The sequence below is a fragment of the Bemisia tabaci genome, chromosome 9 (assembly GCF_918797505.1).
Source record: "Bemisia tabaci chromosome 9, PGI_BMITA_v3".
In the NCBI taxonomy this organism is placed as follows: Eukaryota; Metazoa; Arthropoda; class Insecta; order Hemiptera; family Aleyrodidae; genus Bemisia; species Bemisia tabaci.
This window is the reverse complement of record NC_092801.1, coordinates 324,809-450,573: the sequence shown is the minus strand read 5'-3', so window position 1 is coordinate 450,573 and position 125,765 is coordinate 324,809. Positions and strand designations below refer to the sequence as shown.

Sequence of the window (125,765 nt, the reverse complement as noted above, 5' to 3'; positions counted from 1 at the left end):
TTGTGTTGGCCACATAAAATGTATTTACAAAATAAAAAAATAAACAAAGCATGTATAAAATATACATGTTGATATTTACAGGATCAATTATTCGCGAAATGTGCCTCACAATTTTTACGCATCAACTTCTGCAGCACCCACAGCCTCGTCCGGTCTTTGGGGATACACTTTCAAATGAGGTTCTTATTAGACGACATAAATACATACTTCGACATTTTTTAAGTAGACAGTCAAACCAAAGACATTTTAATACCGCAGACATATTATTTACTATCAACATTATTTAATGGGCATTTTCATGTAGACATTTTAACTGTAGACCAAAAGAGGTAGCCCTTTTTTTTGTAGCCCTTTTTCTTGTAGACCTACTGTCCGTAAACCGGAAAATCGCCGTATGAGCATTCTGATGTTGCCAAATATCTTCTGCTTAAAATATTCATTCTTGAGTAAAGTTATACATATTTTTCCTTGAAATTTTCAAATATTTTAGATTAAATTGTGAAAAAAAAAATTGGAGGAAAAATACCCAGAATTTTCCTGTTAAATTCCCTTTTTATTGATGGAAATATGGCAACTTCTGTAGGCTCATACAGCGTTTTTCCTTAGCATGGCAGTATTTAATAGTAGTGTCAGTTGTTATAATAGTAAATACATCATCCGCAGTGATCGCCACATAATTTTCACCAGGTTTTACTTGGTTGGAATTATGAAATGTTTTTGACAGTGCAAAGGTGCCAAGATTATTAAGGACTTTTTATGGATTAAATTTTGCAAAAATAACCTGGTTTTCCTCTCGGGGACAAGGTGTCGCCCATATTATTTCTCTTGGCAGCAAATTTTGACTTGTGAAAGTTTGAGTTGAAAAATAACACATTTTTAATGATATATTTATCTTTGTTGAACGTAAATAATCATTCTCAGAACATAGAGGAAGAATCACAACGAGACAGTTCAGCGCACTATTTTCTTTTCCTGCTTCAGATGCAAAAAAATTAGAAAGCTCCTGAGAGTGGAAATTTTTGGTAACTCTTCGTATTTTGAAAAAGTTGTATCTTTTTTATCCATTAACTCAGTTCAATCTGCTATCAATAAAAGTATTTTCCATCAAACCAAAGAATCTTTGCCAAAGAGGTGTGTGAAAAAACGGCCAAAAATGCCTCAAGGCATTTTCGAATTTTGATCACTTGGGGTGATACAGTAGCTTTCGAGACACCCAAAACCGGTCGCCGTTTTGCTTAGAAGCGCCGGGTTGCAACGTCGCCATTTTTTAAAGTGGAAACCTTTAAAAATTCATATCTCCGCCGCATCCCAACCGATTTCAATGAACTTTTTTTAAAAATGTTCCTCTTAAATAGAGCTTTCTAGTGATGTATAGTTTTCTGGGGTTTACTTGGCTTTAAGTGGTACTTACGCGGTTTTAGCAGTTTTTGATAGACACAAAAATTTAATTTTTATTTTACCACGATCGTGGAATCGACGGAATCTAAACAAAAACCAATCTAAATGAAAGTTCAGATTCTCACCTTTCTAACGAGCACAAGATCATCCCGGGGAAACGTTTAGTTCCCGAGATATGACCGCTCAAAGTTGGTCACATGCGCTTTTGCGCAATGTGAATGCGTCTTATCACTGAGGTTTCCACTTCACTTAAGTGAATAGATCTTCCAATCTAGTTTGAATGTTAAAAAAATCGGGGGGAATACAGACCCACTTCTGAAAGAAAAAGAAAAAAAATAGCAACACTATTTTTTGTATGAAAAATCTCTGCAAAGAACCATATAAACGACCTAAGTGCCTCCCTAAGGTAGATAAAATCCAGAAACCTTAATGCCATTAGATAGCTCTATTTAAGAGGAACACTTTAAAAAAAAGTTCATTGAAATCGGCTGAAATGCAGCGGAGTTATGCATCTTTAAGAGTTTTCACTTCAAAAAATGGCAACGTCGCACATAGGCAGCCGAAGGTGAAAATACGGCTCGTGTTGTACACCTTACTGCTCTGTGTAATTATTTCAACGTAAATTGTACATAGGGGACCCCTAGTTCGCGAATGACTCAGTGATAAGACGCATTCACATTGCGCAAAAGCGCATGTGACCAACTTTGAGCGGTCATATCTCGGAAACTAAACGTTTCCTCGAGATGATCTTGTGCTCGTTAGAAAGGTGAGAATCTGAACTTTCATTTAGACTGGTTTTTGTTTACATTCCGTCGATTCCACGATCGTGGTAAAATAAAAATTAAATTTTTGTGTCTATCAAAAACTGCTAAAACCGCGTAAGTACCACTTAAAGCCAAGTAAACCCCAGAAAACTATACATCACTAGAAAGCTCTATTTAAGAGGAACATTTTAAAAAAAAGTTCATTGAAATCGGTTGGGATGCGGCGGAGATATGAATTTTTAAAGGTTTCCACTTTAAAAAATGGCAACGTCGCAACCCGGCGCTTCTAAGCAAAACGGCGACCGGTTTTGGGCGTCTCGGAAGCTACTGTATCACCCCAAGTGATCAAAATTCGAAAATGCCTTGAGGCATTTTTGGCCGTTTTTTCACACACCTCTTTCATCTTGATTCTTCTAGTAATTTTGCATGTCAAAGGAGAGCAAATTTTATGAAAAAAGAAAAATAAGAAAAAGTAATGAATTCTGAAACAATACAGGGCTGAATAGTTCAATATTAGCTAATGCTTCAAGTCAGTGGTTTGTGGAAATTTGAGGGGGATTCGAACATATTCCCTTGAGTTTTAAGATATTGTTGCTTAGTTGCTTCTGCCACACATTTTTTTTTAATTTGGCAGAAAGGTGTGCGGATCTTTTCGATGGCATAAAATAATACAAGAATGGGGGACTAGGTACAGTATGAGTTAGAGCACTACATAACATGTCTCCTCCTATACATTTTTCAAGGGAAAAAAATCGTACATCAGAAAGTCTGGAAATTAACTCCTAAACAAACTGAAGATGTTTACAATCAATGTTGTTTTAATGGCAACAGTATGAATGACGTCAAGTATGATCTAACTTCCGTTTGATCTGTGATGAAAAAAGTTTGTTGATACCTCGTTCAGGAGATGGTTTTCGAGTTTCTCATTGTGTGAATCGATTCAACGCAAGATTTTAAAGAGGAAACATGTCACGTTTACTTCTAGTTCAGACCTTGTCTACGGAAAAATATTCTATCAATCAACTTCTCTCAAACTTATTTAGAGTGCATTAATCTGCAGGAAATAAATCAATTCAAAGAAGTAACTAAAAAGCAAGGTTGGTTACTTTATTTAACTGTACAATCAGACTAGAATCTTTCGACATGGAGACTGTGAACATTTAAAACATAGAATCATGGGTTTGAAAATATTGACTCAGAGGGAAACTGTCTTAAGCCTTAAAAGAATTCTACATTTTATTATTGGGAAAGCTCTAGATTAAGATGTATGTTAAGGTCTCAAGTCCTGCCATTTCAGCCCAAAGCCACATTCTGAAAGTTGAAAGGTAGATATCCTGTGCTTGAAACAAAGAAGATCTACATTCAATAGATTTCTCCCTCCGACATATCTTTCATAAGGACTGAATTTAACTGATGTGCACCAAGTCACATTGACTTCAAACCAAGATAGAAGGGCTTAAAAACACAGCTTTCTCCTTTTTCTGGTTGAAAAAACCTGATCCATTTAAATTTTACCACTAATTATTTCTGACTAACTACTTCTTTTTCTTTAGTCAAGACAAACATTTGTTTTGTACATTCAAAGATTAAATTTGCATCGGTTTGCCAAAAAGTACTCTGGAAAAAAAATTCAAAATCTGAAAGAGTTTTGTCATTCTTTGCTAGGTACAGACCAGTATTTAGAAATCCAAATTGGCTACAAAATTTACGACGGATGTTTAAGTAGCACCAAAGTAGTGACCGAACACATCAGAAAAAATTACCCCGTTCTGTCAAGAATCACCACAGCCTTTTTTACAGCGTCCCTCTCTAAGAGAATTAAAATACATCTGTTGGGGCTCCGATTGACTTTCATATCAAACTCGGTCAACTTTCATTCTTCTTGTCTCCTCTTTCGAAACTACCAGGGTTAATGTCATACTGATCGCCATAAGTAGGGAAAGAAAGCGGATCTTTCTCAGGAGTTGGTGCTGAGAGTTTGAATTTCTCTGCGATCTCAGCAGCACCTTTTTTCTTCTGTTCCATAATTCTTACGTTCTCTGCAATTTCTTCAGGGGTCGGTGGAAATTTTCGGCGGTTCCTCAGCCATGACTCCCACTCGGCAGGCATTGGAGCTTCAAAGTCCTCTTTCTTCGCGGTGACAAAGTAACGTTGAGGTCTTTGACGATTTGTGGATGTTTTTGGAATTTCATAATACTTGTTACCAAACGAATCTGTCCCTACGTGGTCTCCAGTAAATCTCCTTGGCATCAAGGAATCAATGAAGTTTTTCCATACATTGAACCATATTCTCCTTTCACCCATGGATCTGGAAATAAAACAGACAAAGCATGAATATGGAACTTCAGCCTGGTCGCTGAAATAGGTACTGCGGAGGAAAGCATATCGACAGTGTAAGTCGGCAATCACATAACTCGGTTTTTGACGTCGCAGACTTCCTGTCATACTTTATTTTTAAAACGGAAAACTACTCAACGGCAAATGTGGCATTTGGGTGTCGCACAATGTCCGAGTGCGTTGTAATTAGGAGCAACTTCATATACATGTATTTTACTCTGAGAGGTTTGATGAGGAAGTTTATTATTGTCGTTTCAGGTTTGAATTTCCCTGAGGGAAAAATGAAACCAGAAAAGCGTTTGATGAAGACTATTCATGGTGGGTTTCAGCTAAACCAATTGAATGGTGGATGCAATAAATAGATAATAAGGTATCCTAACCTGAATGGATGATTATTAAAACTTAACACACACTGGAGCACGACTTCGGAATTTGATTTCAAACTCTGGAAATTTCACAAAATCTGATTATTCGCGAATTACACGGCTTGCATATTTGCATTCATGCAACATGCAATGTTGGGTAACTTGAAGGTTATGTTTATGCAAAACGTGGAACCTGATTGGTTAAAGATAATGCCTTTGGATTGGTTTGTTACATTACTCGACATTTTTGCCGCGAAAATTTGAATAAGCGCAAAGTTTGTGGGAACTCCGCAGCTTCAGCTTTTGAAGTTTTCAGTGATGACTGTGTGAAATTTGCTTCTGATCTACAAAAATTAAGAGATCTTTGATTAGAAATACAACTTATAGGTGGGTAATATAACTTTTCTGTTGAGGATCTAATAAACTTATTAGGAAACTTACCAATATTGACCGTCAAACAACAGAGACCAAACAGAGACGCGTAAAACTCATTTGCGGTGTTGCAAAATCTCCTTCTAACACAGGAAAAGTTTTGCATCCTTTCCTTTTTTTGAAAAGTATCGTCCTCTTAAGGTTTTGCTTCAATTCTCCGAAAAAGTAACGAAAGTGAAACGACGAAAGTAACGGGCAAGTGAATAGCGAACTAGGTACCTATTCATTCAAAAACCAAACGGCGTACCTACAGTTGGATCGCATTTAGCACAAAGGAACCAGCGTGGTTACAGTGTCTTCAAAATCGTGCAAATTCTTTTTTTCTTTTGAAAATACTAAATATATGTACAGTATTAAAATTAACACAATTATTTCCCCTTAAAATTAACCATTTTTTGATGAGATGCAAAAACTATTTGCTATATTGGGATATGTTTTAGATAATAATGAAGAGGCAACACTTTAACCCTCTATTGCACACATACACATATAATGTAATTTAACGTATTTTCTTATTTTAAAAATTCTGTACGAGAGCAACAATGTTTCTGAATGCATCTACGTAAGCCCAAGATTGAATTCTATTGGATAAAAATGACGGAACCTACTCCAATGTTGCTAAATTAGGTTAAAAACGTGTTTTTTCGGCAACCTCGCGGGCTGCGTAGGTCGGCTCTGGCAACGCATTTTCGGCACAGGATTTGGGTCGGTAAAAAGTGGTTGTAGGACAATGAAAAAAATATGTGCATATGCAGCACACTTCATACTTTTTTTAGGTGACAACCAGGGCCGGATTAAGGGGGTGGCCACATGGGCCGCGGCCCACGGCGGCAAATTTTGCATTGTTTTTTAAATGTAGGTATAAAAATAAAATTGCAAACGGGAAAATGCGACAAAATCTTGCATTTCCTGTGAGTATCGTAATTTCTAATTTTGTCGTTTTGCGGTGATACAAAAGACAACACCTTTAATTTGTCGAGTTATGAGAGAAACCAAACACGCAATTTGGCCAGAACGCTCATTCATGAATATTCTTGGCCGTTTTGGTCAGGCATTGGAATCTGAATTCTGTCAGTGACATTTTTGTATCAGAAGGTTGGCTGCCCTTTCATTAGTCTAGTTGAGAGAGAAACCAAACACGCAATTTGGCCTGGAGCGGCGCGGCGCAGAGAGCAATGATGACGAGGACTCAATATGAAAAACAGAGGCAGAGGCCCTCGGCGCGGCGGTCGGCATGTAACACATATTAGCGCCTACAAGACTGCGTGAATACTTCACGTATTGCGTCAAACACAGTGCGGTCAGCAGTGGTCGCCGTGTAACGCATAGCGCCCACAAGACTGCATGAATACTTCACGCATTGCGTCAACACAGTGCGTTCAGTAGCGGTCGGCGTGAAAGGCATAGCGCCTACAAGACTGCATGAATACTTCCCGCATTGCGTCAAACACAGTGCGTTTAGCAGCGGTCGGCGTGAAAGGCATAGCGCCTACAAGAGTGTAGGAATACTTCACGCATTGCGCCAAACAAAGTGCGATTAGCACGGCGCGGCGGTGGAAGTTAAAATTATTGAACCACATTCATGATTGTTCTTTCATAATTTTTTCGTTCATTTCTTATTAATGGAAGGCATTGTCCACACAGAGACAGGTTTATGGAACTTAACTTTCGCGCCAAGTTCCGTGAATTTTTGCTAGCAGTGTTGACAGGGTTTCCGCAAAAAATGTATCCAACACGAGTAAACGCGTCGTATGCATCTCTATCCCTCCGGCACGTTCACTTGACGGTTTTTATTGATGTTTCAAAACGAATGAGATGGGGGCGGCAAAATACAGGCCGCCCATGGGCGGCAAGTAGGTAAATCCGGCCCTGGTGACAACCGGAAATATTAGATGCAAAATGGGTTCTTAACAAATTGATTTAAAACCGAATAACATATAAATGCGTGATCTCATGCAACTAACTCTGGCGGCGAAAATGACAAGTTACGCATATGTCATTCCATGGAACCGATTGTGGCCAATAAAAATGAACATACGGCTAATATTCACCTATAATTTGACTTATGCTGGCAAAAACAGTGTTCTTCTAATATCTAATCTCTGGTAAGACTAATGTTTTCTATTTTTTCAATAAAATGTACTTATGCATGTTTTCCATGTAACGTCTATTTTTAGGGTTTGTACCAAAGTTGCCTTGAATCACATATATGTAATTTCTCTTTTTATTTTTTTTATCTAAGTTGCATGTACCTACATATATGTAACTACCACTTTGGGGGGCCATTTGGGGGGAAAAGAGCCCCCTCCCGCCCAAAAAAAAATGGGGACTCTATTTTTTTTCAAAGATCTTTCAGAAAAAAAATGTTTATTTCAAAATCCGTGATCCAAAATTAATTCATGCAATAGAGGGTTAACAACACTGTAATTGCGCTGGTTCCTTTTTGCTAAATGCGATCCAAACGGGCCCGGACTTAGAGCGTGTGCAGGGCGTGCAGCGCGCACGGGCGCCAGCCTTTGGGGGGCACCACGAAATAAGAAGAGAGGGAAAAAAGGGGGGAAAGGAAAAGGAAAAACAAGGAAGAAAGGACAAGGGGAAAAAAGGGAAAAGAAACAAGGTTGGGCAGTGAAAGCAAGGAAGAAGGGGGGAAATGGAAGGAAAAAGGAGGCAAGAAAAGTGAAAAGAGTGTCCGCGAGAAAGAGGGGGGGGGTGGCATAAAAACCATAGACAAAATATAAAGAGAATTGCCGTCTAAAGGTAAATTTTCAGGACAAAAACTCCACCTGGTCCATAGACGGTCAGGCGCCCCTTGACCCTAAATTTGCGGCTGTACAGAAATACAAGAGTAGGCATGTAGTAAGGGGGTGCCATAAATCCATCGAACAGGAGCCGACATAGCATTTTCGGCCACGTCCGCCATCTTGGATTTGAGAATTTTCAAAAATCGACTAAAAATTCGAGTTTCCCGTCGAAAAGTACCCCTGATCCCGCGGTTCACAAAGCTCTAACGAACAGAAACGGAGGCCAGAACCGGGGCTCATTTTAGGCCACATCCAATATTTTGGAGTTGAGAATGTTAAAAAATTGACTAAAAATTCGAGTTTTCCATTGAAAAATACCGTGTGATACCGCGTTTCACAAGACTCGAACGAACAGAAACCGAGATAGCATTTTAGCCCACGTCCGCCATGCTGAATTTGAGAATTTTAAAAAATAGACTAAAAATTCGAGTTTCCCGTCGAAAACTTCCACCTGACACCGAATTTCAGAAAAATCCATCGAACAGGGGCCGAGATAGCATTTTAAGCCATTTCGGATTTTCGAATTTTGAATTTTTTGAATTTTGACAGATTTTGATTTGAAACGCGTGATCCCCGAAATCGAAGCTCAGATTCGGATTCCTCGTAGAAAATCGATGCGATTTCATGTATCATACCCTGGCACCGAATTTCAAAAAAATCTATCGATCAGGAGCCGAGATGGCATTTTAAGCCACGTCAGTCATTTCAGATTTTCGAATTTGGAAAATTTGACTTAAAACGCGTGATGCCCAAAATCGAAGCTCAGATTCGGATTCCTCGTAAAAAATCGATGCAATTTCATGTATCATACTCGAGCATAGCGTGAAGGAAAGAGACGTAACGTAGGCATACTGATTCGAGCATATGAATGCAACGTGGCAACATGGGTAGTGCTCAGTAGGTCAGCGGAGGAGGAAGAATAAGAATTTATCGTGAGGAATTCCTCGCGACGAAACCGAACGCTTAGCGCGCTAATGCGCCTCCCGTTCGTTCACTCGGGCGACAGGCGGCGGCGTAGTTCAAAGGGGAAGTACGACAGAATCTATACGCGTCGTTAAACCCTTTTCCTTCACGCTATTCTAACATATGATACATGAAATCTCATCAATTTTTCACGAGGAATCCGAATCTAAGCTTAGATTTTGGATATCACGCGTTTTATTCTATTTTAAATCGTAAGAGAATTTACAGAATTGTCCTTGAAAATTGATCACACATTAGTGTTTTTTTTACGTCATTAAACCTCTTTCCTTCACGTTATTCCAACATATGATGCATAAAAACTCATCAATTTTTCACGAAGAATCCGAATCTGAGCTTAGATTTTGGATATTACGCATTTTAATCTATTTAAAATCGTAGGAGAAATTACAGAATTGTCCTTGAAAATTGATCACACATTAGTGATTTTTTACCCCGGTTTTCTTCTACGTTCACGTAATGAAATTAAATCAACAGTTGACTTATCGACTAGTCTATAGCCTAACCCCCCAGAATCGGTCTAAAGGGCGAACGATTTTATCAGATAATATGTTCGGTCCTAGTTTCCGGGCAATTGCGGTTTGATGGAAGCTGCGATGAGGAGAAACGGAAGATATGCGAAACTCGGGCGGATATTAAGCGAGAAACCAGGTAGGGGAAAGGCTTTCTTCCCGATAAGTTAGTGCTCGGGCCAACTTACATGGTCACTGGAGAATTGTATAGCAGGTTGTGGGAAACTATTTTTTTGCAGCAACAACCAATTGGATCGCATTTTGCAAAAAGGAACTAAGAGCATTTCAATGTTGCTGGGATTGTGCAACTTAGGTAGGTACATTCTTTGCAAAAAGTAAACTTTGCGACGGTAATTTTCGTCTTGAATTCATAGTTTATTGGGAGTAGAGGTGAAACTAGTTTAGATGATCGTTTAGGTATGTTTGCAAGGTTAGCGACATTGGAATGCTCTTGATCCAAATATACCTACCTACGTTGGAAATAAAATGAAGGGGCCCAAGTAGCAGTGATCGCAATAATTGCGATTCCAATGGATAATTTTCTCGACTTTATCGACTTCGTTTTAAGTAAGTATTTCGATGCCACAAAATGTTGAGTAGGTGCAAAACCCGACTATTTCTGCAAAATATAGTTGTGCAGGTGTACGTTCACCCCACCAATCTCAACTCTCAATTTTTTTCCAAAATCAAAAGTAATGTCAGGCAATGTAAATCAATAAACGATAGCAGATTTGACCATTTTACAACGCTCTCGTTTTCATTCTAAAATCAGCCTCATTTTACCACAAATATTGTACTTTAAAAAAAAAAAAACAGGTTGAAACGCAAAGTTCAAAATTTAACTATCCAAACCAGTAAAAGGCGTAACCCGGGCGGGAGTCTTTTCTTTCGTAAATTATGAATTTTCAAATTTCGAATTCGTGGCTTCAATTTTTTTTTGCCTTTTCTTATCTTAGATCGACTTGCTCGAGCGAGCGACTTATTTAAATTAATTCTGCGGTTTTTGGATATTTTTTAAAAAAATCGGGTCTATGCGATGTAAGTATAGGTTTCCCTGGTGACTTTTATGAAATTCAACTTCAAAATACCGAAGAATACATATACCTACAAATACAGCCAAGATGGACAAATCAAAACATTGATTCCATTGATTGGTACCTACTACACATTAAAAGGTTACGCTTTAATCGGAAGTAAGTCTCTCCCTGGTGAAAATTGGCAATAAGGCGTTTTCAAATACCATAGGAATTCTTATAGCCGGCTAAAGAAGGCTACAGAAAAGCATAAATCTGGCTGTAGAATGCGGAGAAAATCATACGGCCGGGCTATTAAGCGATAAAAAATTATGCAGCCGGGTTATAGTTCCTATCGCCGGGCTTTACACTTTATCGCCTGGCTGTTGCTTTTTCGCCATCATAAAAGGCCATAAGACATTGTGTAGAAATTCGTGTGCTTTGGAAATCATTAAGTTCGATACGGAACCACCTTAATATTTACAAAACACACATTATATTTTCCTCTAATACATGTTTTTTTTTAATCAATTAAAATGAGAATAATCCATACAGGATGTGCAAACATTTCAAAATCATGAGTTGAATAACGCTGACTCATAGAGTACAATAGAGTCGCAAAGTACTGGAGCGCCGATGAAGCCAATCCATTAACAGGCGTTTCCGAGCCACGTGTGCTCCGAAAATAGTGAACCATTTGCGAACCCAACGGCATTTTGTAACACGGCGGCTTATGGAGAAATCAAGAATTGCTTGTGTTTTTTAGGTATTTTATAATTCAATCAGCATTAATTTTTGCAAATTTTGCTATTTAAAGGTAGTCAAAGCCATAATGAATCCATTGATGTATATTACTCCTGGATAATATTCATATTGGGATTTAATTTCTGACTTATACCAAGTGTGAACCAACCGGCATTTCTTATCACGGCGGCTTACGGGAAAAGCAACGACTGCCCGTGTTTTTTCGACATTTTTTAATTTCATCGATATTAATTTGTGCAAATTTTGCTATAATTAGATAGTCAAAGTCATAATGAATCCATTGATGTATATTACTCCTGGATAAAATTCATATAGGAATTTAATTTCTGACTTATACCAAGTGTGAACCAACCGGCATTTTTTTACACGGTGGCTTATGGAGAAATCAACGACTGCTTGTGTTTTTTCGACTTTTTTTAATTCCATCGGTATTAATTTGTGCAAATTTTGCTTGAAATAGATATTCAAAGCCATAATGAATCCATTAATGTATGTTACTCCGAGATAATATTCATATATGGACTCAATTTCAGACTTATTACCGGCCTACTTATTTTAGCTGGTTCAGTGTGTGTCTAGCCGACGAACGGAGCCGAGTCGGGACCAAGATCCATCCATATAGGTCAGTCATTGCGCAGATTTCCCCGCTCGGGGTAAGCCCCTTTCCATTGGCTCGTGACGTCAGCATTACTGCCGCGAAAACCAGAAAAGTCGGAAACAATGCTTTTCTTATGGGAGAGAGCAAATTTTTCTTAATGAATCATTTAAATTTCTTACTTTTAAATCCTTTGAAACTTTCTGTGTGTCGAAAAGAACGTTTAGACATTAGCATTCAGGGTTTCGATTTTGCCGAATTTGTGTTCTTTCATTTTTACAGTTTACTCTGCATCAGCCATTTTTACACGCGAATCTATACCACTAGATGGCTTGTTACATCGCTGACTTCAAAAATCATTTAAAAATATAAAAACGCAAATTCAGCTGAATTGAAACCCTTGACGCTAATTTCTAAACGTTCCTTTCGACACTCAGAAAGCTTCAAAGAATTTAAAAGTAAGAAATTTAAATGATTCATTAAGAAAAATTTGTTCTCTCCCATAAGAAAAGCATTGTTTCCGACATTTCTGGTTTTCGCGGCAGTAATGCTGACGTCATGCGCAGAAGATTCTCATTTGGGTTTCGGGAATGACTGACCTATATGGATGGATCTTGGTCGGGACTGTCGGGAGTGGGGAGCGCTGAGCGCGAGTCTCTGCGTATGCGTCATCGCTAGTCGCCGCACATTAGTCTCCGGAGAACTGGACAAAACAGCCTCGAAAAGTGACTTCAACGGCGATCCAGTACTTTGCGACTCTATTGTACTCTATGCGCTGACTCCACCAGATTAAATATTAGAGCCTAACACAAAGCGGAGCGGCGACGCACTGGCGCCTACAAACCTAACAGGGATACTTCACGCATTGCGCAACGCGTGAAGTATCCCTATTAGGTTTGTAGGCGCCAATGCGTGTTTCGCGCTGGCTGCCCGTCTGCCACGGCGCTTGAAGAAACTATTTCACACCAGAGGTATTGCACAGTATCATACGAAACTGAAGGCGCTCTAATATATTAGTAATGGCAGGCATCCATCAAAATTACGGAGCTTTCCTCGCAAAATAAATCAAGATACTACGGCCCAAAAAGAGAGCAGTATTGCAAAAACTCACTAAGTCCTAGCATCCGTAATTAGTAACGTTTAGCATACACTTTATTGCCTGGCTGTTGCTTAATCGCCATCGGCTATAAAAGGCTATCAGAAATTGTGTAGCCGGATATAGAAGCTATTGGAAATCTTACAGTTGGCTGTAGGTCTATGGTATGTTTTAACACAGATTCTACTGCCAATTTTTACCAGGGCCCCTCATTTTACTCACTTAAAATAATTTTTATTTTTTCAATTGAATAATTTTTGTATTTTAAAATTAACTTTTATTTTCCTGCTCCACGAAATTTACATGAACTCCTCGCCGAAATATGGTATCGACAGATGTGAGATACTTTCATGCAGTATGGAAAGATGAATCGCCTTCATTTTACTTGCGTATGCAAGAAAACAACACATGAGCCCTTATTGTTGCATCCAATCGTTAGGGACTGTACCAGACTGTACCTATTCCAGTCATTCTTCAAACAGCGTCTTTCCCAAGGGAGAATTCATGTAGTTTACATTGGGATTAAGGGAGGTTTAAGGGCATTTTTGTTGTTGCGTCATGAAAAGGAAAATGTTTATTAATTAAAAATGAATTAACTTTTTTTGATTAAAATCATACAGTTTGACAGAAAATATATCCATGTTTTTCTGCCACTATGTGCATTATGACGTGAGCTCTGTCATGCATGTATTCTTACGGGTGTATGGGCTCTTGTCTCAATGCACATAGTTCGCCGTTTGGCAGAAATACGGCCACGCGTCAATAATAAGGCAAGATGTATTTATCTTCCTTTAAAATTTTAATATTATTATGCCGGGATGGAAGACTGAAAAGCATTAGATATAGAGGCCCATTTTGGATTTAGCGCTCTTACTCTCTCCCCACGATTTGACGTCACACTCAATATCACTGGACTTGAAATCAGATCCGTCGCTGTACATGAAGCTCCCGGACACTTTCTTCTCTCCGAAATTGAGCCCAACGAGAACGATGTCACTCTTGATGCCTTCAGCTTTGCTTCCTTTGGTCATCTCGAAGAAGGTCTTGAAATCCCTCCCGGCGACGGTGCGATTCAGGGCCTCCCTGGAACTCCCGTGCACCGCGGCTTGGATGATGATCCCCGTGTGTTCGTTAGCCACCTCGTCCGTCCGCAGGACGACCAGTTTGGACAGCGTCGGCGTTTGCTCTCCCGAGACGATTATCTCCACTTTGGGTCCTACCAAGTACTGGTTTAGGACCGTCGCCACGAGAGGGGTCAGCAGATCGTCCGTCGTCAACGGTCGTCGCCGGGCGAACAGGTCCGCGATGCTCCCGATCAACTTCGCTTGGGACTCTTGGGTTCCTGTCAGTCCCAGGATTGCGTCCAGGCATTCCTCGTGGTGGTCCTCCCGGATTCCGAAGAGGTCGGCCACGGCCGCCGTGAAATGCGAGATCAAGATGTTTTTCACCTGGAAAAATCGAGATTCTTCAAGGCAAGGCGGTATTGCGTGGGGGTGTGGGGGCGTGGGGGGTGGGGGGTGGGGGTGTGGGGTTGAGGGGATGTGGGGGTGTGCGCCCCCTCCCCCGTTTGATCGAAAAAAGGAGGAAGAAAAAGGGAAGTAATAAGAAGAAGGGTGGACTCTTATGTTTATGGTTATGTTATGGTTCACGATGAAATTGATTCTACCTGCATATCAGATGCTTTTAAATTGCGACAATTTCCTGACGGAGGCCCCCCGCCGGACCCGCCTCCCCTTTCATCCCCCGCCGGTCAATTTCGTATGGATCCGCTTATGTTTCAAGGACCGTTCACGTACAAACGTACACTGAAAAAAAGTTCAGTCATATGAACTGAATGTTCCATATACCATCCCAACTATTAGGTTTGTCATATCGAACTCTTAGTTGATGTAACCGGACGTTCGGTTCATTTAACCAAACTTCTATCATCAGCTCACTTCTTCACCTCATTAGTTTGGTTGTAGAAACCGATACAGGTTACATCAACTGAAAGTTCGATTTGACAGACTGAATTTATCGAACACCAAACGTTCTGTACTTAAGTATATGGCCGAACTTTTTTCAGTTATTCAGTAGGTAAGGAGGGGGGGGGGTAAACAAGCGAGTCTTACAAGGGTATAGTCGGGTCTAGACCGGTCTCTTTTTTACATCTAGTAATCTTTCCTAATAAAAATAATTTTTCCAGTTATTTCTTAGGCTCTCTATACTATCTAAAAAATTTGGGTTCCTGGCTATATAGGTACACTGAAAAACATTGCGGTCGTATATGAACCAAAGTTCGGTCTTCCATATAATCCAATCTGATTCGGTTCGTCGAACCGAACTTTCAAGTCGTGAAACCAAACTTCATCGGTAAAGAGAACTGACGAACTAAGTTCTGTCATGTGAGTCGAATGTTCGGTCACGCGAACCGAAATTTCAGTTTGACAAAGCGAATGAATTGGGATGATATGGAACACCGAACGTTCGATTCATATGACCGAAAACCTTTTTCAGTGTAGTATTAGGCAACTCAAATAGGAGGTAAGGCGAAATCTCACGGGTTTAAAATATGCCATAAAAAAATTTACTTGTCTCGGATTGGAATTTGTTATCCACCATAAGAAAAAGTAAGAGAAATAATTTTTAAAAAAAATAAACCTCCAACCTCTACGTTCGGCAACGCCAATATGATATCCTGTTTGTGTTTGCTGACAAGTGTGAAGTATCCCAGCTCGAATAAATACTGAACGACCAAATGAACATTGACGGGCTCAACAACGACGTCTCCCTTCGACTTTTTCGCCCGATCCAACGCACTCTTCAAGCTCGCGAATTTATCATAGGTCATCGCTTCCTCGTACACAATCCGCACCTCGTATCCAAGTATCGCAGACCTCAAAAATCGCATCACCTCCGTGATCTTAAAAATACTCGCGAAAGGCACGTCGCTGTCCGCACTCCAGTAGACCTTATCCAGGCCAGTCTCGAAGTACCTCACAACCGACGCGGTATTAAACACCTCAAAAGTGTTCCCGAACCTCGTATCCTCGACCTTGTAGCCGCCGTAAGTCTTCCTGGCTTCCGGCAGACTGCTGTTCTGATTCGGGAACTGTTGCTGAAGAGTGCGTATCTCCTCTTCGCGGGACCCGAACGCCACTGCAACTTCCGGGTGGAAATGGAACGTCAAGTTTTTGAGGTTGTCGACGTCGCGGTACACGTGCGAGGGTGGCAACCGGGCCACCGCGAAGGTTTTCCACACGTGACGATTCCCTTTGACTAGAGCACGGACCAGATCGTTCAGGTACTCCACCATTGGACCCTGCTCCGCGTCCATGCCTAGTTCCAGCATTCGCCGCAAAGGGTGCGTCCAGGTCGTCTATCAGGAGGAGCAAACCGGTTGCGTTGAAGTACGCGTTCAGGTGGAACGTCAGAAGGTACGCGTTGATCTGCTCCACGGCCGCGTTCTCAACGCGGGCCTGACCTTCGAGTTGGTCGATGAAGAATTTGCGGCTTTCGTCGTTCGGGTTGTCGCTGCGGAGGTACGGCATGTCCCCGATCGCATCGACGAACATTCGGCGGACGGAAGCGATGAACGTCTCCCATGTTCGGGTTTCGAGCGAGGTGAAATTCAGGAGGAGAAACCGGTCTCGAGGCGAAGTGCTTGTCGAAGAACGGGTTTTGGTTGACTGCCAGGCGAGTTTTCGTGGTGAAATAGGTGTCGGTGAAGAGTTTGTAGTTGGATGAATTGTGTTTCGGGATTCGGGTTCCGTTCTGGTGGACTGGAGGATGGTAGAAACGGCGCAGCATGTCTAGGCTGGTGGATTTGCCGAAATGTTTCGGCGCGGTCATGAGCGTTGAGTTTTCCTGGGCGTCGAACCACTTTATGAGGTGGGTCTTGTCGACGAAGCGACCGGTTCGCGCCAGTGCAGCAAAGTCCACGCACGGGCTCTCCTACACAACACAGAGAACGTATGAACCGTTAGAGCCAGGGGTAGTATAAATAGGTATTAATAATAAGCGTAGATAATCTTCTAGAGACGAGGTCCACAGATCAGTTTTCACAATTAAGAAAAAAGTGTTTCAGGGTCGGATTAAGGGGGTGGCCACATGGGCCGCGGCCCATGGTGGCAAATCTAGGGGGCGGCAAATTTTGCAATTTTTTCAAATGTAGCTATGAAGAAAAATCGGATTCAGCAAAAAAAATTACGAACGAGAAAAGGTGACAAAATGTCTCATTTCCTGAGAGTATATCTCTAATTTTGTCGTCCTTCTGTGATACAATAGACAGCACCTTTAATTAGTCGAGTTAAGACTAACAGAGAAACCGAACACGGAATGTGGCCCGGAACGGCGCGGCGCAGAGAGCAATGATGACGAGAACGATGGAAAAGGAGAAACCTTCGGTGCGGCGCGGCGCGTCGGTATGTAACATATATTAGCGCCTACAAGACTGCATGAATACTTCACGCATTGCACCAAAGACAGTGCGGTCGCTGCGGTCAGCAGCGGGCAGCGTGAAGTGCATAGCGCCTACAAGACTGCATGAATACTTCACGCATTGCGTCAATCACAGTGCGTGCAGCAGCGGTCGGCCCGAAACGCATAGCGCATGTAAGACTGTAGGAATACTCCACGCATTGCGCCAAACACAGTGCGGTCAGCGCGGCGCGGCGGCGGAAGTTAAAATTATTAAACCACATTTATGTTTGTTCTTTCATAATTTTTTGGTTCATTTCTTATAAATGGAGGGCCTTGTCCATACAGAGATAGGTTTACGGAACTTAACTTCCGCGCCAAGTTCCGTGAACTTTTACTAGTAGTGTTGACAGGGCTTTCGCAAAAAATGTGACCAACACGAGTAAACGCGTCTTATACGCCTCTCCCCCTCCGGCACGTTCACTTGGTGGTTATTATTGATGTTTCAAAACGAATGAGAAGGGGGCGGCAAAATACAGGCGGCCCATGGGCGGCAAGTAAGTAAATCCGACCCTGAAGTGTTTGAGATTATCCCCTAAAATTGTGGTACTACTCCAATTTGTTGGATGATATGGAGATTTCCGATTAATTGTAGCAGTACCGCAAAATTTGGGTTAATGACCAAATTTATTGGGGTACTACCACAATTAATTGGAAATGTTTTTATCATCCAACAGCCCCATGCTCTTTTTTCCGTTTAGCCACATAGTATATTATCTCAGTAATTTGAATTATTCAAATAATTTTAACACTTAAACTTTTTCACCAAGAGATTGCACTTTCTCGTCATCAGTTGACCAATAAATGCCGATCTTAAACGCTCAATAAAATAAGTTCCATGTAAACCGGAGTCCGGAGAGAGCAAACAGTTATTTTTTCAAACACTTAATATCTCGCTCCAAAAACTTTGTTGAAAGGATAGACCCTGCGTTAACGTAAAGACAGGCATAGTTCACATTAATTTCACCTTTAATTCCGCCGGCAAGCAACAAAAATACCGGATAGCCGCGAATGGCGAGCCTACAAACAGGGTCGGACTGGCTCGCATCTGAGGGCGTAGACCCTTGGCTGGATGAAGGGTATTGCATTGTGATATACTTTTCGATAGGGCATTCCCTATGTGGAGGAGGATTCAGAGAATTTTGGCAAAGCAGTACAAATTTACGCTATTTTCAGGTTCAAAGTTGCTTCATCGTATAGAATAAAAATAGCAAAATTGAAAGTATTAAAGTAACCAATAGACGTCTAAAATTAAAGAAAAAATAAAATATTAAAGCTACCAGACGTATCCAAGCACCATAATTTCCAAAAGAACCGAATCAGTGCTGCGGTTTACACGAGCTTAAGACGTGGGTTTGCAAATCCATCATAAAAAGAATCAGACATGAACCTAAATAAAGAATTAATAACACAGCCGAAGACAGGAGAGACGTATTCGAGCCTCTTTTTATCTTATCCACGGGGAATCTGGGCGACACCTCTTTCATAACATGTAGCGGAGCATTGAGAGTTCACTCTTCGCGTCATCGCGCCTTCAATTTTTCAGATGCAGGACGGACGTCCACCAAGTACGAATAGTTGTATCTGGCGCCGCATGGCGGCCCCGAATCCGGTTGCCCCGAAAAAACACCGGAGTGCTTTCCGACCATGAGCCCTGGAAAGAACGGCCGTAAACGGGGACTAAGGCTCAACTTGGATTGGTCCATACGCTGTTTTGTCCTTTCTCTCTCTCGCACTCATTGCTCCGATGCGGCACGTCAAAGGAGCACACTCGGCTTTGATCCGCCGCCGTTTTATCGTCCATCTCTCTCCCACTCATTGATCAGATGCGGCAACCCGCGGCTCGTCAAAGGGACACACACACACTCGCAAAAATACAGGCTGGGCCTCGTAATTTGGTCCGCGGTGTCGACCGTTACTGTCAATCGGTGCTCTTATGACGATTATAAACAATATTGCTTTTATCCCCCTAGTAAAAATTGGCGATAAGAGTTGCGTTTCAAAATACCATAGGAATTCTTATAGCCGGCTAAAGAAGGCTGTAGAAAATCATATAGCTGGCTGTCGAATGCGAAGAAAATCATACGAAGCTATAAAAAATTATACAGCCGGGCTATAGCTCCTATTGCCGGGCTTTACACTTTATCGCCTGGCTGTTGCTTTTTTGCCATCGATTATAAAAGGCCATAAGAAATTGTGTAGAACCTCGTGTGCTTTGGAAATCATTAAGTTTGATACGGAACCACCTTAATATTTACAAAACACACATTATATTTTAGTTTAATGCATATTTTTTTTCATCAATTAAATTGAGAATAATCCATACAGGATATGCAAACATTTCAAAATCATGAGTTGAATAACGATGACTCCGCCAGATTAAATATTAGAGCCTAACATGAAGCGGAACGGCGGCGCACTGGCGCCTTCAAACCTAACAGGGATACTTCACGCATTACGCAACGCGTGAAGTATCCCTATTAGGATTGTAGGCGCCAATGCGTGTTTCGCGCTGGCTGTCCGTCTGCCGCGCCGCAGCGTGCCACGGCGCTTGAAGCAACTATTTCACACCAGAGGTATTGCACAGTATCATACGAAACTGAAGGCGCTCTAATATATTAAGAATGGCAGGCATCCATCGAAAGTACGGAGCTTTCCTCGCAAAATAAATCAAGATACGACGGCCCAAAAAGAGAGCAGTAGTCCAAAAACTCACTAAGTCCTAGCATCCGTAATTAGTAGCGTTTAGCATACACTTTTATCGCCTGGCTTTTGCTTAGTCGCCATCGGCTATAAAAGGCTATAAGAAATTGTGTAGTCGGCTATGAAAGCTGTAGGAAATCTTACAGCCGGCTGTAGGTCTATGGTATTTTGGAACACAGATTCTACTGCCAATTTTTACCAGGGCCGTTCTGGCAGATATTCTCAGGTTATTATAATTATTAGGTAATTGAATAATTATAAAAATTTCAAATACGAAGTAGAACGACTATTAAATTTCACCTGTAAAAGTATCTTCGACGAACACACACTTATCTCGATCCACAAACTTTGCTGAACCAATAGACAATGTCTGAACTTGGAATGAATGCTTGACTTACCGCATGAGGTCGTGGGTGCGGCGATAAGTCAAAACTGAATTCATCCTCTTTTTGCCCTGGAAATGCGAAAGTCTGTGTGCAAAAAAAAGGAAAAACGTAGAAATCGGTACTTTCTTCGGCTTTGTCATCTTTCAGTGGGGAGTGAGCTGCAAGGAAAGTATCCTTTGAACAGATAATGTGATGAATCGTCCTCATAGGTATTCTTATCGATATTCGATAAAAAGGGTAGAAAATATTGAAATTAAAGTATCTTTAATACTCTGTAGTTTTGTTCATAAATAAATAATAAAAAAAAAAAGAGAGAAAAAAAAAAAAAAGTATCTGATTACCCAGACTTTTGAGAGTCTCCACTGCTGCCATGCCACGGGAGAGCGCCGTATGAACACGCGCACGTTGCAAAATTTCCCTTTTGAATCATACATTTTTGAGAAAAATAATGTATATTTCTTCTTGACATTTTCGGTTACTTCAGACCATATTAGGAAGGACATTTTTTTAATAATCGAACGGAAAATATTCGCAAGTTATTTTGAAAATTAATGTATTATCCGAGGAATTTTCGTAAAGCTCGCGTATGCGGCGCTTTTTCTTGACATGGCAGAGTGGGGCATGGTTCATTTCTAGGATAGTCGTGTTTTCGGCGCAAAGAACACCCAATACTCTTAGAAATTAACCCCTCTAGCAACTCTCAGATTGAAGACGAAAAAACAGGAATCTTGAGAAAATCGCCCCCCCCCCCAAAAAAAAAAAAAAAATTATAAAGTTTGCTGGCGCTGTTGCCAGTCCCAGTGCCTAACTATTTAATAAAAACGCTCGCAACAAGATTCATAATGAAAACGTAGCTTCAAATTTTGAGCCATCATCATACCTTTAGGTATAATGCTTTTGCAGAGAGTGTTAGAAAGTACTTAGCTTCGAAAACTGAAAATACATATTTTTTTACCTCAAACCGGTTAAATTCGTTGTACTGAACAATCTAAGCTTCCCCTGCTTGAGGCACATTTTTTCCTGCTGCGTGTTACAAATACTTAGAAATATGGTTATCTCTCTGTATGGACCCAAATTTTGTGGGCTGGGTTCGATCGACCTCGTGTTAGATCACTATGAACATTCAAATTCGTCTAAAAATCAATAAATATTATTTTTAAATTCTGGTGGCTCACAAGTTGAGCTTAATTGTTTTACCTGTGTAGTAAGCTACATCAACCAGCTCGAATCTCAACGATGCAAATGACTAATCCAACATCAATTAGGTAAGTATGGTGCCTACGCATACTTGCAGCTGTCTACAAGAAAAGTTCGCTATCAAAAAAATTCGAACTTCCGACTTAGGGCCGTCATCGCTTTACGAGCTGGAAACATAAAATAACTTGAACTGTTCTATTTGCGCTTACCTTAGGAATGAGATACATACAAAAGAAGAATCCCAACATTTTAAATGGAGTCGTGAATACCATACAACCAGAGTTGTTACTCATATTGAAGTCGAGTAACGAACTGGCAATATGGGTCAGAGCAGAGCACAGAGATCATTACTATCAGAACGCCAGTGATGGTATGAACACGATATATGTACATACCTATAAAAAATGAAAACCGAGATAAAAATTATCTTCGTAGGATTATGAATGAAAAATAGAAACCTCGTCATTGTGATGATTTGATATCACCCAAATGAACAGGACGCTCCATTTCAAAAATTTAAAATCTGAACTAGTTAAGTAGTACCTAACTTTTTTCTAACTATGATTATTGAAATCATTTTCAGAGGGAGGTCAGGTCTACTATCCTTATAATTTATATTTTGACATCTCCTCCCCCCCCCTCTCCCAAAAATCTGAAGCAAAAATATCGTTTTAAAGCACAGAGGGACACGACGCGTTTTCAGTCCCGAAAAATTCAAAGTGACAAGTTTTTTCTTGAGCACTCTGTGATGAATAATGATGATGAGGCTCAATGAAAATCATCAGATTGATTTCATACAGCGAGAGAATGTAATTTTTTAATCAGAGTCAGAGTAACAGAATAATCGATACAGGGGAGAAAATTCTCCTACAGTTATTTTTAAATACTTTCTTGACATCGATGACCAAAGTGCGAAAGCATGTATGTCCATCCCGGCGTTTCAAAATTTCCCCTAATAATGTATTTTTTGGAAGATGGAAAGCACTTAATCGATAGAAATTTTCACTGAATATTTTACTAATTGAGAGAAAAAAAATGAATGCAGTTTTCCAGACGTTACGTTGACCAGTTTTCAAAAGAAAAAATAAAGTATGACAGGACTTCTGCAACGTCGCAAGCGGAGATCCGTGGTTACCCACTTCGAACATCGATATGGTACAATGTATTTCGATGAAAACTAACTTGCCATGTGCGCGCAACAAGTATTGACGCGCTGGACACCTAACAACGCCTTACCTACAGCATGCAACTATTTCTGTTAATAAGCAGGATAAATTGCATTTGCAAAAATCGAAGGCGCGCTGCTCCTCTGCTTTGCGTTAACTGAGAGGTGATGCGCCACCTACTGCATTGAGGACGGCATGTGCTTAAGTAGGTATACAGTTTTTCATGCTTTTTTGTGTTCGGTCATTACTTATACTTCTACTCAAAGTATTTTTTCACTATACTATTCCACCCCGTTGTTTTTACCAAGAATGCACTGGAAAATTGACGAAAAAAGTCACGAAGTCCTCTCGTTTTCTACAGTTACCAACGATTCTTTCTATTCCATTGCATCTCATTTGCACATTTGATCAACACTTAATGAAACCAATGATCCTCCATGTTTCTAAAATTGTATTCGCTATGCTCGCTAAGTCGATACCAATAATTAAATAAACTAATTCATTCGCGTATACCTAAATCTTTCAGAGACAGTTAAATAAAAATTAAAGTAATAAAAAGGACCGACTCAAGTTTAAAAATTAATCATTTACCAAAGAGGACTTCTTTCAGTTGCGATTTTGCTAGTTTGAGTGATGCAGCTGCCAGAGTTGCAAAATTTTATGAAACTTTGTGAAATGCAATTTCACAATGAAATTTTGAAAAAATTCATGGAATCTTTTTAAAACTTCTGCAGAGGATTCAGCGAGAGTTTAATTAATTGCATGGATAATGAAAAAATTCCATTCCGTAAAATTTCATGTTCCATTCGTGCGATCTCCTAGAGAAAATTGAAACAAATCAGGAGAATCAGTACCTCCCTTTCCCTCGTGCGCCTGCATGCATGAAGACCAATAAATACGGGCACAGCTGTAGCGTGAAAATGGTCAAATGGGGCACGTCACAGGCTGAAAGTTGAAGCAGTTAAACTTGTCACAAGACAAACGAGCCATTCGTAACTCACGTCGCGTCCAGCGACCCCGCGTAGAATTCAGTGAGTGCGCTCTCGCAAAGCTTCGTTTTCGAAGCGATCCCGCTTGAACTTTCGATGCTTCGTTGTCGATGAGATTGGTAAGCTTCAAAAGCTCATCGTCAATCAAAATGGCCTCAGCCGTCTCAACTCCCAGTTGCCAAAAGCTCAGCTGTCTAATGGTCAACCCTCATTGGTCGATGGAATGCGCAGCCGCGAAACGCAGTGACGGCAACATTTTAAAGCAGTCAGCAGATTCTATAATTCGTGAATCATTCCGAATCTGGTTTACTATTGTAATCATAATACACAAAAAATTGACTAATCTATTATTAGAAGGTATTTCTGAAGCAGATCGTAAGGTTTTTTCTTCTTTTGAAACTATGAGAGCTGAAATGATTACTAGGTCAACGTGTGTAATATGTTTGTAGAGTTGGCGTTCTGAATGTTGCTGTTCGATCATGGCGGAGCTGTCAGGACTCTATGGTCAGTGATAACTCGATCGGGCTACCAATTCGTCCATTCGTCCATCCATAACATCTACTCAGCTATGAGGAAGTGTATCACAACCCCACATCCACTTATTACTGTAGAATTTGTTTACCCTAATGAGTTTCATGGAAAGCCAAGTGTTCCCCAAGTGCGAGTGTGTCCGGCCGAAGAATTTCCCAGAGGAATAACTCGCGTTTGTATCCGTACCACACCCCGTCGGAATTTATTTTATTAGTGAAATAAACATCTTTCATGGGACAGGGTCGATATTGGCCCGGAGTTCGGGATAGGCAAACTGGAACTAATGGAACTGGAGAATATAGTCGCCAACACAGTTTATCTCAAGGCCCGAGAAGGTTAGTGAAGTTTGTTGACAATTTAGCCTCTTTCAGCTCAGATTTTGAGTTTTATGCAAGCTGGATCCTCTTAATTGTGGGAACCTTGAGCCCTCTTCCTGTGTTGAACACACATTTCATTGTTTTGCCCTTGAGTGGGAATCTTTATTTTCTCTGCTCTCTACTATTTTTCCTGTGCCTTTGCGTCGGAACACCCTAATAACTGCGCAATGATAGATTTCCTCCTATTACCCTGCTGCCGATGTGCTTTCATATGTTAGTGATACGTATACAGCGCATATTTCGCTCAGGGCTAGTTGCACCAGGCAATCAAAACTTGTTTCGCTCTTTAATAATTTAAATTAGGCAATGCATGCCTTTTAACCCAGAAAAGAGTTACTTTTATTTAAGTAGGTCTTATCGCACATTGGCATAGAGTTACCCAGACAACTGTCTGCTGTATACTTCAAGTCAACACTAATTATCAGCAAAGTGCTCAGTTTAAAACGAAATATTAAATATTTACTTTATATATAGGTTGCTTGCAAACTTTCTAATGTCAGACCACCGTAATTTGAACACTTAAGTACAGACGTCTATAATTTGCCATTTTCATAATCAATAAATTCTTCATGCACCTATTAGTGTGAGGTTAATACATAACCTATATTAAATTCAACACTGACAGGGGCTTACTAATTGTCGATGATGTCACCATTCTTTCCATTTTTGCAAATTTATTGGAACTTCTCACGTGAATTCAATTTTCCCCGATAGGTATCTAAAATTGATTTGTTTTTATTGATGAGCCATTCATAATGGAGAATACACCCTTTTGACAAGCATCCTGAGGCCATTACGTCTTCCTCTCAAAATAACGTACTTAAAAGATCATCACTGTGGCAGTGTATTTATGGGCGCTTTGATATTGTCGAATCAGTTCATTCATCACAATTTTGCTACACTTTTCTATTTACGAGGAAGGCATTTTGAAAGATAAATACTTACTCACCTTTCTTTGGTGCTCAAGCAATTCCTACGTAGCAATCCTGGCCATCAAAGAAATTGTGAGAGAGTGTGTTAGTAATTACTGCAGAGAACAAAGGGAAGCTGCCGGGCTTCGTTTGGCAGGTTGCATCCGTTTTTACCCTTACCTGCCCTTATTCCATGTATTGACAAACATTTAATCATTTTTTCCTTAATTTAAAATATGATTCTGCTGAAATATTTGTTTCTTTCGATGAAACTTGCCACATTATTCAACTGAAAACTCCACTCCCGGAATAAATTCACTTTATCAAGTAAAAAAAATCAACTTTTTGATGTCCTCCATGTACGATCCCGTATGTTCTCTGCAGTTACGACCAGTTAACCTCAAACCAATGACCAGGAATGCTAAGTAGGAATTGGCTCTAGCTATTGCGCCATTTTCAAGTTCTAAGGAAAACCTCAAAGTTGCGGCATCATTGGAGGGGTTGACTTCCAACCTTCATAAGTCAATGCGCTCCTGAATTTTGATTAGAACATGTTGTTAATACAATATTTTAGGACATGCACCGTTTTTTAAATATTGACCTAAGTAGTGGTATGTTGATCTTTTACCGTATAAATGTACGCATTACTTCGTATTATTCTTGTTCTACTGAATACTGCCACAACTGTGTGTAAAATTGCCGGAAGAGCTTATTAGCCCTGCTTTCCTCAAAACTATTACATCTAAAGTTCGAATTTTAGGAGTCGTGAAAAACATCATAAGTACTTAGGTATGGAAGTATAACAAAAATTTGCCAACGCCCAAGTCCTCGGTATTTTTGTGAAGGGTCTTCTAACCTTAATTTGCCACTTAGTGAGCAGTTTTGTAGAGAAATTCAAAGACTGTTTAACATACCTAGTTCATGTTTTGCAGTGAATCTTTAATAGATTTCATAATCTTCATTCAGGCTAAAAGCAAGCTTTGTGAAATGTTGACAAGTCAGGTGCGTTTGAAAAATTTTCTGCACCAGGTACCAGGTAGAGAAAATATCATCAGTCATCGATCAGAAATGACTGCGACTTTTTTGTTATGTGATGGAGAAAGTTAAAAATATGCATCCTGTGTGTGCATCTTAGTTTAGGATGTGGCAAATTCCTTTTGGAATATTAATTTTTCAGAGGAAACCAATGAATATTGATGTTTAGATTTTTAACCTAATTATTCTCTATCCTGCATAGGTAACTGTATTATAAATATTCCGTGGAAATTCCTGATGATGACTCTCATTCGATTTTCTTTAAAATAAAATGAGACAGCATTAATGCATACCAGGTACTTATGAGTATTTTATTGTGGTTTTGACTTCTTCGGGAGGGTGCTCAGTTTATTTTCCGGAGGAAATACACCATTTTTTGAGGGTCAACATGTTCAAAAAACCTTTAATACTATACAGTGATACCAATAAGTAACTCAATTCTGAGTTTTATTGGCACTATGAGGTCCCGTTTGCCATGCACGGGCTTTTTGGATCCTTTTATTTTGTAGGAGTGATACTTTTATCATTACAATGGAATTCACCAGAATTTTATAAGTAAGAACCAGAGAAAAAGACAGCGAGAAAAAAATTAAATTTGGGTACCTATCCGATAAAACAGGATTTCGCCAGGGAGAGTTAGCTGCGCTGGTCCCAATTTTCAGGGTGATCACTATCCGTAAAAACCGGAAAATATTAGGGAATTCGATGTTATCAGGAAAATCGGCAATGGATCAGTAAATTCTGAGTGCTTCAAGCATTTTTCAAACATTTTATTCAATTCATTATAATTGTTAATATTTTAAATCAAACGAGCGTCAATTTACTTGCGCGAAAAATCAGGAAATTGCGTCAAAAATATCAGGAAAAATCAGGACAGGTATTATCAGGAAAATCCAAAATTAAATTTTAGTAGACACCCTGTTGAATTTTTGTTTCGTCGGATATCGTCGACCCCCCCCCCCCCCCCCCCCTTCTCTTTCTTTCTTTCTCTCGTTCCTTGATGACCCAATCAAACCGCCCTGCTTGTACTTCTTGTCCAAATTCCCCCTTAACAGTAGATCACGTTCTTATAAGTTGCCCACTTTATAAAGAAATCCGCAAACGTTTTTTTCCCTGCCCCTTACCCTCTCTTAAAAATTTACTTCTGAATACTCATCTTGTAAAACTTTTTGAATTTATGCGCTCCACTAAACTCAAAATTTAACCTTCCCCTTCAACCCGTTTGTATTTTCACTGATGTAACCTTGATTTCCACGTAAACACACAGAGGTGTAAATGGCCTTAGATGCTAAAGCACCGCTTTAAAATAAACTTATCTTACTACTACTACCTCCTTTGCTTTTAAAACTCCAGACTTTTGAATAAAATACCTCGTTCCAATGATTCATTCTCGAGAGTTTTGGCTTAATATGGACCCTTTTTCTGTGGACGATCAGATCATACTGTTTTTTTTTTTTTTTTTTTTTTTTTATTTGCACATAATATTATACTGCACAATTTAACACTTTTAGACAAAATTTTGAGATGATACTGTGTTCATTTATTTTTTGCCATCCAGTCCGCTGAGTGTCGCGTAAGGCCGAACGCCAAACGGCGCGGCGCAAAACAGTCGATTCCCAGTCAGGCCACGCATAGCATTGACCTTTTTTAGGGCCTAGACGCCCAGCATAAAAAGCCCAGAGATTAGCGTCGACGCTGACCTTTCGCGAGGACGTTCAAAAGTCCCGAACTTCCACAGCTCCCGCTTGGAGGAAGAACGCCGTATGAGCGGACCCAGCGAATTGGCAACATTGTTTTTCTCCATTTAAACCTATGGAAATGTATCGATTCTTGGAGAGGTCAGGTGCTCCTACAAGAATCGATTATTTAACAGTTTAACGTTGGTTTAAATGGAGGGAAGCCCGTGTTGCCAAATTGCTGGATTCGCCTCTGCATTCAAATGCTGTCAAATTCCCCGTGACAAAATAATCATTTTTCTGGAAAGTAATGGAGAAAGCTCCTTTAAATATTCAGAAACTTCAGGTTGAATTTCAGACGAAATTATCAGAAAAAGCGGAAGAAAAATATTTGATAGGTTACTTGGAAGTTCGAGTTTTATCAAAATACACATGGCAACGTTCACAGATGCATACGATGTTTTTCCTAAGTACGGCAGTGTAGTTAACAGTACTGCCGTGTTAAGGATAAATGCCGTAAGAGCATTCGAGAGTTGCCAAATTTCCCTGAATAAACATGTATTTTTTAATAAATTTTATGCATATTGTCCCTTGAAGTGTTCCGATGGTTTAAGTACATCAAATTGCGGATACATTTTCTGAAAAATTGAAGAAAAAATTTTCACTCATTTTTTTGTAAATTCCTATTTTATCGAAGGAAATTTGGCAAGACCTGAAGGTTCACACGACGTTTTTCCTTCGGTAGAGTACCGAATGTCCAAATTTTCGAAATCAAGTGTCTTCCAAACTGTGACCAATCATTGGGGCAGCTAAGGAATTTTTCGCAAGTTTGCAGTAGAGTTTGGCCTGAGTAAACTTTTGTGGAAAAACATTTTAGGTCCTTGAAAAGTTCAAAAAAATCATTTCTGAGGGGAGAAAAACCTAATAAATATCCGACCAATCCCTGGGTCGATGGTCGAGTTGATATGCAGAGTTGCAACTGTGAGGATACCCCGGGAAACGCCAGGGAAGATAACGATAGTGTCCGGGACAAATTTTCAAGGCACCTTTATTATTCGCTATCCGGAGTGGCTGTGACGCTTCGAACAACATATTTTGCCCGAAAACTATCTCAAATCATGTCTTTTTACCATATGGCATATCTCCCACTGTCCTGAAATTTTAACAAAATGTGTCAGGGAAATTAGTGAAATATCTGGGGAATGGAGAATTTTCACGCAATTTTTTATTGCTTCATCTGAAAGAGCCTAAAGAGCTGATTTCACAGTATTTTTTATAATTTTTTTCTGATATGAGAAATAGTATAAAAATGATTTAAAAGTGAGAAAATGCACCGCCTAGTGACGTCATCTGGCGGTATTTCCCATTTAAACACATGTATTTTAGCAGGTTAGATCATTCTGTCATATCTTTTCCACTAATTGTTCAATTCACGAACCAAAGGTATCCTCGCTTTCAGTTCACTCAGTAGTTTCCACATAAACACGAAATCCATCAAATCGTAGACACCTGCAAATTCTCTATCCATTTTCTAAAACTTGTGGCAACCCTGGAGCAAGGCGATGCCTGAAGATGAGTTTAACCAATAATTAGCTCCGTATAAAAACGCTAAGAGGGTGCTTGACGCTGTTTTGGGCGTAGCGGCCAGGTGGGGCACCCCTTAATCCGATGTATCACCATTAAATTAGGCCACCCTCAAAAACACGGCCAAACGATGAATATGACTACAGTCGATTTGGTCGGGGTGAAACCATCGAATTTCGAATGTCGTAATCACTAAATCAGTCACCGGCGCACAGTGGATCGAGTCAATTAGAGACGTTGGACATCAGGGTGTCTACATGTACGGGATTTCCGGAAAGTCCGGAAATGGATCGTTTTCGATAGTGGTTCGATGTATCGTTTGGTTCAAAACAATAGAACATATCCTCAAAAAAAACTTTCAGGATTTCAGTCGGAAAAGCTGAAAATGAGAAAATTCCTAACTCTTTCCCCTTGCGATGCCATTTAGTACTCATAAGAATCAAAACTCCATCAGAAAAACCCCGTTTCCTCAGATTACTCGTTCGACTTTTGAGGCCATGTTTACATGTTGAACCAATCAATATTGATACAATCTCACCTCTTTGATGTATCGAAAACGATGTCTAGTACTGATTTTTCAAGGGCGGTCGAAAATTAATGATAAAATCGAACATTTTGCAAGAAAGTCCGGAATTTTTTCATTTTTGTCGCAATTTGAGCGGGAAATTCAAATTTTTCGAATTTCGTCAGCTGAAAGCATTAAAAAAGTATTGGGTTTTTCTGTTGAGGAGGTAGGTACTGAAATTCTTGGGAATGTACTGTAAAGTACTGATTTTTGGCCAGCCCGTTTTAGTAGACACACTGGACATAAAATTGTTGACTAAAACTGTAAATTTTGATGTTTATTTCGTCACATTTTGAATTTCAAGGGGCGCCCTCTAGGAGAAAATTTTTCGAGGACATTAATGAAAGCACTTGTAGAAGCTCAAATTTTTGTGTATGTCGCAGGCAAATAGTGAAATCAGGCATTTTGTCAAATGCCTAGGCAGATAGCTAAATTTCGATTGTCTACGAAATTTTGTGAATTAATGGCGAAGAGCTCACGAGTTTTCAATATTTGTGGAAAAATATATCATCAAACCTAGAAACTCTTTTTGTCTCTTCCTCTTAAGTTGCTTCTCATATTTTTAAATGTTGAAATTCTAAAAATACTGCACAGAAAAAAATGGATGGTGCTGACGACAGAACCTTTTGTTCATACGGCTCCCACAGTTTCTTTGTTACACTTACAGAACTTTTGGTCGTGGGAACAGAGTACTCTGTTCCCACGACAGAAGTTCTGTTCTCACAACAGAAAAGTTCTGTAAGTGTAACAAAGAAACTGTGGGAGCCGTATGAACAAAAGGTTCTGTCGTCAGCACCATCCTTTTTTTCTGTGTGTAGTCTCTGACATGCTGAAAAGTTCAAGACAAGTGTCTACTCAGAGGGAAATCGTAAATACTATTTGTGATGCAAATTTTACTGAGATTTTTTTCTAACCGGGCCCAATTTATTATTTTGTCTAATAGGAAATAATCGAATTCAATTGGCTAAATATTGCTATTGCCCAGGCATTTGATAAAATGCTGATTTTCTAAATGCCTGCGCTGTACACGGAGTTATGAGCGTTTGAAGTTGGGAAATTTTGTGCGACCTCTCCGATTGACTGGATCCAGTGTGCGGCGGGGCGTCGGAACGCGGGTGGCAGTCACAGACTGGCGCCTGACTCCGGACTCGGGGTCGTAATTCGTGGCTCCTCTGACGCAACCGCGTATCTACATCTCCACGTGAGCCCCGGAAAGTGCCGTGCATTACGGGCGAGAGGGCTCACGTGAAAATGGAGGAACGGCGTTCGGTGGGAAGGCCGAGGAATTAAGAGCCCGAAAAGCCCGCGAAATCGGAGCGGACGTGGCAACTTTCGGCGTCATAACTCATCATTAAGGCTCCCGTGCACCGAACACTCTCAAAGTGGAGGATCAAAGCAACTCGCGGTGATGAATTGATGGCTGGAGATTATCTTGTAAGTTCACCGGCCCGCAGGACTTTGAGGAGCGGACCCGCCGCACAGTGGGTCCTGTCAATCGGAGACCGCGCACATGAAATTTTCGACTAAAACTCCGAATTTCCATGTTTATTTCCTCACATTTCCAAGTCAGGGTGTCTACAAGTCCGGAAATAGTACTGAGTTTTCAAGGGCGGTCCGGAACTCCTGAAAAAGTGCGGAAATTCCGCTTGTACGCCCGGAAATTGTTTCATTTTTCGGTCATTTTTGTCGAAAATTCGAGCGAAAAGTTTAAATTTTTGAAATTTTTCAAATTTTGTCGAAGGAAAGTTCCGGTAAAGTACTGAATTTCTCTGTTTGGGAGGTACTGAATCTCTTGGGAATGTACTGAAAAAGTACCGTAAAAGTAATGATTTTTGGCCAGCCTGTTTTTGTAGACACCATGATAGTTTTAGGGGTGCTTTTGGATGCAAATTTCACGAGAAAACCAGTGAAACCATTTTCGGAAGCTCAAAGTCTTAAATAGACGGAGTTAAGAGCTTTTGAAGTTTTCAAATTTTGTGCGAGCTCTCCTATTGACTGGGTCCACTGTGCGGCGAGCTGCCGGGTACTGCCGATTAGCCCCCGGGCTTCATCTTCACGCTAATTCGGCGAGTGTTCCGTCGACTCTGCCAGCTTTGTCGAGTGACTTAACGACGAGAAATTATACTTCCAACGCTCCCATCCTCAGGAAAAACCCCCTATGAACCATCAGGCCTCGCTCAATTTCCTTTGGTAAAATATGAATTTTTGAGGAAACTTTTCCATATTTTCCCTCAATTACTGAGAGAGTTTCATTCAAAATTTGATCTAAATTATGTGGCGATTTCAATGAAATACTCACACGACTTTCCTTGGAAATAAATATTTTATCGGGGGAAATTTGGCAACGTTTGAAGGTTCATACGGCGTTTTTCCTAAGCGCGGCAGAACGGGCCACCGTGCTCGGCCGGGACTGTCTGGAGGAACCGTTTTCGTAGGCGGTACGAAGCGGTTACGATCGAAATTTGGACGGATTTTACCTACTAGAATAATTAGCTGAACTAAACACCCATACAGGGATGCTTTTTCTAAAAATCAGTCTTTTTGATTCCTTTCCCTGGTCAAATAGCTGATTTTCGGATTATCCGCGGTTCTTGCTTATCCGCGGCCGCTGCGGTCCCGATCACCGCGGATAATCAAGACTAACGTGCACTGGAAAAAAAAAAAAAAAAAAAAAAAAAAATTGGATTTAAAGTCCAGACTCTTAAAAATATCGACAAGAAAAAGTACTATTGATTCAATCAGAATCTAGCTTAAATCAAGAACCCAGCCTCTTAATTTAAGCGGATTTCGTTTTGATTCAAGCAAAAATTCGATTGAATCAAGAGTCCTTTTTCTTGTCGATGTTTTCAAGAGTCTGGACTTTAGACCCAATGCGTTTTTTTTTTTCCAGTGTGTTTTTTTTTGTTAAGAAAATGAGGTATAAAACTAAACTAGGCAACTAATGATGCAAATTGGGTGAATTTGAAACCATTTCAATTCTCATTCTCAGCGTGTGAACTTGGCATTAAAAGAAAGCAAGGATTTGTTAAATGCCTTCCATTAGAATTGTTCTTTTTAATGAAGTTAAATTTCGTCTTTGATCGCACGAGACGAACGCGTGTAATGGAACTGAATAATGGTCGGTACTTTTAGAGCATGTTCCGTTTCGTAGATGCGAAAGTTTTTCAGCTCATCGGACCGAACTTTCGATTCTGTCAATCGAATACGTCGGTTCGTGTGATAGAGCGGTTGCAAGATCCAACAGTGGCTTTGGAATTCGGTGATTCTCTAATAAATTTTAGCGAGATACGCGCTCTCAAACTTAAAACATATACTTGGCTATTTCCGTTAAATATCCTATTCTTGACCACATTAATTTAAAGCCTTTTTGTCATCTAAAATTTGATTGAATTAAAAACGGAACAAGCTAGGCATTCTCATTTCTTACGTGGAAGTGCCCTGTCATGCACGTATTCTGAGGGATCTCAGGGTTCGTACTAGCATTGCAGATTCATCGTCAGTCTTCCGAGTCCAAAGGGACTAAAAAACTCTAGCAGTTTATGTATAACCCAGGTTTTCGTCTCTCTGGACCGTGTGACGACAAAATCGATAAAATTACTGGGTACCGGGTATTGTTCAAGTTACCAGGGTTTCCAGATGAGTGTTCATCCCGGCTGGAACATTTGGCACAGTTCTCTGAGCCGAGAAACGGCCATTAAGCTTCGTCGCTTCGTATGGACCGAGGTTTTCCTCTCGGCAGACCGAGCAGGCTCATCGTTGAATTCGATAGACAAAGCTAGACAAACTAGAAATTCGTCGTTTGCGCTTAAACGTTTGAAGTGTGTAATCGAAGGGAAAATCGGTGAAATTTTCAGTTCGAAATGCTCAAGATCCTCTTAGTTGATATGCAATTTGCGAGAAAAAATTCGGCAACATCGAAATGAAGTTAGGTTCTTTCGTGATGTAAACGACGAAATGCCCTGATATTTTTCAGTGTTTCTGGTTTATAATGACGGTAGACACAAGACATCCTCAGAGTTAAGAAAGACAACGTGGCTCACGTATGTCACAAACGGGAATAAAGATTACACAAATTGAACCTTTTTCGTAATCTTCCATCAACTCATTCCTGAATTTCTGTCTCCGTTCCTTCTCTCATGCCGTTTGTTCCTTGCCGTGCCACTGATTCCCCGGTCCATTCCAGTTCAGAATCTTTGAAATTGGTGAAAATGTAATGTTTATTCCCGTTTGTGACACTATGTGGAGGCCTAAAATACGGGAACCAATCCGAAATGGATTCGTATTGTCTCTGTACTTTCGATTAGAGTCCCTTTATACAGAGAGTCAAGACAATGTGAATCCATTTCTGATTGGTTCCCGTATTTTAGGCCTTCACAGTGTCACAAACGGGAATGAAGATTACAGTTTCACCAATTGCAAAGATTATAATCTGGAATGGACCGGGGAATTACGGGTTCGGCAAGGAACAAACGGAATGAGAGAAGGAACGGAGAAAGGAATTTGAGAATGGGCCGATCAAAGATTACAAAAAACGTTCAATTTATGTAATCTTTATTCCCGTTTGTGACTCCATGAGGGGGTGTTGTCTTGACTCTCAGTATGAAGGGACTCTACTCTCGATATAAAGGGACTCTAAGACACCCTGAGCAATTTCCAAATGCGTCCGCATCGATGCTGTGGCGCCAATTTCAAAACATGGCCGAGGTCTCGGAGTCACGCGTTTTCGAGCTCGAGGGCGCGCGCAGCTCTTCCCTGAAGCTCCCGACGTAAATATTTTACGGCGACGCGACGCGCGACGCCTGCTCGGAAGACGCTTCGCCGAGCGTCGCGGCGGCCCCGGGTGCAATTATGCAAAGCAGCTTGCGTCATCTCGCTCGGCGGCGTCACCGTTTACGAATTACGACTCACGTGAACCCCGCTTGGGGACCCTGCCCCGCCCCCTCCCCCCGCCCTGCTAGCGATAAGCCGACGTTCCGGCCGCGAGGGGGGTCCAGGGGGGGAAAGGTCAGTCGTCAACCCGCAACGGTCGCATCCTCCTAAGACTTCGGGGCGTATCGGTGTCTTCCAGGGACCAAATACCCTAAATGAAAACAGAGGGGAGGGGGGGGGGGGGTAATCCGTGAGATTGTTGCAGAAAATGGAGACAAATAGAAATCAGGAAAACAGAGTACGTTCACAGCGGGCCGATTATTGTAATTTATAGACAAAGCTATAGACAAAGAAGACAAAAAGGATTTGCAGAATCTATTGGTGGAAGCGGGTGGTTGTAATGGACAAAGGAGATAGGTCATAGACAAACAAACGGCAACCGACAAGAGACCCGACAGTAAGTTAGTCCATCATTTCCCCTTTTAGTCTGCAAAGACCACCTGTTTCGACCAATAGGATCACTTCATACTCCCCATGTCTTCTTTGTCTATCGCTTTGTCTATCAATTTCAATAATCAGCCCGCAGGGAAAGTACGGACATATCGAAATGAGGAGCTCTTAGGACCCAAAAGGGCGACCAACCTAAACACAAAAAATGCCATAGATTTTAATATCAAACCAACACAATTTGCCTGGAGATGTTTCTTTATCCGATGAATCTTAGCTTTTCCGTCCCTCCCGGGTCTTGGACGACATGCACTAGATGAGTTTTCGTTTAAGGTGGTTCTTCAGCACTTTGGAGACCTACTCGACTGTCCGTCGATCAATGGGCATGTTGCAAACTTCAGATGAAGCAAAAAAAAAAAAAAAAAAAAGGAACTGTTTCTCGCAGAGACTTGCAAAGGCCTCCGCCTACAGGGGTGGAAATTATTCTCGACCGCGTGACCAGGAGCACCTTGTGGAAGTGCCCGAAACTTTGGAGGCTCAGGGGTGTTTTTCTCCCTCCATTCGAAGGTTTCCAAATTTTCAACTCCAGTAGAATGATATAACTTTGGGACACATCCAAAACTGTAACAACATTTTTATCAGTGCGTTGAGCAAATCGCGGAAACGCAGGGCGTTGGAGAAAATTGCGGAGGCCTGGTAGAATTCGCACCCCTGGCCACCCACCCCTTGAGCGTGACGTGATTCGGGGTCGCGGATGAGCCCTGGAATAGGGATGCGATGGAGGATGCTGCGAGGCCGCGCGGGCGATGGACGGTGTGGGCAGTTTGATTCCCTCGTGATGATTGATAAGAGACGTGTTGAGTAGTCGGTTGGGAGGAGCGCTTTGCCCAAGTTTACCAAACAAACGCTTGACACATGGCTAATCGATCATCATTAGAAGTCAGCTGAGATTCCCGATACCAAATCCCCGAAAGTAGCTTTTGAGTGCCGCCAGCCGGGGACTATTGCCACGTTGATTTTCATACCGAGACAAAATGCGGGCTGCATTTTGCAATTTGGAGCTATAAATTCTGACTCATCAAAAAAAACACTTATGAATAGGGAAACTAATGGCACATACGTTGTTTTTAAACCGGATCAAAATTTATAGTTCTTAATCAGATACATTTACACAGGTATGGACAGAACTAAATAACTGGCCTCTGATTGGCTCTCCAGAGCCCCTTAACTTCCGCCATTTTGTATGTTTTGATTATTTTGATTTATTATGTTCGGTTTATCGTTTGTCAAAATTTTGTGGATTTTTGCACAATTTTGATAATGCGATATTAATTTTAACGTTTAATCGCACAAACGTTTGAATGCTAATTTGATTGTAATTTAATTAAAAAGCGGGCCCATAACCTACGTCACGTAGTCATGTGACACGTACTGAGCCTCATGGGAAATTTTCAACTTGTCCATACCTGTGTAAATCTACCTTGGTTCTTAATTGGAAAATGTAGTCCAAATGATGCGCCCACTCCTCGCGCTAGAGAAACCACAAAGAGAGAGCACGGATCTGTCAAAATGAGGATCTCTTGAGGTCGAAAAAGGCAGCCAACCTGCTCACGCGGAACACTGGAAATTACCGCTCCCAATCTTCACATTCCAATATCAAACCAAGGTGGCCAACGAATGCCTAATCCTAAATGAGCCTTCTTCCAAAAAAATGAGTGAATTTATGCAGAGTAAGTCAAATGAGTGCTCTACAAACGAGGGGTTGTAACAATCGTAATAATAAGTCACTTTGGATACTTTGAATTCATAAGTTGGCTGCCTTTTTGGACCCTAAAAGCTCCATGACTAATGCCGCAATCACACGCTGAATGTGGTTTGAATGTGGAAGTCATCGGCCCGATGCCTGAATTTTGCGCGTGACGCGCAAAATTCAGCAACGATTCTCAGCAACCATCGGACTAATGTTGAATTTGTCTGAACTATTCGAGTGGATTTGATACGCATCTGGATGAAAATAACTCAAATTTGCTAAATTTCACCCGTTGGGCGATGACTGTTGACTTCCGCATTCAGCTGCTAAATTCAGCGTGTGATTGCGGCATTAGCATCAAAATTACGGACATGTCCATAATTTCCCTACATAGGTACTTTACAGTAAACTGCATGAAGTTTTAAAATGCTCGACGCACTCAGAATATCCTGATCCACGACCGATTTCCCCGATACATGATACATTCCCCATTTTTCCAGATGACATCAAATTGTAGTCTTCCGCACGAAGGAACGTAACTTCATTCCAAGGTTGCCAACTTGACTCAAACAATTAATTTATTTTACTAAGTTATATCTGACAAATTTTTAACGACAATTTTTCTAATTTTTGCACCCCTTTTGATAATAATTTGCATCCCTGTGAGCGGAGGCCTTTGCCAGTCTCTGCAAGAAACAGCTCTCCTTTTTGCTTTATCTGAAGTTTACACATGCCCGTTGATGATATCCAAAAGTGCGTGTTGAATCACTGATTAAATAATCCTCGAATCCTACCCTCACTGCTTCAGTCTCGTTAGAATTAATATGTTGGGGAATTGCGAACTAGTGTGCGTGTTAGAATTGCTGGAGGATTTGTAGAATTTGGCGTTGATAACGTTGGGTGTTGACGATGGAACTTTCCTGAGTGAGGAGTCAGCGTGGATGTGACTTTTGACTCTGGACCGTTATAAGTCCTCGTCCAAGTAAATCGCCAACAACTCAACTGGCCTACTCGGACGATTTCAAAACCACACGAAAATGAGCAACGAGGCTAGAAGTGGGTTCTTGACAATGACAAACGCTCAACTCAAACGCAAAGCGAATCTAATCCCAAACCCGTTCTGTGGACAGAGTTATACACGGTCAACGCTCCTCAAAATTCGGAACGCGCCTATGAAAAAATTACCGTTTATCCTCGGTCAAATTAGGTCTAATTTTAATTTTAAGTGTAGGATTACCCCAAACACTGAAGAAGAAAGTATTTTGTATCTAGAGCACTGGAAAAAAAGTAGCTTGAATCTAGAGTCCAGACGCTTGAAAACAATGACAAGAAAAAGTACTCACTCTTGATTCAATCGAATTTTTGCTGGAAACAAAAAGAAATCCGCTTAAATTAAGAGACTTGGTAACTACTCCATTCGAGCAAAATCCGATTGAATCAAGATGATTTTTTCTTGTCGATGTTTTCAAGAGTCAGGACTCTAGTCAAGTTACTTTTTTTCCAGTGAGTTCAGACTCTTGAAACATTAGGCAAGAAAAAATACTCTTGATTCAATCGGATTTTTGCTTGAATCGGGAGCCAAGCCTCTTGATTTAAGTGGATTTCCTTTTGATTCAAGCAAAAATCTGATTGGATCAAGAGTATTTTCTCTCGTCAATTTTTTTAAGGAGTCTACATATCCTGGATCCAAGAGAAATTTTTTCCAGAGTGGATTTCAGACTTTTCTAATGTGCCCAATGTGATTTTTGTGCGATTTCACTGGTCAAGTTTATATTTATTTGGATGTGTCTGTTGCGTGCAACAGACCCACTGGGCTTGGAAGGACAAGGCGCATAAGTGCAGTTTTTGAAAAAATCGAGATACCTACCAATGATTTCAAGTAAAGCTTTGGTGCTTCTGTGAAAAATTTGCTCCTAAATCCCAATCTTTAAGCATCAAAAAGTTGGTCTAAAATTTCTTTCCGCCATAAGGATCCACGTAATTTCAAAACTTGAATCACGCACTTCTCGAAATTGCAAAAACTGCACTTATGCGTCTTGTCCTCCAAGCCCCTCAATTAATTCATACATAGACTTTGTACATGAGGTCATGTTATTTTATTTTTTTTTTTTTTTGTTTTGAACCACTGAGTTGGATATCTTATCGAATGAAGTAGTTATCAAATCAGTCTATGATACCAACTAAATTAATGGATTTATATGGCTTTTTTGTGACGTGCCAATAGTAGCGTCCTGTTTTGGGCTTTTAACGGCTGCGTGTATGATCCATTTCAAAGACATTCAGTTTGGGGCCGTTCAAGTATCACGTAAGGCACTTAGGGGGGGGGGGGGGTTGTCTTACGTAAGCTCTCCGCTGTAAAAAAAAAACACCCCTCAAAGTCCCCGGAGGTCCCCAATTTTGGTTTTGTATAACTGTTAAACACCCTGACAATTAAATTTCAATTATTTGCTTCCTTTTTTTGCCGATTTTCATCAAAATACCTTTACAAAATCCTATATCGAATTTATTCCAGCTATTTTACCAGGCTTTCTCCGTTTTTTTTTCTGAAAAAATGAGGGGGGGGGGGTCCCGGCCAATCTTACGTAATTTAAAAAGCGTAGTCAGAGATTTCTTACGGGTGCCTTACAGTGGGGGGGGGGGGGGGGGTCAAACGGTTGGCAAAAATGCCTTTCGTAATACTTGAAGGGCCCGTTGGCGTGAAGACGGAAGTACAGACGGTTCTGGAGACGTCTGGAAAGGAGTGTGATCGGTGGCGTTGATCCCGGTGGCTTTTATTACAGACCGGAACGACGACGCCATCCCATCGGCGGGCACACAAGCGTCCCGGCTCCCGGAGCACGTACTCGCACGCACACAAGCCCACCAAGCGAACGTACATGCCCCACCGCCGGGCCGCGCCGGGGTCCCCGGAGAGTCTCCGAAAGTTCGCCAAATGAAGGGATTCAAAGTGGAAGGCCTTTAAAAAGGCGGAGGCGCCCGTAAAAGGAGGAAACCAAAGAAATAGGTCGATACTCACTCTCACGGCGGAATTATTGCCCTCCTCCACCGTTGCCTCATCCCGGGAATCACACATTTTCTTACTCTCCGCTTCCGTTTTTAGTTCGCAGGCTGTCTACCGCTCCCCGAAAGTCTCCAACGTCCCCGATTATCCCCGATTTTGGAAGCGTGTCCCCGATATCCCCGAAAGTTCCCAATTTTCGTGTTCAGGTCCCCAATAAATGATAGAAATCGTTCTGAACACCGGCATTTTCAAATTTTCCGCCAGCCGCGGCGGCGCGGTATAACCAGGGACAAAATAGCTGAAGTGTTGCTTGGTTTTTCGTATGTTTTCATCGGTTCAACATGACTTGTAAAATTAGTCGTACCTATATATTAAATTCGCCTTTTAACGCTCCAACTAGCTTCCTTTCTTTTATAATTTCGGGGGAAAAAGTCCCCGATTTTCTAGAAAAAACACCCCTAAAAGTCCCCAATTTTGGGTTTTATAAACTGGTAGACACCCTGGTTCTGGTATACATCAACTGGAGGGTACACCCTCTGACCGCTACGCGGTCCCCCAGCGGGCTGATTATTGAACTTGATAGACAAAGCAAGAGACAAAGAAGACAAAAAGGATATGGAGGGATCCTATTGATGGAAGCGGGTGGTTGCAATGGACAAAAGAGGTAGGTAATAGACTAACTTACGACAACCCACGAGAGACCCGATAGTTAGTCCATCATTTACCCTCTTAGTCTATGAAGAACTACCCATTTCAACCAATAGGATCGCCCTATACTTCTTTTGTCCTCTTTGTCTATAAATTTTAATAATCGGCCCGCAGATGGCACTCGGCGCTTTCGTGAGTTAATTCAAATAGAGCGGAACCTGCTCTAAATTTTACCAAGAAACACCTCAAAGGAGCTTTAAAAGAACGTCCTGGGTGATCACGGTAAATGGAAAGGACCCGCATTTTCGTGCTCAAAACCGTTAAAATGTCCTGGAGTTTATCCATTTCCCGGTGGAAACTTTACAGATTAAGCACTGAAGTGGTACAAAGATATTTTCGCAGATGGCGTAAGGTATATTTTCAATGACCCTCGAGGAGGCAGAAAAAGCCCTCACTGGAAAAAAGTCTCTTGGATCTGGAGTCCAAACTTTGAAAAATTTGACAAGAAAACATACTATTGATTGAATCTGATTTTTGCCTGAATCGAGAGCCAAGCCTCATAATTTCAGCCGATTTCTTTCTCGATTCTGGGAAAAGTGTGATTGAAACGAGAGTACTTTTTCTTGTCAATTTTTATAAGAATGTGGACCCTGGATCCAAGATACGTTTTTTCCAGTGCTAAATGATGAAACATGCACACTTTGTGTTATTTCAAAATGTTTTTTTCCTCCCAAAATTGATGTTTTCCTAGAAGTAGCGCATCCAAAATTTTCGTTCTATTAAGTATCCGAAGTAGTCAGTCGTAGGAACCGCGTCCTTCACGGCGAGGCTCAACATTCTCATACTCCTATCGTGTGAAGCGCCCGTTGAAAAGTCCTCGAGCACATCCATGTTCTGATGGAAACTATACAGATTGAACATTTAAGTGCTAAAAAAAAGATAATTTTTCAGATGACTTTAGGGATTTCCATTTACTGTCGTGGAGGCAGAAAATGCGGCCCTTAAAGATGGGGGAGGGTCTTCTTTGATATACGAGGATATTTTTAGGAAATTTTTAAATACAAAGAAACTTGTCAATCTGAACTCGGAAAACAGGTGAATTTGAGAGAATTAAAGAAATATATCTTTGCGGGAAAAGCTGGCGAAAATTCGTGAAATCAAGGGGAAACAACTGAATACCCAGGGAATTTTGTCACTTGACAGCACTGGCAGCCGAAACTTTCAAGTTTCGCCAGTTTGTCTTTCGCCTGAATGATTTAAACTCTGGATTCCGTCCCTTCGCACACCGTGCGACCGATGTGGGGATAACATAAGAGGAGGCAAAGAAAAATCTCAATTCGAAAATGTTATGAACTAATCGTAAGTAGGCAAATATTTGAGATCATTTCGCGAAACCGACTGACGTTTTTCCCATCTCGAATCCTGATCTCGAATTTTTCTCCCTTTGTGTTTCGTTTCGAGTCTCCGGCCTCCTGGAACGAATCCCTAGGGAAATTAGTTTTTTCAATGCGAAAACCCAAGAACTTTAAGATCAGTTTCCTTTAGTACCTATAAGGATTAAAATCTCTCAATTTTTTGCGCATTTGCAAGTTGACAACACTGCTTTTCCTCCATTAGGACGTATTTCTATCAAACGGAACTATGTGCATTAAGGCATGAGCCCTGAGACCCATAAGAATATATGCATAACAGGGCTCACGTCATAATGTCACATAGTTCCGTTAGATAGAAATACGTCCAATTGTAGGAGAGGCAGCCTGGAGTACCTTGATACAGGGAAAGCATTGCTATGTCTGCTCATCTGTGATTGGTTCTTCACCTTCATATTTTCTTTGCGGGGCTCTATAGGATCAACGAACGCAAACATAATGAAGAGGAATCTGTTTATCGGGATTGAAATGAATGGTTCTCATAGGAAAAGTATACTTTTTGACAAATATATCCAACAATGTTGTTGAAGAACTTATTTCAGAAGTGGAAAAGTAATAAATCCTCATCATTTTACACAAGCCTGTCGCCATCTTGTTAGTTTACCTTTGTGCGATATTAGGAGCGAAGGGGCTACCGTGAATGCCTCAATAACAAATAGGCACACTTTTTCGTGGTAAAAGGCTTGAGATGGTAAAACTCGCCCTTTACAGGTACTCTCATAGAAAATATATTTTCGAGTATTTTTAGTGTCCCGTTTTTTCTATCCTTCCTATTGTGTCGCCGCTTGGAATTGAACTTCTCGAGCACGTGTTTTGGACCTTTTGCGCTCCAGAAAAAACGGTGTCGTGTGCGGCAGAAAAAAGGTGCCGCGGCGACAAAATATGGATCGCGCGATTCCAAAAAACGTCGCGGCGACAACTGCCGCTGGCGACACGGCGACACGAATCGCGTGCATATCATGTGGCTCTTCGTCTATGGGAACCGCCCGCCCGCCGTTTCAACCGATAGGATCACCTCATCCTTCTTATCTTCTTTGTCTGTAGCTGCGTCTTATCAATCTCAACAATAAGCTGGCAGTGTGGATATTTCATTTGGGTTTCAATGGGTGAAAACAGGGTTGGCACAGTCAGGGAAAACCGGGAAATACCAGTGGATTTTAAAAAGTCAGGGAAACCTGGGAAATGCCAGGGAAAATGACGAAAATGTCAGGGAAAATTTGTTAAATCAGCTTCATTTGCTTTCTAGAATGGGTTTGAGATTTTGAACAAGAAATTTTGCCTGAAAATTATTTTCAATTATGCCTTCTGAACCATCCGACGCATCTTCAATCGTCAGGGAATTTCACTAAAATGTGTCAGGGAAATCAGGGAAATAGGAGGGAATTTCTTTTTCTTAATTCTGTGGCAATTCCGTGGAAAAAGTATTTTTGAGTAGCATGTGGAAACTGTGTCCCTTACGGGGATGGGAGTAAGTGAAAAATCCCTGTTCCTCCAGGTGCCAACCCACGCCGGGGACAGGGAAGGCGTGGATGGGGGAGGGCGAAGGGGTGGAGGTCCCAGGGGTTCGAACCCAGGACTCGGAGGGCGCAAGGCGCAGGGAGAATGACAATTAGCCGCCGGCGCGCGCGGTGGCGGTGGTGGCGTCCCGTTCGGCGCGATGATGCTGCTTTGATGTGTCCCGCTCTCTTTGCTCGAGTTTGCGTCAAATGAGATAGCTCCGCACGGATGGACGTGGACGTCAAGCTGCCGCATTCGTCACGGACCGAGTCGCCGACCGTCGAGCGTCGCTTATCGCATCGGGTCCAGCGTCGCTTTTTGGCGCCCGGCCCCGATCATCCTGTCCTTCTCTCCCGACATCGATTATTCCCATCCATAGACAAAGTTACAGGAATAGACGTACGGAAAATGGATCGATTTTAATGGTTCAAACGGGTGGTTACCATACACAAATGCCGACTCACACCCAGAAAATGCGAGCTGAATATGGAGTTCACCGATGCAGCGTTGAGTGGTGCCCTCACAAATTTGGCCGCAACACGCAATTTTCAGCGATCGATGAGATCGGGTCCAATTGAACGGGGTCAAACAGAAAGGAACCAAGCCACATCGGGATCGAACCGAGAAAAAGAGGTTTAAAGTTCGGACTCCTGCATAAGACTCAATGTAAAAGATAAACTTCAAGTTCAATTTCTGCAAAATTTGCTTCAACAAAAACTTTGAATTTTTGGCAATAGATAATAGAGCAGTGGTTGAGTTCAAAACCACTCGAAACTCAATTTTTTCCAAAATGTGGGTTGGTTCCTTTCTGCTTAACTCAGTCCAATTAGCCATCATTTCGAAAAAGTTGTAAATTTTTACAAATTCGTAACATGCTTTTGTATAAAGTAAACTTTAGTTAAAAATGGGTTTCGAGGGTCAACATTCAATACCGACCGAGCGACACCGATGACCAATTTTCACGACTCCATTTTCAGCGTGCGAACTCGACTTAAGGCAGCATTCGACGGTGAAACTACCAAACCACGTATCTCGGTTTGCGACGTCGCAGACTTCCTGTCATACTTTATTTTTTAAATGAAAAACTACTTAACATCCAGTCTTGAAAATTTCTGTGATTTTTCCTCTTCGTGCGGAGAAAATTCTGTGAAAATTTCAAGGAATGATATTGATTCGGTCTACTTCAAAAAAATAAAATGTGAGCGTAGATTTTTAAACACCGCAAACGAGATACGTGGTTTGGTAGTTTCACCGTCGAATGGTGGATCAACCATCAGATCTGTTGTGAGTCGCCGTTAGATAGTCTATTACTTATCACTCCCTTTGTTCATTCCAGCCACCCGTTTCTACAAAAAAAAAAAAAAAGAGAAAAGAAAAAAAGAAGTCTAGTGGATCCAGAGTACAGACTCAGAAGAAAGACAAGAAAATATAAGGGACTTGGAGGGAAAGGCGCATAGGTGCAATTTTTACTACTTCAAAGAAATACTCGAAAATTTCTCGAGGTTGGCAAAAATTCTCTTGTTTATGATGCCATGTCTTTGAACCCCCGCTAATGACAATGTAAACCGTGGGCTTCCTAAGAGACGAATATAAATATGACCCTTTATGTGGTTAAATACTTTTAAATTTTGTTGTAGAAAAAATGGACGCACTTCAGTAGGCTTAGAAAGATTTGTGACGTCATTCGAGTCCGCTACAATGCTGAATGATTATCAAAATTGATAGACAAAGCGCTAGACGATGGATAAGGATATCTCAGAACCTCCCCAGCGAGCCGATTATTGAAATTAATAGACAAAGCTATAGACAAATATGACAAAAGGGATATGGAGAGAATCTATCGGTGGAAGCTGGTGGTTGCAATGGACAAAGGACGTAGCTAATAGACTAACTAACGGCAACCCACGAGAGACCCAACAGTTAGTCCATCATTTACCCCCTCAACCAATTGGATCGCCCTATACTCCTTATGTCTTCTTTGTCTGTAGCTTTGTCTATACATGTCAATAATAGGCCCGCAGGGCCAATGATTGTAGATATGGCCCTCAGTCTAACTGCACTTTACATTGCCTCGTTCCTTCTGATGCAATATTCTCTCGCTATAACGACACTCATTATAACGAAAATCCCTCTTTTGCGGAGGAATCGCACGATCCCTTGCCGATCCGTCACAGCGAGAGGGTACTGTATTTTATTGCTGTGCAAGAAAACTAAAGAGCCAAACGTTTCCTCTACGACAGGGAATAAGTTGAATGATTTCTGGCGCAGACGTCTGGTGTCTGGTCAGCCTGCAGCCGGCCGGTTCCAACTCGGCAACTCCCGAAAACGGATCGAGGATCCGTCCAGACGCACTAATCTGAATCTGTGATGGTGAAAACAGAACTTGTCTGCCGTTCCGTGAGCTCCAGTATGGATGAGTTCTTACGCAGCTGGGAGCTCGTCGGGAAATGGACTTGCGAGGTTTTGACACGAGGCCCCGGAGACGGGACTTGGGCGCGGGCCGCTCATTAGCCGCTGCCACCGCGAGCCGCGCTCAATTAACGAGCGCGTATCGATTGGCCTCTGACATCATGACTTGAGCCGCGTTCACACAGGCCCCGCGCGACGAGAAATTCCCCGCGCCACCGTCAACCCAGAGAACCTATATACTCCCGTCCTAAAGGAACAACGCCGTATGTGCTGTGCATTCCAGAGTTGCCAAATTTTCCTTGATAAAACATATATTTTTCACAATATTAATGCATATTTTTCCATGACATTTTCAGATATTTTAGATGAAATTGCGTACCAAATTATCTGAAAATTTTGGAAAATAATATTCGCAATTTTCCCAGTAAACGGAGAAAAAAACTTCGTGCGTAGAACCCGAAGTTGAGGTCGTATGGATCTCTGAAGTTTTCGGATCACGTATCTAAAAACTTGAGGTGCAGCTGCCCAAGTTCGGGTCCGACATCTGAGGTCGAAAACGTTCTACGCGTCGAAAATTTGGAGGTTAGGCTTGATCAGGTCATGTAGCTCTTGGGGCTCAAAAGGGCAGCCAACCTATGAACTCGCATTATTCAGTGGTAATAATTTTCACAACTCTCACCCGTCGTTTCATTAATCATAAAAGCACGTGTGAAACTTCGATTTCGCATACATTTTCCTAGTTTCGAAGTCTTAATCCTTAAAGACGCCGTTTACAATGCGCTGTCGGCCGTATTGATTGATCTTTCAAATACACAGGTTGGGAGCGGCACTTTTCTAGTGATTTTCGTTTTACACGTTCTCGCCCTTTCGAGCCCTCAGAGCTACATAAATCGACGTTTTCATAATGGTACTCTAAACTGACCCATTCTACGTAGAGTACCTGTATACGGGAGAGTATTGCCATCTTAATCCTTTTACTACAGAAAAAGCGTGTCGCTCTCTGATTGGTCGGCTATCGTGGAGCCACAAAGTTAATGTAAACAAACCCCAGCCCTTCCGCTCCTAGTTTGGCCCAATGTAAATAAGCAAGATGACGGAAAAGTTCAACAAAGTTCTAGACGTGATTTTGGGTATGATAGAGATTTATCTATATCCAACTTCTGAATTGAGTTCGGGTCGAACTGGGATGACTATTTTTGCCGAGAATTAAACTTTGAGTGTGATTATCATTCATTTCTCAGCCGATAATACGTATCGACGGTGAAACTACCAAACCACGTAGGTTTGCGACGTCGCAGACTTCCTGTCATACTTTATTTTTTAAATGAAAAACTACTTAATGTCTATTCTTGAAAATTTCTGTGATTTTTCCACTTTGTGCGGAGACAATTCTGTGAAAATTTCAAGGAATGATATTGATTTGGTCGACTTCAAAAAAATAAAATGCGAGCGTAGATTTTTAAACACCGCAAACGAGATACGTGGTTTGGTAGTTTCACCGTCGGTATGTTCCTCTGGGTCTGGTTTGTTTACATTGGTCCAACTTTGGAGCTCCATAATAGCCTGAAAGCGATGAAGCAATCAGAGAGCGGCACAGAGATGGCAATACTTTCCCGTATACAGGTACTCTGATGTTGGGCGATTTATTGAGGTATCGGGCGCGAGCGTGGCGCGCGTCGCGTCGCTTGCTGCTTGTGGAGCCGCGGCCTCGGGTTCCGGGTCGAGTCAAGTTCAACGGATTCGGGGCGGGCGCTGACGTCGTGGTCGTGGCCCCGGCCCGGATCCAGGAGTGACGTCACGCCCGGCTACGTTACGTCTACGCGTCCCGATAATAGCCCACTCCGAGTCGTCCGAGACGTCATTTCACGTCATTTTTCTATCAATGCTTGACCGGCCACCGCGAGGAAAAGGCTTTCGCACGTGCGTCCGCCGCCCGTTCCAATCGGAATCCGCGTCGGGGAAAGTATACACGCTATTAGTGTTATGTCACGGAAAATACATGTACAGCACTCCCGTGCTAAGGGAAAACGCCGTATGAGCCCTTGGACGTTGCCAGATTTCCTTTGATAAAACACGAATTTCTCGGTAAAAATATGAATATTTTCCTTCCGATTTTTCAGATAATTCTGTTCGCAATTTCACCCGAAGTCTCTGAAAATTTCAAGGAAAAATATGCCTAACTTTATTTAGCAATAATATTTTAGCAAAGGAAATTTGGCAACTCTCGAGTGTTCATACGGCGTTCTTCCTTAGCACGGCAGAACTGCCACGCTGAGGGAAAATGCCGTATGAGCCTTCAGACGTTGCCAGATTTGCATAAGTAAAAACCGAATTTACTGAAAAAATTCCGAATATTTTCCCCCCCGAATTTTTCAGATAAATTTGTTCGCAACTTGATCTAACACGTCCGAAAATTTCACGGAGAAATGGACCGCGTTAAACAGAAAGGAACCAAGCCACATCATCTATTGCCAAATTTAATCGGCTAGTTTAATGTTTTACATGAAAACAGTTGTGCGGATTTTCACGCAAATTTCAGTGAATTTTCTTCATAGTACGAAGCAAATTTTCCTTAACATGTCCAAAGGGATCTGCACAAACGTTTTCTCGTAAGAAATTAAATTGCCCAGTTTATATTGGCAATAGCTACTGTGGCTTGGTCCCTTTCTGTTAAACGCGGTCCAAATATGCATAACATTCCTCAAAAATACATGCTTTATCCGGAGAAATTTGGCAACTCTTGAATGTTCATACGGCGTTCTTCCTTTACGCGGCAGAGTAAGTCTGCATTATATGGGGTTTTTCGGTGGGTTGGCAAAATAAGCAATTCCTTTGAGGTGAACGCTATTCATTTTGAACTAATAATTTAGACAGTTTCGGTAAAAGAGCTTATGAGACTTCGAATGCTGCTAAGTTGTGCAACGTAGTTCTCTACTGCCGTGCTAAAGACCTGGATACACGCTCAAATTTCCGTCAATTTCCGATCATAAAGATGACAAAAATGGCGGTCAAGAGTTATCTAAATTGTTATCTAAAATTAATTAAAACAGCGTATTGATTGAATTAACTACGGTTCTGTGGAAATCAGATGTCAAATGAGACCTACAGTACCATCATCTACAATCAAATTTTTGCATGCCGCAAAAAATTGATGGTAGATGGTGCGCACCGGTCACCATTTGATTGGAAATTGATGGAAATTTGAGCGTGTATCCAGGCCTTAAGAGAAATCGTCGTATGAACCTTCAGGCGTTGCCACATTTCGATTGATAAAACACGAATTTCCTGCTAAAATAATGAATATTTTTCTTAAATATTTTCAGATAATATTGTTCGAAATTTCACCTTAAGTTCCTGAAAATTTTAAGGAAAAATATTCATGGCGTTCCTCATAAATAAACATTTTATCGAAGGAAATTTGGCAACTCTCGAATGTTCATACGGTGTTCTTCCTCAGCACGGTGGTCTAGTTGTAAGCAGGGGTGCAGAAACTTCCAAGGGTTCTCAGATGTCAAGTTTTTGCAGAATTTTGCCCGACACAAAAAGTAAAACGTAACCAGCATACAAGTTTGCAAAGAATGGCAATTACTGTTGTTTGGAATAACATGACATAAAAAAGGCCCGTTTAATTTATTTGAAGGAAAAATTCGTCGGTTTTTTAGAAACTCAAAATGAAGAGTCTTATGGAATTATGGATGATAACCCAACTAGGGGGCCACACCCTCCAAACGCTTCGCGGTCCAACCCCCTGTAGCGCTTCGCGCCTCAGATGTCGTGCGTTGCGTCTTACTCTCATGCTCTCGTGCTATGGAACAACGCCGTATGAACATTCAAAATTTGCGAAATTTCCCGAGATAAAATGTTAATTTTCGTTAATAAGGAAAATTATAATTATATTTCCTTTAAATTTTCACAAGTTTCAGATCAAATTACAAAGAAAATTATCTGAGGAATTGACAGACCAATATTCAAAAATCCTCCTTAAAATTAGTGATTTTCCAGGGAAAATTTGGCAATTCCTGAAGGCTCATACGGCGTTTTTCCTTAGCACAGCAGCATGGTTTAATATTATAGAGTATGATATGATACGATTTTACGAAAAAAAAAAGGTTCGCTTCAACTTCCAATTTCACATTTTCATCCAAAAATTTTAGGAAAGTCTGAAGTGGTGTCAGAAATTGAAAGTTGTACGATTCATTTCCGGTGAAATATTCCAAGTTATAATCTCGCCCTGGCATACATCATTCCGTTACTCCGTTGTAAATATAATTCATTTTGCATCGGTATGTTTTTGTCTTCATCTTTTCATCCATACTCGTATTTTCGCCTCGGTACGCGAGTACATGATACCCCGCCTCATATTTATGCAACAAGATAAACTTTACAACTTCAACTGCGAAGCTGACTTAAAAGAAAAAAAAACTAGAAATAACAGAAAAAAAATAAATCGAACCCCGGGCCGCTGAATTGCCTTTTTCGAGAGTGTGCTTGAGGTGGTAAACTCAAGTGTGAGAGCGTCGAGTAAACTTACACTGCCGTGGTAATAGGTATAAAGGGAGAAACGTCCACGCTGCCTTGCTAAGTGAAAACGCCGTATGAACCTTTAAGCGTTGCCAAATTTCCCCTAGCCAAACCACTAATTTTCAGGAAAATTGTTCAATATTCATCTACCAATTTCTCAGATAATTTTGTTTGTAATTTGATCCAAAACTTCTGAAAATTTCAAAGAAAAATATTCATAATTTTCCTCCTAAATGAACATTTTATCGAAGGAAATTTGGCAACTTTCGAACGCTCATACGGCATTCTTTTTTAGCACGGCAGCACGAGAATTCGAATGTCGTCCAATATATCCTGATGATATATTTCATTTTGAGAAAAGTTCGGATATATTGTGGTTTCTCTCAAGAAAGAAGGTAACTACAGTGCTGCTAAATTTTCCCCCACGAATTTTTAATTAATTTTACCAGGAAAATCTTTGGAATTCTCAACTGAATATTTCCCCGATTTTTCTACCGATCTCTTCCAAAAGCAGAAAATTTTTTTACAAAAATTGCACGGATACAGTCTTGTAAAAAATTAGATTGTCTAAGTCAATTTTGCAACTTTGGAATGAAATTACATTCCTTCGTTCGGGAAACGACTATAATAGACCTTAAAATTTTTAGAATGGAGAATTTTCAGGTGTCTAAAATTTTGTAAGTTTCGTGTTTAATATGAAATTATTGAGAGTACTGAGCAGAAGGATGGTCCTGGTTTCTAAAGCGAACAATTATTGGAAAAAATATAACAAAATAATCTAATCTGCCATAATACATGTGTTTTAATGGGAAATACTGTTAAATGTCGTCACAAGGCGACACATTTTCTCATTTCTAAATCTATTTTTCTACAATTTCCTATCGTAGAAAAAAATTACAAAAAATAGAAACACCGTGAACGCAACTCATTGAGCACTCACAGATGAAGCAATAAAATGTTGTCGTTCAACCTCTCAATTTTGCGAAGTATAAACTTGCGAGTAAAAATCAGTGAAAAATTCAAAATAAGAAATTGACAAAGTCGACAGGAATCTCGTGTTTTGTTAGAAGAAAGTAGACAACATCCAACAGGGTTGCCACAGTCAGGGAAAACCGGGAATGTCAGGGAATTTTCAAAAGTCAGGGGAAACCGGAAAATGTCAGGGGAAATTTGTAAAAGCACTTTCATTTGCTTTCCAGAATGGGTTTGAGATTTTGAACAAGAAATTTTGCCTGATAACTATTTTCAATCATGCCTTCTGAACCATCCGTCCTATCTTCAACTGTCAGGGAATTTCAGCAAAATGTGTCGCAGAAATCAGGGAAATGTGAGGGAATTTCATTTTCTAAATTCTGTGGCAACCCTGATCCGAGTGTTGATACGGTTTTTTCTTTTAGCACCGACCCAAACTGAAATGCAGCGTCTTGGCGTGGCGTGGCGTCGCATCGTGAAGGCAAGATCATTTTCCAGGTACCCACCTCTTCCCCGGGAAAAAACCCATTTCGGGTGATGGGGAGCTGCATGCGGGTACTCAAGCCGTGGCCTTATAACTTCAACTCCTTTATTTAATTTTGGGCCCGCCGATCCCTTTCTTGACGGAGATGCGAGGATGATCACGATATCCTCGCAGGAGCTTTTGAGGGTGGAAAAGAGCTCTGCATCCCCGCGCATCCCCATTTTTCTCGCCGTAAAGTCGCCTTCTTTTTCCTCGAAAAAATAAAATAGGCTCGGAAATTTTTGGAAATCCATGGCCAAAGTTCAAAACCACGTATCGGTATTCTGCCGTGCTAAGGAAAAACGCCGTATTAACCTTCAGGCGTTGCCAAATTTCCTTTGATAAAATACAGATTTCCTGGAAAACTTATGAATATTTTCTTTCCGATTTCTCAGACAATTCTGTTAGCAATTTCTCACCTTAAGTTCCTGAAATTTTCAAGGAAAGATATTCATAACTTTCCTCAAAAATGAACATTTTAATCGGGAAAATTTGGCAACTCTCGAATGTTCATACAGCGTTCCTCCTTAGCCTGGCAGAATAGCGATACGTGGTTTTGAACTTCGGTCATCAATTTATTTTCTGGTTTTGCTCTTATTTTTTCCAATGGATTAATTAATCGTTTTCCAACTCCATTCCAAGGTTGCGAAATTGAATCAAACAATTTAATTTCTTCACGAGAATGTATCCGTATAATTTTCCTCCAAAAGTTTCTGATTTTTGTATGAGATGAGAAGAAAAATCGGTAAAATTTTCAGTTAGAAATGCCGTATGTTGGAATTTTTTTGGCCAACGTACGTTAAAATAAAAAATGTTAAATCGTGCGTCAATTTGTTGAGAAACTCCCTAGATTCTCCCAGTAAAAATGCAATCCGTGCGGCTAAATTTGGTAACGTTGAAATGTAGTTATGTTCTTGTGTGAAAAAAACGACTTATTGTGTGTCTTGTGTAATTTTAATGAATATTTGCATTTTGTGTCTCTCCTTACACTTGCATTAATGGTTTCTTTTTTCTTTTTTTGTTCCAGGTGGAACAGACAGTAACAAAGGGAAAAGTAAAAAGTGGAAGAAAATCCTACAGTTTCCTCACATATCACATTGTCTTTTTTTAAAAAACCAAATAGGTAAGATCTAATTCCACTAAACATTTTTTTTCTTACCGAAGCAAGATTGCCACAACATCACGAGTAATCTAACCGAAGATTGTCCCGATAGTTTGTTTATTTTAAGCGCTCAGCCGATAGGGAGCACTTTTTGATTTCGACCTGCTTATAACAGGGCCGGATTTACTTACTTGCCGCCCATGGGCCGCCTGTATTTTGCTGCCCCCTTCTCATTCGTTTTGAAACATCAATAAAAACCATCAAGTGAACGTGCCGGATGGAAAGAGGCGTATAAGACGCGTTTACTCGTATTGGTCACATTTTTTCCGAAAGCCCTGTCAACACTACCAGTAAAAGTTCACGGAACTTGGCGCGAAAGTTAAGTTCCGTAATCCTATCTCTGTATGGACAAGGCCCTCCATTTATGAAAGATGAACCAAACAATTATGAAAGAACAAACGTAAATGTGGTTTAATAATTTTAACTTCCGCCGCCGCGCCGCGCTGACCGCACTGTGTTTGACGCAATGCGTGCGAAGTATTCCTACAGTCTTACATGCGCTATGCGTTTCGGGCCGACCGCTGCTGCACGCATTGTGTTTGACGCAATGCGTGAAGTATTCATGCAGTCTTGTAGGCGCTATGCGTTTCACGCTGCCCACTGCTGAGTGCGGCGACCGCAGTGTGTTTGGCGCAATGCGTGAAGTATTCATGTAGTCTTGTAGGCGCTAATACGTGTTACATGCCGACCGCCGCGCCGAGGGTTTCTCCTTTTCATCTCACGTTCTCGTCATCATTGCTCTCTGCGCCGCGCCGTTTCGGGCCACATAGTATCGTGTTCGGTTTCTCTCTTAGTCTTCACTCGACTAATTAAAGGTGCTGTCTATTGTATCACAGAAGGATAACAAACTTAGATATATACTCTCAGTAAATGAGAGATTTTGTCACCTTTTCTCGTTCGTAACTTTTTTTTCTGGATTCGATTTTTCTTTATAGATACATTTAAAAAAAATTGCAAAATTTTCCGCCCCCTTTTAGACGCAATATTTTCGCTCGTTTCATACCTCATTTTAAAAATATGAATTTTATAAACCCAATCCGAGATTCTGAATCGTTACAATTCAGGGATACACTTTCACTCAAATTGTGGTAAAAACGGGACAGAGAGTCAAGGATAATGACGTGCAGTCCTCCCTCTGCGGCGATTTTAGCGGCGCGCCAGCCTGGGACATCGCACGGGACGGGACCCGAGTAATTGCTGGAGTGTGGTGCGCCTTCAATCCGGCTGGCAGCAACATACTTACACCCGTGGTCGAATAGTTGTATCACTGCGCCTGCCGTGAATGAGTTCAAATATCCTTTCCTACACGCGTAAGGAAGCGTATTTAGCTTCGACTGCAACGGTGCAGACCTCAAATAATGTCTTATTTTTAATAATTCTTGTTACGAAAGGCAAATACAGTTTTTCTAAACAATTACCGCGGATTTTCTTCAGTCGCCGGAAAGCCGCCTCGGGCCGCGGCCCATGTGGAAACCCCCTAAATCCGGCTCTGGCTTATAAAACGCTAACTTCCGGACACCCTGCAGAATTCCAGTATACTGGCAATGGCAATGCGTTCGAATGGCGCAGCGGCTCAAAAACAAGATGGCGGAGGGGCCACACTTTTTCTAATAGATTTGCCTGCTATACCTTTATTTAATGCTTCTGATATGAAAGAGTGGAGGACGATATTCGTATTTCTGTAATTTTACTTTTTTGATGGTTGTATCTTACTCGTAATAGGAGGACTACATTTTGCAATAAAGGACGACTATCTCTGACTCTCCCATAAGAGCACATATCTGCTTAGGGAAACCAATGGCATATATGTTGTTTCTAAAATGGGCCAGAAATAGTGGTTCCTTATTGCAAAATGCAATCCAATTGATAGTTGAGATTTTGATGAAGCGAGTTCTTTTACTCCAAGTAGCTCACCTTCTTCGGGGAACTAAAAATGCGCCCATTTAGAAAACAGCTGAGTGTTTCTCTAATACGAACGTATTAGAGCTTTCCCACTTGTTTTCAATTGTGAAATATGGCCGGGGTTTGTCTGTTGAATGTATCATAAACTTCTTAATGAATGGATAAAATGAATGAATGAATAAAAAGAAGAAAAAAAAAACAGCTGAAAAAATCAGCTCTTTTACTTTTCACTAATTTTATTTCCTCGTTACGTCTGATGTAATTTCAGCCATTGTCACCTGTAATGGTTTGGCTACGTTTCACTGGTAAGCTATCCTGCTGTCGTGCCAAGAAAAAACGCTGTATAAGCCTTTGGACGTTGCTATAAATTTCATTTGATGAAATTTGTATTTTGGGGGAAGCTTTTGAATGGTTTTCTCCCGAGTTTTCAGATAATTTTGTTCGCAATTTAATCTAAAGGGTCTGAAAATTTCAAATAATAATATATTCAAAACTTTGCTCAGTAAATAAATATGTTATTAAGATAATTTTGACAATTTCCGAATGTTCATACGGCGTTTTTCCTTAGCACGACAGTGTCAGCACTAGAGATTTTTAGTAACCCTGCCACTAGCTAGAGATTTGACTACCTTGATGGTACTAAAAGGGCGGAAGGTGTTTTAAATTTGTAAAGAGGACTTGTGGAAAAAAAGGAACTGGACCTTTCACGAGAAAGAGGCAAGCACTTATATTTAGACCGTTAACAAAATTTCTTATATGGAAAAGACCAACTTGTAGGACAAGAGCAACAAGTTGCGCACAGTTGGTGTTGTAATCCCGAAGCCAGTGTTAATCGGTTTTTCAGCTTTGCGGCCTCGAGAGGTTTTTGGATTTGCCCAGCGTTGCAGCAGTGGTTTCTTATACGTCTAGTAAACAAGAGCATAAAAAAAGATGAAACGTCTGATTATAGAATACTAAAACTTTTTTGAACTTTAAAGTGACAAAAAAAGAGACAGAACCTATGAGGTAGAGAGAAATGGAAAAGAAACTCTATCTCTACCGTTGAAATGAAATTGGATGAGCTAAATAGTTGCGTTACCCGCAGTATCAATTCAAGTTTAGATTGATTTAATTTCATCAGTAACATCTAAATTTAAACAAATCGCACGTGTCAATTCAAGACTTTCCGTTTTTGAACCAAAACTGAGCAAAGTTTCTTAATGTTCTTTGTATTAAAACTCAGAAACAGCCTATTTAGGCCATCTGGATTTTGCCTGCCAAGTAATTATTTTATCATCTTTGTTTTCAGACTTTAGGTATAGTTACATTGTTGATCAGCAACCCATTGGTCGGCTACTATTTAGACAGTTTTGTCAAGAGGTGTGCCCTCAGTACCACACACACAATGTCTTTTTGGATTCTGTGGTAAGTAATTGTAGTGATTCCAGCTATCAGCCATCGTTTCTGAATAGAATCATCCAGTGTGATTTTAAGGATATTAAGTTTTTTCTTTTGTGCTTTATTAAAGTACACGAGTCCCTTCATTCTCTGAATAAAAGAAAATTGATTGCATGTTAAGCTCACGTTCCTCCCCCCCCCCCCCCCCCCTCAGTTAGCCATGCCACCTTCCTCTCGGAAATCAGGCACATTCTTTTATTAGAGGTATACCTTTTAGGGGTCCCAACTCAACTATGATGATAAGGGTGGGGCATAACGCTGCCCCGGGCGAGAGAGGACTCCCCACGGGGGCCGTGGCGGAGTCAATTTTTATAAGAGGTAAGCTCACGTTACTGAAGAAAACTTCACCAAAAGGATGCTGAGTTCATTTTGCATTGGCGCCTACGCCAAATAAATTTATGCGCTTTTAAACTGTGACAGAAGTTCCGCCAACCTAGTTCTTGCTTTTACTTTTAATGCTAAACTGATGTCATGCTTTCTTCCGCCAGTCTAAAATTACGCAAATTTGAAGTGGACTTTACCTCACCCTAGTTTAAATTGTTACTGATTATTGCAGTAAAATATTACTCAATGCCGAGAATCTTGAGGAATCTATTTAGATCTTAAAATATTCTTAACTTTTGCACAGCTATAGTTCAGTTGCACCAGGTAGAAAATTGATTCATTTTAAATCGGGAGTAATACCCACAAATTTAATGAAGCCTACATGAATCAGTAAAAAATTAATGAAAACTGTCCAAATTAAAAACTCTCTACAAATAATATTGACAGATACACGACCCCTTAGAAAAGACATTGTTGGGTTATTGGCATAAACCAATAAAGTGCGTTTCATGGTTTCTAAAACCTTGGTATCATTGCTGATTTTCAATTTTTGCTTTTCTTAGGAATGAAATAGACGTACCTAGAATCATTATTTTTTTTGTTTGCAGGAGCAATATGAAGTCGAATCGGACGAGAATAGGAACGAGCAGGCTCGATCCCTCTTTGACAAACACCTAGAAACAAATGTAAGTTGTTGATATCATTCTCTCACAGGAAAGTGCCCGTTAATCTTTCCATGAATGCTTTTGCTTTTACATGTATATCACACAATGCATTGGGTAATCCACACCTAATTATTTGTTTGTACAAACTGTTTGTTTAGTCTGTACAAACCTGACACTTTTGACTTGAAGAGTGCGAGTACCTAGTGAATCATGAAAGATCGTCAAAAGTTTCCTCAGCTGTATGATCCAGAGAAACAATCTAAGTAAAAGAAACTGCAACAGTTTTCATTTTATCACAAAAAATCAGTTTTCAATCTTGTACATCACAATTAAATTTCCTAATATTTTCCACTAATTTTTTTAGTTTAAAACAAGCAGAATAAAAAGCTTTGCATACTTTCAACAGAAGTGAAATAGACACTCCAATCAGTTTCAAGAATAGGTTCAAAAATGAATTAAACCTTATTGACCATCACTACAGAAAGTAACAGGATGGTAGAGTAGAGCTGGGTCCACACTATTCGGCGGGGAAACCAAAGTAAAAAAATTAAAAGAATTACGATTAGAGTCACAAAATGAGTCACTCTGATGAGTTACATTGCAAGACAGTCTCTTTTGTTCCTTGAATTCTATTTTTTGGATACTTGGCTGTGAAATGGCAGAATAGTGTGGACCCAACACTATTCTACCATCCTGCGCATTTTTAGTGTTTTTTCTCGTTTTTTGTAGGGAGTAATTTCTTATAGTCATTTCAGGTTTTATCTTTTTCTTCTTCTGTAATGTATCTCTTGTCTCAATTTTTCAGGCTCCTGAACCAGTAGAAGTTATAAGTAGTGAAATTATTGAACAATGTAGAGAAAGACTTACTTCAGGGTGTCGGGAACTCTTCACTCATTGCTCCGATGTGGTCAAAACATTCCTCGCAGGTGAACCCTTTGATGCGTTCAAGGCGTCCATGTACTGCAACCGATACCTCCAGTGGAAGTGGCTAGAGAGGTATTCCAACTTTTTCCAAAATGTTTTCCTTCTTTTGAGACCTTTTGCTCCACCCCAAAATTATCTCTGTTCCAAACGTTTGTGCCTCCAAACAAACACAGTAATACCCAGATTAGCCGACGATTTGTGGCGAAGGCTGTGTCAGATATCAGAAAAGTCAGATAATCAAAAGTGCCAAAAAAAAAAAAGACTGAAGAAATGCAATTTCAGGCTCTTTATGTCAACAGTGAGCACAAGCTGGGTCAATTTTCTATTGAATTTGCAATACCTAGTCATTTAATTGGGAAAAAACTACTTATTAATGGATAAGAAACAATACTGCCCACTGTCTATCTGCTAACTAATGATTTTGCAGGACAAAGGAAAAACCTAGCCATTTTTGCATTTTTGAGGCTAGATCTGCAAATTTTTTTAAACTTTACAACCAAATTGCAGCGCTCGCATGCGGAGTTGGAAAAACTTTCTTTATATGTAATTTTTTTTAGAACTGTGCGAGTATGGTTTTTTTTTATGTGAAATTGAATCGAATAAAATATTTTGAAATAGTTTTGAATTTGAATCGAATCGAATGTTTTTAGTTTGTACCTATTTTTAACCAATATCAAACTCTGTGTTGATCAAAGCAAGTAAATAATTTTTTTCTTTATAACAGTCAAGTTTTGAATGAAGAAATTACCATTATAGATAAAAAGATCAAGAATTAATTCATTTAATTATCAAATGGTTTTGCATACATTTAATTTGCTGGGAGAGAAAAAAAGGAAGTGAAAATTGTTTCCTTTAATTAAGGACGAGCAATTAATTGAACTGTTGCGGAGCTGTAAAACTGCTGCTCACTCTCCGAAAATCCATTTTATTCAGTTTTACTTCACATCAATTCTGATCTCGCAAAGACAGTCTAGCAACATTGTAAGGAACGGGGTGCTGCGCTGGGCTGAGGAGGATAGGTTATGGAGGTTAGTACATTCGCCCATTTGTACACCTTGTTTATGATGTATTAGGTGGAACTCAAGTGGCGCAAATCTTGAATTGACCCGTCTAGTGTGTGTGCTGTGCGCGGGATGAACCAATGAAACGTTGGCCTTTGTTTACCTAACCTCAAAAAAAGTTGTTTGAACTGCGCGCCAGATCGAGTTCCTACCAGTACGTCATCAACATGGCCGGATGTACGAATATTTGGTGTTTTTTTTGAGATTCAAAATTTTGTCAATGTGGTCGAATAATTTGATTATTCGAGGTATTCCAAGTTAGAGTTTGAATCGAATATCGGACAAATTATTCGAACTCGAATACTTGCACAGCCCTAATTTTTTGTACCTAAAATTTTTATTGTAGAATGCAGCAAATAATCAACTCATCTTTGCTAAAATTGTCAGTTAAGTATTGTCCCTCAGCCCTTGACATATATTCAATTTTTGTCGAAAAAAACAGTTTTTGGCGAGTCTGCTAATTTATTTTACAACATTGGATAATTGGTGGTCATATAATCAGGGTATTACTGTTTTCTAAACGAAGCAAATTTTTATTATACAAGTGAAAACCCTCAGTTTGCATTCCCCTCACAAGTCCTTTTGTGGTTTTACTACCAAATCTTTCGTCCTCGGCCGAAGTAAAGTTTTTTAGCTTTATCTGTTTACATTACTAATGTACAACATTGGTGAGCCTTGTTGGTTTTTATCCAACTGACCTCAGAACTGAGGATTTTTCCCCATCCAGAATGTGTTAAATATTGCTGGCGGCTAGTTTTGTTTTTAAATGGGAAATTTTGAATCCAGGTTTCTCGTGAGCTTGAAAAGTCCTTGAATATCTATCTCAATTTTTTTCTCTAATTTTTGAATCTCAAACGTAAAAATTTTGGATCTAATTTTAGGAAATTACAATTTTCTCAGTACAATTAAAAAAGACCGCAGTACTCGTTCGTTTTCCCCAATTTCAGGAAGACTACGAGATACGCATTAAAATTTCCAAACTTAACTTTATAAATGAGAAAATAACAGTTTTTGTCTTTATTACTTCACCTCTCTGGCTCACAAAAAAGCAATAATTATAAATCCGATTGCTTCTTTGGCTTTTAGTAGTTCCTAACGTCTTATTTCCTTTCCTTAGGATATTTTCTAGAAAAATTCTGGTTTTTTTTTTTCAGTATTTAAGATAATTCAAAGGCTATTCAAGTGTGCTGTTTGACTTATTACGAGTTTTGAGAATTTTTAATTCTGAATTTTCTTGTTTTTAATTATTGTGTTCATTGAACTGTTTATAGGCAACCAGTAACATATAAGACATTCCGAATGTATAGAGTTTTAGGGAAGGGTGGTTTCGGAGAGGTGTGCGCCTGCCAAGTCCGTGCCACAGGCAAAATGTATGCTTGTAAAAAATTAGAAAAAAAGCGAATAAAAAAGAGAAAAGGTGAAGCAATGGTACTGAGAGAGAAACAAATTTTGCAAAAAATTAATTCTAAATTTGTGGTGAGTTACTCTATTCCATCTTTATCGGTTTTCTTCCTTTTAATTTTTGGTTTTGTTTTAATTTGCATGGTGTTCAATTTCTTAATGCTCTTTTTTAAATGGAAAAGAGGAAAAAATAAAAATTCCCATTTTACCTGCAGTTCGTGAATTTCACAAGCCAAGAAGATTTTTAATGTATTGAAAATATTTCAGCATTCATTTCACTCGGATGGTGCATTTAATTTTCTACTATGAAGGTAAAATTTCACTCCATAAGATGGAAGCAAAATACAGCTGAGGTTGCTATTGTATGCTTAAGTGTAATTAAATAGCTTGTTTTGAAAAGTGTCCAACAATAAAACAAAAATTTTAGAAATCAGACAAAACTGAATTGAGCCGAAAATTTTCGGTAAATAGAAAATGTTTTTAGTGCATGTTATACAGTTCTCAAAAAGTTCCCTGTAGCTAAAAATGAGAAACTTTTTAGTCCTTTAATAGTATAATATGAATGTTCCGAAACCTTTGATTTGGGTACTTCTCAAAACAAACTTGAACTTTTGTTTATTTCTTCATTGCAGGGGGAGGGGGGGGGGGTGTAAGGCCTTAAAACGACTTCTCCGCAATAAAATAGAATATTTATTTTGCCCTAGTTGGACATTTTTAAAGTAAGACATGCAAGTACTTACTATCCACTGTAACAATTCATCCAAAAAACCAAAGTTAACAACGTCTATTTAAAATGGATGGAAAAGTAATCCCATAAGTTAAAAGGGACTTCAGCCTGTTCAAAATTATCATTGTTTTCACTGTCTGTTCAATGTGTTATTATCGAAAGTTCAATGTAAGTTTCGTTATTCACAGTAAAGTTTTTCCAATGGCTTTCAAAGCAATTCTAATTTTTCATCAAGTCTCATGGTTTTGTCTTCACGAGGAACTCGTTGGAAGTCCAGAGGTGGAGCTAAGAGATTAAGGGATGAAATCTGCCTCTACATTGCGCTGCTGTATAGACTGAGTCTTTTAGAAGCATTACTTATCGTAAAGTACAAATTAACACAAGGAACTGATCCATAACGTGTAGTAGCATTAATCCAGAGCAGTATGACATCAATTTTTCGAAGATTTTTTGAAAATCTGTTTTAAAAATTCTAAGAACGTCTGTCACTCATTTACTCACTGGGTAAGAGGAGAGGCATCATATCTCTCGCTTGCACCTCGAGTCAATCAGTGACTTACATTTCCTTAATTTTTGATCCATATTTTTACGAAATCCTCACAAATCTGATTTCGCACTAATCCATATGAATGCTGCTACACGTTTTTTATTAGTTTCTTTCGTAAAATTGTAAATTATGAAATTGATTGCAGTAAAATGTAGCAGTAAATCTTGCCTCTAGATCACACAGATTCACCTTAAAGACAAACTTCAAATGAGGCATTGGGTGCAGTAAAGGCACTTTTTGCAAGTAGTGTATTGGAATCTTTGCTTTGACTTTCCTGGAATTTTTGAATCAGAACATCAAGATACTGCCAAGAACTTTCAGTGAAAGCTCTAACATATTGTACGCATTTGCTCTCCTTGTAATGGATGAAATGTGAGGGTAAATCAAAGTCACTGTAGCCAACAGGGACCCTTTTTGCACCCAGCGCTTTGTACATGAAACAAAAAGAAATACTTTTTTCATCGTTGGTATTTCTTAGTTTACCATTAATTTTTATTTTATCATAGTTCATCTGTGTTTGAAATTTTGTTTTTTCTCTCTAATCGTGAGTGTGGTTTTTTTTTTTTTTTTTGTGTACAGGTTAGTTTAGCTTATGCCTATGAAACGAAAGATGCATTATGCCTAGTTTTAACAATAATGAATGGAGGCGATCTGAAGTTTCATATTTATAATATGGGCGGAGATCCTGGCTTTGATATTCCTAGAGCAAGATTCTACGCTGCTGAGGTAAGACTCTTTTAATTAAAAAGCCTTCATCCACGTTAAGTTTAATTTAAAAAATCTAAAGTCCTCAACATTGGTGTTCAAAACTTATGTAGGGCAGATAAATAAGCAGTAGGTTTTTAATATTCTCTGGAAAATAATCGTTTTCATAGATTTTTGTTGGACATATTTTAAGCTCATTTGATTGTCCACAGAAATGAGGACTTCAGTCCGTAGCAACAAAATTATTTTTAGAGCGATTTTTCAGAGTTGGTCCAAAAATGTGATTTAAGATTTTGACAGGAAACACTCATCAGTGTCCTTCAGTATAAGTTCTAGTAAATTAGTTAACTTTAGTGCCAACAGATCTTGTTAACTTGTATTTTAACCCAACAATTCTGTGACCTGTATATGGAGTGAATTTTTAATTTATTTGGAAAGCATCATCATTCAGGTGTGAATTCCCTTATTTAAGTTAGATCATTATATACCCCCAAGGAATTTCCTAGTGAAATGACTGAGCTTTCTTTGATATTTTAATGGTCCCTTGTCAATTGAATCAGCTTGTACGAAAACCATTAGTATCCTGTTTTTTAGCAGTTGTAATTTTTGGTTTTTAAGACTTATGGATGTTTTGGAGATCAGGGTCCTGGCACAGAGAGAAAATGGAGGTGATCGCAATTCATAATTTGTTAACCTTGTGATGTAAGTGGGCATAATATGGCGTCAATATTCCAGCCCAATCTGAAATTCTAAGTATGAAGAACGTACTATAATTTCCTTTCTATTCCGCTTAGCTCAAGTTAAAATATCGTGTCAAGCACTTTATTTGGAATGAAATTTCCATAAACTGCGCAATTTTTAAGAAAATCAATGACAAAAAGCGTCTGTACCCACCTATGACATGGACAAAATCCAAGTTGTTCAAAATGCAAACTCCTTTTCTTTTCTCTGTGAGGATTTCAAGAGTTTTTAAGGTTCTGATGGGTTTGGAGGTTCGACTTTGAATATTAATTAATCCCACAGATATAAAATTCGCACATGTTTCTTTGTACTTTTCTCAAAAATAGGAAAATTTCACAACAGCGGTTTTTACATTTTCTAGCATCTACTTATTTATTACACTTTTTCGGCAGGTGCTATGTGGGCTGGAGCATTTACATTACCAAGGGTTAGTTTACATGGATTGTAAACCTGAAAATATTCTATTGGACGATGCTGGTCATGTCCGAATATCTGATTTAGGTTTAGCCGCTGAAATACCTGAAGGCGAGATGGTGCAAGGGCGAGTTGGCACCGCTGGCTACATGGGTAACTTTAATTACGATTTCATACTAACGGCTTTTTTCTAGTCTTTGCATTGGTGATTTCAGAAACCATAATGAACACTGAATGAGAAATTTTGCATGAAGGCGACATGACAATCTGACAAAATCACCTAACAAGTTGCAACTCGTCAAGTAAATTTGTATCAGTAAATTTTAGAGTTTCTGAATTTCTTAGGTGTAATTTTGCATTTTTTCACCTGGCCAAAAATTTTTTGTAAAAACATGTTGGCAGTGAACCAGTCAACATCACTACAATACGTAATGAGTCTGTAATAACCTGTTTATGTCATCAATTAGTTCCAGCAAGAATTGGAAATTTGTTTTGGTTGTTGGTTGTTTGATTGTTGGAAAATTGAAAATTGGAGCTTTGTTGAGAATTTTAGGGCATTTTTTTGAAAAAGGGAATTCAAGATGACAATAATATTTTTTTGTCTCATCGAAAAACTATGTTTATACCTAGTTAATAAAATTATTCCTTTTTTATTGTGTGTTGGAAATGACAAGGAAAAGTAGAAATAAAATTTGGGTAGGTATTATGATTTTTGACTAAAAGTATTACTTTTACGGAGAAATTGTTGATGAACGAAAAGAACGATGTCATGTCAGTGACAACAAAATCCGAAGTAACTCTTACAACTGTAATAAAGATAGTTAACTTTACTTGAGTTTTACCATCCACTTAGAATTTTAATAGGATTACTATTTGATGAGAAAATAGAATTTTAAATTTTTTCTCAAAATGCATGACCAAAATTTGTAATGTCTCTGATGCTCTATTTTTCAGTGTAGTTCTTTCTGAGGTTCATATTTTAAATGAAACGTTAAGGGAAGAAAGGATCCTTTTTACATGGGCTCAAGGATTTTTCTACCATTTTTCACTCCAAATAATCAACCCTCAATGATATTTTAAGCGTCAAAATCAGTGTGTCCGTGACTAAAAAAATTCCCTTCTCCATGCACATCTGTCGAGATGCATGTGTAAGTTCTAAAGTTTTAAGTAAGCTCCTCTTTATCTTGCAGCGCCTGAAGTGATTGACAACGGAGTTTATGCATTTAGTCCTGACTGGTTCAGCTTTGGATGTCTAATCTATGAAATGATAGAAGGACAAGCTCCGTTCAGGGGGCGCAAAGAAAAAGTCAAAAGAGAAGAGGTTGATAGGCGAGCAAAAGAAGACCAAGAAAAATACTCAAATAAATTCACAGAGGAGGCCAAATCGCTCTGTAAGCAGGTAAGATACATTTTCAGCTCTTTATCCTTTTTGCACACGTCCTTTTTTTTTTATCACTATGTATTATTTTTTCAAAAGAACGCACTACTGGTCTGCAACGAATGTCTGAAGGTTTTCTATTTTTATTAATAATTAATTTTATTGTTATTTGGTTCCTGATGGAAAAGGGGGTTGAAAGTATCACGAACTGTTCCAGGGATTTTTTTTGCTCCTTAGCCTTGATTTTCCATTGTCTTTGTTTCTACATAAAAAATAATAGAGCTGCAAACTACGCACTAAATATTTTACCTGCAGAATCGATTCCTTTGATTCTCTGAAAATCCATTCATCCTGTAGTTGGGCTTTTTCTAGGTATTTTTTTTTTTATTTTATCAAAAATTGCAATGCTTAATTTCCACCTTTAATGATCATTTGCCATGCCTGTGGTAGATGATTAAACAGGGGCATTGCCTGATGAGATGTCAGCAAGCCTTTTACAGTTTCCTTGAGATTGTCCCTTAGACTAAGACCCTAGACATTATGTCTTTCAGATTTTTCATGGTTTACCATATTTTTGGTAATAAGATGTTGTTTACTATTAGTTAGTTAAGTCATTTTTTTTATTGTGTCATTCGAAAGTAGGAAGCTTACAGTTTTTTTCCTAATTTTTTTTTGATGACTGCAAACGGGAGAAAAATTTATTTGAAAGTGCCAAAAATTAGGGTGGCCTAAAACGGCGTTTGAACCGCGAGCTCGTAGGTTTCTAATGTACATGTCACGATCAATATGGCGGCGGAATGCGTAGTGGAAGAATACACGGCGGCGTCGCATTGGCGGTGTGATTTTGTTGGTCAATTAGAGGTTATGTAGGTTACTTTGTTTGAGATTCATATCCATTGTTCATAATTCTCTAAGCTTTTCAATCAGGATGCGTCACAGACATATGTAGGATATGAAACTTTCACACAGAACTTACTTAACCTCTAATGAGAAATCGTGATGTCAACAACGGCAGCATGGCGGTAGTAAGCCGGTCGGCTTCGGCGCCGCCATCTTCCTGTTCTATGACGCGTAGACTCGAAGATTCACGACGGTCGGTTCAAACATGCTTTCGAGGACCCCTAAAAAGGAAGCGTTATATCTCCGCGGAGACAATTTTTCGTGAAATTTTAACGTGCGCATCGTTCTTCTCGCACCGAAAACTGTAAGATTTGACTATTTGTAGGCAAATCCCTCCCAAGCTTAACTGACTCATTGCGCATTTTTATTTGACTCTTCTTGAAACACCTAATAAGCAGACTGAGGAACATGTCCAAGTTTGGAGAAATGGCAACCACAGAGAAATCTGAAGTACCAGCCTATCTTGGATATGCCACACTGTTTATCTAAAGAAAGTAATGGGACTTCCAAAAAAGTCTAGCTTTATGGAATTATTGAATTCTCATGCTTTGGTTAGTGTCAAGGCCGAGAATGAGTAAACGGGTTGAAATGAACAGCAGTTCAAGTGCCATAAGCAGTTAAATGAGTTTAATACCCTTATCGTCAGAATTACACATGAGTCTCTCTAAATACTTAGCTCCTTTTGAATCATGATTTTATAAAATATTTTCCATCTCTCATTATTTTTGCAGCTTTTGAAGAAATCACATAAAGTGCGGCTTGGTTGTCACTCCGGTCGTCACGGTGCTCGGGAGGTGAAGCAGCATGAGTTTTTCAAATGTTTGAACTGGAAAAGGATTGAAGCCGGAATGTGGGAGCCTCCGTTTGTGCCTGATGTAAGTTCCAATGGCTCTTCAATAGTTTAAATAGACAACAGGGTGTCTAGTTCAGGATTTCCCCGATTTACCCGATTCTATCAGGATTTGAGGAAAAATCGGCCATAAAATCAGGACTTGAGAAAAGTCGGCCGTCCGATCGGTTCAATCTGGTTCATTAGCTTGTATTTACATTTTCATTGACTCCCACTTGTTTTTAATCCTTAGAACTTAATTTTAGAGTTCTGCTTTCAAATACGCTTATGCAGAAATTTTAATTTTTCTTCGCAAAAAATCAGGATTTGGAAAAATTATGAAATCAGGATTTAGCAGTCAAAAATCAGGAAAAATAGTCATGTACACGGCTCATGTACCCAATGTAACAATAAAATAAAATATCATGGTTCGTGTGGCCTTGAAACAAGCACGAAAAGGGCTCAATTTTGAGAATTTCTTTTAAGCCCTTGAAAGTGTTTGATTTTTTGGAAGGTGCTTGAAAAGTGTTGGAATTGGAAAAGAAAGCTTTTGACATGAAATAGATTGTTTGAATAGATATTCCAAGGACAAAGGCAGTCGCAGTCTATCTTCTAAGAGAACTGAAAATTGTGGACTAGCACTCAAGATACAGGTGGACACTGTGCAATCAAGAAAAATTTGTAGGGAAAATTGTCGAAAATCCTTAAAAATTCCTCAAAAAGTGTTTATTTTTTTCGCTCAAGGATAGGTGAACCGTGTATAGTGAGCAAATCACTTTGATACAAATGTTTTAATAAGAGCACACTGTTATTTTTCAGGTTAAAAGATGTTTATTGGCTTTTGAATCAGGAAGAATTTTAGACTGATCACCCTCTTCATATCTGAAGCAAAGCTTCTAACATATGGTTTTCTTTTTGCTTTTTTAATTCCAGCCGCACGCTGTGTATGCCAAAGATGTTTTAGATATTGAACAGTTCTCAACGTCAAAGGTGTCAACCTAGATGCTACTGACGACACTTTTTATTCCAAATTCAATACCGGCTCTGTCTCGATTCCATGGCAGACTGAAATGATCGAAACAGGTTGCTTCAAGGAGTTGAACGTTTTCGGACCGAATGCTACACCTACTCCAGACCTGGTCGTTGATACTTGCTATGAGCCAGAGAAAAAAGGCTGCTTTCCTTGTAGCAAAAAGGTTTGTCACATCATTTTTCTTTTCATATTCTCAATAAAAAAAGTAAGAAAAAAGGTATTTCCAGGGATGCCACAGTTATGCGATATTGGTAAAACTGTGAAATGTTAGGAAATTTAAAAAAAATTCAGGGAAAACCTGGAAATGGAAGGGAAAATGAAGACAGTGTCAGGGAAAAACTGTTATGTCACCTTTCATCGCTTTTTACAACAGATTTGACCTTTTTTTTATTTATTTATTTTTTTTTTTTGCTAAGGAAAACTGAATTGATTGATATGGAGACCAAATGTTATAAAAATTTAAAAATAATTTTTTTGAGGAAATCACCTCTCAGTCACTCCTTACAAAAATCTAAACATGTATCACAAATTGAATGTAGAGAAGGGTCATTTTTAAGGGCCCTTGTTGGGCTGAGTTTTCTCAACTCTACGAGTTTTGCTCATTGGAGGTCTACATTTTACAGAATGCATCATGATTTGATCATTCTCTGTCTCTTTTCGGGATCAATACTGGCCTAAACATGGGTCCGAGGGCCAATTTTGGTGGAAAATGCGGGTTTTTTGGCATGCGACCGCAAACCGCTAGACTCACATTTTTCGCCAAAATCGACCTCCAGGCCAGTATCAAGTCCCAAAAATTACCAAATCATGATGCATTCCTCAAATATAGCCTTTCCATGAGCCAAAAATCATCGAGTTGAGAAAATTCAGCAAGGGTTGCCCATAAACAGCCCTTGTCAATATCCCTCCTCTCTTCTTAGAGAAAGTCCATTTTGTACGTAAATAGATTACATTAAATCTCAAAAAATTGGATGCTTTTGTTTTGAATAAATATTGCCAAGTCATTCCTTGCAAAAATCTACATTTTTGATCAAAATGTCACAATGGACCACTACACAAGGTAGGAATTTTAGCATTCTGATGCATGTTTCTTAACCAAAATTTCATGTAAAACATGATGCACACAACAAAAATTACCGAAATTAACTTCTTAAAAAAATATTTTATGATACTTGATGTGTAAATTCAAACCACCCACTCATGAAAACTCAATGCTCTATGTGATTCACATTGCGCGCTGAACGTTATCATGACAGTTTCTACGATATACAAATCTGGCAACCTCAATCTCGACGCTTTGGCTCAGCCATAGCAAATTGCTTATAGCTTGAACAACACATGGTGGGACATGAACATTGCTTAACTGAGAAGCTTGCTGAAACCGTTGTAGAGTGTGCGATTTGACTCACGTAGAGCTTTGAGTTTCTTGTGAGCGGGCAGTTCAAATTCCTCATAACCAATGTGAAATAAAAACGTTAATATCTTCGTTAGGAGTTGGTTTAAGTAATTTTTGTTGTGCGAATCGTGCTCTACGTGAAATTCTGACTAGGAATCATGTATCAGAATGCTTAAATTCGTACCTTGTCTAGTGGTCCATTGGTCATTACTCACCCCTCACACTCTAAGGAACACTAAACAGTCTTACTGGCGTTCATCTGATACTTCATCCCTTAAGTAAACATTTTTACCTTTTCTCATGAAATTTCACCATTCAGACAACTTGTATTTGCCAAAAATGATGCTGGAAAAAAAAGGAAGAGTTACACAAGCTTAGCAACATCGATTGAGGTACATTCTATTTGCTTGGAAAGATCCTCATGTCCTCTTCTTTTTTATGTTTATATGTTGTAGCAAGTAACTGATCTGTTTTTTTTTGTTTTTTCATATTCCTTTCAGAAAAAGAAATTAAATAGAACAAAGCCGCTTCCAATTTCTGAACGCTTTCCTAGATCTATGTCAAATATCAAATTGGAAGAAGTCAATAGCTGATTAGGAGTTCCTGACAAAGATATCTCTTAAAAGAGAACTTTATCTCACATTGTAAGTATCTTGTTTAAAGTAGGGTTTCTGGTCGTCTGGAAAACATAGAAAATCAGGGAACAGTAACCTGGGAAGATCGAGGAATTTTTTTAGATAAGTCAAGGAGATTTTCAAGTAGCACATCGGCTCATCATTTTCAGCCGGTGCTGTATACCAAAGAGTGTGAACAACTTTCGGTTGCCTTTTTCCTCAATTAAGGCACTGAATGCGAGAAGAGCACTTTTTCATTACAGTTTCTCATAATCTCCGTTGCCAATTAATCTGTTGGAGAAGAATTTAATGGGTGATTTTTCCAGAATTCTTTCCATAGAAAATTGTAGAATCATAAGGAATATTCTATAAATTTTTTAGTAAAATGGTTGCATTCACTTTCTTTACAATGAATAATATATTAAAAGAGACTCTGAAACACTGCAACCGAGAATTGCCCTTTTCGCATCCAGTCCCTCAATTTGAATTGGTAGAGGTGAGATTTTGTCCTCAATTTAGCAAAATTCAGCGTATCCAAAGAAAACAAATCTAGAGGATATTTTTATGTAAGTGACGGAATTCGAAAATTTTGGAGTCAGGAAAGCGAACAAAGGCAGGGAAAAATCAAGGAACTGGAAAGTAAGAAAACTGTAGAAACCTTGCAATCACGCAATCATGATCACATGCCTGCTCATGTGAACAAATGGAAAGGTTATGAAAATTGGAAAAAACAACTTCAAAGTTGCATGCTATTTCAAAAATTGCACTGAGACTCTCATGTTTTTTGTAGACTCACGGTAAAATATGAGCGTTTTTCGCAAAATTGTGGTAATTTGCAAAGTCAAAACAATAGATGGGTCGTAGCTTTGAAAAATTGTGGGAAAATTAGGATTTTTAAAATGGGGAGGGCCAAAAGTTTCTGCATCCATTTTTTAATATTTTTTTTGTTAACTATGAACCAGAAAATATTACATACCTCAAAAGCTGATATCAAAGGCTATTCATAAATGATTGCCATTTCGATTTATCCGTTTCTGTAGTCGTGGCAGCATGTTTCGTATGCCATCGACAGAATACCTCAAAACAATCACATTCGAATTTGTCTGAAGATTTGAAGAAATCACTTTGCACTCATAGGTAAAAATTTTAAGGTTTCCCATTCGTACTAAGATCACTGTTATAGTTTTTGACTGTTGGCTGCTGCTTACGGTGACAAGAATAGGCATATTTATCTTATGTTACTACCATTCACAGGAGAAGAAATCTTATTGTTCAAAAGCAATATCTTTAGGATTTCTCTTTACACTCAGTCATGTACAATGTAATTTTTCTATTAGCATGAAAAAATCCAACATAACTAATTCTATTTTCGTTTCTACCAATTGTTCAGGAACTTCAATCGTGAGGTATTCATGCACCGCAACCTTGGTGACGGTGCGCAGTCGCGCAACGATTTCTCAGTCTTCGAATCTGTTTCGTCTATGTTCCCAGAGCTGTGAAAATTTTCATAAGCAAATCTGTGTCCTGTGGTGTCTCTACTGTATGTATAAATTGTGCCAATTTTTAATTCGTCAAGATAAGCAGTTTTAAATGTGTACATTTTTTTGCAAAGCTACTTTCATAGCAGAGCATATGTTTTTGTCGTGAATCAAGTCTGTAAATAATTGTAAATTATTGTAAGAGCCTCTCTTTTTTCCTTTTGTGTCTTTTCGCACAAATACTGATGAACCAATTTAAACAGGTCTGCAGGCATTTTTCCTCTTTTGATACTTCTCAAATGCATTGATATCGGCTGAATTCTTGACATTTTACTTTTTAAGTTACGTTTCAGACTGCATGCTTGATTCAATGAAACCAATTCGAAAAATTTACTTCATCTTGCAATTAGATGATTATGCCTCTATCTGATGCATCACCTTTGAATTCCTCGCAAATTCACCTGTGTTGATCAATTTTTTTTTGCAAAGTGAAAGTCGCCTCAGTTATCTGAGGAAAACTTGTGCTGTTTGTATTGTTTTTACAAAAAATGAAATTTTTGTCCTGCAAGATGTTGATGTTGCGGTTAATTCATAAAATAGTATTAAGTAGTGAAACCTCAGAATCACATCTACAGGGCCTCAGATTTATTATTATCAATGCTGTAATGATTGTCCATTACCTATTGTTGACAACAAGCAGTTAAAATCAATTTATTGCTGCTTAGATAAAATTACTAGAATTTTTTAAATTTGTAATTCAACAAAAGTCTCCAAAATTGTGCTAATTTTTACAATATGCCATGAATTTGCTGTAACGTTTGCTCAGTAAAATATCTCCTTGACATCAAAGATTTACTGTGTTGAGTAAAAGGCCACTAAATAGATGAGATTTACTCATTTGGGCCCTTGAGTTCAGACACTGTTTAATCGTCTACTCTTCACGTTTGTAAGCCTTGTAAAAACCTCGCTAGCTTGTAATTATCATTTGTAATAATTTAAAAGAAGAACAAAGGTGCTATAATGAAGCCAAAAATTTGTTTAAACGATTAACATCAAACGATTTCTGTACGTACATTTCACTCCTGACATAATGCTCTGAGGAATCATGATGAGAACTCGTGCCAAGTTTTAGCTTTTCTCAGATCGAGAAAATAGTTTGCTTTTTGGTGATTAACAGATGTTATCACTCTGAGGTGTCGTTCTGAGCGGAAGAGTGTTGGTTGTGTCTTTATTTCTTGCAAAAATCTTAAAGAGTATGATTTGGAACCTAATTTCAATTGTTTTCTTCTAAAGTGATTTCACGATTTTGTGATACACCAGCTACAGACTGCGAATACTGGAATCTCTGTTTTATGACTACTCGGTGGAAATCTTAAGCACTAAAGTCGAATTTTTTCCCTTCAAAACAGAATAGCGCAGAAACTTAAATTTCAGCTATTGAGATTTATGGCCGCTGAGTTGAGCCATTGATAAGCAAAATTTTGCCCTGAAAGCAAGATGCTTATCAGGATGCTTACAAACTAACAACTAGCTCACTCTTTTGCTCAGACTGTATGCACCGGTGTCTGAATTTTCACCATGCTCTCTACTTAATTTTTCAAATTGAAATAAGGAATTTAAATGGCTAAATATCAAAATTTTAGACTACTTATTCATGTCACTTGCAGTTGCAACGGCTCTCTTTCTCAGAAGCTTCTCTTTGTTCTGTTTGTAGATCCATTTGTAAGCGTCCATTTTTTTCAGTACATTTTTTACCCTGCCTTGTAAAAATCTAGAGATCGATTGTAAATTTTTAAACGTTGGAGAATGTATAGAGTAAGTTTCAGTTACCGATAACAGTGCTAAAGAAATTAACCTTTTTTTATTCTTTGGAGAGAGACCTTTTTCGAAGGTTTAGTAGTGCAATTCATATTTCCTTTTTTTGTCTTTTAAGCCAATCGAGCACTCGAGACATCACACAGTTGCTCTTATAATTTATTTTATTTATACATACGTATACAGGGTGATCCAAAAAGTCCGCAGTGCCCCCTTAACCCCTGGTATTCTTGTCCCTTTCAGGGGGATTCCCTTAAAATTTTAGGAGGTCCTAAAAGTCGTTTTCTTGAACCCTGGAGCACTCAAAAAATTTTAAGTTTCTGTCTCGATTTGTTCCGAAGTCAAAGGAGAGATACCTGGTGCTGGTGGTGCGGTACTATTGGATCACTCTGTACAATTTTATTTGTTTTATCTGTGCTTGTGTATCATTATCAATGACTTTTTATAAGGTTAGAGACCTTAGTGGTGTGTCTTATTGACATTTCAGTACGTAAACTCGAATTTCAATTTTCGGCTCAGCGTGAAAAAAACTCTGCTGTGCTACAGAAGAACACTGTATGAGCCCTCATACGTTGTCAAATTTATTTTAATGAAATACGAATTTTCTAGGAAACTTATGAATAGTCTCTCTCCCCCCCCCATTTCTGAAGAGAATTTTATCGACAATTCGCTCTAAAGTTCCTAAAAATTTCAAGCATTCTCTCAAGATTCTTCAACTTAATTCAGTATTCCCAATTAATTAGTGAGGAGTTGAGAACCTATCAAATAGAGCCCCTGTAATAGTCAGGGATATCTGATTTAACCAACGAAACCCTCTTCAAAAGATTGGAAGGACGTTTTAGTTTTATCTGCAAAATTAACTTCCAAAATGAAGAATAATTTAAGATCTGGGAACATTTTTCAAATAATTTTATCTCGTGTTTTAGCTTAAAATATTTGTTAATTCTACAAGGAAAATTTTACAACATTCCCTCAAACATAATTATTAATACAGGGAAAAAATTGGCAACACTCGATTGTTGGCACAGCGTTTTTCTGAGCATGATAAAATTGGTCATGGTTCACGGTTCACGGTCCTGAAATCATTGCATCTTTTCACTGAAATGTCTCTTTCTACAAATAGTCTCATTTTTAATGTTTTCTAGCCCCTTGAAGCCATCATAGAACGTTTGCTCATACCCATTTCCAGTCGGCAGCCTGCTTATTGCAAATTCTGCAAGTTCTAATGCTCTCAATATGTTTTACTAATTCAGAATTAGCAAAAAGAATTATTCAGAATTAGTAGAATTAGTAATTCTAGCCATTGTTTCGTTATGTCTCCTTGGAAACATACTGAAAGTACAAACTAGATTAACTGAACCAGGCCAGAATTTTATCAATGAAATATCCTTTCTAGACAGCTTTTTTCAACCCCTATTGCAGCTTTGTTTTTTTTTTCACAATTCAAGATTCAAGAGCTGGTCAGAAGAAAAAAAAAAACAAAAAAGAAAAAAAAAAAAAAACTCAGCTTTCATTGATTAAGCTAAGATTTTATGCAGCTTGAGTTTGAAATTTTTTTTACATAATTTTAGATGTTTTGTTGATGTAATTTTCAGCTGATTATTACCAACCATGAGGCCACCGCTTCCAATGGTCTTGAGGTGATAGAAGCGTAAAGACCTAAATGTTGAAATACCTCTTATCGTAAGATCTGAGTTTTATGCATAAGCATTTTAGTTGAATCAACTTATATCATCTTTGCATTCAGTTTAATTTTATATCCATTTTGAGGTATTTAGAAGAAAAATTCTATCAGCTTTGGAAGTTATTAAAAAAAAATGTCCACAATTTTAGGACAATGTAGGTAGCCACTGTTTTAGTGATTTATTTAACTTGTTTGTGTGACTTAGCACAGCAGATTTTTTTCAAAGCCTCATTCAGGTATCTTATTGGCTCATAAACTTAATTTTTCATCTACCACAGTAGTTGATCACAATCTATATACAAGTGTATATCCTAAATTCTCTATTTAAAAGGAAAACGATGAGACACAAGTCTTCTACTCTCCTATCATTCAATCTTAAGTAATTCTAACTGTTGAAAAAAACTGAAGAGTCAATTGTATCATTCAGTGATACTGCCAAAAGTCACGCTAATCGATCTCAAGACTGAATAGTTGATATATCCCCCAAAACTAACCAAAAAGTTTTCTGCTAAACTGCCATTAATCAATTTTTCATTTGTCATTGCTTGAAATAAGTAAGAATGTTTGTTTTTGGGGCTCTGGATTGGTGTTGGCGAAGTTTTGATTTTAGGTTGAACCCTTCCTCTTCACCATAAGGCTTTGTCCTCTCATGAAAGTGTACAAGATGCAGTTCAATTCTTATCTTTTCCTATGTTATTCCATTTAGTTCAACAATTTTTTTTTCCATCAGCAGAGGGAACTAAGTGTAAAGAAGGGATACCAATGAGAGCCGTTTTTGGGCCAACAGTAAACTTTCTCAACTCTGAATTTTTGCTCATTGAAGGCCTGTATCTTAAAAAATGCATCATAATGTAGTCATTTCTGGTCTCTTTTCAGGTCCAATACTGGCCCATATTTAGGCCTGAAGGCCGATTTTAGCGGCAAAATACGGATTCTTAAGCGTTCGACTGGAAACCCGCAAGACTCGTATTTTTCGCCAGTCTTCAGACCTATGTTCAGGCCAGTAATGGACCTGAAACTGAAAAGAGACCAGAAACAATGCATTCCGTAAAATTTAGACCTTTGATGAGCAAAAAGTCGTAGAGTTGAGGGAACTCAGCAAGGGTGAAACCAATAACGTCCCTTATCGATACCCCTTCTTAAAAACTAAATTTCTCATATGAATGGGACCTCAGCCACTCAGCATCCATTATTTTACTTTGAACCGCAGCCAAATCCAAAAATCCCTCTTCCAAAATAAGCAATAAGTCAGTTTATCTTCACCAGTAACTGGTAAAGTCTGAACTACGATCTCTGAGTATGTGTTCACCTCAGTAGAAAATAAGGCGCAGCCTTGAAGTCAGTCCTGTTCTTATTTTTCAAATCCCATCACAGTTTAGATCTGATGTACCAAGTTAATAGTAGTGCATATGTGTCTCTCCATCTTGTTTCATGTTGGCTCTTTTATTGCATGCAGCCCAAATTTTGTTGGTAGCAATTTTTTTCTTTGATGAGTATGATCAAAAGGGTTTTATTCAATTGCATTCCATGGTCAATCTTTGTCTCCTGTTTACATCCCAAAGATTTTTGGGAACCGAACTTTCCACATTTTGATTGTTTTCCTAAAAAATAATGTTTTGTAAACGGCAATATCACAATAAGTAAATATCAAATCTCTGAACCGAATGAAGTATAGAATGAATAAAAAATTAGGCTAGAGTACTGGGCAGAGTTGTTTGGCGGTGTAGATGTATTTAGCTCATGTCATGAGGACAGTTTTTAGAAACTTAGAGCTTCGTTTAGTTCTACAAGCTCTCCCAGGCTTTTAATGGAAACAAAATTCAAATTTCTTAAGCCGATGAATTCTTGTTTTTCCCCGAGTCTCTATCGGAATATCAGGATTTTGGCTAACCCTTCTTTAAGGATACAATCCGGTACTTCCATTTTAGTTTGTAATGAGAATCATCCTTTGGCCTTTTGACCACTGATTGATAGTTCACGCTATTGAAAATCCACCAATAGGTGTAGTTTGCGAGACATGATGTTCAATTTGCAGGCTCTTGAGAGCATTAATGAAGCAAATTTTAGTTCAATTTCGGGATTATGCTGATCTAAATTGCAGTCAGCTGCTACCAGCAAAATTTGGGTTCAGGTGATCATAGTTCGTGTTTTTATAATTTTTAATCATTGACAAGAATCTGAGTGTAAATAACTTGATTCATTCTTTTACTTTATTCACTGGTTTATTTGTGGTTCTGTGAGCTCACTATTTCTGTCTCTCTCCCTAGAGGTTTTTACATACAGAGATGAATCTAAATTGTTTATGTGATCACTTCCAAGGCCTCATATATTGACAAGTTCTCAATGGAGCCATTATCTCAAACTATTTATTAACTCAAGATCTGGGTGTCAAAGCAGGAAGAAGGAACAATTGTTCTCAGTCGCCAATGAGTCAAAGGTCATTTGTTTGGAACCAATTGCTACTTAAGAAATGGACTTTGAGATGTGAGGGTACTTGTTGATTCAAGGTCGTGTTTGGTTACTTAGTTCAGGAGACTGCTTTTTGTCAGACAAAGCATAGCCTGATCGCTTGGTTCAAAAGTTTCTAACAAATTCTCTCCTTGTTTCTCTGTTTTTGCTGATTAGGTTACAAGTATGCAGCTTCTCGTGACCCTATGTTGTAAGTTTTGTAAATCGAAGTCTCCATTTTTCCTGGCTCTTACCTGGCAGTATGGCCTCGGGACATTTTTGCGCTTTTATCACCTTTTCAGAGATAGGACTTGATCCTCCCCCTTGAATTTTTTTGTTTGTTTTTTCAAAGGATTTTCCTTGACTTCATTTTTTGCAGCGGTACTTGAAATACCGCTCTTGAGAAAACAGCCTATTTTAAAAATACCAGAAAAATATGCAGTGAATTTTGCTAGCATTTTCTGCTGCATATAGGCACCAAAGAAATGCAGCTACAGTGAACTAACTGAGCCTTTCTCAAAGGGAAACCAGTAAATGTAGTTACGTCATACTCTGTAACAAAACGCCATTGCTGTCTCAATTGTGAAGATTACTATAGTAGTTTCAAAGGAAAGAACTATCGTAAATTTTGGTCTTACCGATAAGGAATCTCCTCCGCACAGATCTGAATCCCTCAAAACCCCATCTTGTACATATTTAGTTTTATTCACTCTCAAACCTCTTTTTCTTGAAAGAAGAGCAAATCAACCGCATATTGCATGTTTCCGTATGGTACCTTCGCATTTTCTCGCATTTTTGCTTTCCTTTGTTTGTTTGTTTTTTTTTTTTTTACCCTTGTATACTGAAGCTCAAATTTTGTTTTCATAATGTTAACTTTTGTGTCTGTAAATAGTGTATGTGTATGAAAATTTTGAAAGTGCAGCATTGAAGACTGTGTGTCCAATTTCAGAGCAATGAAGATTGAGCTCAGATGAACGTAGGAAAGAGTATGAGGACCTATCAACATATTTTTTGTATCGATACAAGTGCACTGTAAAGAATATAAGGACAGTTTCTTTCATGATATTTGCCCAAAATAATAACATTAAAATTTATTATAGGGGCACTTTGGATCAAAATTTCTGAAAGCTTATCGACATTATGGAATTAGAGGGTTTTCAAATTAAGTAGAATGCGGAGTCAGGAAATTGTTTAAATTCTGGTGGTTCTAGTAAGATCAAAACTGATTTTCCCCTCCCTAAAAAGGAATGTCTAATAGGCCTCTAAGTACGGTACGAATTAAAGGGCTGTGTTCTTTTGATTCTTTACTGAATTAAACATGTATTAGATTGTTCAAAACAGAAAGTATGAAATTAAATCAATAATGAAGATAATACCCACGTACAACAAACGCTAATCACATTCAAGATTTTTATAAACTTATGATTTTATCTATCTGTTCAGATTTCTCACAAACCCATTTTCCCTTTTTTAATGTTAAGGCAGGTTTTTGACAGACCCTCAGAAGTCACACTCATGAGGAACCTTGTTTTGGCGGTGGATTTCAATAATGTCTCTTTGTGAGGTTGGCTACTGTAACCAGCATTAGTTGCATCAATATGGATCAGAACAAAAATATAATTTCAATTAATGTCAAAAACGAAAGAGACAAGGATGTAATTAGACAGAGCTTGGTAGAAAAGAACCGAGCAACGGAAAAAAATGAGTTTGGATTAACCAGTCTTACTTTTTTCTCTAGTCAAAAGCCTGATATTGGGAAAAAATATTTCAAACTGAAAAATAAAGGGTTAAACTAGATAGATTAAGCAAAATCAGCTTAACTGCATTTCTTGTTCCCTATTGTTCGCTCATTAAAATCGATACATGAATTAAAATTGTTTTGTGTTGAGAAAGTAAAACATTACAGAAAACCAAGTAGTATCTGGAATAATTAAACCAATTCCAGTTAAATCTGTCCAGCCTAGGTATATTCTCAACATCAGGTCTTGTGGAAAAGGAAAATCCAAGTCTCTCTTTCCTGGTCCCAATGCCTTATTTGCTTTCTGCCCAACTCGATCCAATTACAAAGTCAATAATCAATTTTAAATTTTGTGGCAAATATTTATTTGTACTACAATGCTCATTCAAAGTGACAAGCTCAGTTTTTGTGCAATTTCACCATAAGAAAATCTGCATTTTTGTCTGTCAGAGGTCACGTATCTGTTTTAACTTTTAAATCCAACCAACGCTGATTTCTCACTCACAAGTTGATGTATAAAATTTTCTATGTGTCCCCCGTGCTCCACAAAAAATTTTAAAGAGAGGAAAATTATTGCATTACTCAATTGTTGACCTTATTCAGTGGTCCATTCGTAAAAGGGTGTCAAAAGCAGCACAAAAACTCAATGGAAGAAAGCAAATCGAAATTCTGACTACAAGTTTTTTACAAGTCGTTGTTTTCCAAACGAAGGAACACAACTCCGTTTCAAGTTTGCAAAATTCACTCTTAGAAATCAATTTTTTACAAGAACATAACCGTGTGCTTTCCATCTAAAATTTTGCAGAGTTTTTCGCAGGGTCAGAAGGAGAACCAATAAAATTTTCATCAAGATATGTCCAAGCATCTCCTTGTAAGAATAATGATTCCGAGTGAACATTTTGCAACAGGTGATTGGAGTCACGCTCCTTCAATTGAGAAACGACAAAGTGAATGCACTGTTTAACCTGTGATGTATCTCCTTTTTTGTGTAGTTAGAAAACGCAAGAGAAAGTTTTATCAATTCGCTGTAAATAGACTTTCTTGACTTACTTTCTTCACCGTGTAATTTATATTCTGTACTCCTCAGTAACTGCTCCGCAAGTAGGTTTGAATGTTTAGCTGCGTCCTTTTGTATGTGTCATCTATTTGTACATTTTTCCTCCGTATGTTAAGGTCTTAAATTTTTGGAAGGCATCACTTTACAAATGGTGAACCAGCGATTTTAGTCATGAGTGCCATTTGCTTAGTTGAGGAATGACAGCTTTTATATTTTCCGTTTTTAATAATTTTTTTATTATTATTATTATTAAAAATGAAAGCATTGCTGTCGACTGATAGTTCTCCAGATATCTAGTGATCATGAATTTTTTCATTCTTTCATTCTTTCTAGGGACAAGTCTTGACGACAAAATATTTACGGAAAATTCAGGCACACAAGGTTTTAACATATTAAGCTGCCTCCTTCAGTGTAAGTGAAATTGGTTCTGCCAATTTAGATGGATTCTCAATGAGAAAAACGAATTTTTGTCAGAAAGGTATATTTACCTTCTGTAAAGTATTTCTCCCAGCTTTGCTTTCAACAGAAGGAATGTCAGATCTATCTTATTTTGACGTTTATCAACTCAAATTGTCTTGGAAAGTGCGCATTTTTGTATCTAACATAACTGCATTTTTTTAACTAACGCACAATCGGCCTTTTTTAATTTTAAATCAAATTTTTAATTTTTTTGCTTTTAAATCTATCTTTTCAGGAATCAGTTTTTTGATGTATTGAAGCCAAAGGCATAAATATTTTACGCAATCTTCTCTGAATATTTGTTAAAGAGTATTTGTGTGCGCACATTATTTCCTCTAGTTTTGGAACATAGATTGGGACAAAGTCAAAGACAAGAGTGACAAATCAAGTGGATTTTCTTGATGAAATGTGGCCATATTTTAATTATTGACCAATTAGCATGCAGAACTGAAGTTATATCGTAAAATACTTTCTTTATGAGACTCTTGAACTTGTAACCTCTTTCTTCTCTCCCGAAATAGTATATTAATGACTGAAGTCGAAAGATCTGTACCTCAGATTTTAAAGCTACACGTCTCTGCTCATGTTTTACCCTTTTTTCTAAAGAAAAACTAATAAACAGTTTCTATTAAAGTTTTCTATGAACTTTCTTGACTCACTCTAAAAAATCACTAAAAATTGCAAGGACAAATTTCGTTTGGTTTTCCGTGGAAAAGATAAAACATGACTGAGGATTTTGAAACGTTGCAGTTGAGGTACGCATTTTTTGCATCTAGTCATCAATATGTTTAGTTTTTCAGAAAATAGAAAAAAAACCAACCAATCCTAAATGAATAGTAGTATTGAGGTTTCAACTTTTTATTATTGAGCTGGTTTTAATAATATGTAGTTGAAAAAATTTCTCCATCTGTGAGTGGTTTGGTAAACTTTTCGATCTCACAAAACTGACTTTTCTTTCAATACATATATCAGGCTTTAATAAGGGTTTATTTCTCCAAATTTTTGATGCAGTTTAAAGTCACGCTATTTTTCAGTTAGACTCTTTATGTAGATTTTGCAGTGTTCCTTGCGTCGGGATATTTTCAACCTGCTGAACAGGTGAGCTGTGTGACCATGTCAAAATTCGTTTTCGAAAGTTCACTCTCTTTACCAAAAAGAAATATACGTCGTTGTAAACTGTTTTTTCTCCTCTTTTAAACAGAGAAAGAGGCATACTCATTTTCGCCTAATCTGTGGGTTTTTTTTTAAAGGAATTCTGTGTTGCATGTAGCACCTAGCATATACACACTTTTACAACTATTGTAAATTATGTTTTAACTTCATCATTTTGTAATGAAATATTAAGCCTGACATTTCTATTCTGTCAGTCTCTTCAATGTTTTAATTTCTCAACGAAGTAAACTATGCCCAATTTTGGTCCCTTGTAATAATGGCATCTGTTTTAAAATCGACTTCATTTTTCTTTTATCACCTTTGTTATTTTCTCAAGTCATGAGGAGGTATCAATTATCGCTAACTTTTTAAATTTCATACTTAAGAGGCGCTTTAAAAAAAAAAACGTTTGGAAGTCTCTGAAGTCTTAAGGACCTTTTGCTTCTGTTGACTTGTCCCTTTATCCTATGATACAACTTTTTAAAATTTATATTTTTTTTTATGTTGGCCCCTTTGTCATGAACATGTTTTCTTTTCATAAGAATATTGCTCCTTGAAGCGCCATTCTTTCTCCTCAACATACGTGTGTATATTAATTTTCGACTGAGAATATGAAGATGAAACTCTCTCTCTCTCTCTCTCTCTGAACTGTTAAGAGGATTAGTCCACTGTGTTGTCTTGTTCTCTAATTTGTTTTTTATTAATTGCATAAAATGTGATTTTTCTTTTTTTAGTTACTTTAAATTATTGTATATCCATTAATTTATTATATATGGTTGTGTTTAATATATTAAATTTATTTACTTATTATGATTTAATCCAGGTTTCTTTTCTTTACCCCCCTGAAAGAAAAGAAAAGAAAAAAAAGAAGAAAAAAAAATTAAATGGAAAATTGAAGCATAGAATTCACAGGTTCTCTCCTTTTCTTCGGTCAGCAGCAATTCTTTTTACAATCCTACATTCCACTGGCCAAATTTTACCAATTTTGATTGTGACCTCTAAATTTTTCGAAGAAAATATATTGTGGTAGCTACCAAAGATTGAAATAACTAGTTCATTTTAGAATAAATCATTCCATGGCAAGAAATTAAAAAGTATAAACTACCGACTTGTCTTTAACAATGATAAACCCGTAAAAGCAGATACCTACTTTTCAATTTGCGATTTTGCTAGTTTGAGTGATTAACTGTTTCCTCTTAGAATATCACTTCAAGAAATGCGCATACAGCAGAGGAAAGAAAAGTAATAAAATATGTCAAGGACAAGATCTTCCCCAAGATCTTCGGCGGTCGGCATGTAACACATAATAGCGCCCTACAAGACTGCATGAATACTTCACCCATTGCGCCAAACACAGTGCAGCCAGGAGCGGTTGGCGTGAAACGCATAGCGCCTACAAGACTGCAGGAATACTTCACGCATTGCGCTAAACACAGTGCGATCAGCGTGGCGCAGCGGTGGCAGTTAAGATTATTAAACCACATTTATGTCTGTTCTTTCATAATTTGTTGGTTCATTTCTTATCAATGGAGGACCTTGTCCATACAGAGATAGATTTACGGAACTTAACTTTCGCGCAAAGTTCCGTGAAATTTTGCTAGTAGTGTTGACAGGGCTTTCGCAAAACACGTGTAAGTAAACGCGTCTTATGCACCCCACCCTTCCGGTACGTTCACTTGATGGTTTTTATTGATGTTTCAAAACGAATGAGGAGGGGGCGGCAAAATACAGGCGGCCCATGGGCGGCAAGTAGGTAAATCCGGCCCTGCAAGGCAGTGTATAGCGAGGAACAGTGAGACGCGTTGACGACAGTGCTTTGATGCAACTATTGAACCTCGGCGGATGTCCCTATTGCATTCAAAAAATTGAAGGCGTTTCGACTTCCTGCGCATCAATGCTATAGCCGGGTCGATCGACGGACGCGTTAGCGACAGCGCCTTGGTGCAACTATTCAAGCTTGATGGATGTCCGGATAATCATGGACAACGTGCGAAACGGCGTTTCTCTATCGCCGTGATTCAAAATTTCCGCTTCTTTTTTTATTACCAAAAGAAACAAGGTAAAACCATGGCTCGCAATTTATAAAGGATATTCTGCCACCAGAGAGGAAAAATCACGGAAATGTTAGACCCCTCTCATCTCCAGAATGCTTTTAGCGAAATGCCACAATGGGAACCACGGCTTCCTCAAATCTTAGGGACAGTCATGTTCCTGATTTTTGGCAACCGTTTTGGACCCTCACTCGTGCAAAATGACCTCCGTTAAATTCATTCATGGCCTCCAATCGATTGCAATTTTCAGTCAAAGGATGACCAGGGGCGGACTGGCCAAGGGGGCAGGGAGGCGATCGCCCCCTAACAATTTGCCGCGGAGGTCCCGAAGAGGCCCCCGCGGCGAATTTTTTTCGAGTCATCATTTTTTCCCCCGTAATGTTGTGATTTTCTTATCCTTTTCAATCACTAAAAGGCCCCGAATTCCTTGAAAATTTGTCTCTAAGAGACATGGAAGGTCGCCAAAAGTATTTGTGATGAAGGGACCCCCGATGAATCCTGAGAATGGGTTATTTTGAAGTTCAAGTACTGTATAATCCAACTCCAATAATGCCTACGTGTTTAAAAAGTGTGAAATTTTCAAAATTTGACGGGGGAGGGCCCCCGGACCTTCTTAGAGGGGCCCCCGAACGACAGGAGGGGCCCTTACATTTAGATCTCCTCCTAACTTTTCGACTGCAGTCCGCCCCTGTGTGCCGCTACCGCAGTTTTGACCGATAAGGCCGTAGTTTAAGGGCGCTAAAGCCAGGATTGTATTTCGCAAACAGATAATTTTTGATGAATAATTAGAAATTAAGAAGCAGGAGTAATTTGACTAAATAATAAACGGAACTCAAATCTACAGTATAATGCAAAACAATTTGGAAAATCTCGTCATGTAAATACAGAAGATTCGAAAACGCCTTCAATTGAAGCGTGATACCTCACGCGTTCCGGAGTGTTCAAATAGTTGTATCCCTGCGCCTTAGCAAGGCGATGGAAGTTTAATATTGAAGTAGCGTCCCGGTTTGGTTTTTCGGCTTTCCTGTGCCGCTACTGCAGTTTCGACCGTAAAGGCCAGAGTTTAAGGGCGCTAAAGCCAGGATTGCATTTCGCAAATGGATAGTTTTTGCAATATAAATAAAAATTAAGCAGTAGGAGTAATTTAACTAAATAAGAAAAGGAACTCAAACCTACAATATAATGCAAAGGAATTTGGAAAATCTCGTCAAGGAGAAAATCAGGATTGTATTTCGCAAAAAGAAAATTTTACCAGAATAGTTAAAAATTAAGAAGCAGGAATAATTTAACTAAATAACAAAATGAGCTTAAATCTGAAATAAAATGAGAAAAACTAACGTATTTAAAGGGCGTTAAAGCAAGGGTTTTATTTTGCAAATGGATACTTTTTGCAGAATAATTAAAAATTAAGGATCATTGGTAATTTAACTAAATAATAAAAGGAACTCAAATCTACAATATATAATGCAAAGAAATTTGGAAAATCTCGTCATGTATATACAGAAGATTCGAAAACGCCTTCAATTAAAGCGTGATACCTCACTGCGTTCCGGAGCGTTCAAATAGTTGTATCCCTGCGCCTTAGCAAGGCGATGGAAGCTTAATATTGAAGTAGCGTCCCCGCGTTGTTTTTCTGTATTTCTGTGCCGCTACTTTAGTTTCGACCGTTAAGGCCGTAGTTTAAGGGCGCTAAAGCCAGGATTGTATTTCGCAAATGGATAGTTTTTGCATAATAAATAAAAATTAAGCAGTAGGAGTAATTTAACTAAATAAAACAAGGAACTCAAATCTATTATATAATGCAAAACAATTTGGAGAATCTCTTCATGTAAGTACAGAAGATTCGCAAACGCTTTCAATTAAAGCGTGATACATCACGCGTTCCGGATTGTTCAAATAGTTGTATCCCTGCGCCATAGCAAGGCGATAGAAGTTTAATATTGAAGCAGCGTCCCCCCTTGGTTTTTCGGCTTTCCTGTGCCGCTACTGCAGTTTCGACCGTTCAGGCTGTAGTTTAAGGGCGCTAAAGCCGGGATTGTACTTCGCAAAAAGATAATTTTTGCAGAATAATTACAAATTATGAAGCAGGAATAATTTAATTAAATAATAAAAGGATCTCAAATCGACAATTTAATGCAAACAAATTTGGAAAATCTCTTCATAAAAATACAAAAGATTCGAAATCGCCTTCAAATGAGGCGTGATACCTCATGCGTACCGGAGTGTTCAAATAGTTGTATCCCTGCGCCTTAGCAAGGCGATAGAAGTTTCATTAAAGGGACGTCCAGGTTTGGTTTTTAGGCTTTCCTGAGACGCTCCTGCAGTTTCGACCGTTAAGGCCGAAGTTTAAGGGCGCTAAAGCCGGATTGTACTTTGGAAAAAGATAATATTTGCAGAATAATTATAAATTATGAAGCAGGAATAATATTACCAAATAATAAAAGGAACTCAAATCTACAATATAATGCAAACAAATTTGGAAAATCTCGTCATGTAAATACATAAGATTCTTAAACGCCTTCAATTGAAGCGTGATACCTCACGCGTTCCGAGGAGTTCAAATAGGTGTATCCCTGCGCCATAGCAAGGCGATGGAAGCTTAATATTTTAAAGTAGCGTCCCCGCGTTTTTTTTCGGTTTTCCTGTGCCGCTACTGCAGTTTCGACCGTTAAGGCCGAAAATAGGGGGAAAAATAAAATATGGAAAAATGTCGTCATGTAAATACAGAAGATTTGAAAACGGCTTCAATTGTGGCGTGATACCTCACGCGTTCCGGAGTGTTCATCACCCCCTCCCCAAAATGTTGGTGTTAAAATTCAGATAAGACGATAATTTTCCCTAAAAATGTAAGGAGACCGTAGCTCCGACTAGGGGGACTAGGGGTGCTTTTAGATAAAAACCTTAGAAAGGGAGGAGGCTTCTTTTTTTACCTATGAAGCCCAATCCTTCAGTCTGGCGCTTTATCCCTGAGTCACCCTGTTCTTTGAGAATCGGAGAAACACTAAATTTAAGTTTCGTCAAGACAGAAATTGTGTGAATATTTTTAACTACTGAGTCGAATATAATTTGAAGAGGGGGTGTTACCCTTCTCTTATCTCATCTTTCTCAGCTATTTCTACCCTCTACCTACAATAACTGTTAAGTAGAATTATCAGCTTGTTCGCCATGAAAATAGATTCTCGTATTTCTGGAGACTTTAACGAACGGCAAGAAAAGCAAACTAAAATATGTGTGTATCATATTTGAACTTTTACTTACTCCGTCTTTTCCTTTTCTTTTCTTTCTTTCTTCCTCTTTCGCCACCCAGTTTTTGACCTGGGGGAATAAGGGGAGCGCACCAATCTGGACCCCCCCTAGAAACCTACGAAATCCAAGGCTTCGCCAGCGCCTATGTCTGTCTTAAAAAAACCACCAAAACCCGAAAAAGGGTTGAAGTTCGGTCAAGACTATGAGACTCAGCACTAGATCATACATTCGGAAAAAAGGGAAAAAACTTCCAAAATTTCAACAATGCGTTCGTTTTCAAACCTAAAAACGTCTGACATAATGTGAGGTCAATTTTTTTTTTAGCCTCTACGTTTCAAAGGTACAGCAAAATTATGGAAACGTAAATCTCCTTCAGCGTGCCCGACGCAACCAGCTTGTCTATGAAGTAAGTTTGGTTGCCTAGTGCAAGGATTCGTTACGTAATAAGTTAGCTTCACAGAATCGCTGAAGTTTACTTCATTATACCAATGTTTCAGCTCCAAACATCAAAATTGCTGATATTATTTGAGGAGCGATGCTCATAAGAAGAAGCTTCATGTACGTACTTACCTACTGGATTCCGAAGTGTAAAAAAATGTTAGGACGGACGCGTTAGTGACAGTGACTTGATGCAATTCAAATGCATCTATTCAAGCTTAAGGATCGCCCCTAAATTACGTTTTGGAGGGGGGGGGGGGCGGTCGAGGAGAGCGTTGCGCAATTTCGGTTTTGCGGGATGAAGGCTAGTGGCTTACGCCTACGCTACCGTGCTGAGGAAGAACGCCGTATGAATATTCAAGAGTTGCCAAATTTCCCTTTATAAAACATGTATTTTTAACAACATTCATGCATATTTTTCCTCGAAATTTTCAGATATTTTAGATTAAATTGCGTACAAAATCGTCTGAAAATTTTAAGAAGTAATATTCGCAATTTTCCCAGTAAATTAGGTTTTCATCGGAGGAAACTTGGCAATATCCGAGGGCTCATACGGCGTTTTTCCTTAGCACGACAGTACGTCACAAAAGCGTTACAAGAGGAGGGGTGGTGGAGGAGAGCGTTGCTTCATTTTGTTTTACGTGTTAAATGATAGGAACCTACGCCACAAAGGTGTTTCAAGAGGGGGGGGGGGGTCAAAAATGCCGAAGAAGTGCGTTACATAAATAAGGGACAGTCCCTTAGGCTTAGGAAGACGCCTAGAGCCTCGAGACCATGCGCAATAGATTCTACGTCATGAGCTTTGTAAATAAGATCCGACAATTAGGTAGCTCGAAATTTTTCCCCGTACAAAACTGAGAAATATCAACATAGACTAAATATTTTAGGGTCAAAATCGACAGCTCTCCTTGTATTGTCGAGACAAATGAAAAAAGAGAAACAATGACGATGAAAGAAACAATTTATTCACGGTTCTCGAGAAGACATGATGCATGACAAGAGGCATGACACGATGATGTATGACAAATTGTATCACGCTCCAATGTAGGAGGCATGAGTGACGCTCGTTTGTTCGTTGTTCGCCAGGGGGCGCCTGTTATCAAGACTGGACAATACTATACACTCCCATTAAGCTGGAACCAAGCTAAACCTATGTGAAATGACCCGCGGAGTCCGATTTTCATGTGCAAGAAGTTCACGAGTCCGCTGGACCGCGCAAGCTGCGAATATTCGCATGTGAGCGAATTATCAAAACAGCTGTCAAAAACACCCGTTTCTCGGCTTAGGAAGCCGCGAAGAAGGGTATTGCGCTTAGGGCCAAGCGTGATTGACTCTATGTCTCAAAGTAGGCAAGACAAGCCAATTATCTCGAAATTATTTCCCATCAAAAATCGAGAAAAATGGACTACAATTTTTGGGTCAAGATCGAGAGTTCTCCGATCGGGCTGAAATGAAGATAGCCCCATATAAAATAACTCACGGAGTTTGATTTTTTCGGGTCCCAAATGTTCCACGAGATCATTATGGAGCTCACAAATGGCAAAAATGAGCAGTGAACCCACGAAATTGGTCAAAAACACTCATTTTTCGGCTCGGGAATCACCGGCGAGACTCGAGACCAAGAGGCGCAATCACTTTTGCGCTTTGATCGAGGAGCGTAGGACAAGCCCATTATTTCAAATTTTTCCTTTTTATCAAATATCGAAAAAATCGAAAGGGGTTACCTAAACTAAAATTTTAAAGTGAAAATCGAAAGTTCTCCGATTGGGCTGACATAAAGCTATTCCCCAATAAAATGGCCCGCTGAGTCCAATTTTTTCGGTCTGGAACCACGCGGCTGGCTTATTTTCACTCTGCGTGATTGAAAAAAAATCTGCCGTTCTAAAGAAAAACGTCGTATGAACCTTCAGGCGTTGCCAAATTTCCTTTGATAAAACACGAATTTCTTGGTAAACTTGTGAATACTTTCCTTCCAATTTTTTCGGATAATTTTGTTTGCAATTTCACCTAACGTTCCTGAATATTTAAAGGAAAAATATTCATAACTTTCCTCAAAAATAAACATTTTATCGAAAGAAACTAGCAACTCTCGAATGTTCATACGGTGTTTTTCCTTAGCATGGCAGAACTAGCCCCGGACGAGGAGTGAGAGAGAGGGGGGGGAGAGAGAGAGAGTCGATAAAGCGTGTTTCTAAAGGCCGCAAAGAAGTGCGCGAAGTCAATCGAACAATTCCATCGAAAAACCACGTACAAGGAGCGGGATCCTCGTAACATTTACGCCGTTCCTGAAATTCCGTTCAATTCCTGGATGGATCGTGATGTCACGTTCGTCCGGAATTTCGGGGCGTCCCGAGGGGAGGCCGATGGCTCAATCCCGGGGCGGAAGCCGGCCGAAGAGGTTAGGTTTCCGAGGGGTTATTGTTGTGTTTTATTGTGTTTTTATCATTATTAATGATGGATGAGAGCCGCCCCAACGACGGCCTGCGTTCGGGCTCATTAAAATCCAATCGCCTCGCCGCACTGCACCGCCGCTTTCGGAGACCGTTGAGTTTCCGCCAACTCCATGGCCCAGATCCAGAACCACATAGAGCACGTTAAAAGAGAAAATTAGGGGAGGGGCAGCACCCCCTGCCGACTGATTATTGAAATTGATGGACAAAGCTGTAGACAAAGAAGACATGGGGAGTATGGAGCGATCCTATTGGTTGAAACGGGTGCACTGAAAAAAAGGATCTTACCTATATTTGCCGCCAAAAAGTATTTTTTCTTATATCAAGAATTTTGCTGCTTACTATAAACTACTTTTTTGCTTAACCCAAGCATTATTTTTCTTGTATCAAGAAAAATTCAGCTTTAATCAAGATGAAAAAAATTCCTGGCGGCGAATTCAAGAATCATCATGCTTGGACCAAGTGCCTTTTTTCCCCTGTGGTTCCTATAGACAAAGGGAGAAAATGATAGACTAACTGCTGGGTCTCTCGTGGGTTGCCGTTAGTTAGTCTATTAGCTACCTCCTTTGTCCATTGCAACCACCAGCTTCCACCAACAGGATCTCTCCATATCTTTTTTCCCCTTTTGTCTATAGCTTTATCTATCAATTTCAATAATCGGGCCGCTGGCTGCTATGCGGCTCATTCCTCAGAGGGCGCTAAGCCGCCTTTTCGGGGCACCACGAGTTGAGGGGCTCGGAGGACAAGGCGCATAAGTGCATTTTTCGAGAAAAACATGTTTGAAGTTTCGACATTACACGGATCCTTATGGCGGAAAAAAGTTCAAACTGACTTCTTGATGCTTAAAGATTGGAATTTGGAAGCGAATTCTTCACAGAGTATGCATCAAGACTAGTTCTCCTTGAAATCTTTATCATCTCAATTTTTTTAAAACCTGCACTTATGCGTCTTGTCCTCCGAGCCCCTCAGTAGTCAATCCAAAGAGAGCGGACTCATCCGACTCATCTAAAGAGTATCTTTTTCTCCTATCGATAGCCGTAAAAATCATGAAAATTGTACCGGTAGAAATTTAAAGCGAACTGTAACCAAAAATGAAAATTTCCATCGCCGTGGGAGAATCCACAACTTAATTACGTAACACGAAAGAGCTTCGGTACTTCGGTCATCAATGTTTATTTTTTAAACGGAAAACTACTCAACGGAAATTCTTTAATTAAAACCGCCGTTCTCTGTTTGAAAAAAATTCTGCATGAACTTCAAGGAATGATTCAATTTGTTCTCTTTCAAAAAAATAACACAGAGGCGGATATTTTCAGACACCGCAAACGAGATATCTGATTGCGGACTTACACCGTCGATGCATAAAATTTTCGTCCATCATGGCTAGATTGAATCCATTCACTTTACAGTTCCTTTTGACATTAACACGATATAGGGCCTTGATTATCCGCGCTTCGATTGTCAGTGGTTTTGTCGGTGAAATTGACCCAAAAACTCTACAAATTTATGGCGCTAGCTTCTGTAAAAAATTCCTTTCAGAAACAATGTTTGGACAAATACCTTCGTTGAGGTAACATTAATTTATTTTCAACCAATAATTACATGTCTGTCTGTTACTTGTCTGAGAATCTATCACAGTAGATTCTCAGCCTATTCGATCCATTTTCCCGGTCGAATCGCCATTGGTCTCGGATTATCAGCGAAATTCGCGTAACCGCGGTAGCTCCCGCTCCAATTGGACGTATTTCTGTCAAACGGAACTAAGCGCCAATTTGAGTTCCTTTTGAGGAATTTAGAATCCCGATAGCGCGCTCTGTCAAACGGAACTAAGCGCCATGGAAAAGCATTGCGAGTATAGGACGGAACGAGCAGGACGCCCGTTTCCGCCGCCAATCCAAGCCCCCCTCTACCTTCTTCCCCCTATGGCGCTTAGTTCCGTTTGATAGGAATACGTCCAATTAATCACCGCGCACAATCGAGACTCTTTACTCCATTTCTGTCGTGCTAAGGAAGAACGCCGTATAAACATTCGAGAGTTGCCAGATTTCATTCAATAAAATGTTCATTATTGAGGAAAGTTATGAATATTTTTCCTTGAAATTTTCAGGAACTTTAGGTGAAATTGCGATCAAAATTATCTGAAAAATTAGAAGGAAAATATCCATAAGTTTACCAGGAACTTTGTGTTTTATCAAAGGAAATTTGGCAACGCCTGAAGGTCATACGGCGTTTTTCCTTAGCGCGGCAGATTTAAAATGCTAGATTCCTGCTTTTGACTCGTTGATTTTCAGGATTACCGCTCATTGAACACCTGGTCTTAACTCATCAAGAAGTAAAAGTGCGTGGCTAAACCTTGGGGTTTGCTACTGAATCAAAATTTAGGCGGATCCCCAGTGAAATCCTCGGAACCTGGAATCTAACGAGCGAACTCCTTGTTTGGCGAGGCGCAAAACCGTGGGAGCCATTATCCGCGGAAACGGATGAATCATTGATGAGGTTCCGGGCGAGACGGAATTAATCGAAAATCGACTTCCTCACTTAATTCTGGTCGTATTTAGGCCAGACGTATTTGGAGCGGAGTCCTCGCTGACAAATTAGGGCGGTGGGTAATTATTCACGGGAAGACTCGGCCTCTGTGCAAGTGCTCGGATTCCGATCCAACATCGCATCGACTATTTCCTACAAATGACAAATTAACATCCTCCGACGTCTGTGATTAATCGTGGCCGAGCGAACACCGCAAGAAGGGGCCTCGCGCCAAGGAAAAACCACGCATCAACACAGATATGTTGCCTCATTCCTCCAAATAACATACTCTAGAATCTCGATCATTCACGGTGATTTGCACCAAAATTACCACAGATACATAGGCGGATCCAGACTTTTCGAACAGGGGGGGGGGGGAGGGCGTATAAGGGGTTCTGGGACTCCCCAGAAAATTTTCATCCAAGTTTTAATGCATCTAACATGCTATAGTTTGCAGTATGTCGCTTCAGTTCACACATTGTCCGGTTGTCCATTGCATATGTGTCGAAAATAATTTTCAAATCAGAAATTTTTTTAAATGCCCAGGCCCGTAGTCAAATGTTCTAGCTTGGATTGAGATTCTGAATCGTTTGCCTATTTGAAAAGAAATAATGATTTGCTTTTATTGGAAGGAACAAACCATAAAAATTTGGATCATGCGTGGTTTTTACTTCCTTGCGCCCCTAGGGTAGAGGAAGTATTGTCATCCTTCAAAAAAAAAAAGAAAAAAAGTTGAAATTTCATCATTTCTAGACGTTTTGAGGTCCCTCCTAGGAGTCAAAATAACCATACTTGAAAAAATGTGTGTCCGTCCGTCAGGCACCCCCCAAATCTGTATACAGCGATATCTCAGAATCTAAATCTTTTAGATTTCATTCAAAATTTGCAGAGAAGACCATATCTTCAATCTCCTTATCACGTCAAACGATCTTGGGGTACGCTAAAATTCAGGGGGGCTAGGGGCCAAACCTAATTCTTAGCAAAATCACACGGAAAGCTCACTTTGACGGACTGTAGATTTTGAAAAAATGCCTTCAATTCTTTGAAAGTTGACACAAAACAACACCTACTGGGTCATTAATTTTTTGATTACTATTTCTTGGACGAACATTTATCTTCTTTGGAGGGTGTTGTAAAATACTGAATATTTAAAATATTGACATTTAAAATTAAAAAGAAGCATTCGGAAAGGAAAGTCTGCAAATTTAATGAATTCACTCTCTCTCAGGAAATTGTCAAAAACGCACATTATTTCGCAAACAGACTGTCCTTTGGTAAAAATCATACATACGAGCGCATTTAATTTTTACTATTTGCCCGTAACATGCAATTTAATCCGATGTTCTTGCAAATTTACAGAAAAATCCTTGGTCATAAGTTTTGGCAGAATTAAATATTCCATTCGAGGAAATGTGGCAACATTCTAATGTTCATACGGCGTTTTTCCTAAACGCAGCAGCGTGCGACGGCTATTACCGAGCGACGCACAGAAGGTTGTGTTAGGTCAGTGTCAGATCTTGGGGTAAGGGATGATATCATTAATTAGCATCATGGAAGAGAAGCACAAATCCTGGAAGGCGCGATGGTTGCAACACAACACTTCGATTATCGATTAACAAAGAGCCGAATCTGCATGGGTTTGATTAATTATTATTAGAAAGAAGAGTAGAGGAGAAGGTGGAAAGGATGAGAATAAGGAGGAGAGACTGAATCAGAAGGAGATGAAAATGAGGAAGAATAAAGGTAGACAGAGTGCCAGACGTAAAAAAAGAGACAGATTTAAAAATGATCGAGAACCGAGAAGAGAATGATAATGAGGAATTTGTGAAAAAAAAAAATGAAAATGATGAAATGATGATTTGTGGAAAAAGAGGGAAAAAATAGGTAGAGAGGAAGAAATGAAAAGAAGGATATGGAGGGGAAAAGAAACATGAGGAAGAGGAGAAAAATGATAAGAATCTCATACACACAAATGGTGCCACATAAGTCAACGATTAAAATTTCAAAAACTGAAAAATGGAGACCTTAAAACCGTGTTGGCATCGACTAAGGTTAACGCCGAATGTGTCGAAACGCGTCTCAATTTTTATATAATATGTCACAATCAATTGACAATCGCCGCCAATTTGCAAGCTACGAGTGAATTAATGGGAAAGCACATACAATTCCAAAATAAGGGAGCAAGTGTAAAGTACTGATTATTTTGCCGTTATTGTGAATACATAATTTTTTATTCGTAAAACATGGTCGTGACAAAAGGCACACTCTGAAGAGCATGCAGTAGAATTCAATGGCCTTGGTTGGGTTTGGATCGGATAGGCATACTAAACTAACTCTGCAACAATGCGTATAGTATCACGAAGAAATGAAGGCGCTCCAATCCGTGAGTTTGCCATAGAAGGCTATCACCCATCTAATCTTTATTATGACGATGCCTACGGCAATGTCTTTCTCGAAACAACGTGTACCTAAGCGGCTTGCAAATTCCCGGCGATTGCCAATGGACCATACTAGACAAGGTACGAATTTTACCATTCTGATACATGTTTTTTAACCAAAATTTTTCGTAAAACACGATACGCACAACGAAAATTACCGAAATCAACTCCTTACGAAGATATTTAATGATTCTTGATGCGTGAATTCAAACCACCCGCTCATGAAAACTCAATGATCTGCGTGATTCACATCGCGCGCTAAACGTTATCATGACAGTCTCTGCGATATGAAAATCTGGCAACCTCAATCTTGACGCTTTGGCTCAGCTGTAGCAAATTGCTTATCGTTTGAACAACATATGGTGGGAAATGAACATTACTCGATTGAGAATGCTTGAATTCGTGCCATGTCTAGTGGTCCATTGCCTGCAACATATGAAGTGCACGTGAGTTTCATTTTTGTTCATCTTTTGTTTTAACATTTTACAGACAATGAAGGTAAGGAAACAGATTACAAAAAAGTAGAACAGAAAGAAATGAAAGTGAAGAAGACATAGACAAGAAATACGATGAAGGAATACATGGGAATGGTGGTAGTGTTCTTTGAGAAACTTATTAAAATAAAATAGTGTTGAAATTGTAATATTGAGGCATTGTTGAATGCATCATAATTTCGAGTTTTTATTTTTTTTTTATTTTTTTTATTTTTATTTATATTATTTGCTAAAAAATCTCGATCATAATGTTCCTTGTGCTGGAAGCTCTTTTTACTAACCATCCATGCACTAAAAAACCGGTCCAGCACAATTAAAATATCGACCGCCTCGTATCGTAGGTTCTGAAAAAAAAAAAAAAAAAAAAAAAAAAAAAAAAAAAAAAAAAAAAAAAAAAAAACGTGTCGCTCCCGAAATAATTCCGATCATAATAAAATGTCGCTCAACAACTTAATCATAGGACATGGTTTAACTGCAGATAAATAACTCTCCTTCTCGTTGTGTTCGTGTCGCATTCACCGGGCCTCATCTTGAAAAATCGGATCCCTGCTTGTGTGCACAGGTCGACATACAGACGGCGCACATTGGATCGAGTCATCGAGAAACGTCGCACATTAATTTTTCACTATAACTGCAAATTTCTATGTTGATTTCGTCAAATTTTCGATTTCAGTATAAGCTTAGAAATTTTTACGAGAAAACCAATGGAACCACTTTCAAAACCTTCAAGTTTTGTAATAACGGAGTTATAAGCCCTTAAAATGTCTATGTTTTGTCCGACTTTTCGCGATGACTCGTTCCATTGTGTGGCGATTCCGTTTCCTTTTGACCTGCTCCGGAATCGGGAACCCGCGGGAACCGGCAATCGGAAACTGGGACGAATTACAAAGGACTAAAAGAACGAATGTCATATGATCCTTCAGAAGTTGCCAAATTTCCCTCGATAAAATGCACTTTTACTGGGAAAACTGTGAATATTTTCCTCCAAATTTTTCAGACAATTTTGTTCACAATTTAATCTAAAACATCCGAAAAATTCGAGGAAAAATATTCATAAATGTCCTCTCATACACATTTTTAATAAAGGGAAATTAGGCAACATTCGAATATTCATACGGTGTTTATCCTTAGCACGGAAGTAAGGAGGGCGCGGGCATTTGTGGAGCATTGTAGTCTCGAGAAAAATGATGAATAAGAGAGTAATGATTAAACGTCACCGTGGGCTATGCTGCCGTCCTAAGGAAAAACGCCGTATGAACATTCGAGAGTTGCCAAATTTCCCTTATTAAAACATGTATTTTTGACGACATTCCGCAGACATTTTTCTTTGAAAATTTCAGGTTTATTAGATTAAATTAGGTACGAAATTGTCGGAAAATTTTGTGAAAAAATATTCAGATTTTCCCTGGAAAATCTATCGAAGGAAATTTGGCAACATCTGAAGGTTCATATGGCGTTCTTCCTTAGCACTGCAGTATGAACATTGTCATATTTCGACGGTCAAACTACCAAACACGTATCTCGGTTTGCGACGTCGCAGACTTCCTGTACATACTTTATTTTTTAAATGAAGAACTACTTAACGTCCAGTCTTGAAAATTTCTGTGATTTTTCCTCTCGTGCGGAGAAAATTCTGTGAAAATTTCAAGGAATGATATTGATTTGTCTACTTTAAAAAAATAAAATGCAAGCGTAGATTTTTAAACACCGCAAACGAGATACGTGGTTTGTAGTTTCACCGTCGATTTGTAACTCAATGCTTTCCTGGGCTCATCTCAAAGTATGCATGGTTACGCCTTTATGTCAACCGAAAGACCAACATATATCCTGCCGTGCTAAGGAAGAACGCCGTATAAGCCATCAGACGTTGCCAAGTTTCCTCCGAGAAAAATCGAATTTACTGGGAAAATTGTGAATATTACTCTCTAAAATTACAGGCAATTTTGTACGCAATTTGATCTAAGAATCTGAAAATTTCGAGGAAAAATATGCATGAATACTATTAAAAAATACATGCTGTATCGTGGAAAATGGCAACTCTCGAATTTTTATACGGCGTTCTTCCTTATCACGGCAGTATCGACGGTGATACTCCAAACCACGTTCCTCGTTTGCGGTGTTTCAAAATCTCCTCTCCCATTTTAAATTTCTGAAGGAGAACGACTGTACATGGTTGTTTGAAATTTTTGCAGAGTATTCTTCACACACAGGAGAAAAATCACTGAAGGTTTCAAAAATTGACGTTCAGTAGTTTCAAATTTAAGGAATAAAGTTTGAGAGGAAGTCTGCACCGTTGGAGACCGAGATAGTGGTTTAGGAATTTTTGCCGACGGGAACCAGAAACCTAAGGGAATCTTTGACGTTTCTAACCGAAAAGTTTGCGAATTTTTCCTCTGATCTTATATGCAAAAATCAGGAAAATTTTGGACCAAAATGGCACAGGTATAGTCTCATGAAAAATTGAATTCTTTAAGTCAATTTTGCAACCTTGGAAAGAGTTACGTTTCTTTGTTCAGAGAACGACGAAATATGGGTTTCAGCACAATGAATCTGAAGTTTAATTCAGACTTTTTTCGGTTGACTATTTTAATGTCTCGTATTGTGGATTAAATGAAGGCAGTTTCATCAATGCGACTGTAATTCGTAGGGATTTTCATATTTTGTACGGAAGTATGGGATATTTATGTATACCTCACGTTTCTCGGAATTCTTTTAAAACCACAAATCGATGCTCACGATGAAAAATGTTCATTTTTGTTCCAACTATGCAAAGCTCCGTCCACATTTTATTTTCATTTTATGTTTCCACGGTAAAATAACCGACATTTATGCGTTAAATTTTAGATAACTTTTTTACTCTTTCAATAATGTGCATGAAAAATTCCAGTGAGAATTTACTATTACTTATATTTTGAGAAAATATAACATAATTGGAGATTTTTAAGCGTGTTATGATGAAACGTATTTTAAAACTCCAGCCATGGAAGTTAAGAAATGATAAGAATCTGAAGAGAATGAATAGCTTTCTGATCACAACCCAAGCCCGCGTTTCACCTCCCCTGTTTGCAAGATTCAATAAATATTGCGTTATTTCCGCAATATTCTAGAATAACAGCACAGCACCGCGAGTTTCGCAGTATTTGCCGTCTTGTATGTTTTGTTAGGCCCTTTAACAGGAGTATCTTCATTATTTATCCGTGGGGTGTTACTACCCTAAGCGTATTTGTGTCGTCAAGGGTAACTAATAACTATTCTCCTCTTTACAGCAGTGGCGTAGCGGACTTTTTGATACATCGATTGATCTGCATTTAAACCTATGAAAAATGATCGATTAACAGGGTGTTTGCAAGGAACTCATTAATAATCGATTGGGGGAATATCGATAATCGATCATCCGCACGCTTTACCACTGTTTTACAGAACGAATAACGGATCTTATTCGATTATTACGATTTGTATTTCCCTCCGCATTGTTTCGCTTTTGAGGACCCAATCTCATGTATAGATGGAATTTGATTTGAGACCTTCTCCAAGAGAGAAGGATCTGTGTGGGTCCCTAATAGTGACAAGGACAACGCTTATTGAAATAGAAATAGAAAGGAAAACTGGCAGCTATAGCCAAATGTAAAGAGAAAACAAATTGTTCAAGCTTATTTTAACGTAGAAAAAAAATTTAAAAAATATTTAAAATTAGAGAAACACAATTGTGACACTATCTATCAGAAGGGACCCAATCTTCCAAAAATTAAAAAAAAAAAAAAAACCCTCTATCGGCGCTACTGTACAGAAGAAGAAAATCTCGACGTGTTGACGCAATTTGGACCTTGAAAACTTAAAAATTTAGGAAGATATGACGTCTTTAAGTTCTAAAGTAAAAATTCTCAAGTTTTAAATAAAATTTTTAAGTTAAAGTTTTAGCTCAGAGTACCTTTTAACATGATTCTGTTGCATGTCTGAACTCGCCACGTCGTCACTTTTTTAAAAATTTGATCAATTTGATGAAAAATGAATCTTTTTTGTGGTGCGTAAAGTTCCTAAAAAAGCAAATATTTTGAATTAAAATCGTTAGTAATATTTTGATATTTTGGACCGTCTGCGGGAAAGTACACTGCTTAAATTACAATATACTTTATGAATGTTCTACAAACAATTTGGGTCATTACGTAAGTGTCTATCTAAACTGGAGCTCTGACGGTCCGAAATCAACACCTTACTCTATTAGCTTTAACTCCTTTAAGCAGGGGACACAAATTCCCAATTTCTTTATTTTTTTGCGTTACTACGAATTTTTCTCCGTCAATAGCCACGATTATATTTGTTTTTAGCAACTTCTGATCACGACGGAGGCAGATAAAATTTTAATAAATTAAAAATACGCTGAAAAATTCAGGCACCAGCAACATGAAATAAATCGTTTAAAATATTGAATATTTAAAGTTGGCTGCAAGACCTGGAAAATTTTTAAAACAAGTTAATGTGTACTTGTCATACCTAATTGCGTGAAACCACTTGCTAACTTGTAAGAACTTCGATGAAAGTGCAATGTGAGAAAATTTATCAACTTTCTTAAATCAGCGTTAAAGTCTCCATGAGCCTGTGTCACACTATCAAAATACTCCATCAAAATGTCAAGGTCAAGTGCTGTGATTGGTCCAAGTCATCAAATAAGCTAATTACACAAGACCTGACCTTCATATTTTGACGGCTAGCTTTGATAGTGTGACACAGGCTACGCACGCGCGTGTAGCATTGTTGACCATTCACATTTAGTTAGTAGGCTTCAAAGCGCAGTGCTTTTATGTGTCTGTAAACCCCTAACTGACTGTGAATCGTAAAGAAAAACAACCCGCGCCGGAGACTTTAATGCTGGTATAAGAAGAGTAGAATCATTTTTTACATGACTTAATTTGGTAGACAATTCAGATAATGATCGCGCACACAAAGGTTTTTGAAATATACATAAATGTATACATTTTCTAATTTATTGCCTAAAATATTAAATCCCAGTTAGTATTTTTTGGTTTGTTTTTCTTTGGGTTACATTTACCGAACTTTTGGGTTGAGCTTTAACCTCACCGAACTTGACCAAACACCGAACTCCAATTTCATTAAAAACTAAGAGCAAGCCGTCCGAATTCAACCTGGATCGCATTGATTATATTGTGCGCGTTTAATGCGCTAGCCTTCCGCAAATCGCAACCTGTGAATGATATCGAGAGAAACAAGCACAAGCGTACAATAGTTCAGCAGGACACTTTTTCCATCTCTAGATGCCTCAGAGTAATTTACAGTTTCAATTGATTTAACTAAAAATTTGGTCGATCAACCAAGTCCACTCGGTTGATGTGACAGAAGAAAGTAATTAAGGTGATTCGATGGACGCTATATTTTATGTCAGAACGACATGCGATATATCGCATCGATTAGTCCCATTTTTTCAGACATTCATTATTTTTCTCTATTTTGACATCGCAATTCTGTTGTCAGGAGATTCAAAAATTCACCTACCAAAAAAAAAAAAAAAAAAAATTCAAAAAATTCAACAAAAGAAAGAAGTGGTTTTTTTGGAGGTAAAATATCGCACTCGATACTGATATTGAAACTGCGTTCGAATGCGATATGTTTCCTCTAAAAAAAACCACGGCTTTATTACGTTAAATTTGTTTGTGGGAAGTGAATTCTTTGGTCTCCTGGCAACAGAATTGCGATCTCAAAATTCGAAAAAATAACCAGTAGCCAAAAAAAATGGAGCCAATCGATGCGATGAATCGCATGTTGTTCGGACAAAAAATATGGCGTCCATCGAATCTCCTTAAAAGTAACCAAAAGTAACCATATACACGTAACCATGGTAACTATGTGATTCATCTCTCGCATGAGTCATGAAACGTACTCGTGACTTAAGATGCTGTGCTTCAGCACGCATTAGAGTACCTACACAGAGTGAGTGCGGCGGGTCAAAATATGGAGCTCTCAGGGCCCAAAAGGGCAGCCAACCCTCTAACACAAAACATGACGCTGCCAATCATCAGATTCCAATATCAAACCGAGATGGCCAAGAATGTTCATAAGTGAGCGTTCTTCCGCAAAAATGAGTATATTAATGCAAAAACTAAGTCAAACTCGTGCTTCACGGGTTGAGACGATTGTAATAATAAACCACTCTTATGAGTAGTTCGAATTCATAGGTTGGCTGCCCTTTCGGGCCCTAAAAGCTCCATAACCTATCGTCAAAATTAGCGACATGCCCATACTCTTTCTATAGGCATACTCTGCCGTGCTAAGGAAGAACGCCATATGAACATTCGAGAGTTGCCAAATTTCCTTCGATAAAATGTTTATTGCTAAATAAAGTTAGGCATATTTTGCCTTGAAATTTTCAGGAAATTTAGGTAAAATTACGAACAAAATTATCTGAAAATCTGGGGGAAAATATTCATACGTTTACTAGGAAATTCGTGTTTTATCAAGTGAAATTTGGCAACGCTTGAAGATTCATACGGGGTTTTTCCTTAGCACGGCAGTACTCTGCACGCAATATGCCGCGCTGGACACGTGATGACTTGGGGGGGGGGGGGGGGGAGCAGCGCATAATTACATTTTATTGAACATGATAAGTTGATCATTAACCGGACACGGTCTTTGAGGCGCGTCCGGCGTCAGTTCAAAAAATACATCCATAAAATATTGCTCTATAATACACTCCGTGCTCTTCGCGAGGAGGGGGGGAGTGGGGGGCCCCCGCTGTGAGTCCACTCCTCCTCCAGGTTAGGGCCTCCCACAAGGCGGGGCCTCCTGGTCGAGATGGGGGATGGGGGAAGGCCCCGCTCAGGGAAGGGGAGAGAGACTACAGCTGCTCGTTGGATCGCTTATTCATTTTGTTGCAAATTCAGATTTTATTGAGACGAGGAATCTATCAGGTGGGTTTGCATGAATGCAACACAACGGAATGCACCTATAATTGTATATTTTTATCATTGCTTTATCTTATTAGTTTATAATGTATAACATCTTAAGGGTAAAGCGTATTGCAGCTACGCTGCATGCCCTTGAAATGTGGAAGTAAGACGCAGAAGTAACATTCTTCACTCAGAGAAGGAGAATCAAATCATTTTTCAAGAAATGACGTCCATCACTTTTTCCAAATTTGAAAATTAAGTCACGGCAGGAAGTTTGCGGTGTCGCAAACATGGACACGCATTTGCAGTTTCACCGCGTCGCGTCGATATTCACCCAGATAAGACATAATATTTTTACAATATTGGGCAAATATTGTCAGTACTGTCGCAATATTTACACAATACTGACAATATTTTGATAATATTATAATCAAAATTATTTTTTTAGAAAATATTTAAAGAATCATCATTTAGTATTTTTAAAAATAATATGTTTACCCAAAACATCATAAAAATATTTTCAAAATATTTGTATTTCAATACTGTAAAAATTTATATCGTGAGAGTATTTTTAAAATATCAGTACATATAATATTTATATTCAAAATATTTATTATATATTTTAAAAACATTTTAAAAGACAGTAATGCATTGGTAAGTATTTTCAAAATATTTTGAAAATATTTTAAACAATAATACTGCTATTCAAAATATTTTTAAAATATTTTCGATATCCTAATCGGTATAAGTCATCATACTAAATGCCTGCCCATAACGAAAAGTATTAAACATAATAAGGCTTAGATTTAAGACGTAGCTCAAATGTGTTCTTTCTGAACAATTATCCATTATTTTCAACCTTATTATTCATAAAGGTTATTGCAGTTGTTGTCAAATTTAATATAATATAATATAATATATATTTTTTTGCCTCCCAAGAAATTGTTGAATTTCCACCTCCTTGAGGTCATTTTCAATGTATTTGCGCGTGATCTCAGTTTATTTCTTTTTTTGTTTCGTTTGTAGTTCATGTACTGTTGTGAATATTATCATTGAATGAGAATGTTATCATTCATTCACATCTGGTTGTTTATTTTTTATTTTTCAAATTTCAAATGAAACATTTAAATTCAACTGAAGAAGAAATTCTTGATCTCGTGTGCTTATTGGTCTCCTGTAGAACTTGCACTTAGTAGCTGTGCAGCTGTGAGATTATGGCAATCGCACCTGCATAGTCTTTATGAGGAAGACATCAAACTGCAATCAAATGCAAAATGCATCTCAGAATGTCGATGAAAAATTTAAAGAGAAAAAAATAAATAAAATAATAGAATGGTGGAAATAATAGAATAACAGAGACAAAAGAAGAGAAATAAAATGAAGTAAATCAAATTAATGATAAAATGAAGTCAAAGACTAAACTGAAGTAAAACATTAGAGGGAGCAAGGAGATGAAGTAAAAAAACTGAGATGAAGAAAAAAATAAAGTATAAGGGAAAAAACTAAATGAGGTTAAAGAATAGAATGAATTTAAAGAATTAACTGAAGTCAAAAAAATTATGATGAAGTATTAAAATAAATTACAGTAAAACAAAACAAAGTAAAGGAATAAGAAGTAAATAATTAAAGAAAAAAAATGAAGTGCTTGAAAAAAAAAAAAAATAGAGTGAAGAAAAAAATAGAGTCAGCAAGGAAATAAAACAAAGTAAAACGATAAAATAAATTTAAAAAATATAGTAAAGTAAAAAGTAAAATAAATACACGGACAAATCCAGGCAGATGGAAAATATCCTAGTTGCCCGTCCAACTCGACGTTAAATACCGGTTTTAAGTCACTAAAATACATCGTCTAGTGAAGCTCAATCGGTAGGGTCGTCGGTTAGTGTTAGGTAGGTCCCGGGTTCAATCCCCAAGGTGGATGAAAAATTTCTAATCTGCAAAATCGATTCAATAACATCCCAGTGGTTTCATTATTTTTATTTTTCATGGTTTCTAAAATTATTTCCACAATTAACCCTTTTCCACCATCCCCTAGCTGCGAACCCCTAAATTGATTCAATATTGGTGTAGTATTGTCTCAATATTGATATCCAAATACTTTCCCTTTGAAGTACTGGCACAGTATTCTCAGCCAAAGTATTGGCACAGTATTTATGCCAAAAGGAAAGATGGTGTACGATTTTAACATTGGCTCAATATTTAACCAATATTGGCCCAATGTTTGCATAAATACCAAAACAATATTGTTTAAATATTGGCTAAATATTCCTGTCTTATCTGGGCACTCTCACCGCAATCTCACTGAAAATCCTTATTTTGGGCATACTAAACCTTGAGTCCCTTTATACTGAGAGTCAAGACGATGCGAATCCATTTCTGATTGGTTAACCGGATTTTAGGCCTTCACAGTGTCACAAACGGGAATAAAGATTACATTTTCACCAATTGCAAAGATTATAATCTGGAATGGACCGAGGAATTTCGGGTTCGACAAGGAAGAAACGGAATGAGAGAAGGAACGGAGAAAAGAATTTAAGAATGAGCCGATCAAAGATTACGAAAAACGTTCAATTTGTGTAATCTTTATTCCCGTTTGTGACTCCATGAGGGGTGTTGTCTTGACTTTCAGTATAAAGGGTCTCTAACTAAACCTACAGAACTCAAAAACCATCTTCACCCAGTTTGGCAGCCCGGCCTCCGATGTAGGCACACATTAGGTGTTTTAGACAGGATGCAATTAATTTTGAACCATAACACGGTTTAATTGCCCCGAGCACAGAGTAAACGGTTCGCGGCATGAGCTTGAGGTCAAATAACACCTCGTCGATGCTAAATTCAATCCAGCTCCCGATTTTTAACGGCGTTGACGGTTTTTCAGGACATATTCTGACAACGCTCGCTTCGTCCATTACCTAGCACAAGCTCCATTCCTTCGTGACTTGGATGCGTGTGGTAAGCGAGTTTACGATGCTTACAATGTCATTTCTCGCATATTCCAGAGCTGAGACGGTGTTATCAATTTATTGAGAGTGGAATGTTGCCATGCTAAGAAAGAACACCGTATGAACCATCAGTAGTTGCCAAACTTCCTTCGACAAATCGCGAATATTCAGGGACATTTGTGCATTTATAGCTCTTCCAATTTTTCGAGAGATTTCGATCGTAATTTGATCTAGAAATTCTGAAAATTTGAAAGAAATATATGCATAACTTTCTTCAGTAACAAGTATTTTCTGAGAGTAAATTTGGCAACTTTCGAATGCTCTTACGGTGTTTTTCATCGGCACGGTAGAATACATCGAGATTACAACGATTTCAGCAAATGATGACGTCATTAGATGGAATATATTTTACAGGCCCCGCTTTTCCGATATAGGAAAAGTTATGACTGAATACATATGCGCGCACTGGAAAAAAAAAAGAATCTTGAATTTACCGCCAAGAAGTATTTCTTCTTAAATCAAGAATTTTTCTAATTAATATAAGCTACATTTTTGCTTAACCCGAACATTATTTTTCTTGTATCAAGAAAAAGTCAGCTTAAAGCAAGATAAGAAAAATTATTGGCGGCAAATTCAAGAATAATCATGCTTGATTCAAGCTACTTTTTTTTCAGTGAAAGTAAGAGTAAAGTTCGATGATCGACGTTACTTTTCGCCTTAGCCTGATCAATTGACAGCGTTGTGATTATTTATCGTTTAAGATCATTCGATGGAGATTAAATTATCGACTAACTGTTGAGTGCCCATTTTACTGATTTAATGAATCGTCCACTATTACTCTTGCTAGGTTGAAAGAAGAAGTTGCGTATCACTGACTTGGCTCAAATACTTTAAAAAAAGTGTAGGGAAGAATGAATTTTAAGAGTACCTTTGAAATCTGCGAAAAAATTGGAAATGTTCGAGGTATTTCAAAAAGTATATGATGGCATACACTGAAAAAAGGTGCTTAGCGCAAAGCATGATGATTCTTGAATTTGCCGCCAAGAAGTTTTTTTGATCTTGATTTTAGCTGAATTTTTCTTGATTCAAGAAAAATAATTCAAGCAAAAAAGTATAGTTCATATTAAGCAGCAAATTTCTTGATTTAAGAAAAAATACTTGGTGGCAAATTTAAGATTTTTTTTTCTGTGTATCGATAGTGAAACTATAAAAATACGCTTCTCGCTATTCGGTGTTGCAAACCTCCCGTAATACTTTATTTTGTACACTGGAAACCATTTTACGTCATCTCTTAAAAATTTCAGTGATTTTCTTTCTCTTTATGAAGAACATTCTGTGAAAACTTCAAGCCATGATGTTGGTTTTGTCTCCTTTTAAAAAATAAAATAACAAATTTAAATTTCGAAACATCGCAACCGAGATACACATTTTTCAAGTTTTTCCGTCAATTCAGAATTGTAAATGTTAAAGGGGGAAGAAATATGCCAAAATGTTTCTTTCAGAAAACCCTTTTAAAGTATTTTTTCAGTAAAATGTGCGAGAGGTAAAATTTTAGTGTAATTTAAGATTTTTTTTAAAATCTTAATCTCTGCTGTAGTTTTTCAATTCTAAGAAGGTTTGAAAAAAAATGTTGAAAAACTCATGAAAAAGTGATACTTTTCTGAAAGACTTTCTCAAGGAAAAGTCACTAGGATTTGAATTTTATCTAAACAGAAGCGCAAAAGACTTAATACAAACATTTTCACAGTTTTTAGGAGTTTTTGATAAAAAAATTGATGGTTGTGGGGAGGGGGGGGGGGGACGATGGAAAACAAGTGTGTCAACCCGGTTCCGTAACTCCATGCGAAGCTAAAATAATGGCAACTGTCATGTGATGCAGATCCTCAAATAAGAAGAAACAACGTATCGACGGTGAAACTACCAAACCACGTATCTCGGTTTGCGACGTCGCAGACTTCCTGTCATACTTTACTTTTTAAATGCAAAACTACTCAACATCCAGTCTTGAAAATTTCTGTGATTTTTCCTCTTCGTGCGGAGAAAATTCCGTGAAAATTTCAAAGAATGATATTGATTTGGTCTACTTCAAAAAAATAAAATGTGAGCGTAGATTTTTAAACACCGCAAACGAGATACGTGGTTTGGTAGTTTATGTATGTCCTTCAACCTGCCACCGTGAACTTAATTTTGAAATCAGGGAAGATGGGATGTCGGACTATTGAGGTTCGTCATGTTGTTTGTTCTTGATGAGAAATTGCGACGAATATCGTTTCGAGTTTTTTCTCCTTTATTAAGCTATGCGTGGAGTTGTGAAAGAGTTTGTATCAAATGGGTCTATTATTGCATGCAAGAGAAACAGCCAAATATACGTACACACTACAGGTAAAATTGCACGAAAATCACGATGGGCACGTCAAAAAAGTCTGAAATTCATTACTTAGCTCGCATTCTGTGTAGTTTGCAACACGCTCTTTCAAATTCTCCGCATCTGCGGACAGTTTTTCTCAGTCACCGCCAACCAGGTGTGCACAGACAGAGGAGTAAGAAAAAATAACATGCATGATGACGGAACAAACGATTTCACTTACTTCTCCTATTGTATGATTTCAATCGTTATTAAGCGTTTGTTTCAAACTTTCAACTTGCTTATTGCTCTTTGCGAGAGGCACTGAAAACGCCTTCATTTTTGTACATAGGCAACAAACACATCCGTTAAGTTTGAAAAGTTGCATCAAGGCGCTACAAATATCTTTGCGTTATCTGTTGGCCAGATATTGTTTCTCTCATTTTATTTAAATGGCTATAAAGTGGAGAAACGTGTAGGTATCTCTTCAACCTACAACAACACCCAAGTTTCAATTCTTTTCTATTGCTCTTGTTAAAGGTTACACTAAACCCGTTTTCGGAGCTCAATTGTCAAAACATGAATCTGCGACAAGCGGAACGAGCTACTTAGAAGAGGAAACACACTATTTATTTGTTTGATTCAGACCTCTTCAACTGGTCCATTCTTGCGGACCACCTATATCAAAATCGATCCAAGTACCCTCTTAAAAAACCGTCGGATCGTCATATACCCCGATTATGCCTCGTTTTCGTCCATTTGACGACCAGATGACAGCACGAAACGAGCCTCCACCGGTCAAGTTGAAAGAGCGACACCTTTCAAGAGCCTCTCAAAAACTCGGGAAACACCTTTAAAATTGGTGTTGACTGCCGCCCTACGACATAAGCATGTAAGCATGCCCCAGTATAAGCATTCCAAATGTTGCCAAATTCCCTACAGTAAAAATTGAATTATTCAGAACAATTCTGTGTGTTTTTCCGTGTAATTTTCAGATACTTTAGATTAGATTGCGAGGAGTATCCCGTAGAAAGTCGGAGAAAACACAATCACAATATCCTCTAAAAATGTGCATTTTATGAATGTAAATTTAGCAACTTCTGAAGGCCCACACGATGTTTTTCCTTAGCACGGCAATGTTGACCGGGACCGAGCCGGCCTCAAATGGTGCGGAGAGGCCGTTGCGCGCTGCGGCCCGATTACGGCGATTAGCAGCGGAAAATTAAACCAGATTCGTTCCAAGAAACACGTTCCTGCTGCGGGCTTGCTTTGTTTGTTAAGTCTTTTTTGAACCGGATCGTTTATTTGAGACATATCGAGCTCAAGTGCTTCGAGTTCACGCTTTGTCGACAAAGGCACCTAAATCAAGCTCCCTGCGTAACGCGCTCTTTAACACCAGAAGCTAAATATTTCCGACAAATTGGGCAAGGATAAAGATCCTGCTGGGCCTTTCGCTTCATTGAAAACCCCGAGGTGCCGCCGCCCCGATACTACTGAATATGTTGCCGTTGGCTAGGCGTTTTCTGATGAACTCAACTAACGATCTGTATCACCATGTCCATTTCCGGGTTAGTTTGTCAACGTCGCATTTTGCTTGAAGATGAATGAAATCATGGCTATTCTTTCCATTTCCGCTCTCTCTTCACCTTCTTTGTGGATTCTTTAATATTTGAGTCAGTGCCGTTGCGTGCTTTGCGATACATCGATTGATCTGTCATTTAAACCCACGGAAAAGGATCGATATTTAAGGTGTTCGCAGCTAACACCTTAATAATATCGATTATTTACCACAGCTTCGAATGAGGAAATGTCGATAGTCGATCATTCACGCCTCGCCACTGATTTGAGTGTGTGTGTGTGTGCGTTATCTCGAACATCAGAAGAGCGCTGAACTACATACTTAGATCACATTCCGGGTCTCAAATGGAATGAGGAAAGAACTTTCACTGTAGATGCGTGTTTTTTGACTTTCACAATCAAAAGAGCACAAGCAAAGATGAAAATGGATTAAGATTGGGATGCAGAGTTCCCTTAAATAAGGACCAAGCGTATTAAAAAGGGGAAGAAAGAGGGCGGAAAAAATGGATAAAATAAGAAAAAAAGGAGGAAAAAATAAGAATGGCAAATAGGGGGAGTGCTCTGACAAGAGAGCTTTAGTTTTTTTCGGTTTAAAAAAAAAAGGGGGGGGAAAAATGGGATGGGAAGCATTGAAGAACACAAACACAATAAGGCAAAAAGAAAAACATTTGATTGCCGTATTTATTAGCCACAATCTCAGCCAACACGCATATAATATTGAAAGTGGTGCAGGGCCGGATTAAGGGGGTGGCCATACGTGGGCCGCGGCCCATGGCGGCAAATCTAGGGGGCGGCAAATTTTGCAATTTTTTTTAATTGTAGGTATAAAAAAAATCGGATTTAGAAAAAAAATTACAAACGAGAAAAGGATACAAAATCTCTCATTTCCTGAGAGTATAGTAATTTCTAATTTTGTCGTCTTTCAGTGATACAAGAGACAGCATCTTTTTTAGTTTAGAGTGTGTAAGAGAGGGGGAGGAGGGCTAATTGCTGATGTCGAGTGGGGAGTCTGAGGGGACACCCCCCCCCCCCCCCCCCCCGAGGAAGGGGGAGGGTCAGAGGGACCTCCGTCGGGAAATTTCTTTAAAAAAATAGCTCTTACCAGATTGAATTTGAGACAGTTTTCGCATATGTACAATTTGCGCATTATTTGAAAGTTGCTGAAAATTGACAAATAGTACCTCTTTTAACGTAATTTTATTTAAGTATACGTTGCCTATTCTGCTGTGCTAAGGGAAAACGTCGTATAAACCTTCAGGTGTTGCCAAATTTCCTCTGGTAAATCGCGAATCCTCGGGAAAATTTGTAACTATTTTTCTTCCAATTTTTCAGATAATTTTTTTCGCAATTTCACCCGGAGTTCCTGAAAATTTCAAGGAATAGTATTCATACCTTTCCTCAAATTAAACATTTCATCGGAGGAAATTTGGAACCCCTCGAATGTTCATACGGCGTTTTTCCTTAGTGCGGCTGTATTTATCTCTGTGGTGTTGAGTAACGCTTGGTTTGGTAAACTTCGGTTATTTAGTTCCGTCTTAAACCCATTTCAGTAAGTTTTTAGGAGCCCTCTTTCTGTCGATTCTTTTCTCCATTTTCTACTTTTTTCCCCGAGGGGGGGGGGGGAGGAGGGCACGGCACCATGCAACCCCTCCCCCCCTCCCCGGATCCGCCACTGATCGTTACGGTCGCACATATGTGAGCATATTTGCGATGCATTATTAGACGGCGCAGTGCATCTCTGACAAGGCGGGTCAGCTCATCAGCTGCATGCGAGTCATTGCTCTGAATGATTTCTGTGCTCTAATTCGCGGCGTCGCCGAATGAGACCTGCAAACCATGCTTCTTTTAATTCTTAACTGATTCTTTTAATAAATCATGAATACAATGCAAAACTTGACAGCGTCGCTCTAATTATGCGCCGTGGTGGATTCTGTCACGTGACGTTGACGAGACGCATGTCAACCCGCCGCGATGCAAATGCGAGGGAAATCGGAGGATGGCAAAAAAAAAGAAAAAATGAATAAACGAATAAAAAAAAAAAAAAAACAGGCCTGTTCTCGCCGTGTCATCGTATGACACAACATGACCCGGGAAAATCGTTCGACAAATCGCGGGATCGTGGCAGCGATGTCAAATTGTATTTCAAATTAAGGTGCATTCAAATGTATTGCATGATGTTTTTAAAGCATGCCGGATCAAAAGGGCAAAAAGTCACGTTTTTAAACTTTCATAGAACTGTAACTTTTTTGAAAATTGATGAACTTGCTTTCAACTAAAGTTCTAATTACGGCTTAAGATCAGGAGGATAAGATCTGAAAGTTTCAAAAATTAAAAATTAAATTATTATTACGCAGATTTCCTAGAAGAGAAAATGGATTTGCACATGTTTTATCGTAACCTTTCTGCATCTTTAAAAATTCAATATTACGGAGGATTTATGTTTTTTGATCCTAGATTTTAATGGCGTAACTTCAGAGGATCTGTTGAAATACACAGTTAATGTCAAGGGAGGTGAAATTATGCCAAATGGACGTTTTTAAATAAAAAATAACCGGAGCTGTCGTAACAGCATGATCCTTGCCATGCATGCATTCTTATGAATCTCAGGGCTTATATCAGAATGGGTAAATCCTTCTGATTTAAATACGTCTAGATTAGTGGAAAATTTTCAGAGAACTTCAGTTTTTTTTTCATTTCTAGTCCGATTCTGCGTGCTTTATCTCTCGTAGCACAGGCGAGTAAAAACCTTATGAAGAACTTGTGACGGAGAGAAACAGAAAAAGAAAAAATAATCTTTTCAATGCGTTTGTTTCCCGGGCATTTTACAACTTTGACAATACTTTAAAAATCAGCATATAAAAAGGCAAGTGTCATAATGGTAAACTTAAAAACTAAACCAACAAACTTTGAGGGTAAACCCTGTATTCAGAGTTTCCTCACTGGTATTTGTATCCTCGAGTTTGGCAACCCTGTGATCAAAATTTGCATATGGGCAGCGCGCACTGAAATGATGGACAGCCACCGAAAATCAGTGAACTGGTGTGAAGCAGGAAATAACGGGTGTAGCACAATAGGACGCCTTCATGCAGAGAGGAACCATGTTCAAATAATAAATAAAATAAAAAAACACTATACAGCGCAAATACGTTTCTTTCTAAATTGATTCATTTGTACTTATAGTTCTTTTTAGCTCAAAATTGCAAAGTGTGTAATTTTAAAAAGTGATACAAATAATAAATGAAAATGAGATGATGGCATATGCAGCTTGGCTAAACCGACTTTTTATGTAGGTAGCCCTAACTCAATGACGGACTTGAGTTTGGGTTAACAGACAAATGTCAGCATTTAAAACATTTAAAATCGTCCTTTGACTGAAGAATTCCAAATCTACCAAACATTTCTACTTGATCGATGCGATACGTCTTTTATTAGTTTGACCACGCCAAGATTCCGGGACGAATGGACGAATCATGGCAAAACCAAGAACTACAATGCTGTCTTGAGGAACATGAAGTATGATAGATGCTCTGCAGCCCGTGACAAGATATACAATAAAAAACAATTTAAAAGCGGGTAACAAGGCTAAAATTTCACAAAATTATTTTTTATTGTCTTGAGGAACTTACCACCTTCGAGAGTTGCAAAATTTCCTCCAATAAAAAGTTTTTTCTTGAGGAGAGTAATGGATTTTTTCTCTTAAAATAGCTCATCAAACAAGTTTGAAACTCACTCCCCGAATTTTTCCAATGCATGCAAAAAATGAAGCTACAAAACACTTCAAGAAACAATTTCGGTTGGATTATCACTGTAATAATAAACCAGAGTGAAGGCTTGCAACATCGCAATCAGAGAGACGCTTTTCCTCTCTTTAACCATCTAGAATGAGAGGAGCAAGATCTGGCAAACGGATACTCGGCAAAGATACCGCTCGTTATTCGAACCTAACGGATGTGCGATGTGCATGCTGCATCTGTCCAAAATCAAAGGAGTTTTGCTATATTTTCAACGTCGAGCTCAATCAATACGTCCGTTGCAAACTTTTCATTGAGCCAAAAGACGAGTTGTACCCTGTGCTGCCGTCCCAAGAAAAATCCCGTATAAACATTCGAGGGTTGCAAAATTTTTGCCGATGATTATGAACTCGATGTTATTTTTCAGGAATTATTTTCGGAATTCTTAAATAATTTAGATTAGATCACGTATGCAATTTTATTTAGGAATCGAATAATATTTTTTTAATTTTATGAATATTATTTTATATTATTTCATTCACCTTTCCCGTACAAGAAATATTAACGACGAAGAAAAATAGTCACAGATCTCCCTAATCCCTGAAAATTCAATTTACAGGCGGCTTCTGGGAGCTCTTACGGTTTTTTCCTTGGTAATTTCTCAGACATATTTTCTGCCAATGAGGTGAGAATAGCGGTGCATTGGCAATGTACCGTGGCAGCCCCTTTGGCGAAGAACCTCGACTGATACATCGGACCTGGACTGTATTCACACAAATACAAAAAGGCGCGCCCCGCGCGACTCGGTGCAGCCATGCATACGACCCGAAAGTTAATTCGCTGTAATGACTCACTTGAGCCGGAATTGCCGAGGCTCTTACAGAAATTACAAGTCAATTGAACCCATTTATGCCAAAAGGAACTATGTCCCACTCAAACCCTATGCACATGGTTCCTTTTAGCATAAATACGTGTGATTGATGTCGGGGAAGGGTCCTGCACCCCCCCCCCCCCCCCCCCCTAGCTCCGCATCCCTCTGAACCTCCCCTTCCCGGTTCATTATCAAAAGCGGTCGCGGTGACATTCTCCGGCAAAAGGGGTGGGGGAGGGGGGTTTGGCCCCGCCCCGCCCCGCCTCGTCGTTGAGTTTGACATGTTTTTCGGGTGCTTTTATGCATCGAGTAGTTTGCACTTATTTAATATTTCATTTGGGCGTGAATATGCTACATCGTTGCCGAGTTCGAAATGCCTCGAAAGTTCTGCAGTATAAGGGGTGCCATTTTAGCCGACTCTTGCCCTAGCAGCAGTGACTGATACAAATCATTTTTAAAAAACTTGTAAATTTGGAAAAAAAAAAACTTGAAAAAACTGATTGAGCGTGGTTTTGTTAATATCATAGACTTAGTGCAGGAAAAAGATGAAACGAGTTGCCATGCACTGCGCAGGTTTAGATATGTATTATGAAATTAAATTTTCCGATGCTTTTCTTCCGAAGATGTCCGCATGAGCTCAAAAAGCTTTGGAAAAGGTATACTTTCACGAAACTTAAATCAATACAACACATGAATGTTTATATTTGTAATTAGAGGAATTATTCTTTTAATAAAGACTAGACTATATTTTTACTTGTATTGAGAAGACGTTGTTGAATACTTTCGTTTCAGGTAACCGTTTTTGGGGGGTTTCCTTAAGTAAAATTTACGAGGAACACACTTTAATTAAAATATATTTAACAGACTCTTACATTATCAACAGCTCTTTTCTAACCGTGAAAACGTTTGAAAAATATCTTAAGAAACTCTTTAAAAAATGCTCATTTTTAGAGACTGTTTAGGATAAAAATGCAACAGACAAAAAGGATTTCCTAGAACAAACATTTAGATAGTGTTCAGAAGAGTTGTTGAAAACGGCTTTGAAAGGTCTTTGCTATTACGCTGGGAGGAGATGGGGAAAACATTGCTGTTATAAGAGGCGAAATTTACTCTATAGGGGCAAAGCTTAACAAGTCTCTGTTTGAGCTCCGAGATTGATGAAGTTCCATCACCATTGATACCAATAGAGTCAAGAGTCAAATGTCGGAGTTAAAATTCACGGGGACTTAGATATAAAGTCAAAATCTGGGCATGAAGATTATTAGATCTCCGAAAAGTGACTTATTGGTGGCAGATGTCTCTATCGTCTCCGTGAGTAACTACTTCAAAATCAAGCTGAAATTCAAGAAGTGGTATTTTTTTAGGCCTCCGGAAAGTGCTGTTTTGGTTACAATTTTTTTTCAATTTGTAAACATTCACAAAGATACAGCTTTTAAAAGAATAAACTGAGATCAATTAGCTGTTTAGTCCAAAGAAGTATAGATTCAAGGTATAGAAACAAGGTTTGCCTTCGACTGGTAAGGTATGCAATTTGAGCGGCCTGGAAGTTAAAATAGTCGTATCACTCAGCTTGACCTTTCAGCGCAGCAAACGAAAAATGAAGAGAACAGAGTGCCGATTGGTCGGATCGATTTACATGTTTTCTTTTAAAGTTGAAAAATGGGCAGAATTGATGTGAAAAGAGCTGACTGGCAAGAATGGGGACAGAAACAAACAGTTCTGCAGTTTCAACAGACAATACCGCTGCTTTACATAACGTCAACCGCTTTGAAAAACAACTTGTTGCTTTCAGCAGATTTCGTTCCTTGGAAGTCAAATATACTGGTGGTTTCAAAATTATAATTCGGAATTTTTAGTTAATACTACAATCAAGTTGTCATAAGAATTTTCTATTCGCGGGATCCGACTCAAATTTGAGTCTCTTTGGAAAAAATAACACATTGGGTCTAGAGTCCAGACTCTTGAAAACATTGACAAGAAAAAGGACTCTTGATTCAATCAGATTTAAGCTTAAATCAAGAACCAAGCCTCTTAACTTGAGCGGATTTCCTTTTGATTTAAGCTTAAATCTGATTGAATCAAGAGTCCTTTTCCTTGTCAATGTTTTCAAGAGTCTGGACTCTAGACCCAATGTGTTTTTTTTCCAGTGGAGTACCTATATAACCTTAACATTTAAATATTCATCAAATTAGTCAAATTGTCGGCAGAGTAAAATCTAACAGATGGACTACATTTTGCAATTAGGAGCTATAAATTCTAGCCCAGTTTAAAAACAACGTATGTACCATTAGTTTCCCTATGCACATAAGTGTTTTTCTGATGAGCCAGAAACTGTTGTTCCGAATTGCAAAATTCAGTCCAGATCATCTGTATGTTCGAGGTGTTCCGTCGTCTCCAGACACTCGTTTTGAACAACCAGGGCCAGCTCCTTTCTCCAAATTCCAATAAAATGATCTATTTCCGCCTATGTTGGTCAAGCGGTTTTTGGAGACAATCGCATGATTTACTCCGAAAAACTCCAAGATTTTCACGCAAAACTTTATGGGCCCTTAAATTTTAACGATACGCCCGAACATTGTCGAAATGCCCGATCTTATTTGCCTCCGTTATGGATATTTCATTCGAATGACGGGTCCCTTCCTTTTACCCCCACCCCCTTCCTTTCCCTTCTGCCACGGAACGGACAACAAAAACCGCTCATCGGCAACAAAGCGGGGCATCAAACCATTTGGCGCCTTTCTACCTCGGCTTTAACGACTCCCGAACCCGTGCGTTCTCACCCACACAGATGCACGTATAGACCCACGTGGATGCACGCACACATCTAAATGGACACGCGCATACAGGGTGTCCAAAACCACCTGTGTCAAGTTTCTCTCCATCATTTTAGGTCGGACCAAGTCCGCAGGCATGAACAGGAAAGTGACCCCATGGAATCTCATACCGAAGCTCCCCTAGCGCCCCGTGGGCGCTAAAAGAGGGGTTCTAATTTTGAAAATCCGGATTCTCGTCATAATTAAACACATTTAAAGTAAAAGGAGCTATGTTCATTGTTACTGGAGCCTAGGGATCCGTAAAAGTACGTGCATGCAAGAATTGTAAGATTGTAGGGGCTCATGTACCAATCGGTTCGTTTTGATTTAAGTACGTCAAATCAGGGTGAAATAAGTCTATCAAAATTAGAAAGTACGGTAAATCTTAACCTTATGCCCAAACCAAAAAATCGAAAATCCACTTATCTCTGTCCGGAAAACTGACTTCTAGAATTGGTGGACAGAGCCCTCCTGGACAAAATGCCAGGTCTTTAATTGACGTGGAGACTCGGGACATATGGTTTCGATTCAGGTCAAACTTTTCCGTACTTTGATAAAATGATTTCACAATTTGACTACATTCTGCCATGAACCAATGCTTGTTCATCAAATAAACCACATAAGTGCCATTTGCTTTCTCGTGCAAACAGCTCTTTTCTTAGATGAGTCAGGAATAATAGTTACCTATTCCAAAATGTAATCCATTGAGAAGGAATTCTGTAAAGTCAAGGACAGTTAAAGTGGCGTGTCTGGAAGTTTATCATTGGGCAATCTGAGGGAAAAAATGGTTCTAGGAAGCATCCAAAGATGAAACATTTTTGGAAATTACGAAAAACGACGTTTTCTTTAGGAATTTATCCAGCCAAGGGGGGGGGGGGGGTTTACACAGGATGGAAAAAATTCATGAAAAATAAAATCCTGAAATTTCACAAGAAATTTTCATGAAATTTATGAAAATTATGAAAGATATCGAAAAATACCGGTTCCTTTTCATGTTCCGCAAAATGTAAAAACTTTGACTTTCTTCTATTTTTGTGTGTTTGAGTGCGGGTTTCATAATTTAGCCCCTGAAAAATATGAAATATTTTACAGCCTCATGAAAGTTTCATTAAATATATCACTGAAATGTCTAATCTTTCATTTCTTTCTTACGTTTCATGCCACTTGAGTTTAGACGCCTCAGAGCGCCCCGGCTACGTTACTAAACTGAGGGCCTTGGGATTATGAAATTTTGATTCTTGATTCTTTGGGGTCACCTTCTCCTAAATCATGACTATGCGGTCCTGAATTTCATCCGACCTGAAATAACATACATAGACTCGAAACATCCTGTATAAACCCACACGGACATCGCGGAACGTGCCCAAGTGATGATTTTTATGCGTGCCTCCTTCTGGTTCATTTAATCGTCCGCCCTCACCGATCATCGTCGGGAGGCGATGAGTGCTGAGCGCCGAACGACCTCCAATTAGCTTACACCTGAAGCTCCTGTGGATCGCGTTTACCGGGTAATATTTTAATGAATTGGGTCCGTTTTCGACGGCTGAGCTGAACCTCGGGCCGATGAATGGATGCTCCGCACCTGGGCTCCCAATTTGTTTGCTCGTGTCACGGCCCGCAGTCCATTTAAACGTTCCGTCCCAACACAGGGATTTTATCCTCTTCGTCGCGGATTTTTTTTTTCCACGGGACCGGGGGTATGTGAAACCGAGGCCAGCGGGCCGATTATTGAAATTGATAGACAAAGCATTAGACAAGAAGACAAAACGGATGTGCAGGGGTCCTATTGGTTGAAATGGGTGGTTCCCATAGACTAAGGGAGAAAATTATGGACTAACTATAGGGTCATTTGTGGGTTGGTATTACAGTTGGTCAATAACCTAGGTACCTCCTTTGTCCATTGCAACTACCCTTTCCCACCAATCGGATCCCTTTACATCCCTTTTATCTTTCTTGTCTATAGCTTTGTCTATCATCAATTTCAACAATCGGCCCGCAGAATTGAGTTTTTCAGAAGCGAATTTTCGCGTCAGTCTGATGGGTCGTCTTGGATCCAAAGAGAATACAAGAGCAGAAATTTGAATGTCGGGCTGAGTGGGACCCCCCACTTATACAAGTTGTCTCTGATTGGGCGATCCACCTGGTGCCTATACTATCTGGGTTCCTAATGGAAAATAACACGGGGCTCATTTTTCATCGAGGATATCTCGAAAACAAGGAAAAATTGATTCGTTGGAGATTTCAGAAATCAATCCTTCAGATTTTCCTAAAGAGATTGATGGGTAGTAAATTACACTTTTTTCACAAACACGACAAACAGTTCGACCTGGAACTTTGTTTTTTCACGGCACCAAGAGTCAATTTCAAGTTGAAAAAACGAAATTCCAGGTCGAACTGTTCGCAGTTTTTGAGGAATCAGTGGCATTGAGGATCAGTAGGATTTACACAGCAGTAAACCATACGATACGAGCCAATTTGGGTACATTAGTGCCCCTTCAATATTGCTTGATACTGTGCAACACTTCCGAGGCGGAATAGTTGCTCAGAGCGCCTTCAACGCAAGATTGCCTCGACTTTGTGGAAAAAGTTCACGATTGTCGCTGACTTACACTTCTCAACAATCTTGAAAATTGACCTCTAACATCTACGACGTATACATTTTTCCTTGTTTTCGAGATATTTTGGGGACCAATCACAGATCTCCTCGCTAGATTCACTGGTCTCGGTAAAGAGAATTCTTACAGGTGCCTATTCAACAGTTTTTTCCCATTTATCAGAAAAATGTCTGGCCTCTGTGAAGAAAATTTTCTCAGGCGCCTACTCAACAGTTTTTCCTTTCAATAGCGAACGGCTAGCAGTGGTAGACAAAATTGATTGATAGGCACCTGTAAGGATCTCTCTAACCAAGGTCATCAAACTTTCCAAGTAAACATAGGGGAAAAGTATTTTGAACTGACTATGCGATATGACGCTTGCGTCGTTCAGACAGAGTGCTCGAATGAGCTTTTCCCCCTCGGTTATAAGAACTTGATGCACATGGCAAAACCACCAACCCTGTCAAATCAGATGCAGGTTTCTTTGCCAGGCTTTTTACACAAATTTTCACGATCCTGCAGCCATCAATGGTCGGGTGTGAATGATCAATTATCGATATGCCCCATTTGAAGCTACGTTTAAGAATCGATTGTTAAAATGTCCGTTGCGGACACTCTGTTTATCAATCCTTTTCCATAGGTTTAAATGGCAGATCACTCGATATATTGCAAAGCACGCTACGCCAATAACGGCCATCACAATGTGATCACGATTTGCAGCGCGCAACCTCGTTCAACCAAGCAAAAGGCTCTTATGGTTTTTCGTAGAACTTCCTCGTGGTTTTGCCACTTTGGAGTTTTGATGTCCTGTGCAGTTTTTGCTAGTTTTGAGTCACGGCAATTGGTTACCCTTGAAGAATATTAAAATTTGACTGTAAATCTGCAACGTTGCATATCGAAAAGCCTGTTTTCTGGGTTTTCTAAAAGTGCGGATGAAAAAAAAATAATGGATTCTTCTTCCCTGAATAGTGGAAAAACACATGTGTTTTAGCAATACCCTCTATCACACATGCCTCGATTACTTCCTGTTGTTGCATTGTGGACTCACGTCGACGTCACGACGAAATTCCGAGAAATCCAAGGAGAGAAAACGCATACTTTATCTTTCAAAATTTTACTTCACAAGTAAAAAAAAAATTAACGGGTTTCGTCTTCTCGAGGGTTTACACGAGTTAAATCTAACACCAAACGAATTTATTTTGATGAAGGAGGAAAAGCTTTCCTATGTACTAAATTTTTTTTGAAAAGATTAAAGATACCGTCGAATAGAGGAGGAAGGAAATGTTTGTGAAACTGAGCCTTACTTATCAGCATAACTTAAAGGCTGATGAATAGGTTCATAATTTGACATATGTAGATTGGGAATTTTGATTTGATTATTTGTAATTTAAATTATTTATCACGTTGTAAGTTAATTTTGAAAGTTTTCGACCTGTTAAATTTATTCTGCTGGGAATTTTATTGAGAAAACGTGAGCTGTAGTGTTTAATTTCTTACCCCGTCCGATGGTCCGTAGTTGTATCCTGGGACGGATACTTAGGCGCGCCTTCAATTTTTCGAATACGTGACACAGACATGCATAAGCACGGATAGTTGCGTGCTGGATGAATTTTGACAACGCAACGTTGAAGAGATGGTTTACGGACAATAGGTTTAAAAGAAAAAGGGCTACAAAAAAGGCTACCTTTTTTGGTCTACAGTCAAAATGTCTGCATGAAAATGCCTATAAAATAGTGTCTATAGAAAAATATGTCTGCGGTATTAAAATGTCTTTGGTTTGACTGCCTACTCCAAAAATGTCAAAGTACGTATTTATGTCGTCTGATAAGAATCTCATTTGAAAGTGTATCCCCAAAGACAGGACGAGGCTGTGGATGCTGCGGAAGCTGATGCGTATAAAAATTGTGAGTCACATTTCGCGAATAATTGACCCTATAAATATCATGTGTATTTTATATATATATTTTTTTTATTTTATAAATATACTTTATATATTTTTAGTGGCCAACATAAATATTTTGACATTTTCTAAGTGGGCAAACAAACCGTAGACATATTTATCTGTAGACATAATTTCAGTAGGCATTTTAATGTAGACGTTTTGACTGTAGACTGAAAAAGGGGTTTAAAAAAGGTAGCCCTTTTTTCTATAGACGTACTGTCTACATACTGAAGAGATAACTGTGCACATCTCTTCCATTTCATACAAGCACCCACCGTGGGCCTCTAGGTAAGGCCTAGGTACATCGCAATGCTGTCACGCGTTTTTCGATTTGATCCATGGAATCGCGACCGCGCGCATCACGTAGTGCGGCTCCGCGCGTGAGTGTATTAGCGGGAAGCTCCCAGATTGATACACCAATTAAAGACCTCCCCCACCCCTCCCCTCCCCCGCCCCGCCCTCCGTTCCCCAACTCGGAGCAGATCGAATAGCAAATCATTAATTAATTAGGCGACCCTCAAGGCGGGGGGGAGGGCAATAAATAACGGCAGTTAATGCAGATTGAATGAGCGTTAACACGCACGAAATTCCGCCCGACGGTGCCGCATTTAGGCCACACGGTTACTTTTTATTCTTATTCTTATTCTTCTTCTTCTTCTTCTTTTTTTTCATAGTTCTGTTCGTCAGGTCATCCAGTAACGAGCATAATGAATTATATGAATGTAAAACATCTAAAAATCACTAAAAATGTAGGACTAAGTTACAAATTCCGTGTTTATAATTACATTGGGTTACTCTGAGGCACTGTCTGTTTAGTCAACGCAAGGCTTCTAACTGGAAAACCCAGCAAAAAGAACGTATCCCAAAATTGTTTTCCCCCACAGTACGATTTGCATCCTTTGTAATCGAGCATTCTCAAGCTGAAATTTTTACGTACATTTTTTGATATCGGAGTGCACCTTCAATATTTTGGTTATGTGATGCGTACATCTTTTAAGCACAATAGTTGCATTCAGGTGTTGTTGACACCGGGATACGTAGTTAATAGGTATTGCGGAGATAATCAAGCAAATCTTTAAAATTTACGCGATACAAGTAGCAGCGTTGAAATAAAGTACAGTGGGGAGCCTTTGACAGTTTCTTTGGTTGGGGAGAAGTTTTGAGAAAATGAAATAAGCCACTAGGTACTCGTTCCCAATGGACTCCTAGTGGGGTAAGATTTAGACGTCATTTTCCAAATCGGAGCCACTATTTCTGGCATATCTATAAAAGCATCTATCTATAACAGGGGAACGTCAGACGTATATACGTTATGTTTCTAAAATGAGGCAGAAAGTGGTTCCTTCATGAAAAATGCAGTCGCTTTGAAAAACCGCGTTTAATGTTTCCTCCTCAAAATTTTACGCCCTTGTGTCAGGAAGCCAACGGAATAAGGTCATTTGCATGTCTGCCATATAATAATCATGCATTATAATATTTATGTCTTTACATTTTATTCAATTCGTATATTCAAACTTCTCGTAGTGTGCATGATTCCCTACCTAAAATTTCAAAAATAAATAGTACAACGAAGTCATTAAGTTTGTACTTTGTCTGGAGCTCCGTTGTTTCCACTAGCCTCCTCAAAAATATGACGAACAAATCCCTCTTTAACGGAAAAACAAAATTATTTTTTTATTTTTTTTTTAACCCAAGTGTTTTTACACAATCCATGGCAGTCCCATACCAGATAAGGATCTCGCTAAACTTACTACAACGAATAAAACCAATATTGAACTTTTGAATAGGTCTACATTATTTGCAATAAGATACCACAATCTCTAGCTCATGTTAGAAAGAATTAATCTATGTGAGCTCATGTCAGAAAGAATTAATCTATGTGCTGTTAGAGTCAAATAAAACGTCCACGCATTACAAGTTTTTCACAAGTTGCTGCATGCAAAAATGTCTATCAGAGCAGTCCTCATGTAGATTGGTAATTTTAAACGTGAGCCAAAAGTAGAAGTTTTTTACTGCCAAATGTAGTTTAATTTTTAGGTCGGATTGAACAATCTTGATGTATACATAACTGCAATTTCCATCAACCGATCATATTTTCACTTCTCTTAGTCGGATATCACCCCACAGCAATTTTAATGGGCAAGTGTCACTTTTTTTTTATATAGTGCGATGGCATCCAATTAAATCGAATAGACCTTTTTCGAGTGCTCTCTTTATCTGTTTTTCCTTTTACGTTTTCGCTGCGCAAAACTGCGTTGATTCTTCATAGTGGATTTTACAGCTGGTGATTGAGAAAAAAGTGGAAAATCCAATTTATCCTTAGGGCTTCGCTTCATACGGCGATACCTTTTAAATGAGTATTTTGATGAGATTTTTTTGAATCTGGATAAACTTTATTGCAGTATTGACTCCCTGCTCTCTTTCTAAAAAATAAAAGGAAATAAAAAAACTAAAAATGTTCCATTTTTTCACCCTTCGTAGGAGAATATGTATGTAGGAGTACTAATGTAAAATTCATTAATTTTTTTTTTAAAAATAAATTAATGAATTTTACAGACTAGGCTAAAATCTAGGCTTCATTAATTTTTTTAAAAAAAAATTAATGAATTTTACAGACTAGGCTAAAAGGCGACGAAAAGTAGACTGTACAATTTTTTCGGAATATGGATTGGCTGATTCAATTTGTACCGTTGATTTTTTAATTTTCAGACAAGGTGTAAAATTAAAGGAAATGTAAAATAAATAAGGCGCTTGCAGTGATGTCCCCGAACCTTAAAGGACGGTCACTTAACGAACCACTCTATACGGTGCGAGCATGAAACTTTCATGGGATTCCTTTTTTTGTCAGAATTGCGCGCAAGGAAAAATGAGCGTGTCTACAATTACAGAAATAATTCATAAGAGAGAATCCGACGTATATTTGAAAAAGGCCGATCCCAAATTCTCACTTACGGAATAAGTGAAGTGAACGTTGTTGATCTCTCTTCGATAGTCTCTGCTATTATTAGAATCCTGCGGGTCTATTTATGTGATCAAATGTCCAGTATTTCTTTCTATAGGTTATCAGAAATGGATCTTCCAGTTTCCGTATTCTTGCTAACTCTAAATTTGCGCTAAATGCACCGCGAACTATACCAAAATCAATACACATATTTTAGTCAATACACATGTACAGTATTTAACATAGGAAGTTCAAGGGACCGGCCGATTTTCTGACAGAGTTTCCGCTATAAAGATGGCCTCTACAGAGAGATTGTACTGTACAAAATTTGTGTTAGTTTGCGTTTCACATCCTATATTAACGAAAAGAAACACAAGAACACAAATATTTTGATCAGTGTAGGGTTACAAAGGTGCTCAATCTTTTTCAGACTTTTCCTATGGATAGTCATATACAGGGTTATTCAAAAGTCACGCGCCACTGGCCATAACTTTAGTTCTAATTGAGATATCAATTTGCGGTTTAAGACGTTTTTCCTCATATCGAGGGGGAAACTTTTCTAGGTACCTTCCAGTTTTTGATCCCCTCGGAGGAGGGGGGTGGAGGGCAACTCAAAAATTTCAAATGCCATCCCCCTCATGGCCAGTGGTGCGTGACTTTTGAGTAACCCTGTATAATTCCTGAAATGGAAATTGCGAGCTCTGATTCGGCAATAATGGCGACACCAAGTCCGGAGGAAAGCGGGCGGCGCGGCGCAATCATGGCGCAATTA

The 125,765-nt window shown here is 38.9% G+C and overlaps 4 protein-coding genes across 4 annotated transcripts; 1 reads left to right on the top strand and 3 right to left on the bottom strand.

Moving 5' to 3' along the window:
- Positions 1 to 3,244: 3,244 nt before the first annotated feature.
- On the bottom strand, positions 3,245 to 5,040 carry LOC109039055 (NADH dehydrogenase [ubiquinone] 1 alpha subcomplex assembly factor 2). Its single transcript, XM_019054391.2, has 2 exons — positions 4,880 to 5,040; positions 3,245 to 4,470 (listed from the first exon to the last, which is right to left on the bottom strand). The coding sequence occupies exon 2, from the start codon at positions 4,464 to 4,466 to the stop codon at positions 4,029 to 4,031; it is 438 nt and encodes a 145-aa protein (XP_018909936.2). The 5' UTR covers positions 4,467 to 4,470; positions 4,880 to 5,040; the 3' UTR covers positions 3,245 to 4,028.
- An 8,578-nt stretch (positions 5,041 to 13,618) lies between these two features.
- Positions 13,619 to 16,390, bottom strand: LOC140225379 (uncharacterized). The gene is made up of 2 exons (XM_072304068.1): positions 15,707 to 16,390; positions 13,619 to 14,507 (listed from the first exon to the last, which is right to left on the bottom strand). Exons 1-2 carry the CDS (start codon positions 16,388 to 16,390, stop codon positions 13,896 to 13,898), a joined length of 1,296 nt encoding a protein of 431 aa, XP_072160169.1. The 3' UTR covers positions 13,619 to 13,895.
- Positions 16,391 to 16,503: 113 nt separating this feature from the next.
- LOC109039054 (uncharacterized) lies at positions 16,504 to 22,463 on the bottom strand. The gene is made up of 3 exons (XM_019054386.2): positions 22,013 to 22,463; positions 20,619 to 20,690; positions 16,504 to 16,992 (listed from the first exon to the last, which is right to left on the bottom strand). The coding sequence occupies exons 1-3, from the start codon at positions 22,094 to 22,096 to the stop codon at positions 16,507 to 16,509; spliced, it is 642 nt and encodes a 213-aa protein (XP_018909931.2). The 5' UTR covers positions 22,097 to 22,463; the 3' UTR covers positions 16,504 to 16,506.
- Positions 22,464 to 24,459: 1,996 nt separating this feature from the next.
- Gprk2 (G protein-coupled receptor kinase 2) lies at positions 24,460 to 83,513 on the top strand. The gene is given in 14 exon segments (XM_072304603.1): positions 24,460 to 24,824; positions 53,732 to 53,827; positions 57,057 to 57,172; positions 58,138 to 58,215; positions 59,000 to 59,190; positions 61,451 to 61,655; positions 63,434 to 63,580; positions 64,693 to 64,867; positions 65,905 to 66,113; positions 67,724 to 67,867; positions 68,755 to 68,803; positions 68,806 to 69,017; positions 70,751 to 70,894; positions 72,255 to 83,513. Coding segments are annotated over 13 exon segments (1,767 nt in total). The 5' UTR covers positions 24,460 to 24,772; the 3' UTR covers positions 70,844 to 70,894; positions 72,255 to 83,513.
- The last annotated feature ends 42,252 nt before the right edge of the window (positions 83,514 to 125,765 follow it).

What these genes read in the sequence shown, in the direction of transcription:
- LOC109039055 (XM_019054391.2), bottom strand. Translation starts at nt 4,466, where the DNA reads ATGGGTGAAAGGAGAATATGGTTCAATGTATGGAAAAACTTCATTGAT.
- LOC140225379 (XM_072304068.1), bottom strand. Translation starts at nt 16,390, where the DNA reads ATGCTGGAACTAGGCATGGACGCGGAGCAGGGTCCAATGGTGGAGTAC. An exon ending in TGGCGTTGCCGAACGTAGAG is followed by an intron (nt 14,508 to 15,706) that starts GTTGGAGGTTTA and finishes CGATTTTTCCAG; the next exon opens with GTGAAAAACATCTTGATCTC.
- LOC109039054 (XM_019054386.2), bottom strand. Translation starts at nt 22,096, where the DNA reads ATGAGTAACAACTCTGGTTGTATGGTATTCACGACTCCATTTAAAATG. An exon ending in GTATGTATCTCATTCCTAAG is followed by an intron (nt 20,691 to 22,012) that starts GTAAGCGCAAAT and finishes TTTTGCACACAG; the next exon opens with ACTTTCGCATTTCCAGGGCA. An exon ending in CGCACCCACGACCTCATGCG is followed by an intron (nt 16,993 to 20,618) that starts GTAAGTCAAGCA and finishes TGTGTTGTGTAG; the next exon opens with GAGAGCCCGTGCGTGGACTT.